Source organism: Pelobates fuscus, chromosome 7 (genome assembly GCF_036172605.1).
Source record: "Pelobates fuscus isolate aPelFus1 chromosome 7, aPelFus1.pri, whole genome shotgun sequence".
NCBI classification, from domain to species: domain Eukaryota; kingdom Metazoa; phylum Chordata; class Amphibia; order Anura; family Pelobatidae; genus Pelobates; species Pelobates fuscus.
Genome location: NC_086323.1, coordinates 184,041,940 through 184,186,118, shown reverse-complemented (window position 1 = coordinate 184,186,118; position 144,179 = coordinate 184,041,940). Strand labels below are relative to the sequence as shown.

The 144,179-nt window shown below is 43.3% G+C and overlaps 2 protein-coding genes across 2 annotated transcripts in view; both read right to left on the bottom strand.

The window, feature by feature from the left end:
• SMDT1 (single-pass membrane protein with aspartate rich tail 1) overlaps window positions 1-2,305 on the bottom strand; it is an 8,367-nt gene extending 6,062 nt beyond the window's left edge. The window contains exon 1 of the mRNA XM_063427594.1: window positions 2,018-2,305. Within this exon, the coding sequence (XP_063283664.1) occupies window positions 2,018-2,179 (162 nt within the window). The 5' untranslated portion in view covers window positions 2,180-2,305. The remainder of the gene's footprint in view (window positions 1-2,017) is intronic.
• A 55,818-nt stretch (window positions 2,306-58,123) lies between these two features.
• LOC134568892 (protein shisa-9-like) lies at window positions 58,124-139,925 on the bottom strand. The gene is made up of 4 exons (XM_063427593.1): window positions 138,807-139,925; window positions 118,277-118,398; window positions 82,357-82,503; window positions 58,124-58,989 (listed from the first exon to the last, which is right to left on the bottom strand). Exons 1-4 carry the CDS (start codon window positions 139,316-139,318, stop codon window positions 58,628-58,630), a joined length of 1,143 nt encoding a protein of 380 aa, XP_063283663.1. The 5' UTR covers window positions 139,319-139,925; the 3' UTR covers window positions 58,124-58,627.
• Window positions 139,926-144,179: the final 4,254 nt, after the last annotated feature.

The window sequence follows — 144,179 nt, the reverse complement described above, 5'->3', positions numbered from 1 at the left end:
GAAATTGCCAGATGTTGCCTTTGAGATCATATGGCAGCCCAGGAATGCAAATTTTCCCCTACGCGATGCTGTTCTCGTCGCGGCCTGCCCCACCACCATGGCGGCGTTCAATAATGTTTACGATCTCAGCCAATCCAATGCTTCCACCTCATGGGGAGCATTTAGCGCCTCCATGCAGAGCAACAGTGTGCAGCACTTACCCAGGAAGTGCCTCTAGAGGCAGTTACTAGGTGCATCATTCAAGATAGCTATATATTTTTTTATTTTTCAGCAGTTGGGGGACTGCCTAACAGCCCAGGCAGACCACCTGCAGGCAGATGTATGGCCAGCTATTGCGGCCATGTGATCACAGTGGCCTGATTTGCCGCAGGGTGACTGCCTGTTCTGGCAGCTTTGAAGGACCACTATAGTGCCAGGAAAACAAACTCGTTCTCCTGGCACTATAGTTTTAATAGGTTCCTCCCCACCCTTAGAGTCCCCCTCCCGTCGGGCTCTAGGGGGATGAAGGGGTTAAACACTTACCTTTCTCCAGCGCCGGGTAACTCTCCTCCTCCTTCCGACATCATCGGCTGAATGCACATGCGCAGCAAGAGCCGCACACGCATTGTCAGTCCATAGGAAAGCATGCTCAATGCTTTTCTATGGACGTTGGCGTCTTCTCACTGTGAAACAGCCACTAGAGGCTGGGTTAACCCATATGTAAACATAGCAGTTTCGTTTACAGCAGGCAGGGTTAACCCTAGATGGACCTGGCACTCAGACCACTTCATTAAGTGGAAGTGGTCTGGGTGCCTATAGTGGTCCTTTAAAGGTTTAAACGCACAACTTTATATATTTTCATTTGCGCCCCCCCCCATAATATGTAAACTCCAGCCCCCCCCAAATATGTAAACTCCAGCCCCCCCCAAATATGTAAACTCCAGCCCCCCCCAAATATGTAAACTCCAGCCCCCCCCAAATATGTAAACTCCAGCCCCCCCTAAATATGTAAACTCCAGCCCCCCCCCTCCCCTAAATATGTAAACTCCAGCCCCCCCCCTCCCCTAAATATGTAAACTCCAGCCCCCCCCTCCCCTAAATATGTAAACTCCAGCCCCCCCCTCCCCTAAATATGTAAACTCCAGCCCCCCCCTCCCCTAAATATGTAAACTCCAGCCCCCCCCTCCCCTAAATATGTAAACTCCAGCCCCCCCCTCCCCTAAATATGTAAACTCCAGCCCCCCCCTCCCCTAAATATGTAAACTCCAGCCCCCCCCTCCCCTAAATATGTAAACTCCAGCCCCCCCCTCCCCTAAATATGTAAACTCCAGCCCCCCCCTCCCCTAAATATGTAAACTCCAGCCCCCCCCTCCCCTAAATATGTAAACTCCAGCCCCCCCCTCCCCTAAATATGTAAACTCCAGCCCCCCCTCCCCTAAATATGTAAACTCCAGCCCCCCCTCCCCTAAATATGTAAACTCCAGCCCCCCTCCCCTAAATATGTAAACTCCAGCCCCCCCTCCCCTAAATATGTAAACTCCAGCCCCCCCCTCCCCTAAATATGTAAACTCCAGCCCCCCCCTCCCCTAAATATGTAAACTCCAGCCCCCCCTCCCCTAAATATGTAAACTCCAGCCCCCCCTCCCCTAAATATGTAAACTCCAGCCCCCCCCTCCCCTAAATATGTAAACTCCAGCCCCCCCCTCCCCTAAATATGTAAACTCCAGCCCCCCCCTCCCCTAAATATGTAAACTCCAGCCCCCCCATCTTTTCTGTAAAGGTAGGTGGTTGTTTTAGTGGGCAGCCTGTGGCAGTGATTCACAGTTATCATGACGTTCCCCCAGCTCTCTCCCCATGCAGACTCAGTTCGCTGCATTGCGGCTGGCCGGATACGTTTCGGGCGGTCAGTAGCGAGCTGCCGTTCTGTAATAGCCGGCTCCGTTATGGGGGAGTACCGGCAGCCCGGTGCTCGGTGTGACAGGCGGAGCAGTTCTGATTGGACCCCAGGCTGGTGACGGTCATATTAAAAGGGACTTACTTTGTCCGGCTTCGGTAGGAAGGCCCCGTTGCTGGTGGTAATGACCGTCCGCCGGGCCGTGTCAGTGATTGCCGGGGGTTTTCGGTTAACCAGCAGACCTTTCTTCACTCGAACTGCTGCTCTGAGATTCACTAACGACAAAACACCGATGTTCGCCGCCATGTTGGTGAAGGGAGGATACGCTATATATATATATTTTTTTTTTTTTAGTTCTACACACTAAAGCTTCAATGCCTCACTTCCTTACTTGTCATCTCCATAACCAGCTCACAGATGAGAAAAGGGCGATACAGTCGCTGTCTTTCCGGGTCAAGGGTTAACTCCGCCCATCTAGCCACCAAAGTGCCATATCAGCTGCTGCTCCGCCTAACTTATCTGCTGCAATTGGTGTTTGTGAAACTGGCTAACCATGCCCCCATGACGCTGTTACAGTTTCACACCTAAGTGCTTAAGCTCTGTGTGTGCAATGCACCTTAACAAGATTCTGCACATACATATGCATCGTGACTAGATCAATGATTTTTAGTGGTCATGGTGCCAAGGCAGTCTGTATGTGCAGAATTTTTGTTTACATGGTGTTGCACAGATAGAGTTTAAGCACTTGGGCGCCGAAGCTGTAACGCCGTCAGCGTCATGGGGGCACGGTTAGCCATCCGGAACAAGAGTTCCAGGATGTCAATTCTGTGCAAATGTTGTTGCACATTTTGTCAGTCATTGGCCGAGAGTGGTCAGCTGATGCTCTCAGCAAATGAATGGTGACTGGATCTGCTCCAGCAGCTCTGCAGAAACTAGTGGAGCCTGGAAGGGAACATAGTAAGAGGGCATACCATTGCTAAATGGTTTACAAAATTCCTGGGGAACAGCAGGCTTTAGTGATTAGGATGCTTGCAGTAACCCTTTAAGTTAAATGTAATAAACTTTGGATACATGAAAATTTGATGGCAGTCGTACTGTAAAGGAAGGAGGTATATTTTGTGACTGTCACAATGATTAAAGCGGATCTGTCAGTTTTGGAGGTGGGGGGGGGGGGGGGTTCTTTGCGTACATATCGCAGAAATCCCATGAAACTTACATATAAATATTCATTTTGAGCAAATCTCAAATGTCTTTTCACCGGGTGCAGACTATGAGTAACTGTCTCGCATGCTCAGGCATTTACAGTGTCAGAGTTTTCCTCTGGTAATTCGCAGCAAAGCATTGATTGGCCGCAGCGCAGTAGCTACTTATGATCTGCAGCCAACAAAAGTGCAGGACAGAGGTGCCAGACTGCCTCCCCTGCATTACAGAGTGGAAGACTAAGTCACAGTCTTACAGAGTGGAAGACTATGTCACATAATACTTTGACACACAGTTACAGGCAGACAGTCACACACAATTCAGTTAGAGGTAGACAGTCATACACACACACACACACACACACACACACACACACACACACACTCAGTTGCAGGCATACAGCCACACATAGTTACAAGCAGACAGTCACACACACTCAGTTACATGCATACAGTCACACACAGTTACAGTCACACACTGGCAAACCGTCACATACTCTGGCAGACAGTCACACACACAGGCAGACAGTCACATACACAGTTCCCATTATGGGCTGGAAGGGGGGATTGGAGGCAGTGCAGCTCCTGTAGTCTAGTTGTGCAGCAGTTGCCAGCGATCAGCTTCTAGGTGCTTTTAGCTCTGCCCCTGCTGTCATTTTAGCCGTGCCTCCGTCCAGGGGCGTATTAGCCGCGAGGCAAACAAGGCATTTGCCTTGGGCGGCATTTTCCAGGGGGCGGAAAATGTCTAGTGGATGTCTGTTAGTGTGTGTGTGTGTGTGTGTGTGTATGTCTGTTAGTGTGTGTCTGTTAGTGTGTGTGTGTGTATGTCTGTTAGTGTGTGTGTGTGTGTGTCTGTTAATGTGTGTATGTCTGTTAGTGTATGTCTGTTAGTGGATGTCTGTTAGTGTGTGTGTGTGTGTGTGTGTATGTCTGTTAGTGTGTGTCTGTTATTGTGTGTGTATGTCTGTTTGTGTGTGTATGTCTGTTTGTGTGTGTATGTCTGTTTGTGTGTGTATGTCTGTTAGTGTATGTCTGTTATTGTGTGTGTATGTCTGTTAGTGTGTCTGTGTGTCTGTTAGTGTGTGTGTGTGTGTGTGTCTGTGTGTCTGTTAGTGTGTGTGTGTGTGTCTGTATGTCTGTTAGTGTGTGTGTGTGTGTGTCTGTCTGTATGTCTTAGTGTGTGTGTGTGTCTGACTGTGTGTGTGTCTGTTAGTGTGTGTGTATCTGCTAGTGAGTGTCTGTTAGTGAGTGTGTCTGTTAGTGTGTGTGTGTTTCTGTTAGCTAGTGTATGCGTATCTGTCAGTGAATGTGTGTGTGTGTATTTAGAAGGCGGGGCGGGGGAAGGGTTGGGTGGGGGTGGCGCGGGCGGGAGGGGGGCGCCTGAGTTTTGTCCTGCCTAGGGCAGCACAAAACCAGGATACACCACTGCCTCCGTCACTCAATAAGTTCCGCACCACCACTCGGTAAGGTCCGCCCTGCTGCCTTGCTATTTTTTTTCATAGTCCCGGGCTAGAGAATAATGAGATCCTCAACCCAGTACCTGCTTTAGCTCCCTCTGCACACCTGTCACTCGGCCATGTGTGAGCTGTGTAGGTCGCATTGCGCTCCCTGTTGCCATGGTGCTCTGTGCAGCCACCAAGTTCGCATACCATACCATACTAAGGCCAGCCCTGCTTGAACATATGTATTCCTTTTGAAAATAGGAATTAAAAGAAAAATTACAAACCTACTTGTGTGGTGGATATTGTTGTGGTTTAGCCCACTAGAGGTAGTCGTTTCTCACTAATTTGCACCACCTTTTTATTTGCTCTTTACCTCCATTCATAAAACTGCAGCTGCAGGGTATCTAAAAGGACCCTGGAAGGGTGTCCCCGCCTGTCCCCAGATTTATACTGGTGCTGGGATTTGTCAGCTGCACAGCACCGATCTCGCTATAATTGGCTGAGCAACAGGACTCCATTCAAGTAATTATGAAAACAGCCAGTGGATGGTGGTAACATTTCCCATTTTTTATATTTTATTCACACGCAGTCTTGTGTTGGGAATACATATAGAATAGTAAATGAAAGCCCTTTCTGTCCCTTAGAAAATAATATATAATTGTGTGACAGAACACCCTGTCACTTGTTTTATTCCTCTTTAACCCAACAGACTTGGTCCCTTCTCCATTCGGTTGTTTGTACCCCATGTTAATTTCCCAAATGGATATTCGTGTTCTCCTTTTTAAACCCCTCTAATCCAGACCACCCCTGGCTCATTACCTTCAAAAGAAGTGGTAAACTTATATGCTCTCTCTGAAAGGCCGCCATTTGTATGAACGAACACGTGCATTATGGAATAGCGGCCATCTTGTCTGCCGAACACAGGCAGAGGTAATTACGGATACTACAACTCGCGAACCCCGATTAAATTGTACCGCAGCCTGCTCCTCTCACAGACAAGCCAGAAGAGCGCTCTTCGGGGAAAATAATCAATCTTCCGAGGGCAGCATTCGCTCTCTAAGAGCTAGGGAGAGCATTCAGTTTTATTCTCACAGGAGCTCCCGAAAGTTGACTGGCCACTGCCTCTTTCTCCCTGGAACTGTTGTGGGCTATAACCTAGTGGCTGGCCAGAACTTTACCCCTTACACCGAACGGATCTGAGCACTTTTTAGGCGACTTGGGGGTCTGATCCAGGCTATTCTAGGATTTCTAGCATCCTGTGTAATTTGAATGTGTTTTGGGTTTTTTTTGTTTGTAAATTCTGTATGTTTCCCTGTAACTGAGCGATAATTGAGTTACCAGGCTTTGACTCAATTATCTCCCAGACACAGGAACACCTGGAAGGAGCTTGTGCTCTTCTGTATGGAAACCCCATGCTGGGGGGGGGCGGGGGGGGGGGGGTTGTATGAATTATGTGAATAAACCAGATCTGCTCCCAACATTAAGTCTCGACTAATGTATGGGGGAAAAACTATACCAGCTATAACCACTACTGCAGACTGAACTTTGAATGGTATACAAACCCATTAGCTAAATGTGATTTCAAAGGTTTGAAATCTGACCAGTATTATACAGGTATATTTCTGCTTTTAGAAAAAAATTTTTAATTTAAATTGACACTATAGTCACCTGAACAACTTTAGCTTAATGAAGCAGTTTTGGTGTATAGAACATGCCCCTGCAGCCTCACTGCTCAATCCTCTGCCATTTAGGAGTTAAATCCCTTTGTTTATGAACCCTAGTCACACCTCCCTGCATGTGACTTGCACAGCCTTCCATAAACACTTCCTGTAAAGAGAGCCCTATTTAGGCTTTCTTTATTGCAAGTTCTGTTTAATTAAGATTTCCTTATCCCCTGCTATGCTAATAGCTTGCTAGACCCTGCAAGAGCTTCCTGTATGTGATTAAAGTTCAATTTAGAGATTGAGATACAATTATTTAAGGTAAATTACATCTGTTTGAAAGTGAAACCAGTTTTTTTTTCATGCAGGCTCTGTCAATCATAGCCAAGGGATGTGTGGCTAGGGCTGCATAAACAGAAACAAAGTGATTTAACTCCTAAATGACTTGAATTGAATTGAATTGAGCAGTGAAATTACAGGGGAATGATCTATACACTAAAACTGCTTTATTTAGCTAAAGTAATTTAGGTGACTATAGTGTTCCTTTAAATGAAATGAAATAAACCAGCATATTTACCAGCTTACTTGGTAGAAATGGTTTGGGCTTGGAGATATATTCCATAAATGGTGAATGTGAGTATGTTTTTCTGATGGAGAATTGTGGAAAGTTCTGGAAGATTTCCAAGTCAGAATTATTAGCAGAGAACTTCAGTTGGAAAGTAGCAGGGTGTCTGTCTTTGCATTCCTCGTACGTGTTCCCTTAATTATGCTTTGTATCGTCTAATGTTTCCCTGCATTCAAATGGAATTGTTTCCCTTCTGTTTGGTTACCGAACAGATTCTGTGGGGTCCTCTTGTTCGCAAATCATGTTTAGGCTTGGTTGGAAGATTCTGCTTGTCCCATTCTGAACGTGATAAAGGTGAGGCTTGAGTATTAATCTGTGGATAGGTAGTAATTAGAGATGTCCCGAACAGTTCGCCGGGAACTATTCGCCGGTGAACATAGCTTGTTCGCTGTCGCCGCGGCGGTCGAACATATGCAATGTTCGGTCCACCCCCTATTCGTCATCATTGAGTAAACTTTGACCCTGTACCTCACAGTCAGCAGACACATTCCAGCCAATCAGCAGCAGACCCTCCCTCCCAGACCCTCCCACCTCCATGACGAATAGGGGGCGGACCGAACATCGCATATGTTCGCCCGCCGTGGCGACCGCAAACAAGCTATGTTCGCCGGCGAACACTTCCCGGCGAACTGTTTGGGACATCTCTAGTAGTAATGTCTCTTTTTGATATGATATTGGAACACAAGGCTTGTTCATATCAAAGGACTCCTTATCTAAGAGGGAATCAAGAGATATGGCAAATGAGAGAATTAGTTTATACTGAAACCAGACTTATGTGTGACTTCTCACACTTTAAAGAGTAGCTCTGCTGGGGTCCCAACTTCAAAGAATTTAGGTTGTAAGCTCTGACCCATACAATCAAATTAACCCCTTTCAAAATTGACAATACCACCTCTACCAGGCATAACTTTTGTTTTATTGTACCGATCTGAGCGCTTTTTGGATATGTTGAGCCCTCAGATCGGGGTTATTCGGGAATATAATATTTTATGGGGTTATATAAAAATATTCATTTTTGTGGGGTTCCAATGCTGTTGTCATGTATTTTTGTGATGTGTAAAAATTGTATGTAAGTTTTCCTATTTGAGCTCAATTATCTCTCAAACACAATGGCTTGTGTGAAGGAAACCCCTGTGATTTTGTATTGGAAACCTGATGCTAGGGGCACTGCATAAAAAGCAGAGTGTGGCCTAGTAAAGTTCAGATTGCTGCTTTTACCCAATATGACTGGTTGCATCAATTATATTGGGGAAACTCTACACAAGGGGAATACTTTCACTATATTCAGCACATTTGGAATGAGGACTAGTGGAGGATTGAAGGAATAACAGCAATAGACTCACAAACTCGTGACAGTTAGGTTTTCAAAGACCCAGAAATTCAGTTGGAAAAGACAGAAGTTTAGATGTGTCCAGAGTGTTCCTTTAGCCAGGTCTCATTCCACTTTGCTCTTGCTTTTTGACCTCCTTCCTGGCTATCTTAACCCCTTAAGGACCAAAGTTCTGGAATAAAAGGGAATCATGACATGTCACACATGTCATGTGTCCTTAAGGGGTTAAAGAATACCTTATCTTAAGTTTCTTTGCGTCACTAGTTTAAAGTGACCAATGGGATTAGGTGGGTGTACCTTCTTCTTTTGATTGTCTTATAGACTTTGATCAATAGATGGCATTTTAGCATCACAAGAATTTCTCATTATGAAGTCCAACTACCACTTTGTATAAGGGGTTATTGAATTTTGTGATGTGTTTGACGTCACAGTTGTCTTCGATCAAACTAACTGTCAACTTTTTGTCTACTTTTTGGACCATAAAGTATGATTTTGACGAATCTGGACTTTGGTTCAACTTTCTCTTAATTTCTTGTAGTAAAATTCATTACTTAAGTATATCTCTGATATATATGTGGACTGGGCTCCTTGTTGCAGACACTAAAAACTTATCTCGGATCAGTGTTTACATTAGCCTGCATTCTCGAATTTCTTCATGCAATGAATAGAGTTACAGAAACAAAAAAATGTGTCTGTCTTTGCATTTTGTTAAAAAATGGAGTCACATCTCCTAAGTGGTGACTTTACAATTAGAGTTGAGCGGACACATGGATGTTCGGGATTGAGTTTGACCCTGAACTTGACCCCGAACCCGAACCCCATTGAAGTCAAAGGGGACCTGAACTTTTGTGCACAAAAATGCCTCTAAAAAGTCCTGGAAAAGGGCTAGAGGGCTGCAAAAGGAAGTAAAATGGGAGCAAGAGTAGGACAAGTGCCCTGCAAACAAATGTGGATAGGGAAATAACTTAAAATAACATAAAACACCTAAAAAATAAAAATACAGCTGAGTCATAAAATAGCACTAGATGGAATCTTTGATTTTAGCTTTGGAAGAATATAAATGTCTATTCTGCACAAGGTACAGACAAGTCTGGTGGGATCCATGCCTGGTTCGTTTTAATAAACGTGAGCTTGTCCACGTTGGCTGTGGACAGGCTGCGATAACGCCCCCTGCCGTGCTAGACACACGTTTAGACAATACACTGGCTGCAGGGCAGGCCAGCACCTCCAAGGCATAAAGGGCAAGCTCAGGCCATGTGCCTAATTTGGAGACCCAGAAGTTGAATGGTGCAGACCCATCTGTCAGTACATGTAGGCGTGTGCACACGTACTGTTCCACCATGTTGCTGAAATGCTGCCTCCTGTTAAGACGTTCCATATCAGCTGGTGGTGCTGGTTGTTGTGGCATGCTGACAAGGCTTTTCCGCATTTTGGCCATGCTAACCCTGCCTTCTGAGGTGCTGGCGGTGCCCCAGCTGTGTTGACGACCTCTTCCTCCTCCTCTGTCTTTGCCTTGTGCTTCCACTGAGCCCCTGGTGTCAGCTGGGAATTCCCTCAGCAGCGCGTCTACCAGTGTGCGCTTGTAGTCGCGCATCTTCCGATCACACTCCAGTGAGGGAATAAAGGACGCCACACTGTCCTTGTAATGGGGATCCAGCAGGGTGGCCACCCAGTAATCAGCACAAGTTAGAATGTGGGCAATTCGTCAGTCGTTGCGCAGGCACTGCAGCATGTAGTCGGTCATGTGTTCCAGGCTGCCCAGAGGCAAGGACAAGCTGTCCTCTGTGGGAGGTGTTTCGTCTGTGTCCTCCGTATCCCCCCGGCCACGCTCCAATGATGTCCATGAGCTGCATTGGGTGTCACCCTGCTATGAACACGGTTCCTCATCATCCTCATCATCCTCCTCCTCATCCTCCAGAACTGTGCCCTGGCTGGACAATTGTGCACCTGGCCTATGCTGGTGCAGGAACCCACCCTCCAAGCCACTTGTGAATGACTTGCCTGATAACCGTGGAAATGACCCCTCTTCCTCCTGTGCCATATCCTCTTCCACCTTCGCCCGAAGCGTTTTTTCAAGGAGACATAGAAGCGGGATAGTAAGGCTGAGAACGGCGTCATCGGTACTGGCCATGTTGGTGGAGTACTCGAAACAGTACAAAATGGCACACGGGTCTCGCATGGAGGCCCACTCATTGGTGGTGAAGTGTGCTGTTCTGCAGAGCGACTGACCCGTGCGTGCTGCATCTGAAACTCCACTATCGCCTGCTGCTGCTCGCACTGTCTCTCCAGCATGTGCAAGGTGGAGTTCCACCTTGTGGGCACGTCGCATATGAGGCGGTGAGCGGGAAGGCCGAAGTTACGCTGCAGCACAGACAGGCGAGCAGCAGCAGAGATCGCCGAAAGCGCGCACAGACGGTCCACACTTTCTGCAGCAGCTCTGCTATATCTGGGTAGTTTTTCAGGAATTTCTGCACCACCAAATTCAGCACATGGGCCAGGCGAGGGATGTGCGTCAAACCGGCTAGGCCCAGAGCTGCTACGAGATTTCACCCATTATCGCACACCACCAGCATTCAGGGCCAGGGATCGCGGGTGGTTAGGGGCGTACTTCCTCTTTCTCTCCAGTGTTTGGGAGATAGACAGCTGAACGCTTCCATGGGACAGTGTGGAGATACTTGGGACCACTCTGACTCCAGATGTGGAGGAAGAGGCCGAGACAGCAGCAGAAGAGGAAGCAGGAGGAGCCTGAGACCTTTCTTGTTTTTTGAGGTGCTTACTCCACTGCAGCTCGTGCTTTGCATGTAGATGCCTGGTCATGCAGGTTATGCTCAGGTTTAGCACGTTTATGCCTCGCTTCAGGCTCTGTTTACAAAGCGTGTAAACCACTTGTGTCTTGTTGTCAGCACATTGTCTGAAGAACTGCTGCACCAGGGAACTCCTTGGAGCTGGCTTTGGTGTGCTCGGTCCCTGGGTGCAGTGGGCAGTAGCAGGCACCCTGCTCCCTCTTATGCTGTGCTGGTGCCTCTGTGCGACCACCGCCTCTTCCTCCAAACTGCACACGTCACTCGCATGACCTTCATTCCATGTGGGGTCTAGGACCTCATCATCCTCCACATCATCTTCCACCCACTCCTCAACCCTGCCCTCCTTGCCGGTCTGCACACTGCAGAAAGCCACAGTAGTTGGCACCTGTGTCATCATCAGAGACGTGCTGCGGTGGTCCTTTCATGTCCACATCCTGACACATAAGTGGTTGTGCATCAGTGCACTCAATCTCCTTCCACTTCTGGGGCAGGGCTAGGTGGATGGCCCACAGAAACCCGGCCAGCAGAGTCATCAAAAATCATAAGAGACTGCTTGTTGCTCAGACTGCTTGGCTGATTTGCAAGGGCGTGAGGTAAAAGACAGAAGGCCATGGGCTGCAGGTGCCAACTCTAAGCTTTCAGCAGGGGACTGGGTGGGAGACAATGTGCAGGAACTGGAGGCACTGTTAGCCATCCAATCTACCATCGCCCGTACTTGTTCTGGCCTCACCATTCGTAGAGCGGAATTCGGGCCTACCAAATAACGCTGAAGGTTCTGTCGCCTTCTCGCACCTGAGGAAGGTGTTTCACTTGTGCGTGTAGCTGGCACAGATCGACCACGTCCTCTCCTTGCAACAGGAGCTCCACCAACACCAGCAGCACCACGAGCAGGGCCACGTCCCTTATTTGACACTCTCCTCATTCTTTGTGTTAACCCACGAAACTAACAGATGTTTTATGTCAGGTGACAATGTAACCGCCAATAGTCAACATTTTTTTATTTTTTTTAGTTTATTGGACTGCAAGAAATGCACTGCAAGCTGCAAATGTACTATTTAGCATCAAATTTTTTTTAATTTTTTAAAGTGCGATGTAATCACAGTATTAGACGGTTCGATTTGACTCTCAGATATGAAGTGCACACACCAAATGTACTATTTAACACCTAAAGCATTTGAATTTTTAAAACTGCAATGTCTGCACAATATTTGACGCTTCTATTTGACTCTCAGATATGAAGTGCAAGGCCCAAATTTACTATTTAGCAGTTTAGCACCCAGAAAATAAGAATGTTTACAATTGTGCTGTAACCGCAGTATTTGACGCTTCTATTTGACTCTCAGATATGAAGAGCACGTCCCAAATTTACTATTTAGCAGTTTAGCACTAAAACAATTAGAATTTTTACAACTGCGCTATAACCGCAGTATTTGACGCTTCTATTTACTCTCAGATATGAAGTGCACCCCACTAATGTACTATTTAGCAGTTTAGCATCCAGAAAATAAGAATGTTTACAATTGTGCTGTAACCGCAGTATTTGAGGCTTCTATTTTAATCTCAGATATGAAGTGCAGGGCCCAAATTTACTATTTAGCAGATGAGCACCCAGAAAATAAGAATATTTACCACTGCGCTGTAACTGCACTATTTGACGCTTCTATTTGACTCTCAGATATGAAGTGCACCCCACTAATGTCCTTTTTAGCACCCAAAAAAATTTACGTTTTAAAACTGCAATGTGACAGCAGTATTTGACGCTTGTATTTGACTCTCAGATATGAAGTGCACCCCACTAATGTACTAGTTTGCAGAATTCTTTCCTAATCTGTTCCTGAAAGCGGCAGCATCCTCTCCCTACACTAATAAGAGCTCATGTGACATGCAGCGCTACGTGACTCCAGCTTATATATAGAGGCTGGGTCACATGCTGCACTGGCCAATCACAGCCATGCCATTAGTAGGCATGGCTGTGATGGCTTCTAAGGGCACACAAGTCAAACGCTTGTTGATTGGCTGCCCTGCAGCCTTTGAAAACGCGCCATTAAATCGCCGAACACCGAACTAATATGTCCGTGTTCGGGTCCGGGGTCCAAAAAACTTAATGTTTGGTACGAACCCGAACTTTACAGTCCGGGTTCGCTCAACTCTATTTACAATATACATTTTTTATTTAAATCTTATCTGCCAATGAAAATATCTGACATCCCAGTCCCGGGGTACCGCTGTATCAATGCAGTGGGCCAGTGGTGTATTAGGATTCATTTAAATTTTCCCACCCCTTCCAGTCAAGGCCGCACTTTGACTGGCAGACGCACACACTCACTGATAGATGCATACACTCATTGACAGACATACACTGTCATTCCTTTTTTTGCTAATTCTGACACATTCTCTTGTTCTCTCTTTCGTACTAATTATTATTTGTTGCCTAACTACAATACAGTGGATGCCAAAATGTTTGTGTTTAAGTTTTTTAATTTGATATATATATATATATTTTATATTATGTTGATGTTTCTTATTACGATAATTATTATGAATTTAGTCCGGGGTTTCTTTATATATGTTATACATATACCCTGTGCTGCTCCTGGGGTATTTAAACCAGGATATACGGTAGCTATCCAGTCTTGAGAAAGTCCCGTGGGCGGGATGAAACGCGTTGACTTGCTACAGCTGACAGCGTGATTTTCTGATCTGTTGCTGTGGGGAGTGCTTTGTTATTTGTTAAGAGTGATAGTTTTTGACCTTTGGAGAGTGCTGACATCCAGCGATTTCTGTCGTGCGTTTGCTGTTTTGCACCGCGGTCTTTTTTGAAAATTCCGACCGCGGTGTAACAGATTATAACTTACCGACGGATCACCATCTGTTCCCGCTGGGAGTGTGCATCTATTACACCGCAGTGTTTTTAGAAGATCCCGACCGCGGTGCAGCAGTTAATCTCCCACTGACGGATCCCATTTTGGTTTTGCTGGGGGTCTGTTACTTGGAATAGTCCATCGTTCACCCTATTGATAACATCCTCTCAGGGTTTCTACTATCATCTTTCATATATATACCTCGGTGGGGGCCCACACCGAGGCAAGGTACTTTCTGTGTGCATATATTTTTGTTTTTTATTTTATTTACATTGTAGGCATTTGAACCACCGGATACTTTGTTTTATACATTGTGTCTATAGTGGTTTTTATTTGCCTATATAGGCATTTGAACCACTGGATACTCTGTTTTATACAATGTGTCTATAGTGGGTTTTATTTGCCTATTCTTGTATTTATATTTGTTAGGTTGTATTTGTTTTTTCTTTTTTGAATTACGTTCTGCCAATCAGCACTAGATCAGTGTGGTCATGTTTTCATTTGTGATTTAATTTATTTATATATACATATGAGTTTTATACTAATAAATATATTTCTATCCTTATAGTTTTATTTCATTATATTTAGGAGCGCACATACCTTTTTGACTTATGAGCTTACACTCATTCTTAGACGCTTGTGGATGTATGTAGCTGCCCATATTTTATTATTTGTTATTATTACACCTTTTCTCATTAGATTTATATTGTTTATACACTGTCATATACACTGACAAACAATGACAAACACACACACTCACTGATTTGACACACTGATAAACAGGCACACACTATTATACTCGGACACACACGGACAGATGCACACGATCACTGACAGACACACAAACTCACTGACCGACACATACATATTCACTGAACAACACACACACATTAACTCACAGACACACACACATACATTCACTCACAGACACACACTAACACACATTCACTCAGACACACACACTTACATACACACACATTCACTTAGACACACATATACATATTCACTCACAGACACACACTCACAGATACACACACTCATTAACTTACAGACACACACATACATACACACATTCACTCACAGAAACACACACTCATTCACTCACAGACACACACACAGACATTTCCCCCAACACTCACAAATGTATTTATTTTTCTTTATTTTAAATCCACCCTGTCCAGTAGGGCTGCTGGGTGGGCAGGCAGGGGCAGACAGGCAGAGTAGGCGGCGAGGGAGGTCTAATCTTCCTGCTCAGTTCCCTCGCACGCCGCTTAGTGATGCCGGGAGCCGGTCTGACGTCATATTCCGGCTCCCGGCTTCATTAAGCGGCGCGGAGGGAGCTGAGCAGGAAGAGCTCAGGTGAGTATGCTGCCAGCCGCCAGACTTGGTAGGGCTCAAAAGTGGCCAGCCGGCTGGCTCTTGAGCCCCCCAGGACGCGAGGCAAACAAGAGATCTGCCTGGGCGTTTGGGGGTGGCTGCTTACATACACACACATTCACTTAGACACACACACACATATTCACTCACAGACACACACTCACAGATACACACACTCATTCACTTACGGACACACACATACATACACACATTCACTCACAGAAACACACACTCATTCACTCACAGACACACACACATACATTTCTCCCAACACTCACAAATGTATTTATTTTTCTTTATTTTAAATCCACCCTGTCCAGTAGGGCTGCTGGGTGGGCAGGCAGGGGCAGACAGGCAGAGTAGGCGGCGAGGGAGGTCTAATCTTCCTGCTCAGTTCCCTCGCCCGCCGCTTAGTGATGCCGGGAGCCGGTCTGACGTCATATTCCGGCTCCCGGCTTCATTAAGCGGCTCGGAGGGAGCTGAGCAGGAAGAGCTCAGGTGAGTATGCTGCCAGCCGCCAGCCTTGGTAGGGTTCAAAAGTGGCCAGCCGGCTGGCTCTTAAGCCCCCCAGGACGCGAGGCAAACAAGAGATCTGCCTGGGCGTTTGGGGGTGGCTGCTTATGGTGCCCAAGGTTTCAGCTAATTCACGCTGGTCGGGGAGATTCCAAAGGGCAATTGTTGCGTACATGTCCTGCAGTAGCAGTAGGATCGGGGACTGGTCTTGGGTTGTGGAACATAGTGCTCTGCAGAAGCCCAGGGGGTTGGACGTGGAGCTGCTCCCAGAGGGGGATGAGGGTGCTCTATATGTGGTTGTTGGGTTTTAAGTGGGGGTCAGTCTAGCTTACGGGCATCTGTGTATTCATCAGCTAGCCAAGCCGCTTCAGGGAGGGAAAAAGGCCGCCGGTCAATTCCTTGATTTCAGGGTGAATTAAATTGTTCTAGGAGTATCAATTGTAGTAAATCCTCCAAAGAAGTGGCCTGACACCCGTTTAATCCAGTAATCCATGTGGCAGGCCCATTCTGTGTACGAATCTTTCTTGGTTTTGCGCAAATCATGGAATTTCCAATGGTAGGCTTCTGGGGTGACAGCATGCCAAGCGAGCAGGGCTTCTTTCACTTTCTCTGAACATGCGGGTTATGCAAAACTTCCCCACAGAGTTCTTACTGGGGAATGACCTAGGACCTCTCACTTCGGCTTTTGTTTCACCCAGCCCGGTGCCCATCCCCAGTGACAACCGGTGCCCATCCCACTACTGGGATGGTTTATCCCTGAACTGGGATAAACCATTTGATTTTGGAAAAGAGGTAGTGGAATACCCGACTTGCAAAAGTATAGAGACTGAGCTACAACGGATCAGGGTGGTCAAGAGAAAGAGCAGTTAGTGTGGGACCAAGGGAGACTGTACAGGATAACAGAGTCCAGAATGAGGGGAATAAGTTCCGTTCAGAAGAGTCAGCTGGTAGTACCTAGGAAATATCATCTGGAACTCCTGAAAGTGGGGCACGATGTACCTCTGGCTGAACACCTTGGTATACGCTGGCCGTCTCACTGTGTAACTCAGAATTTCTTCAGGTCTGGGATATCTGAAAGTACTGCTAAACGTGTGACATTTGTCAGAGAGTTGGAAAAAGCGGGGATCAATACATGGTAAGACTAATGTTAATGCATGTCCCCTAGCTCAGCCTCAGCCTAGCTCACTCCGGTAAGACATACATTCTCAATGTAATAGACTATGCTGCAAGATACGCAGAAGCGGTGGCTCTAACTAATATAAAGGTGGAGACAGTAGCTGATGCAATGTTATGAATATTCTCTCGAGATGGCATTCCTCTGGAAATTCTTTCAGACCATGGTACTCAGTTCAACGCAGAAGTTACCCATCAACTATGAAAGGCCTGTGGGATCAAGCCCCTAATGAGTCCCCCCTATCATCCCCAGACAAACGGTCTCTACGAGCTATTTAACGGGACATTGAAACAGATGCTTAGGACCTTTACAGCTGCTTGCAGAGACTGGGAACGTTTCCTGCCTCACCTCCTATTTCCTATCAGGAGGTATCTCAGGAATCTACAGGGTTCTCTCCATTTGAACTATGGTATGGGAGGCGGGTAAGAGGCCCCTTATATCTCATCCAAGAGCACTGGGAGGGGGATACAGAGATAGAAGGGACCCCGATCGTACCCTATGTGCTGGAATTGAGAGACCGCATGGAGCTATTAGCTCGAACAGTACGCGAACATCTCCAGGCGGCACAAAAATGCCAGCGGGTATGGTACAACTGGGAAGCCAGACACCGTAGTTTTCAGGTCAGGCAAAAACTTTTGGTCCTAAAACCAGTTCGATATTACAAACTACAGACTGCCTGAGAAAATACAGTGCTTACATTGATTGATAGGAATACCTCCAGTGGCCGTCACTCAGACGGCCACCAGAGGGACTTCCTATCATGTATGGCCCTAAAAAGGCCATGTACACGATAGACATATTAAAATAAGTCTGATGTGTGCAGGAGAGAGAAGGCACTGGGTGCCTTCTCTCTCCTGCCTGTCAGCAGAGGAGAGGGGCGGGCAGAGACCGTGAGCTGTCAGTCAGCTCAGCTCGCGGCCGCGCACACCCGCGCGGTAGTGCACTCAGGACTTAATAGAGCGGCAGGAATGCCGCCCTATGAAGTATGTGAGCATGTGTGGCGAAGCACAAGGGAGCAATCATTACCACCTCAGTCTGACATCCCGCTGCTAGTCTTACACAAAGATGTCTTAACAACAGCTAAATTCATGCAATACGTCCACACGTTACTGACCAGACTAGGTCTGAACGCTAGCAACTTTTCTGGCCATTCTTTTCGGATAGGGGCAACCTCCACAGCCTCTAGTCAAAATATTCCAGTACATGTAATCAAGTCTTTGGGCCGCTGGAAGTCCTCCGCGTTTGCTTTGTATATAACTCAACCTGTGTTAGAAATAAGGGTGGCTTTTGTTAAACTGTCATCTTGAGGTATTTTCTTTGCACTATGTTCATCTATGTAATAAATATTTTTCTTTGGCAAGACACTGCTTATTTCTGCCCTCTTTATCATAGGCCTACCGCATACGTCGGTTTCGGCACACTTCAACCGACTTGTTCATACCTATGATTTACACCACATTACAAGAATAGCACCGAACACAAATGTAAAGGCTTGCCTGGAGTTGTGGGAGGGGTGTGGTGATCCTATTTAAACTCACCCCCCTTTACCTGCATCACCGTGGATTCTGACGTTCGGCAGGCCCCACCCACCACTCCTTCAATTCAATTTCATTTAATTTTTTATTTTTCTATCTAGGGTGGGCCCTCTTTATTACAGGCCTACCGCATACGTCGGTTTCGGCACACTTCAACGGACTTGTTCATACCTATGATTTACACCATACTATACATACGTTCACTTTACAAGAATAGCACCGAACACAAATATATATATATATATATATATATATATATATATATATATATAAGATAAGGCCAGAGACTAATGAAAGTATTTAGAAAATTAGGCAGACCAGATGGGCCAAATGGTTCTTATCTGCTGTCACACTCTATGTTTCTATGTTTCTTTTTTATCCTTTCCTTCTAATAGGAAATATGTAGGAAGTACTATTAGACATCTACATACATGTAACAAATTTGCCTGCTCCATGCACTCGCGCTGCTCCCCTCGTCGAGACACACAAACACAATGCTCTCTGAGGTCTTGCAACCTGAAATGTTGAAATAGAGAATTGCACTCTATTTGGCGCCGGAAAATCGCTCCTCCTCCTTGTTCGGATGGTTCGAATTCAACTCACAGCCGCTGCTTCCCTGCATTATGTTGGATGCTGCCTCCTTGAATGGTGCCTACTTATGTAGTTTGAATTACGTGATGTCACACCACCCTTAAAGGGACCACATAATCTAGACAACCCCACTATCCTCCATTTTGGAGTCACAGAGATGACATGGACAAATTGGAACATGTGTAATCCTATATAATGCTTATTTGGGCCCTTAATCATTGCCCTATCGTATTTTCTTCTTTGATACAAGTTTAGTGCTTGTAGTAAGTCTCTCTTGATATTCTAAAATTGACCTTGGCTTGTGTTTAACTTTGTGTATTTCTGGTATGCTGACCTGGCTTGTTTCTGACTATGAGTATTTCTGGAATTCTGACTTGTTTATTCATATCTTCTATAATCGTGGCCTTACCCTTTATCTTTGTGTTTCTTACGTTAAGTCCAGTCACTCTAAAGCCCAGTAATTGGTCTATTTAGTACTTCTGTTTGTGGGATTCACCATTTCCTGGCACACCAAGCTCACTCGATACCTCCAAAAATGCTCCAGAACTGCTGAACGCTGTTGGAGAAAGTCTCACTGTGCATCCGACTTTCTCCACTATAAATTTATGCTGAGCTCATACAGCTTGGCTCTTTCCTCTGCAAAAGTGAATTACTTCAATACCCTCATAAGCACACTCTCCCGCGAACCCAAACGACTATTTCACACATTTAACTCTCTTCTTTGCCCTGCTGTTCCTCCTCCACCTACTAACTTGACCGCCTCAGACTTTGCAACTCACTTCACTGACAAGATCTCTCATCTTTCTTCTTCCCCTTACAATACTTCCCCTAACTTCACTCCCTCTGCTGTTCTATGTTCATTCGCACCCGCTACATTGGAAGAGGTTTCTGCTCTGCTCCAGTCCTCCCGTCCCACCACCTGCTGCCTAGATCCAATTCCCTCGCATCTCACCCATAGTGTATCTTCTTCTCTTTCTCCACCTCTCACTAATATTCTCAATCTCTCTCTCTCCTCTGGTATATTTCCATCGCCCTTCAAACATGCAACTGTAACCCCAATTCTTAAGAAGCCCAACCTTGACCCTAACTCCCCATCCAACTATCGTCCTATCTCACTACTGCCTTTTGCATCCAAGGTCCTTGAAAGAATTGTGTATTTGAGATTGACAGACTTCCTCGAGTCAAACTCGCTGCTAGACCTGCTTCATTCTGGTTTCCGCACTAAGCACTCTGTGGAAACGGCACTGACCCAAGTATCTAATGATCTACTTGCTGCAAAATCTCGTGGTCACTACTCTATCCTAATTCTCCTTGACCTTTCTGCGGCTTTTGACACGGTTGATCATCAACAGCTTCTTCTCATCCTCCGCAATATTGGTTTATAAGGTATTGCTCTCTCCTGGTGCTCCTCCTACCTCTCCCAACGCTCTTTCAGTGTTTCTTTCTCTGGCTCTGCATCTTCTCCCCAACTCCTCTCTGTTGGTGTCCCCCAAGGTTCAGTCCTTGGTCCCCTACTGTTCTCCATCTATACTGCCTCCCTAGGTAAACTCATTAGCTCCTTTGGCTTCCAATATAATTTCTATGCAGATGACACGCAAATCTACCTGTCCTCTCCTGATCTCTCCCCGTCCCTCTTGACTAGTGTCTCTGACTGCCTCTCTGCTGTTTCTAACTGGATGGCTGCCCACTTCCTTAAACTAAACTTGACCAAAACTGAAATTCTGGTCTTTCCTTCCTCAAGTGTTGTTACTCCTGTGTCTGTCTCCCTCCAAGTCAACGGTGCTACCATCAGCTCCACCACGCAGGCTCGCTGCCTTTGACTTCTCCTTCAAGACCTCTCCTTCAAGTCTCATGTTCAATCTATCGCCAAATCCTGTCATTTCCATCTCAAAAACATTCCGTGCATCCGCCCCTACTTAACGCCAGATGCGACTAAGGTGTTGGTCCATTCCACTGTCCTTTCTCGCATTGACTACTGTAATCCGCTTCTCAGTGGTCTTACGTGCTCCCAACTTGCGCCGTTACAGTCCATAATGAATGCGGCGGCGAGGCTCATCTTCCTGTCCGCCCACACCTCCCATGCCTCACCCTTCTGTCAGTCCCTACATTGGCTTCCTATAAAATATAGAGCTCAATTTAAAATTCTGGTTCTTGCTTTCAAATGTCTACATAATGCTGCTCCCACCTATCTATCCTCCCTTATACACAAGTATGTCCCGTCTAGGCCCTTACGATCTGCTGAAGATTTACGTCTATCTTCTGTCCGTACTCCCACCTCGGATGCTCGCCTTCAAGATTTCTCGAGGGCTGCACCGTTCCTGTGGAACTCGCTTCCCTCCTCCGTTAGATGCTCACCCAGTCTCCACTCCTTCAAAAAATCGTTAAAAACACACTTCTTCATAAAAGCGTATCAATTAAACTGTTAATAGCTCCCAACTGATTCCTCTTCTGCAACTGTCACTAGTCTAATACTATCCTTACCTTTTGTGTCATTTTACCCTACTCCCTCTAGCATGTAAGCTCATTGAGCTGGGCCCTCAACCCCTCTGTTCCTGTGTGTCCAACTTGTCTGGTTACAACTACATGTCTGTTCGTCCACCCGTTGTAAAGCGCTGCGGAATTTGACGGCGCTCTATAAATATCATAATAATAATAGTTTCCTGTAAGATGGAGTATGCAGGAATGGGATCTTGACAAACCTCTTGTAAGGCAAACTTTAAAGAATTAGATCACATGATGCATCAATCCGCTTAGACATTCAAGACTTTATTATTTTGTCACCTTTATGGTAGCTAAAATCTAAACTTTAATTTTAAGAACAATGACCATTTTATGAGATGTTCAAATGGATCATTGTTTCTCTTTTTAATCTATAAAGATATTTGCTTTTATTGCCATGGCAGGCATGCTTGCTAAGGTCTCAATGTGATCACAGTTGCTTCACACGATTTCCTACAACTGTTGTCAAAACAAAACACCAAGCCCTCAGTGAATACTATCCTAACAACCTTCTTTTCTACTCTACCCTTACCTTTTTTGTCACTATACCCCACTCCCTCTAGGATGAGCAGGGCCCTAAATCCCTCTGTTCCTGTGTGTCCAACTGTCTGGTTACAAATATGTGTCTGTTAGTCCACCCATTGTACAGCGCTGTGGAATTTGCATAATAATAATAATAATATTAAAACTCTTCGCTATTTGATTATTACGCTAACACCATTATAGTATTTGCGAGAATTATCCCCGATTCTCTCAGCTATACAGCTGATCCCTGCTTCTCTCTCCTGACTGAATCTGCAGGGAGCAGCACAGAGGGCAGCCAGCAACTCCCAGACTGTAGAGACAGCCTAGAGATCAGGTAAGTGAGGGATGGGGGACAGCCTACAGGTCAGGTAAGTTTGAAATGGGGGGGCAGCCTACAGATCAGGTAAGTTTGAGATGGGGCAACCTACAGATCAGGTAAGTGAGAGATGGGGGCAGCCTGCAGATCGTGTAAGTGAGAAATGCGGGGCAGCCTACAGATCAGGTAAGTGAGGCATGGGGGGCAGCCTATAGATCAGGTAAGTGAGGCATGGGGGGCAGCCTACAAATCAGGTAAGTGAGAGATGGGGGGCATCCTACAGATCAGGTAAGTGAGAGATGGGGGGTAGCCTACAGATCAGGTAAGTTTGAGATAGGGGTATCCACCTACAGATCAGGTAAGTGATGGATGGTGTGGGAGGCAGCTTATAGATCAGGTAAGTGAGGGATGGGGTGGCAGCCAACAGATCAGGTAAGTGAGAGATAGGGGATAAAGCCTATAGGAAGGGTCAGCAAGGAGCAGGTAGGTAAAGTGAGAGAAGGAGCAAAAAGGAGAAGGAACGAAAATGAGCAGGAAGGGACATCAAGGAGAAGAAAGGGGTAGCAAGGAGCTGGAAGGGGCAACAATGAGCACAAAGGTAAAGTAGGAGAAGGAGAACAAAGGAAAAGAAATTAGCAGGAAGGGGCAGCAAGGAGCAGGAAGGGGGATCAAGAAGCAGGAAGGGCAGCAAGGAGCAGGAAGAGGCAGAAAGGAGCAGAAAGGGGCAGCAAGGAGCATGAAGGGTCAGCAAGGAGAAGGAAGGGTCAGCAAGGAGAAGGAAGGGACAGCGAGAAGCAGGAAGGGGAAGCAAGGAGCTGGAAATGGCAGCAAGGAGCAGGAAGGGACTGAAGGAGCACAAAGGTAAAGTTGGAGAAGGAGCAGAAAGGCGAAGGAACAAAAATGAGCAGGAAGGGACATCAAGGAGCAGAAAGGAGAAGGAACAGAAATGAGCAGGAAGGGGCATCAAGGAGCAGAAAGGGTCAGCAATGATCTGGAAGGGGCAGCAAGGAGCAGGAAGGGTCTGCAAGGAGCACAAAGGTAAAGTAGGAGAAGGAGCAGAAAGGAATAGGAATGAGCAAGAAGGGTCAACAAGAAGCAGAAAGGGTCAACAAGGAGCAAAAAGGGGCAGCAGGAGCAGAAAGAATCAGAAGGGGCACGAAGGTAAAGTAGGAGAAGGAGCAGAAAGAAACCGGAAGGGACAGCAAGGAGCAGAAAGGGGCAGCAGGGAGCTGTAAGGGACTGAAGAAGCACAAAGGTAAAGTTGGAGAAGGAGCAGAAAGGAGAAGGAACAAAAATGAGCAGGAAGGGGCATCAAGGAGCAGAAAGGGTCGGCAATGAGCTGGAAGGGGCAGCAAGGAGCAGGAAGGGTCTGCAAGGAGCACAAAGGTAAAGTAGGAGAAGGAGCAGAAAGGAATAGGAATGAGCAGGAAGGGTCAGCAAGTAGCAAAAATGGTCTACAAGGAGCAAAAAGAGGCAGCAGGAGCAGAGCAGAAAGAATCAGAAGGAGCACAAAGGTAAAGTAGGAGAAGGAGCAGAAAGAAACCGGTAGGGACAGCAAGGTGCAGAATGGGGCAGCAAGGAGCAGGAAGGGACAGCAAGGAGCAGAAAGGGTCAGCAAGGAGCAAGAAGGGACAGAAGGAGCACAAAGGTAAAGTAGGAGAAGGAGCAGAAAGGCGAAGGAACAGAAATGAGCAGGAAGGGACAGCAAGGAGCAGAAAGAAAAATATCAGTGTTAATGTGTTCACTTTTATTTACTGAGTGTCAGGAAGCATAGAGTGCCGCTGGGTAGGGGGTGCTGCTGATTGGCTAGAGCGGTCAGCTGGCACTCTAAGCCAACCAGTAGCTTCCCATTCATAAAAAAGCTAAACATTTTTATGAACCAGGAACCAGCGATTGGCTTAGAATCAGACGACTCTAGCCAATCTGCGGCACCCATTCCTGGCATCAATCGGCACTTCCTGCCACTCCGTTTCAGAAGCCGAATACTACTGAGCGACCTGGAGGCTAGAAGTGGAGGAAGCCTTTGGGGTTAAACCATTTGAGAGCGGTTAAACCCCTTAAAGGAAAGAGAGCTCCCAGGGTCCTCCTGGCATCATAGCATTTTCATTTAGATGAAGTTGTTATGGTGACCAGAATGTTCCTTTAATTTGCTTAAAGGAACACTATAGTGTCAGGAATACAAACATGTATTCCTGACACCAGTTGTGAAAATGCTATTCACCCTTGACTTTATGTGATAATGACTATGCCCCTTCCATGCTTGGTCAAAAATGGACCAAGCATGGATGTCATTACAATTACGCCCCCCCTCCCCCGGTAACATTCCTGCGGACGCCATGTTTGTTACGTCAGTGTTCCCATACTGGTTATAATGGGTCATCCTGGGTTCCCTGGATTGTGGATTTTTGGTAGCATATATAAAGCTCCCATGTGAGGATCGGAAGGCACAAGATCTTCTGAATCACCCTCATATATGTATTTTGGAAAGGATCTGGTAAGTTTGATGGGTTGGGCTGTATGTTCCTTGGTGGGATCCTGGTCTAATTTTCTGTAGTAGTTTTCATCAGCCAATTGTCTGTTTCCTTCTCATCATATTATTCAAGGCCTTACTTTCCAGAGGTGAGAGTTTGTATGTGATTTTATTTTTTCTGCTGTGTGGTAACAAGGCTCTCGTTAGCAACATTTTTCAATATAGCTGCCCAATGTGATGTCACATCCTGCTGCAGATGTAAAGTCTTTGTCTTTTAAATATTATGTTAGTTTAATAAAAAAAAGGTATTGCAATACTAATTTTAGCAGCTTGTCTACTGGAATAATATAGCTAATCCTGTCTGTCTGTCTGTCTGTCTGTCTGTCTGTCTGTCTGTCTGTCTGTCTGTCTGCCTGCCTGCCTGCCTGCCTGCCTGCCTGCCTGCCTGCCTGCCTGCCTGCCTGCCTGCCTGCCTGCCTGCCTGCTATGTGTATCATTCATTACTCAAAATGGCTGCTAGAGCACCCCCTCCGATCGCCAAGACCCTTGTGTAGTAAGATGGCGTCTCCATCTGGAGCTACACCTAAGACGATGATGACATCACACCTTGGAGGAAGTACATCAAGATAAAACACTTAGCACCTAACCAATAAAACGTTTACTTTTACTAAACGCCTAACACTTGACCAATTAAAAGTTTGTTTAATATTTGCACACAATGCATTCTTTTGCCTTTTTAAGGGGCTACACCACCCCCAATCAACACTTGGAAGTTTTCATTTTAACTGAACTTTGGTGTCAGTGTGATTTCTTCAGCGTGCACGCATTATTTCATTTTAAATATTTGGACAGGGGCAGATACTCAAGCAAACACTTGGTTTGGTCTAAAACACTATCTCTAGCTAGCAAGCCATACAAAAATAACTTAAAATGGCAAAACAAGCTCGATATCTCCGATACTTGGGAATCACTGTTTCTTTTCATGATGCTCAGCCAGCCTGCCTTAGTATAATGGGAACAGTATTCCCCCAAATCTCCAGTGCTACAAATAGTCATTATAACAGTTTTTAATTTTTAAATATGAATTATGTACTCAATTTCACATGCCCTAGTAAGATGACATACCTGCATAAGACATCAGGTGTCCAAAGTTGGGCAGATAATCATAGTGCCACCTTTTTAAACCACAAGCAGCCTTTACTGCTCTAGAGGGTGTGTCAAATTCAGGACAGGACAGGATCTGTGGGCAAAATAGAGGTCTAGCTATTTTTCCTTCAAACAGGAAGGCAGAGATGTTCAAATGGAAAGCTTGCCGAAAGGGTGTTAAAAAAAGAAAAATATAAAAAATAAAATAAATTAATGAATGTTATGCCACTCCTCAAACTGTCACCATAGTTCTAGTCAGTCAAGTGAAACTAGATCACTGGGTTAATTTAAATTAACATGTTCACTGCATATAACATCTTAAAATATGTTCTCAAAAGTCATATTAAAAAAAAAAAAAAAAAAAAGGTTTTATTGCCATACCTGGAAACAAATCTGAGTAGTGATGTCGCGAACACAAAATTTTCGGTTCGCGAATGGCGAACGCGAACTTCCGCAAACGTTCGCGAACCGGGCGAACCGCCATAGACTTCAATGGGCATGCAAATTTTAAAACCCACAGGGACTCTTTCTGGCCACAATAGTGATGGAAAAGTTGTTTCAAGGAGACTAACACCTGGACTGTGGTATGCCGGAGGGAGATCCATGGCAAAACTCCCATGGAAAATTACACAGTTGATGCAGAGTCTGGTTTTAATCCACAAAGGACAGAAATCACCTAACATTCCTAAATCACAATGGATATGGATTGACACCTGACATATGACATATTGACACCTTGACATATGGATTGACACCTGTCCTCAGAGACCCTGATACACACTGACGCAGAGCAGAATAGGGACTGTTCCCCCTACAAAGGGTCACTTGGCAGATATGGATTGACACCTATCCTAAGGATCCCTGATACACACTGACACAGAGCAGAATAGGGACTGTTCCCCCTACATAGGGTCACTTGGCAGATATGGATTGACACCTATCCTAAGGATCCCTGATACACACTGACACAGAGCAGAATAGGGACTGTTCCCCCTACATAGGGTCACTTGGCAGATATGGATTGACACCTATCCTAATGATCCCTGATACACACTGACACAGAGCAGAATAGGGACTGTTCCCCCTACATAGGGTCACTTGGCAGATATGGATTGACACCTGTCCTCAGGGACCCTGATACACACTGACACAGAGCAGAATAGGGACTGTTCCCCCTACATAGGGTCACTTGGCAGATATGGATTGACACCTGTCCTCAGGGACCCTGATACACACTGACACAGAGCAGAATAGGGACTGTTCCCCCTACATAGGGTCACTTGGCAGATATGGATTGACACCTGTCCTCAGAGACCCTGATACACACTGACACAGAGCAGAATAGGGAATATTCACTAAATGCCAAACATTGTTATAACGGGGAATATTCAGTAAATAAGGATAAGGGGGGGGGGCCTACTGTCCTCCCCCCCAGCCCCCACCCCTGCGCGGTGGGTGGGGGCCATAAATCACAATGGGGAGGACCTACTGTCCTCCCGCCCGCCCCCACCAGTGAGTGGTGGGTGGGGGCCATAAAAATAATGAGGGGGGGACCTACTGTATGATGTTGTATCGATCAGGTAGTGTAAGGGTTACGCCCGCTTCACAGTGACAAACCAAACTCCCCGTTTAACGCACCGCAAACAACCGCAAACAGTCCATTTGCACAACCGCAAACTCCCCATTTGCACAAGGTTGGATACCAAGCTAGCCATGTCCGTTCCTTGTCCTCACTGATGTCATTGAAGGTCTCTTCCTCCACCCAGCCACATACAACACCAAGGGTCCCTGAAAGTATGCTAATAAACTGAAAAAAGAAAAAATCTCCCAAGAAGGAGATCTAAAACTGGCATAGGAAAAGGCTAGACAACTATAATAAATTGATACCTACAAATCCTAGTGAGCATAGGTGTATAATAGAGGGAAAAAGGGAAAGCAGAGTAAGGCTTCCTAATACCGTGGTTAGTACCCTTTGTTAAAGTAAATTGAATAATGGCCAAAAGTCTTTATTGTATCATTTATAAATAACAAAGGGATACTATACTCATTCCCCTAATTGTGTAATAATGGTAATACTATTACCTATTATATAATATTGGCAGGGCAAGGAAATTCCCTCTAAATAGATGGGTATAGGCAGAGAGTATGGAGACCGGAGTGATAAAGTGTCAATAAGGTGATATAAAGTTAAATGTATCACAGACACACAGCCACCCTTTCTCTTAGCTAGTTTCCAGAAATGCTGGATAGGTAGAAGGGCTATATAGACTCAGAGAGGTCTAAGAAGAATCCTCTAAACTAGCCCTAATCTCCTTAAACACCTTCAAGGGTGTTCTAAGCTAAAGCTCAATCTAAACGTTTAGATGACTGCCTGATTTCCCATCACAGATGCTGGCTAGGAATAACACTGTGCAAGACAAAGAGTGGGTCTAAGTGCCCATAGTGCAGTAAAGTGTCCCTAGTGAAGTGAAAAAGAGAATAACGAGCTGGCGCCCAAGAGAATAACGAGCTGGCGCCCTATCAGGGGACGTGTATATGGCATCGATTTTAGGAACCGGGAGATGGAAAAAGATGCTTGGTCGGTCCTCCTACTTCAAATTTGGGGCACTGCGCGTGCAATCTAATGTGCCACCAGATAGGAGTGGTGTGTTAAGTAGTACTATTCCTACCAGTTTAATCCCTGTTATGTGCCTTTTTTGGGGTTTGGTTTTTGAAGCCACAGTGCAACACCAGAGGCCCGAAAAATTAGGCATGTACACATGCCTGAAAAATTAGGTATTGCTGCAGCCGCTGCTGTAGCAGTGGGCAGAAAAATTGATGTTTGTTTCCCAGGCAGAAAGTGCCCTAAAACATTGCGGCTTGAACCCTAGTTGGTGGCAGATAAGTCACGCAAGTCAACCGGCATTCAGAGCTAAAATACAGCAGCGTGTGGACCATTTTTAGCCCAAGGCAGCTCATCTCATCAGGCCTTTTTTAGTCGAATGTATCGCCCACTGTCAGTCCCTTCGGGATCCATCCCTCATTCATCTTAATAAAGGTGAGGTAATCTAGACTTTTTTGACCTAGGCGACTTCTCTTCTCAGTGACAATACCTCCTGCTGCACTGAAGGTCTTTTCTGACAGGACACTTGAAGCAGGGCAGGCCAGAAGTTCTATCGCAAATTGGGATAGTTTAGGCCACAGGTCAAGCCTGCACACCCAGTAGTCAAGGGGTTCATCGCTCCTCAGAGTGTCGATATCTGCAGTTAAGGCGAGGTAGTCTGCTACCTGTCGGTCAAGTCGTTCTCTGAGGGTGGATCCCGAAGGGCTGTGGCGATGCGTAGGACTTAAAAAGCTCCGCATGTCCTCCATCAACAACACGTCTTTAAAGCATCCTGTCCTTGCCGGCGTGGTCGTGGGAGGAGGAGGATGACTTTCACCTCTTCCCCTGTTAGATTCCCGTTGTGCTGTGACATCACCCTTATATGCTGTGTAAAGCATACTTTTTAATTTATTTTGCAAATGCTGCATCCTTTCCGACTTGTTGTAATTTGGTAACATTTCAGCCACTTTCTGCTTATACCGGGGGCCTAGTAGCGTGGACACCCAGTACAGGTCGTTCTCCTTCAGCCTTTTTAAACGAGGGTCCCTCAACATGCACGACAGCATGAAACACCCCATTTGCACAAGGTTGGATGCCAAGCTACTCATTTCCCGTTCCTCCTCCTCAGTGATCTCAATGAAGGTACAACAGGCCACGTACAACACCACGGGTACAAGATAGGTGACAACGAGCACCCTGGGATGCCTGTTGTGGTTTGTCTTCCTCCTCCTCCTCAAAGCCACATTCCTCCTCTGACTCCTCTTCCTCACAATCCTCTTTCAGCGTTGCCGCAGGTCCAGCAAGCGATGCTGATAAGGCTGTTTCTGGTGGTGATGGTGACCACAACTCTTCCTCTTCCTCTTCACGCTCATCTACGGCCTGATCCAGCACTCTTCGCAGGGCACGCTCCAGGAAGAAAACAAATGGTATGATGTCACTGATGGTGCCTTCAGTGTGACTGACTAGGTTTGTCACCTCCTCAAAAGGACGCATGAGCCTACAGGCATTACGCATGAGCGTCCAGTAACGTGGCAAACAAATTCCCAGCTCCCCAGAGGCTGTCCTAGCACCCCGGTCATACAAATATTCATTAACGGCTTTTTCTTGTTGGAGCAGGTGGTCGAGCATTAGGAGTGTTGAATTCCAACGTGTCGGGCTGTCGCAAATCAAGCGCCTCACTGGCATGTTGTTTCGCCGCTGGATATGTGCAAAGTGCACCATGGCCGTGTAGGAACGCCTGAAATGGCCACACCTTCCTGGCCTGCTTCAGGATGTCCTGTAAGCCTGTGTACTTATGCACAAAGCATTGTACGATCAGATTACACACATGTGCCATGCACGGCACATGTGTCAACTTGCCCAACTTCAATGCCGCCAACAAATTTGTTCCGTTGTCACAAACCACTTTGCCGATATCCAGTTGCTGCGGAGTCAGCCACTTTTCCACCTGTGCGTTCAGGGCGGACAGGAGTGCTTGTCCGCTGTGAACCTCTGCTTTCAAGCAAGTCAAACCCAAGACGGCGTGACACTGCCGTATCTGGGATGTGGAATAGTACCTGGAGAGCTGGGGGGGTGCCGTTGATGTGGAGCAAGACGCAACAGCAGAAGAGGACTCAGCCGAGGAGGTTATGGAAGAGGATGGAGTAGGAGGAGTAGAGGAGGTGGCAGCAGGCCTGCCTGCAAGTCGTGGCGGTGTCACCAACTCCTCTGCAGAGCCACGCATTCCATGCTTGGCAGCCGTCAGCAGGTTTACCCAATGCGCAGTGTAGGTTATATACCTTCCCTGACCATGCTTTGCAGACCAGGTATCAGTGGTCAGATGGACCCTTGCCCCAACACTGTGTGCCAGACATGCCCTTACTTCCTTTTGCACAATCAAGTACAGGCTGGGGATTGCCTTTTGTGCAAAGAAATTTCGGCCGGGTACCTTCCACTGCGGTATCCCAATAGCCAAAAAAACGCCTCAGACTCCACCAGCTTGTATGGTAAAAGCTGGCGGGCTAATAGTTCAGACAAGCCAGCTGTCAGACGCTGGGCAAGGGGGTGACTTTCTGACATTGGCTTCTTACGCGCAAACATGTCCTTGACAGACACCTGACTGTGGGCAGATGAGCGGGAACTGCTCAAGGTGAGAGACGGAGTGGCGGATGGTTGAGAGCGGGCAAGGAGGACAGCAGTGGTTGATGTGGCTGAAGATGCTGGACCAGGTGGAGGATGGCGGCTTTGAGTTTGTGTGCTGCTTGTACTCATGTGTTGATCCCATAGGCGTTTGTGATGTGTGATCATGTGCCTACACAAAGCAGTTGTACCTAGGTGGGTGTTGGACTTCCCAAGACTCAGTTTCTTTTGGCACAGGTTGCAAAAGGCATCGCTGTTGTCAGAGGCAGACACACACAAAAAATGCCACACTGCTGAGCTCTGCAATGATGGTATTCTGGTGGTGGACACAGCATGCGTTGATTGGCGTGCTGTCGGGCTGACCCCGGGTGCCGATGCATGCTGTCTGACTGTGCCACTAGCTCCTTGCGATGACCTCCCCCTGTTTCCAACTCGTCTCCTCCTCCTCTCTGTCTCCCCATCTGAACTTTCGCCCTGTTCTTCTTCTTGCCGAGCGGGCACCCACGTGACATCCATGGACGCATCGTCATCATCAACCGCTTCACTTGTATCTGACAACTCAGCAAAGGAAGCAGCAGCAGGTACAACATCATCATCATCACACCGTACGTCCATGTGTGTAATGCTGCCTGACTGAGACATATCCCTGTTATCTACATCCTCTGGCAATAATGGTTGCGCATCACTCATTTCTTCAAACGGATGTGTAAATAACTCCTCTGATAGATAAAGTGAAGCAGCTGTAGTGCTAGTGTTGGTGGTGGCGGCAGGCGGGTGAGTGGTATCTTGAGAGGTGCCCAAAGCTAAGCTGGAGGAGGATGGTGCGTCAAGGTTCCGAGCGGAAGCTGAAGTAGATTGGGTGTCCTGTGTTAACCAGTCAACTACGTCCTCAGAACTTTTCAAGTTCAGGGTACGTGGCCTCTGAAAATTGGGCATTATTATAGGGCAAAAGGGAATCACAGCACCACGACCACGACGGCCCCTGCGGGGTGGCCTGCCTCTGCCTGTCATTTTTGTTTGGATTAGTGGTACTATGCGTGCAAGCTACTGTGTGTCAGGGTACCTGTAGTCTCTACCTCAGAGGAGGTGAGAGACTTAGACGTTTATCCTCCCAGAGGGGTTGTTTCTTCCGTTCCTCGCGGTTCTCTCGGCCATTTACAAGCCGACCGCGAGGGATCCACTTCCTTATATGACGCGACGCTCAGTAGTCGACGTCATGACGCCAACCCGGGTCGACCTGTCAGTCAAGTCCCGAGCACTAATCAGGACTCGTCGGGGGCGTGATTACCCTCTAGAATCAAGGTATAAAGTAAGGCTTTCGGCATCTGCTCATTGCCCTGTCGTGGTTCTAGCCTGTCTAGTCACTCAGTGCTCTTGTATTCTAGTTGTCTCTTTGGTTCTGACCCGGCTTGTTTGTACTACCCTGTTTATCTCTGTTACCCTTTGACTCGGCTTGTCTCTCGCTTACCTGTCCTCTCGTTCCCTCGACCTTGGCTTGTTCCTAGACCATTCTCTACTTACTCCTTACGTTAAGTCCGGCCATTCTAAGGTCCGGTATACGTACCTACCACCTGTTTGTACTCTGCGTGTTGGATCCCTGTCCTGATCCTGACATTACGACAGGGCCAATGGATCCTGCAGGTACAAACACTCAGGTTGGTCCTTCTGACTCTAGGTTCGACGCCATGGATCACAGAATGGACCAGATGGCTCTAGCACTACAGGCGTTACTATCTCGTTCTGGTAATCAACCAGAGGAGATGCGTAATACTTCTATCTCTCCTGTGAGTTCAGGTCTAGAGGTAGCCACTGTAGGTGCTTCTTCCCGTATCACTCCACCTGTACGTTATGGTGGTTCTCCAGAGAAGTGTCGTGGTTTCTTAAACCAAATAGGTATCCATTTCGAATTACATCCCCGCTCCTATCCTACAGATAGGGCGAAGGTTGGATTTATTATCACATTACTTGTTGAGAAAGCTTTGAGATGGGCCAATCCATTGTGGGAAAATGATAATCCGTTAGTATATAATTATAATGCCTTTGTAGCTGCTTTCAGAAGAACTTTTGACCCTCCAGGTAGAAAAGTCAATGCAGCTAGATTACTGTTGCGCCTTAGACAAGAAAACCGAACACTTGTGGATTATGCACTAGAGTTCAGGTCATTGGCGGCAGAGGTTAAGTGGAATGAACAGGCTTATATAGATGTATTTTTAAACGGGTTATCAGACATAATCCTTGACGAGGTTGCTACTAGAGAGCTTCCTGAAAATTTGGAGGATTTCATTTCTTTTATTTCTCGCATTGACGAACGTTTAAGAGAGAGGCAGAACACTCGAGAGAGAAACCGTAGACCTTCCTTTAAACTAGCTCCTTCATTTCAAAGTTCTGAATCCACAACCTCACTTTTTCCAGAACCTATGCAGATAGGCAATACTCGCCTCTCAGAAGAGGAAGAAGAGGAGAAGGGAGGGGTTGTGTATGTACTGTGGAGTCAGAGGTCATTTACGCCTAAATTGTCCTAATCGCTCGGGAAACGCTCGCACCTAAGTTTCTCTAGAGGACAGGCCTTGGGTGTTTCTATTTTGTCCTCTAATCTTAATTATAAAGATCACAGGCTTCTGCTACCCGTTTCTTTAACTTGGGAGATAGGAGTACTAGAAACTATGGCATTGATAGATTCCGGAGCTGCTGAGAGCTTTATCGACAAAGTTTTTGTTACCAAACACGCTATCCCATCCCAGTTAAGGGAGACACCCTTGGCTGTTGAAGCCATAGATGGTAGACCTTTAGTTGAGCCTGTTATTTTCCGTGAAACCATACCCGTTAAATTAACTGTTGGTATCTTACACGAGGAAGACATATCTTTATTGCTTATTTCTTCTCCTTCTGTTCCCATAGTCCTGGGGTACCCTTGGTTAAAAAAACATAACCCTATTATTGATTGGGAATTAGGGGAGATAATCTCATGCGGTCAGGGTTGTCAGGACAGGTGCTTACGGACAGTGTCACCGCTTTGCGCAGTTAACACACCGATTAATTCTACCTACTCTACAGAGGTACAAATACCGCCCCTGTACCTGGATTTAAAGGCAGTATTTGACAAAAAGAATGCTGATACTTTACCTCCACACAGGTCTTTTGATTGTAAGATTAATCTACTACCTGGTACTATGCCCCCCAGGGGTAATGTATATCCTTTGTCCACTAAAGAGAACTTAGTCTTAGAGGAGTATATTCGTGAGAACCTTGAAAAAGGATTCATTAGGAGATCCTCCTCTCCTGCCGGGGCTGGGTTTTTTTTTGTTAAAAAGAAGGATGGTACACTAAGACCTTGCATTGATTATCGAGGTTTGAACAAAATAACCATTAGAAATGCCTACCCAATTCCTTTGATTACCGAGCTCTTTGATCGTCTAAAAGGCTCCAAGATTTTCACCAAGTTAGATCTCAGAGGGGCGTATAACTTGGTGAGAATTCAGCAGGGACACGAGTGGATGACGGCGTTCAATACCCGTTATGGGCACTATGAATACACAGTAATGCCTTTTGGCCTCTGTAATGCACCGGCAGTATTTCAGGACCTGATCAATGAAGTTCTTAGGGAATTTCAACATGACTGCGTTATTGTATATCTGGATGATATACTTATACACTCTAGAGAGATTGAGACTCACCACAGACAAGTCAGAAGGGTATTGCGCAAGCTTCTTCAACATGGCCTGTACTGCAAATTGGAGAAATGCAGCTTTGACCAATCCCAGATAAACTTTCTTGGTTATGTGATTTCTGGGGAAGGGTTTAAGATGGACCCGGATAAGCTCCAGTCCATTTTGGATTGGCCTTTACCCAGGGGCCTCAAGGCCATTCAGAGGTTTATTGGATTCTCCAACTATTATAGGCGCTTCATTAAGGGTTACTCTTCAATTATAGCTCCTATTACCAATATGACCAGACAGGGGGCTGACACTAAGAACTGGTCTACTGAAGCCCTTCTTGCCTTCAAAACACTCAAGGAACTGTTTGCTTCGGCACCAATTTTAGTTCACCCTGATACGACTCTGCCTTTCCTACTCGAGGTAGACGCCTCAGAGACAGGTATAGGTGCTATCCTGTCCCAAAGGTTAGGTGTGGATAAGCCCTTACATCCATGTGGTTTTTTTTTCCAAGAAACTATCAGGCCCTGAGAGCAGATATGACATTGATGACAGGGAACTACTAGCAGTTATCATGGCTTTAAAGGAGTGGAGACATTTATTGGAGGGCACCTTACATCCTGTTACTATTTTGACAGACCACAAGAACCTGTCCTATATTGGGGAGGCCAAGCGCTTGTCCTCCAGGCAAGCTCGTTGGTCTTTATTCCTCACGCATTTCAATTACGTGCTCACTTATAGACCTGGTTCTAAGAATTCTAAAGCCGATGCTTTGTCTCGACAATATGAACCTTCTGCGATATCTGAGCCGGTTTTGTCTTCTATAGTACCCAGGTGCAATATTATCGCCAACACGAGTCTTAAGATTCACTCTCCGTTGCTTGGTCAGATCATGAAGTTGCAGCATCTGGCGCCTAGACAGACTCCTGGGGCAAGGCATTTCGTTCCTCCTGAACTCCAACTGGAACTCTTACAGTGTTTTCACAACAGTAAGGCGGCTGGGCATCCGGGTATTCGCAAGACATGTTCCTTGATCTCTAAAGATTTCTGGTGGCCTTCTTTACGGAAGGATATTAGGGATTTCATCGGAGCATGTGAGGTCTGTATGAAGACTAAGCAACCTCATACGCTTCCATGTGGGTTGTTACATCCCTTGAACATTCCAGAGAGACCATGGTCCTGTTTGGCTATGGACTTCATTGTAGATTTGCCTGTTTCTAAAAAACAGACTGTGATCCTCACGGTGGTTGATAGGTTTACTAAGATGGCTCATTTCGTGCCTTTAACTAAACTCCCGACTTCTCCTGAATTGGCGGAGATATTCGCGAGAGAGATTTTTCGCTTACATGGGATACCTTCCGAAATTGTTTCCGATAGAGGTTCCCAATTTGTTTCACGTTTTTGGAGATCCTTCTGTTCTCAACTAGGCATCAAATTGAATTTTTCTTCTGCCTATCACCCTCAGTCTAACGGAGCTGCTGAACGTACCAATCAAAAGATTGAACAATATTTGCGTTGTTTTGTTTCTGAACACCAGGACGATTGGGTCGGTTTGATTCCTTGGGCGGAGTTTGCACACAATAATCTCGTTTGTGATTCTACTCGTTCCAGTCCCTTCTTCATGAATTATGGCTTTCATCCTTCCATTCTTCCCTCGGTTTCTCCTTCCCAAGGGGTACCGTCGGTTGATGTACATGTTGCCAATTTGAGGAAGTTGTGGGATCAGACTCGACAAATTCTCCTACATAATTCCATGTTGTTCAAGAAACACGCTGATAAGCACAGAAGGGCGGCTCCGGTTTTTGTTCCAGGTGATAGGGTATGGTTGAGTACTAGAAACATTAGTTTGAAGGTTCCTTCTATGAAATTCGCTCCTCGTTACATTGGCCCTTACAGGGTTCTGACTCGAATTAACCCAGTTGCGTATCGCCTAGCTCTTCCAGCTGCCTTACGCATTCCTAACTCCTTTCATGTTTCTTTACTGAAACCGCTAGTCTGTAACAGATTTTCCTCCACTATATCCTCTCCTCGCTCTGTTCAGGTTGAGGGTCAGGAGGAGTATGAAATCAACTCCATCATTGATTCTCGAATCTTCCGGGGGAAGTTACAATATCTTATTGACTGGAAGGGATATGGTCCTGAGGAGAGGACCTGGGTACCTCAGGAGGATGTACATGCTCCTCGCCTCCGCAGGGCTTTTCACTCCCGTTTTCCATCTCGTCCCGGTTCCTTCCGCCCGGTGGGCGTTTCTGAGAGGGGGGGTACTGTCAGGGTACCTGTAGTCTCTACCTCAGAGGAGGTGAGAGACTTAGACGTTTATCCTCCCAGAGGGGTTGTTTCTTCCGTTCCTCGCGGTTCTCTCGGCCATTTACAAGCCGACCGCGAGGGATCCACTTCCTTATATGACGCGACGCTCAGTAGTCGACGTCATGACGCCAACCCGGGTCGACCTGTCAGTCAAGTCCCAAGCACTAACCAGGACTCGTCGGGGGCGTGATTACCCTCTAGAATCAAGGTATAAAGTAAGGCTTTCGGCATCTGCTCATTGCCCTGTCGTGGTTCTAGCCTGTCTAGTCACTCAGTGCTCTTGTATTCTAGTTGTCTCTTTGGTTCTGACCCGGCTTGTTTGTACTACCCTGTTTGTACACACCCGCTTGAAGACAACTAACTGCTATTCAATCTCTAACAATGAAAAATGTTTTTTGGTTTTAAATGCACGCTATTGTGACACCAGATATGAGTGGCAATGTGTACTTGCAGAGGTTGGCAGAGTAACGCTGAAGGCCTGACACACCCGCTTGAAGGACACTGACTGCTATTAGCTTACAGTGAAACACTTTTTTTCTTTTTAAAGGCACGCTATTGTGACACCAGATATGAGTGGCAAAGTACACTGGCAGAGGTTGGCAGAGTACACGCTGAAGGCCTGACACCCGCTTGAAGGACACTGACTGCTATTAGCTTACAGTGAAAAACTTTTTTTCTTTTTAAAGGCACGCTATTGTGACACCAGATATGAGTGGCAAAGTGGACTGGCAGAAGTTGGCAGAGTACACGCTGAAGGCCTGACACCCGCTTGAAGGACACTGACTGCTATTAGCTTACAGTGAAAAACTTTTTTTCTTTTTAAAGGCACACTATTGTGACACCAGATATAAGTGGCACAGTACACTGGCAGAGGTTGGCAGAGTACACGCTGAAGGCCTGACACACCCACTTGAAGGACACTGACTGCTATTAGCTTACAGTGAAAAAACTGTTTTTCTTTTTAAAGGCACGCTATTGTGACACCAGATATGAGTGGCAAAGTACACTGGCAGAGGTTGGCAGAGTAGACGCTGAATGCCTGACACACCCGCTTGAAGACAACTAACTGCTATTCAATCTATAACAGTGAAAAATGTTTTTGGGTTTTAAATGCACGCTATTATGACACCAGATATGAGTGACAATGTGTACTTGCAGAGGTTGGCAGAGTACACGCTGAAGGCCTGACACACCAGGTTGAAGGACACTGACTGCTATTAGCTTACAGTGAAAAACTTTTTTTCTTTTTAAAGGCACGCTATTGTGACACCAGATATGAGTGGCAAAGTACACTGGCAGAGGTTGGCAGAGTACACGCTGAAGGCCTGACACACCCACTTGAAGGACACTGACTGCTATTAGCTTACAGTGAAAAACTTTTTTCTTTTTTAAGGCACGCTATTGTGACACCAGATATGAGTGGCAAAGTGGACTGGCAGAGGTTGGCAGAGTACACGCTGAAGGCCTGACACACCCACTTGAAGGACACTGACTGCTATTAGCTTACAGTGAAAAACTGTTTTTCTTTTTAAAGGCACGCTATTGTGACACCAGATATGAGTGTCAAAGTACACTGGCAGAGGTTGGCAGAGTACACGCTGAAGGCCTGACACACCCGCTTGAAGGACACTGACTGTTATTAGCTTACAGTGAAAAACTGTTTTTCTTTTTAAAGGCACGCTATTGTGACACCAGATATGAGTGGCAAAGTACACTGGCAGAGGTTGGCAGAGTAGACGCTGATAGCCTGACACACCCGCTTGAAGACAACTAACTGCTATTCAATCTCTAACAATGAAAAATGTTTTTTGGTTTTAAATGCACGCTATTATGACACCAGATATGAGTGACAATGTGTACTTGCAGAGGTTGGCAGAGTACACGCTGAAGGCCTGACACACCCGCTTGAAGGACACTGACTGCTATTAGCTTACAGTGAAACACTTTTTTTCTTTTTAAAGGCACGCTATTGTGACACCAGATATGAGTGGCAAAGTACACTGGCAGAGGTTGGCAGAGTACACGCTGAAGGCCTGACACCCGCTTGAAGGACACTGACTGCTATTAGCTTACAGTGAAAAACTTTTTTTCTTTTTAAAGGCACGCTATTGTGACACCAGATATGAGTGGCAAAGTGGACTGGCAGAAGTTGGCAGAGTACACGCTGAAGGCCTGACACCCGCTTGAAGGACACTGACTGCTATTAGCTTACAGTGAAAAACTTTTTTTCTTTTTAAAGGCACACTATTGTGACACCAGATATAAGTGGCACAGTACACTGGCAGAGGTTGGCAGAGTACACGCTGAAGGCCTGACACACCCACTTGAAGGACACTGACTGCTATTAGCTTACAGTGAAAAAACTGTTTTTCTTTTTAAAGGCACGCTATTGTGACACCAGATATGAGTGGCAAAGTACACTGGCAGAGGTTGGCAGAGTAGACGCTGAATGCCTGACACACCCGCTTGAAGACAACTAACTGCTATTCAATCTATAACAGTGAAAAATGTTTTTGGGTTTTAAATGCACGCTATTATGACACCAGATATGAGTGACAATGTGTACTTGCAGAGGTTGGCAGAGTACACGCTGAAGGCCTGACACACCAGGTTGAAGGACACTGACTGCTATTAGCTTACAGTGAAAAACTTTTTTTCTTTTTAAAGGCACGCTATTGTGACACCAGATATGAGTGGCAAAGTACACTGGCAGAGGTTGGCAGAGTACACGCTGAAGGCCTGACACACCCACTTGAAGGACACTGACTGCTATTAGCTTACAGTGAAAAACTTTTTTCTTTTTTAAGGCACGCTATTGTGACACCAGATATGAGTGGCAAAGTGGACTGGCAGAGGTTGGCAGAGTACACGCTGAAGGCCTGACACACCCACTTGAAGGACACTGACTGCTATTAGCTTACAGTGAAAAACTGTTTTTCTTTTTAAAGGCACGCTATTGTGACACCAGATATGAGTGTCAAAGTACACTGGCAGAGGTTGGCAGAGTACACGCTGAAGGCCTGACACACCCGCTTGAAGGACACTGACTGTTATTAGCTTACAGTGAAAAACTGTTTTTCTTTTTAAAGGCACGCTATTGTGACACCAGATATGAGTGGCAAAGTACACTGGCAGAGGTTGGCAGAGTAGACGCTGATAGCCTGACACACCCGCTTGAAGACAACTAACTGCTATTCAATCTCTAACAATGAAAAATGTTTTTTGGTTTTAAATGCACGCTATTATGACACCAGATATGAGTGACAATGTGTACTTGCAGAGGTTGGCAGAGTACACGCTGAAGGCCTGACACACCCGCTTGAAGGACACTGACTGCTATTAGCGTACAGTGAAAAACGTTTTTTCTTTTTAAAGGCACGCTATTGTGACACCAGATATGAGTGGCAAAGTGGACTGGCAGAGGTTGGCAGAGTACATGCTGAAGGCCTGACACCCGCTTCAAGGACACTGACTGCTATTAGCTTACAGTGAAAAACTTTTTTTCTTTTTAAAGGCACACTATTGTGACACCAGTTATGAGTGGCAAAGTGGACTGGCAAAGGTTGACAGAGTACACGCTGAAGGCCTGACACCCGCTTGAAGGACACTGACTGTTATTAGCTTACAGTGAAAACCGTTTTTTCTTTTTAAAGGCACGCTATTGTGACACCAGATATGATTGGCAAAGTGGACTGGCAGAAGTTGGCAGAGTACACGCTGAAGGCCTGACACCTGCTTGAAGGACACTGACTGCTATTAACGTACAGTGAAAAACTTTTTTTCTTTTTAAAGGCACGCTATTGTGACACCAGATATGAGTGGCAAAGTACACTGGCAGAGGTTGGCAGAGTACATGCTGAAGGCCTGACACCCAGACGCTTGCAGACAACTAACTGCTATTCAATCTATTACAGTGAAAAAAAAAATTGTTTTTAAATGCAAGCTATTGTGACACCAGATATGAGTGGTGGCACTGGGCAAGTGGGCACAGTATCCACTGTGAGCCTGACACAGAAGCTGGCAGGCAGGCAACTGCAATTACATTACACAGAAAAAAAAAAAAAGCAGACTGATGTTCTAGCCCTAAAAAGGGCTTTTTGGGGTGCTGTCCTTACAGCAGAGATCAGATGAGTCCTTCAGGACTGTAGTGGACACTGAATACCCTAGCCTAGCTATCCATTTCCCTATCAAATGAGCAGCAGCTACACTTTCCCTCCTCTATCTAAGAATGCAGCTTCAGAATGAATCTAAAATGGATGCTGTACAGGAGGTGGGAGGGTCTGGAAGGGAGGGTCTGCTGCTAATTTGCTGGAATGTGTCTGCTGACTGTGAGGCACAGGGTCAAAGTTTACGCAATGATGACGAATAGGGGGCGGATCAAACCGCGCATGTGTTTACCCGCCGTGGCGAACGCGAACACGTATGTTCGCTGGGAACTATTCGCCAGAGAACAGTTCGGTACATCACTAAATCTGAGCCTCTTGTGTTATAACACAAGAGGTGTTAAGGCAGAGTAGGCACCTGCTCTCCCTACATTGCAGGTTACTACTCTGCTAAAATGTACCCGTCCGGGGGAAGAGGATGCTGGCGACAGCGAGGGGCAGTCTGTTCTTCCTGCCCCTCACTGCTCTCTTGCGTGTGGCCTCTGTAGTGATGCCGGGTGCCGTAATATGGCGTCATTCTGGCCCGGCATCATTAAACTGCATGCGTGAGAAAGCAGTGAGGAGCAGTAAGTGAGATCTCCAGAGAGATGATCCCCACTGGACCCCAGGGAGAGGACCCACACCAGCTCCCAAAGATAGGGAATAATAAATAAAATGATTTGTGAGTGCGTGTGCAAGAATGTGTAAATGTGTGTGTCTGTCAGTGAGTGTGTGTGTGTCTGTCAGTGTGTGTGTGTCTGTCAGTGAGTGTGTGTGTCTGTCAGTGAGTGTGTGTCTGTCAATGTGTGTGTGTCTGTCAGTGATATTGTGTGGTTTGTCAGTGAGTGTGTGTGTCTCTGTCAGTGAGTGTGTGTCTGTGTGTGTGTGTCTGTCAGTGAGTGTGTGTGGTTCAGTGTTGCTATGGCCGCGGCTGGTCAGTGGAGGACCTGGAGGAGCATGGAGGCATGCAATACCACATCACATTCCAAAGTTACAGCAACGTGCTCCACCTTCACAGGGTTTCTAGGAGTAGCACGATGCTCCACTTGGCACAGGGTGTGGACGGCGCCATTGGGGGTATACCAGAGGCCAGACTCCGGAGTCTCATACTGGCAGCGGCAATGTGAGTGGAGTCTGCTTGTTGGCCAATATTGTCATTTTATTAAACAGGGGCAGGGGTTTCGTAGAGAGGGTGCTTGGATTTAGTAAAGGGGGTGCTGGGATTTAGTAGAGGGGGGTACTGGGGTTTAGTATATGGGGGGAATGGGGTTTAGTAGAGGGGGGGGCTGGGGTGTAGTAGAGAGTGATGCTAGGATCTTTTTTTATACTGCACTTTTCCAAATAATCCTACATTTCTATGAAAAAAAAAATTAGATTTTTTATTTGTGGCCCACGTAAACTTAAACCTTGTTTATTATGCCAGTGTTAGCCTTTCAGTTTGACATATTTGCCTTACACTATTCATAAACAGGGCTATACATTGGACACGAGGTCACACATTTAGGCTGGAAGAATGGATATTTCATCTAGGGCAAAGAAAAGGTTTTTTTTTACAGTAAGAGCAATAAGTATATTGTCAAGGTTAAGCACCCCCAACACGCTAACTATGGAACTAAAAGACAACTTGAGCTAGACGTATTACCGATCCTTAAAGTGGCCGGACTTAACGTGAACAATAAAAAGGAATAAAACCAGAAGTGTCAGACGAGCCAAGGTCAGGGTAGGAGAAGGAAGAATAAACAATAAACAAAGCCAAGGGTCAGGGAAGCCAGAAACATGGAAAAACAGAGACAAGACAAAGTCAAATTCCAAGAAAATACAAGTTAACAGAAAGCACTCTTGGGCTACAATAAACCATGACAGGGCAAGGAAGTGATGTAGGAGGGAGGTATACATAGGGCTAAGATAGATCTGATGGGCTACGGAAGAGAATAGGATAGTATATAAAAAGGTTACCAGTTCACATGTAATGATATTACTATCGCTTTAAGAGTTTAGAGCAAGCCGCGCTTGTATGCGCGCGTCCGCGAACGTGCTCCCAGTCGCGCGCTTGCACCCAGTCGCGTGCGCGCGTTGTCGACGGGTGCCAGCAGAGCCTGGAGGAGCAGGACGGACGGTGGGACCGGAGCAGCATGGGCCACAAGGAGGTATGACAGAACCTTTCCTATAGTGGTTTTTTGTTTATAACACAAGAGGAACGCCCACTGGAGTGACACCAGAAGGGCGAGTGGGAACCTGGCATGGAACGCATGAAGAAGTCTGGGCGCATGGACCTCAGAAGCAGGAACCCATGAGCGTTCTTCAGGACCTTAGCCCTTCCAATGGACCAAATGCTGAAGTGACCCACGCAAAAAACGAGAATTAAGAATGTTCAGAATTAAGAATGTTCACCTGCCGGGGGGATGACGTAGGACGCGTGTGCGCGAGCGCTACGTAAGGGGGGTGGAGGGAGTGAAGCCCGCCGAGAGTGCCGTGGGAGTCGGATGGCGGACGGAGGAGATTTGAATGAAACGCGAGATCTATGATCCAGGATTCATGATTAGCCCGGTCGTGCCTTCGACCCGAGTGGATACATGTACTGCGGGAGAAATAGAGGCGCCCTATTATTGCTGAGGTCGGGGCAGAGACCTGTGAGCATTGGACTTCTTACTCATAACTACACGCTTAAGCTGCTGGCTGTAACTTAAGGCTGATTGGCGGATGCAGTTTAAGGAAGACGGGTGAGAATTATACCAATTACAACAATTATACATATTGGTACTCAGCACTCAGCACCCGACAAAGCAATATAATATCTTGGAATTTTTTTCTTGTTTTCCCCGCTGCAGTAATTCCCCCCAGGTCTAGTTAAACGTGGGGTGGTAAAAATAATTCAACGGAAAGTGAAAGCGGAAGAAAAGTAAGACAGAGAAAGTGATATTTTAGCTTACTTTTCTTTTTTTTTACATTTACATGCCTTCATAAATATAGAAGGAATTGGGAAACGGTGTATTGGAAGCGAAGGAGGGGGAAAACCCATGATTTCCCATAATTTATCCTAAAACTGAACAGTGTTAAACACCATAGCTTGGAAAAAGTAAAGAGTGCATATAAAGAACCTCCACCTATGAATGCATACTCTTAAAGGAAAAAGGGAAAAAATAAAAAAAGGAGTTATGAAGATGAAGTAGAGAGAAGGAAAACTAATTTTAATCAACCAATTATCTAAGGGTGTAACGTGATACATAAATTAAAACGTCAAAACGTCACTAAAGTTGAAGAAATACGTTTACATTGACTAAACGGACTCACGCTGATATATTTTTGGTGATTTTTCTTTTTTGTTGTTTTGTTTTGTTCTTTTTTGTGCTGCACGATATCACTAAAATTACGTCAACTAGAAGAATTCAAGAATAAAAATGCCATGAAGATGAAGTAGAGAGAAGAAAAACTAATTCTAATCAATCAAACAATTATCTAAGGGCGTAACGTGATACATAAACCAAAACGTTATTAAAGCTGCAGAAACACGTTTTCGTTGACTAACTATCTCACACAAGGAATTAAGCTGATATACTTTTGGTGATTTTTTTTTTTTTTTTTCTCTGTGCTGCATGATATCTCTGGGATTATGTCAACCAGAAGAAATCAAGAAAATAAAGTGTCCCTTGGCAAAGATAAAGATAAAGAATATAAAGAGAAGGTTGAAAGAAAAGAGAACAAGACGGAGAAAAGACTCTCTAATTTCTTTTCCCCCCAAACAGATAGATCATTCCCAGAGAGTTCTGTGAAAGAAATTAATTTGACAGCGGGAGAGAAAAAAATATCCCAATTAGAAACATCTCAAATGGAAAACTCGATGGTTACGCCAGAATTTTTAAAAATCTGCCTAGACCAGCAACTATTAGCAATAAAACAAGAAATTCTCAGCAATAATGAGGATTTAAAAAAGGAAATTAAAGAGATAGGCCTCAGAATTAACCAAGTCGAAAGAAAAATGGATCTTATTGACTCACTAATTAAAGACCAACAGCAGCAACAGGGAGAAATAAACCAGAAAATCCAACAGCTACAATCAAAGATAAATGATCTTGAAGACAGATCAAGACAAAACAACTTAAGATTAAGGAACATCCCGGAGAGTATCACACAAGAAAAAATAAAAGCATTCTTGGATTCATACTTCCTGGAACTGGGCATTCAGAAGGATGATAATTATAAATTTCTAGAGAGATATCATAGAATTCCAAAACCTAAAAATCTCCCAATGGAAGCTCCCAGAGATATTATGGTTTGCTGCAACTCATACTTATTTAGAGAAGAAATAAGAAAAACCTCAAGGCAAGGTAGTAAAAAAGAAGAATATGCGAACATAAAAGTTCTCCCAGACTTATCATATGAAACGAGGAAGAAAAGGCGATCATTCGCTTCGGTTCTGGAGACACTAAGGAAAAATGATGTTAGACACTTCTGGGCTTTCCCAGCAAAATTAATTATCACTCATGAAGCAAAAACTCTGGTATTTGCCAACTCAGATTTAGCCAGGAAATGGCTACAGGAGGTCCACATGCAAAATTAATCAATAAGTTTGGACATGCCAGCGGATCGACTAAGGGATGAATTTTTTTTTCTTTTTCTTTTTTTTTTTTTTTTTTTTTTCTCTCTCCTCTGATGTAAATATAATAACCAGATATACTATACTGTAAATGGCTGACAAGGTATTGATCTGATCGGGTTACTTACAGCTTATAAAGGCGTATAATCTAGCAGTTGGTACATGGGAAATTGCAATATCTATACTGAAAATTGTTTACATAATTTATATAATTTTTACATAACAGGGGAATAGGTTATGGTATATATAAATGACACTCACGTGAAAGTATATCCTCTCAGAGGAGAACGAGATTACCCACAGATAATGATAGATATGGACACTTTTGGGTGTAATTTGATTAGTTAAATTGATAGGAATCCTCTGTATGATAGAACACTGCTTCAAAATAATCTCTAAAGCACAAATATTGAAATCACTAATATAAACTTACTAGGTAGTAGTGAAGAGTAGGAGAATGTACACATATCTTTTTTTTTTTTTTTTTTTTTTTTTTGTGTTTACTGTATTTTTGGGGGTAAATTTAAGGGTTAAATTGGCTATCTGGTCCACAAGATATTGTATGGATAACACTTTAGATTGTAAAGACAGATTTTAGTAATATAAAACTGTTATAAAGAAATTGAAATAATCACACTTAAAGGCACTTTTGGCCAAAGGGAAATGGGATAATATATATATAAGTACATTTATTGGAGTAAATTGAATAGTAAGATGAATACACGAGATGTTATTGGTCTAGAGTAATTTTTAGACCATAAGGAAAGTACGATGTATTATAGGAAATTGAAATTATATTGAAAGTAGTTTTCACAACGTGGTTTATGATTGATATGTACATAAAAGGTTTTTCTTTTCTGTTTTTTTTTTTTTTTTTTTTTTTTTTTTTTTTTTTATTTTTGTGTGTTTACTGTATTTTTGGGGGTAAATTTAAGGGTTAAATTGGCTATCTGGTCCACAAGATATTGTATGGATAACACTTTAGACTGTAAAGACAGATTTTAGTAATATAAAACTGTTATAAAGAAATTGAAATAATCACACTTAAAGGCACTTTTGGCCAAAGGGAAATGGGATAATATATATATAAGTACATTTATTGGAGTAAATTGAATAGTAAGATGAATACACGAGATGTTATTGGTCTAGAGTAATTTTTAGACCATAAGGAAAGTACGATGTATTATAGGAAATTGAAATTATATTGAAAGTAGTTTTCACAACGTGGTTTATGATTGATATGTACATAAAAGGTTTTTTTTTTTTTTTTTTCTCTTCCCTTCTCCTTCCCGCTGGGTATATATGGACACCAGCGGCACTCTCGGGGAGGGTTTTCTCATGCTCCCCCAAGTAACTCCATATTTCGTTGTGGAGTTGTGGATGTATTCCCAGAGTTCTGGGATGCATTTTCTGTCTTCCACTAAGTGGGAGTGGAGACGGAATTTTTTACAAAAAATGTGGGTATGTGTGGCCTTATGTTCGACTTACATGAGGTCATATGAATGTAATTGTTATGTGCTTTCCTCCCCCCCCTCTTTTTCTTTTCTTTTTCTCTCCCTCCCGCCGGGGGGTACGGTCTCGAGTTTCAAAGGCTTAGACTATGGTTAAGTTTATGACGCTGAATGTACAGGGCCTGAATAACCCAACTAAAAGAGCCATGGTGTATCAATATATTAAAAAGGAAGGTGCAAAAGTTGTATTACTACAAGAAACTCATTGGCTAAGGAAAGATATAAAACGTTTCATCCCCAAAAATTTTAAAATCCAAATCTGCTCATCATTAGAGGATAAAAAGAAATGTGGAGTAGCTTTACTAGCGACAGATGATTTAGATATTCAAGTCACATACCAGGATATAGATAAAAATGGCAGGTTCATCTTAGCCATATGTAAAGTACAGGATGAAGAATTCACTATTGTAAACATCTATGCTCCTAATACTAATTCAGTTCAGTTTATACAAATGGTGCTGAGTAAATTAGAAAAAATTAAAAAGGGTAAAATCATTATAGGAGGAGATTTTAATTGTATTCTGGATGGCACGTTGGATAGGAACTCATTGGCAGGGGTAACGCAAGATAAAAGGGGAAAGAAATCCTCAATGCAATTTTCAATGTTGATAAATAACTATGAATTATTAGATCTTTGGAGGATAAACCATCCATCAGAAAAAGACTATACCTGCTTTTCGAAAGCACACTGTACCTATTCTAGACTAGATCTGTTTTTGGGTTCGTTAGAGGTCTCATACAAGACTAAAAAGGTTCTGATTCATGACGTAACCTGGTCAGATCATAACCCAGTAATACTTGATCTCACTATCTCACCAGATATTAAAATTAGAAATAGTTGGAGACTAAATGAATTCCTTCTTAGGGAGGCTCAAGATATAAATACCATAAAAGAATTAACAAACAATTTTTTTGAGGAGAATAAGAACAAAGGAACTTCAGATGCCATAGTTTGGTGTACATATAAGGCCGTGCTGAGGGGACAGTTTATTAAATTAGGTACAATCAAGAAAAAACAAAAAGAAGCTTCCCTGACAGAATTATATGTGTCTCTCTATAAACTAACAAAACTTAACAAAAATAATCCAAATATAGAGATAAGTGAGAAAATAGGATTAATAAAAGATAAAATCAATAAAATTCTACTTTTACAAACCTCAAAAAAACTCGAATATCTAAAAATAAAATGGTACTATAAAGGAAATCGAGCAAATAAAATGCTCACAAATCGAGTTAAAGGTGCGAAATTAAACAAATTAATACAAAAAATTATTACAGATGATGGCATCCAATTAACGCCTGAAAATATAGGTAAAGCATTTAACTCATTTTACCAAAAATTGTATAATCTACCTGAACCCCCTTATAAACCAGAAACATACTTTCAAAATAAAACCCTAAAAAAATTATCAAGGGAACAACTGAATTCTATTAATGAACCCTTTTCAAAACTAGAAATAATAAATGCAATAGAGTCTTTAAAAAAAAACAAAACCCCGGGGCCGGACGGCTTTCCAAATATATTTTACCAACAGTTTCAGGACGTGTTGGTAACACACCTTGAAGATCTTTTCAATAGCATAGCTAGAGAAAAAGATTTGCCCAACGAATTACTATATGCTAATATAATTCCCATACAAAAGCCAGATAAATCGACGGAATCAGTGGGGAATTATCGTCCTATATCCTTACTAAATTCCGATATAAAAATATATGCAAGTATTTTGGCAAAGAGATTACAAAGAGTACTCCCGTCCATAATCCATGGAGACCAGGTTGGATTTATGAAGGACAGACAATCAAATAATAGTATAAGGACAGTGATTGACATTTTGGAACACGTTCAAGAATCGGGCACTCCATTGCTGGCCCTGTCATTGGACGCGGAGAAGGCCTTTGACAGGGTCAGATGGGACTTCCTTTGGGAGGCATTAAAGGCCTTTGGTTTCGAAGGCTGGATTCTGAGCGCTATCATGGCCCTGTATAGCTCCCCAATGGCAAGAACAATCGGTAGGGGAATAACCTTTGAGTGGTTTAACATAAGAAATGGGACAAGACAGGGGTGTCCTCTGTCCCCGCTGCTATATTTGATATATATAGAACCCTTGATTTGTGACATCAGGTCTAATGAGAAAATAAAGGGAATAACAATAGGTCAAGAGGAACTTAAAACTTTACTTTATGCAGATGATGTCCTAATCACTATATCAGACCCTATATTATCAATAGACGAATTGTTAAAGGCGATTTATGAATTTGGGTACTATTCCAACTTTAAGTTAAATGTAGATAAGACAACTATTCTTGCCAAAAATATAAAGAAGGAAGAGAAAATATATATTAAAGCGAAATATAGTTTCGAATGGGCAAAAAAATGTATTACCTATCTAGGCATTAAGATTTCCAGTAATCCTTTTAGGATTATGGAATATAATGTTCTACCTCTAATGATGCAAATTAATAAACAACTAAAGGACTTGAGAACAGCAGAGATATCATGGACAGGTAGAATTAACATTGTAAAGTCTTATTTGGTTCCTAGATGGAGTTATATATTCCGTATGTTACCATTGAAAATGCCTAAACCATGGCTCATGATGATTCAAGCTGCTTTAGACAAATATATATGGCTGGGGAAAAAACCCAGAGTTAATAAAAAAATTCTGAATTTAAAGCCTAAATTGGGAGGGATGGGAATACCTGATATTATGGACATATATGAAGCTTGTTCATTTGCGCATGTTATTTCCTCTATGAAAGAGAGTTCTTGTGGTGAAACATGGGAAAAAATTGAGGCTAGGAAAGCGGCAGTTCCGGACTTAACGACTTTATTCTGGAGTATAGATAAGTTTGAGAAAGATGATATGGGTATAATCCTAGCTAACCTATTGGGTCAATGGAGAATCTGGAAAAAAAGACTCAAGATTGAAGATAAAATTATCATTGATCTACCACTGCACGTATTGGCCAGTAATATGGAGGATTTAAATCTAGAGCCATGGTTAAGCAAAGGTATTAATAGAATAGATCAGCTATTCCAACAGCAACAAATTAGACCTTTTGAGGAGATTAAACAAATTTTTTTGCTTTCTTATAGAGAAAGTTTTGCGTATTTAAGGATAAAACATTTTCTAATGAGACACAGAATAACTGAGATTTCCGAGGGATTACAACTTTTTGTAGACTTGATAAACATCAGACATAATAAAAATTTAGTTTCTAAAAGCTTAAAACTTTTTAGTAAGTATAAGGCAATCCCTGAATTTCCAGCCCTAAAAGCATGGGAAAGAGACTTACAAATTATAATTACGAGAAAGGAATGGCTTAAGGCCAATAAAGCGGTACTGAAAGCTTCACATTGCCTAAACCTAACGGAAAGTCATTATAAAGTCATCAATAGATGGCATTATGTCCCAACTAAATTAACAAAAATATATCCAGGATCTCAATATCTCTGCTGGCGTTGCGCTTCATTGAGAGCAGACTACGTCCATATATGGTGGTCATGCCCGATTATATCTTCATTGTGGCAAAAGGTAGCGAAATTCTGCAGGGAAGTAATAGAGGTAGATCTTGATTACACCTGTAGTTCTATGATATTGCACTTGGGCTGGCCTATAATTCCAAAGGATAAAAAAGAGTTAATAATCCACATTCTCATTGAAACTAAAGCTACTCTTGCAAGATTCTGGAAAAACCCAGACTCCCCGACTTGGGAGCTGATAAAACAGCAGGTCTTGAATAACTGTAAAATGGAAATAGGGATATTAAGACAAGAACACTACTTTAATCCGAGAATTGAACAATGGCAGAAATGGATTATAAAATTAGGTAGAAGAAATGATTCTTAATTTACACTAAGATGTATATGCTATGGATCTGTGGCTGGGGGTGAACCCTGTGCATTCACCTTTAAGATACTTGTGGTTATGAGAAACCTGATTAGTAGTTAGAAGGATGTGTGTTGCCCTTCGGGTTCTTAAGACTGACTCGGGACTGACCCTCGGCGGGAGTGTGATTTTCTTTTTTTTTTTCTTTTTCTTTTTTTTCCCCCTAGGTTTTGTTAATAGAGGGCCAGGGCAATAGGGAAATCTAGGGCAAGGTAGAAACATCTAAGAAAGGGACTTATAACCAAGAGGAAGGAGGAAAGGGGAATTAGAAAAGGAAAGGGCCTTAACAAATTATTACACATACTTAATACCATCTTCTTCAGAATGAAAATTGCCAAATTATGACTGAAACGTAATACGTTTCATAGAGTCTTCCCCAGTCTTTCTCTCCATGACTCTTGCAACAACACATGATGTGGGTCTTAAGGTTATGGGAAAATAAGAACGATAGACCGATAGGTATACAAATATAAGGCTCTGTAGTATAAAAGGACGGTTGGAGACAAGCATCTCTTGAACCCTGGTTATTGTGCTTCATAGCGCTTGAAAAAGTTTGTTCCCCCTAACCCTCTCCCCCTCGAATCTTGGTATAGCGAAAGGTGTGTGTGTGTGTATTGTTGTTTTATTGGGAAAAAATTGACATAGAGAGCTTGGTGCTTCTTAGTACAGGCAGATGGAGTCTGACCACCTCATTAAGATAGGCTGTGCAAGTTTACAGAAAAGAATTTTTATTCTTATAAACTGGACATTTGGGGATGGGGAATGATGGTAGAAAACGGAACCGAATACCCAAAAATCCATATGTAATGTCAACATCGGAGAATAAATGTTTTGATTTTTTGTATTTGTCTGTTGCATGATATGGAATTATTGTTAGAAAAGAAGGGGAAAACACAAAAAGACTGGTTCTGAATAATAGAATTTGTACTGCAATTGAAAGAACTTTAATATGCAATTTTTGTACCATATCTCTTTGTAAAATGACAATGTCTTTGTATGAATGTTTATATATATCTATGTTAAAAACTTAATAAAATATTATAAATAAAAAAAAAAAGAATGTTCAGCATTATTTCAAGCAAAATCAGCCCAAGGAAGTAGTTCCACCCAGTTGTCCTGGAGTTGAGACGTAAAACAATGGAAATATTGCTCAAGGCTTTGATTAGTCCGTTCTGCAGCACCATTCGTTTGAGGATGATAGGCAGAGGAAAAATTTAATTCAATACCCATATCTTTACAAAAGCCCCTCCAAAATTTTGAGATAAACTGTGAACCCCTACCGTGCAATCATAATATTTCCTTAATGAATATATTAGCTAATTCAGCTGAAGACGGTAACTTTTTTTGTGGGATGAAGTGTGCCATCTTAGAAAAGCGATCTACTACAACCAAAATAACAGTGAAACCCTTGGAAGACGGCAAGTCGACTATAAAATCCATAGACAGTTGTGACCATGGAACAGATGGCACAGGAAGAGGATGCAGAAGACCACCCAGAACTTAATGAGAGGGTTTAGACTGAGGACATATATTACAAGATAATAAGTAGGCTTTAACATCCTTTCTGAGGGATGGCCACCAGAACTGTCTGGAAATTAATTCAATAGTCTTGGACACCCCCATGTTTCCAGCCATTTTACTATCATGATAGTCACGAAACACTTCACCTCTTAGTTTAGGTGGTACGAAATATCTCCCTGCAGGTTTATCACTAGGCGCTCCTTCTTGAGCATTTTGGACTTTTTGCAAAAGAGGAGATGATACTCGAGTTCTAGTCACAGCAATAATCCACTCAGGAGGTATAACGGGTTTGGTTATGTCTTCCTCCTTATCAAGAGTGGCAAACTGTCTGGACAGTGAGTCGGCCTTAGTATTGCGATTTCCTAGTCGATATGAAATCAGATAATTGAAGCGGGAAAGAAAGAGAGCCCAGCGTGCCTGTCTGAAAGAAAGCCTTCTAGCGTCACTTAGATATGATAAGTTCTGATGATCAGCGAGAATCATGAGAGGTACAGAAGAACCTTCGAGTAAGTGATGCCATTCTTTGAGGGCTAGCACTATAGCCAATAATTCTCTATTACCTATATCGTTCTTTTCTGTAGGTGTCAATTTGTGAGAAAATAACCCACAAGCATGCAACAGAGCAGTTGGAGATGCCCTCTGGGAAAGGACGGCTCCTACACCGGATTCAGAGGCATCTACTTCGAGGATGAAGGGTCTAGAGGGATTAGGATGCACCAGAACAGGGGCAGATGCAAAAGCTTTCTTTAAGAGAGAGTGAAGGAAGCCTTAGCATCATTAGACCAGTTGACATGGTTAGCTCCTTTTTTTAGTCATAGCAGTTATTGGAGCTATGATGTGAGAAAAGTTTTTTAATAAACCGTCTATAATAATTTGCAAACCCAATAAACCTCTGTATAGACTTCAAACCAAGGGGTAAAGGCCAGTCAATGATAGAGGAAAGTTTTTTTATGATCCATTTGAAAACCATCAGCAGAAATCACATAACCTAAGAACTGATCAAATAAACATTTTTCTAGTTTACAATACAAGCTGTTATTAAGAAGCATCTCTAGTATGTTTCTAACTTGTCTGTGATGAGTATAAATATCAGGGGAGTGAATGAGTATATCATCTAAGTATACTATAGCACAGGTGTGTAAATAGTCTCTTAAGACATCATTAATGAGATCCTGGAGGACGGCAGGAGCGTTACACAATCCGAAAGGCATTACAGTATATTCATAATGGCCACTTCGTGTGTTGAATGTCGTCATCAATTCATCTCCCTCTGATGCACACTCGGAGATCTAGCTTAGTAAAGATTTTAGATCCACGAAGCCGGTCAAAGAATACAGTTCTCATTCCATGCCTCCTAGCCTATATACATGTAGCGCAATTTACCTACACATTATATATTAAGCAGCTACTGTCACACTACAAACATGATTCACATATATATGCCTAATCTACTAGACATAGCGACAACCCATAACATATAAAGTACGTTCAGGTACGTTCAGTTATCTTAGGACGGGGAGTGATTCTTCCCAGGACCCTTCTTTGTCTCTCTAGATTGAGACGTTTCTGTCTAACTCATATCAATATCAGACATGTATTGTATTAACTCCTCAAGGGTCTCAGGTAAATCTCTAGCTGCCACCTCATCTTGCAGGGATTCGTTAAGTCCCTCAAAGAAGACAGCGGTCACTGAACTATCGTTCCAGGTCACTTCAGACGCCAAGGTACGAAATTCAATGGCATAGTCGCCCACTGATCTAGACCCCTGTTTAATTTTCTTTTTTTTTTCTTTTTTTTTCTTTATATTTTATTGGTTTTGTACACATGGTATACATTTCTCATTATATGTGTTAAAGTAAGAACAAGTATCAATGCATTGTGGTTACAAGCACAGTCATATACGGTAGTACAGTCATGAGCCTTACACATCCTCTGTTATGGTAACGGTGTCATATGGACGCATACAATGGGCGACATCAGGCTGTGTTCTGCTATTTGTGTGCTGAGATTGTCTCTTAGTGTGGCTGCTTGGCTTTGGCGTTCTCGCAGCCCTGATCTATGTGTGTAAGGGCGGTTAGGTGAGTAGGGCGCTGGATGTAGTGCAGCTTGCCCTGTGTTTGTGAATTTCTGACAGCAGTGTAATCTCTAAAACAATGAGACTATATAAAGCATTTAAAACAATTAAAACATTTAAAACATCTGTGGGTGAAAGCCGTCTAGCAGTGATGGCTCGGGAGGTCGAGAGAGTGGGCAATATCCAGCCTCTGTGGATTACGGTCAGTGAGTTCCCTTAAGTGTTGCGTTTCGCACTACTCTTGCCGTGCTTGGAGACAGTCGTGCCAAGGCTTTTGAGGAGAGTCTCTGGATCATCATTGGGGGTCATAGTGATTGCCTCGGTGCCCTGATGTACCACCAGTGAACCCGCTGTGTTCCATCTATAGCGGACAGAGTGTTCTCTTAATTTCTTAGCAACCGGTGCTAGTTGTCTCCGTGCGGCAAGGACCGAGAAGGGGAGGTCACTGTATAAGGCCACCTCGCAGCCCTCTAGTTTCACTGTCCCCAGGGTTCTAGAGCTGGCCATAATGGCGGCTCTCGCTGTAATGTCTCTGGTTGTGGTTATGGTGTCTCTGGGGGCCCCTGCTGGTGCCGCTGGCGATTTGCGCACCCGGAAGGCGGTTAAGATTATTGGGGTATCTGTGTTACACCTGAGGCCCATTGAAGAAACAAGCCTCCGGGTGAAGGGTAGCAGGTCTTCTTCGCTCACCGTTTCAGGAATGCCCCTCATACGTATATTGCGGCGGCAGTGTCTGGACTCCAGAGAGACCACCGTGTTGTGTAGGCCTTGGACCTGGTCGGTGAGCTTGTCCAGCCGTTCTGTGTTATCTTGGAGGTGGTCGTCCCTGCGTTTCTCTCTGGTCTCCACCTCTTGTACCCTCTGCTGTAGGATCCCAATTTCAGCCTGGGTCTCCTTTAGGTCAGCTTTCCAGACTTGTCTGAGGTCTGTTAGCAACCTCTTGATGTCCCCCTTTGTGGACGGGGAGTCATCATCATCCGAGTCGGACATGTGAGGTTGGAGTGAGACATGTCGGGTTGGAGTGAGGTTTGCGAGTCTCTCTCGTCCTGGGACTCCTTGGAGGTCTCCAGCACCATGTGCGGTTCCGGCGCCATCTTAGCAGGCCGCGCTTGAGTAGGCCTCTGGAAGGCCGGGTGCCGCGGGTCGCTCCACATGGATTTGTTTTTTATGTTTGCGCCCCATATTGTCGGCTGTCGGGTGGCGGGTAAGCTGGGATATTTTATAGCTGATTTTTCTGTTTTTAGCCTATTTGTCCGTGGGGCCGAGATGGAGCTCCACAGATATGCGACCGTTCAGCTCCGTTGTCGACCACGCCCCTCGACCCCTGTTTAATTTTCAATAGGGCTTTGGCGGCTAGTCTCTTCCTGCCTGGAGGATTGAATACATTCCTGAAAGTTCGAAGGAATAAATCAAGATTGTATACGATAGCATCATCTCTCTCCCATAAGGGATTCATCTATGTTAAGGCTTTACCATCTAGTAGATTCATAATGAATGCTTATCTTGGATCTATCGGTGGGAAAAGAATTGGAAACCATCTCGAAATGTACTCCCACTTGAATCAAAAAGCCTCTGCTTAAAGACGGATCCCCGGAGTAACAGGGAGGTGGAGTTAAATGAATGGATGTGTTAGCATGAGATGTTGATGCCACTAGCGTCCCCCTCCTGCTGGAGATGTGCTGTTCTGGTTAGGATAGTTTACAATGCTTGAGCAAACTGATCTATTCTATGATCCAAACCCTCCATTCTGTTTTCACAAGCTGCCATTTGTTGTTCCAAGTTTGCAGGTCTCATGGCCCTGCCGTAATGTCAATGTTAAACTCCCCCAACACGCTAACTATGGGACTAAAAGACAACTTGAGCTAGACGTATTACCGATCCTTAAAGTGGCCGGACTTAACGTGAAGAATAATAAGGAATAAAACCAGAATGGTCAGACGAGCCAAGGTCAGGGTAGGAGAAGGAAGAATAAACGATAAACAAAGCCAAGGGTCAGGGAAGCCAGAAATAAGGAAAACCAGAGACCAGAGAGTCCATACAGATGTTTAAACTGCAATTGGATACATACTTGCAAAAACATAACATACGGGGATATAATTTCAAATTAGTGGGGTAATAGCTGCTTGATCCAAGGAGACATCTGACTGCTATTTTCGGGTCAAGAAATAATTTTTTCCTAGTTTGTTGCAAAATTGGAAGTGCTTCAGCCTAGGTTTTTTGCCTTCTTTTGGATCAACAGCAAGAACATATGTAGGGAAGGCTGAACTTGATGGGCGCAAGTCTCTTTCCAGCTATGTGTAACACTATAGAATCCCTTTAAGTTGTTTTGATGCCTTTAGTTTTAAGTCTTTTCAACTGGTATGTTCAGTTTTTTGTTTTGTTTTTTCAACTGGGATGTTCAGTAAACGTCTATGCTGACAATTTTAACAAGTTTATTAAATTGGTGCAAGAATATTGTAACTCATTAGACAAAGCAGTTTCCTGCATTATGCTTCAATGTGGCTTTAGACATTTAAATACCAGAGGTATGTCCTATGCATTGTTTGCCACATTTCTGACACGCAAAGAGTTAAAACAAATTATTATTGTTGTTTGTTGTTTTTTGTTTTTGTTTTTTTTGCCAGCCATATTGACAGTTCACATGAGTCTAATAGGTCTGGAGGTGCAGAGGTGAAGTATAACAACTCACTATCTCAAAGTGTTTTTATCTTTATATTAAAATGTATTGAAAATGTTTTTGACATGTGATTTTCAAAACAAAAAATTCTGGCAAAGTAGTTCAAATGGGCGACTGCTGTACACTTGGATCTTCATAGTAATATGTACTATGAGAAGAAAATTCACTACTAAAATGCAATGTATATGTAAATAACAGAGAAAAAAAAGAAATGATAGTTTTTGGCAGAAATTGGTGATGAAATAGCCTTATTAAAAAAAACTCAAAATTACATTATAAAATAACTAGAGTTGTCTACTGCTGCAAATTATAAACTGATATACACATAATTTGCATTTGTAGGCTGCGAGATGAGCCCAATAAATGAATCAGTTAAAACTTAAAATGAGCAGGTCCTTCAAATTAGCCATTCAAATTAGCCATGCAACTTTTAACCCCCCCCCCCCCCCTCCCCAAATAACAAAGAAAGGATAATGCTGTTCTCATGTATGTGGCTGAATCCACTTTTTTTCTTCAAGAGTCCACATTAGGAATACAAAATTCACATGACGTAATTATGCTATGTATTCCTGTAGGGTTCTAAAAGGAAGTTCTATCTATCCTTTATAAAAAATTATATACAAACACATAGCAAAAACACCAACAAACATTGCTCCAGTCATTAATATTGTAGAACTGCACATATAGACCTCAGTCATGACAGTGACAGTACAATGCAAGAATTCCATATTAACAAAATGTTTCATTACACTCATCATACTCAAATAGATTTCCCATGTAATGAAAAGGTATCAATGTTATTTTAAGCCCAAATCCAACATAGAGGAGGTTAAGTCGATTACATTTGGTAAGAAAGATAATAGTTAAATTTTAGTATATAAAACCACACAATCACAGTTTTTTTTTCTTTTTAAATAATCACTGCATTGTGTTCATTATAGATCAATGTTTCTAATGATATACTAGAATGTATTTCCTCAGAATCTAAGTTGATTGCACATGCCTGATACACCTCTTCCATTTTGAGTTTCATTTTTTTCTTGACTGTACCCATGCACCTGAAAATGAGACAGCTAGAATATTACAATAATATGTAGACTTAGATAGATGAGTTCTTTCAGACAGTGACCTCAGTCTTGCTGTTACTGGAAAAATGACACGGGGGATTATTAGCATAATGACCTTGTTGACTAAACAATTCAGGGAGCTTCTCAATGCTGAACTGTCTTTTGTTGGCATATATATGTCTTCGAATATCATGGTAATTTGGGTCCCATCCTTGAAATCCAGCTCCAGATAGAGGGTGAGTATTGGTTTTTGCTACTTTAATTTTGTGGTTTAACTTGGATGGGATATGAGTGGAACTGTCAGATGCAATGGAACTAGGCAAGACATGATGTCCTCCGGGCTGGCAACTGTTCGAAACACCACTGGCATCACCGACTTTGAATATCTTGTAAAAATCTTCTGTTGTGCTTTCTGCAAATAAAATTGAGAAGTATTAACATCAACGGGTGATTAAATGCCTACAGTAGTAAAATACATTTCTCCAAATAATTATATTTACTATTACAGTATGAGTTGTAGTTCAGCAATCTGAATTCTTTTGAAAGGTGTACAGCAAGCAAATTAATTAATTAAAAAAAATGTGTGCCACATCACAGAAGCTTATTGAAAATTAATTTATTTTGTGTTTTATGGGTGATGTTAATTAGGGCCAAGTCTGCATCACGTGACAAATGTATAGGTCAAATTCTTATGGTCAGCTCCCTCTACCAGATGTTACATAGTTACATAGTTACATAGCTGAAAAGAGACTTGCGTCCATCAAGTTCAGCCTTCAAAATGCGGTAATACGTCTAGCATCTATACTCTTTTAATGCTAGGATTATTGCCAACAACTCCCTGTTCCCTATATCATAATTATCCTCTGCAGGGGATAACTATTTGAAGAAGAAACCACAAGGATGGAGTGGAGTGTTTTGAGACTCCCATTGAGAGAGGTCAGCTATTACTCCTGTTTCAGAAGCATCAACCTCTAGCACAAAAGGCTTGGAAGGATCAGGATGTATGAGAAAAGGGGCAGTAGAAAAGAGGGTTTTAAATTGTTCAAAGGCAGACAGGTCTGCAGGAGGCCAGACATGAGTCTCAGCACCTTTACGTGTGATATTAGTAATGGGAGAAATGACTGAGGAAAATCCTTTAATAAACCTGCGGTAGTAATTACCTTTGAATGGCTTTAGGACCCTTATGAATGGTTTTAGGACCTAAATGGCTTTAGGACCTAAATGGCTTTAGGACCCTTATATCTGGGCCATTGCAAGGCTGCCGCAAGTTTATTGGGATCCATTTCAAAACCCTTGGCTGAGATAATGTAGCCTAAGAATTGCACCTCTGATGAAATAAACATTCCTCCAATTTACAATATAAGCCATTGCGTAACAGCGTAGTGAGTACCTGAGAGACATGAACATAGTAAGTGGTAATGTCGGGGGAATAAACGAGTATGTCATCCAAATAGACTAGAACACTTAAGACATCGTTTATAAGGTCTTGGAAAACCGCAGGAGCATTAAAAATACCAAAAGGCATTACAAGATATTCCTAATGCCCACTCCTTGTGTTAAAAGCGGTTTTCCATCCATGATTTTCCTTTATCCTGACCAGATTGTACGCACTCCTAAGGTTCTAATTTGGTAAACACAGTGGCTCCTTTGATTCTATCAAACAATTCCGTGATGAGGGGAATAGAATAGATGTTTTATAGTAATCTTGTTAAGACCTCTATAATCAATGCATGGTCGTAGATCTCCCTCTTTCTTTGAAACAAAGAAAAACCCCGCCTGCAGGAGAGGAAGATCTACATATGAAACCCTTGGCAAGAGCGTCCTGGATATACTCTTCCATGGTTTCACTCTTTTGGGGGGACAAAAGATACACCCGGCCTTTGGGTGGCATAGTACCTGGCAGGAGGCCTATGGCATAGTCATGAGGTTGGTGTGGGGGTAACGTTTCAGCATTGATTTTATTAAAGACTTCCTTAACCTTGATATATTGTGGGGGAACTACTGTGGATAATGGATCTCCTTCAGAGGGATAAGAAGGTCACTAACAAACTTTTTGTCTCTGAAATTCTCAGGGGCTCCAGAATCGACAAGAGCCTTACAATTCATGCTTTTCATGAATTCCCTTAAGATAGGATAACCGAGAGGAGGAACCTGTTGTGAGGCATGGTAGAAGACGATTTCATTACAACGTCCTGTAACGGTGCTTAGGTGCAGAGATTTTCTGGATGTGTAGGGCAGTTTAGGCGTAAATGTCCCTTTTTACCACAATTCAGGCATAAACCCTCAGGTTTAACTGTTTCTCAGCTTCTGAGAGCTTCATCACTCCCAGTTGCATGGGTTCGTACTTGCGAGGAGCTGGAGAAACAGAGGAACGTGTTCGTGTTTTGGTCTCTGCCCTCTCCCTAAGGCGATTATCCATATCCATTATATAGATAATATAATCATCCAATAAATCTGGTAGGTCTTTTGCGGCTGTTTCATCTAGTAAAGCCTCTAGTAGAGCCCTTCTGAAAACACTGTTACCAAGCCACTATTTGTCCAATCTACCTCAGCCGCTAGTGTGCGGAATTCTATGGTGTAATCTTCAATAGATCTATTGCCCTGTTTAATCCGCGGGTAACACCTTGGCTGCCTTCTTAACTTTCCCAAGAAGTTCTAATGATCTTTTGAATTCAGTAATGAAGTCCATGTAGTTGTAAGCTACAGTCCTACCACTCTCCCATAAGAGATTGCTAGGGCTTTCCGGATAGTTGGTTCATCAAATACCCGATCTTTGACCCCATCAGAAGGGAAAGAACCAGGAGATGCTTCAAAGTGGTACCCGATTTGATTAATACAACCCCTACACTCCTTGGAATCACCACTGAATATAGGTGGAGGGGATAGGCTTATGGTTGGAGACCTTTGACCACTGGACACTGCCACAGCGGCATGCTGTGGAGCCTGGGAAGTAGGAGGTGTCTCAGATTGGAGGTGAGCAGTGGGAGCCAGCAATGTCTAAATAGCCTGAGCTAACTGATCCATGCAGTGATGTTCCTCTAGCTTCGCTTCGCAAAACATCACTTGCCTACCTATGTTTGCAGAGTCCATGGCCCTGTCGTAATGTCAGGATATACTAATATGCCAAACACGCAGAACTTAAGTATTAAATAAAGAAAACACTAAGACGTATTACCAGGCATTAGGATGGCCGGATTTAACGTATAAAAGGAAAAACACAAGACAGGCTGAGGACAAGAATACAGAATACAGAAAACCGTTAAACAAGCCAAAAGTCAGGAAAACAGAAGTCAGAATAGTCCGGAGCTGAGCCAAAGGTCAAGGAATACAGAGATTGATAGTCAGTAGGATAGCCAAGGTCAAAATACACAAAAACAGTACCAGAAACGCGCTCTCGGATAACCAGAACGGAAACCGTAACAGGGCACAGATAAATAGACAAAAAAAGATTTAAATAGCCTATGGTGCTCCCTGATTGGCTGCATGGAAGCATGTGACAGTGAACGTGTGTGTATGCCATTACACCAGATGCATACCGAAGGTGGTTTAGAGACTTAAAAAAGACAGATAAGGACTCTGAATGGGCCTGCCGGTTACATCGAGCCTCGCTTGGGTGGGTACAGGCACATAAAGTCTGCACAATGGAAGACTTGCTATAATTAAATTAATGGAGCAATTCTTCAATGGGCTGGCAAGGGACAGCAACCCCACTTCCATCACCGAAGCAGCAAGGCGGGCAGATGAGTATATGGATGCCCATAGAGAGCAGAGACCAGTCCAGGCCCTTCGTTAGGCCTGCAGCAACACCTCCTGGGCAACTAGTACTCCCAGGCAAGTCAATAACCCAACAACCTCACTTCCAGTCGCAGAACCACATCCAGTGCCACATCTGTAGAAAGATGGGGCACATGCGCAGAGATTGCCCCCAGAACTGGGTCCACCATGGATCCACCAGCCCATGGATCCACCAACCCCCACTAGAGCAGCAGTACACTACTACCAGGCAGAGTATGCCCAGCCCAGTATGCCGCTCCTGCACCAGCCGTAGAGCACAAGGAAGTCCTGCATGAAGCGGACCCACTACAGGCGGACACAGACAATCGCCAACAACACCGGCAGACCATCTTGGCAGGGAATAAGATACAAGGGCTCCATGATACCAGAGCCACCCTTACATTAGTAAAAAAGCCACTTGGTGCCGAGTGCTGCGAAGACCCAGAATACAGTGGCTGTAAGGGTAGCTGGGTGAAAAGTGTAAACTGCCTACTGCACCTGAATTTGGGAGTGGGGTATGGAGTGGTGGAGGTGGGGTTGATGCCAGAGCTACCAGTGGAAGTGCTGTTGGGGAACGTCAGTTTGAGCCCCAGGCATCACCGGAGGAATTGTACCCGTTAGTCACCAGGGACCACAGCTCACATCCGGAAGCTCAAGTAAGAGATTGTTCCCCGTCCCTACAGTGTGTACCCTGAGCTGCACCCACGGAGTTTGAGAAAGAGGTGAACACAGACCCCACGTTTCAAGTCACCCCTGGCCAGGCAGGGTTAAGGGGGAAAGATATGTGTGGGATAAGAAGCTGTTGTACAGGGAGTCTGAGAGGATAGTGGCACGGTCAGAACCGATCCCCACTAGGCAGTAAGTGGTACCTCAGAGGTACCGACAGGAGCTGCTACGGATAGCGCATGACATCCCGCTATCCGGGCATTTAGGGGTGAGCCAAACTAGATACCAGTTTAACCAAAACTTCTTTTGGCCTGGGATTTCTCAAGATATTCTGCGGTATTGCCAAACTTGTGATACTTGCCAGAGAGTTGGTAAGAGGGGAGACCGCCACAAGGCTAAACTTCACCCTCTCACCATAATTGAGGAACCATTTATCCAGATAGCAGTTGACCTGGTGGGACCCTTAGCTAAGCCTAGCCCCTCAGGCAAAAAATATATCTTGACGGTAGTGAACTACGTTATCAGGTACACAGAGGCAGTGGAGCTGACCAACATACAGGCGGATACCATAGCTGAGGCCCTGATGTGAATCTTCTCCCGCATGGGATTTCCCTGGGAGATAGTGTCGGATCAAGGTACTCAGTTCACCGCAGAGATCACCCAACACCTCTGGAGGATCTGCGGCATTAAACCGATTGTAAGCTCCCCTTATCACCCCAAACCAGCGGTCTCTGTGAACGGTTCAACGGAACATTAAAACAAATGCTCCAGGCGTACGCAGAGACTCAGAGATTGGGAGAGATTCATGCCGCACCTCCTGTTTGCTTACCGGGAGGAGCCACAGGAATCCAATTACTCTTTGGGAGGTGGGTGAGGGGGCCCTTAGACCTTATCCGAGAACACTGGGAGGGGGATCTTAGCCAGGATGGTAACCCCATCATTTCATATGTGCTGGAGTTCCGGGACCATCTGGAGGAGTTGACTAGGTCTGTTCGAGAGAATCTCCAGGCGGCACAGAACCACCAGTGCACTTGGTACGATCGAGGTGCCAGGGACCGTAGCTTTTAGGTAGGGCAGAAAGTTTTAATTTTAAAACCTGTCCGGAATGACAAGCTACAGGCTGCCTGGCAGGGCCCATACCAAGTGGTGGAACAAAAGTGTGACACCACTTATGTGATCGGCACTTGCTCGGGAAGTGGTGGGCGACGCATGCTCCACGTGAATTACAGTTGGATGGATTACAGTTGAGCACGCAGAATAGTATCACACCTAGGATTATGGATAACGTCTAACTGGACCTTAGAATGGCCGGACTTAACGTACCAGAGAATAGTCAAAATACTAGCCGAGGTCAGGGACACAGAACGATAACCATCTAAGGGAAACCATGACAGGGCAATGAGCTTATTGAATAAGTGAGTTTAAATAACCCTCTTGCAGATCCGATTGGCCGTACCTAGCCTTTGACCTCAAAACGTGCATGTGTGTCTTTTGCGTGACATCACCCGCACATTAACGTTTGGAGGTAATAAAGGTTGATTTTTTTTAGAGAAAGAAGAAGTTCTGTTCTTTTTACTGATATGATTGTCATTTACTGAGTGATTCCTGGATCTAGGAATACCAGGTTTATTATATTCATCCCTATAATTAGGGGTTGTAGGAAATATCTTGTTGGAATTGTACTCGGGGCCTTGTGCATTTTGATCTTTTTTTATTATAGCTCCTAACTTTGTCTTCCTCAACATCTATTCGATCTCTACAACTTTTCCTTTTTATAGATATAGTGTCCTCAAAAACCTTTTCTAATTTATTTTCTATTTTTTCCATAAGTTGTATACAATCAGATTTTTCCAAATGCGGGGTAAGTACCTCTTTAAGATTATTAATTTCTTCATCTAATTTTACTAAAACTCTTTTGCGTTTGCAAATAATATGATTGATTAATTCAAAGGAACAGTTATCTAAGATAGGATTCCATACTACGTTGAATTCCAGATCATCTTTATCGGCTGCAGATTGTAATGTTCATCTTAACCCATTGGGATGATCCTACTTTCCCCAGTATTTCTCTAGGGATTCAATTTCCAATTTCATTTTAATTTCCTTAATATATTTCTCCAGTTTAAAAACTGATTTTTCCATTGGTAATCTGCCCCCAAAACAGGAGGGGCATCTCCCTTTAGAGCAAAATCACCTTTGCATTGATCTCTAAAAGTAAACAGTGACATATTAAAATGTCTAAAAATGCTGCTTTTAAGTATAGGAATAATCAAGATACAAATACCAAAGTAAAAATGAAAAAGCACAAAAGAAATATCAATAAACAGTTAATATAGATAAAAAGTAGTAAAAAGCTGACAGACACAAGAAAGGTTATTCCTCAAAGCAACCAAAAAATTGTTCAATGGAGAAAAGGGTCAGCGCTGTACTGTGGTCCCCAATGACTAGATGCAGAGGGGGAGTACTTCGTAATATAGTTATTATTATTAGAATTCACTTTCCACCTCCACAGTGGTGGAAAAAGGGAGATCTGGGGTGGTTTTCTGTGTTATGTCCCAATAGGGATTATACTTCGGTACATGATCGTTACTTTTAACACTGGATACACTCTGCCTTGCAGCATTAGTCCATGAACATATCGTGTGTCCGGACTAATGCTGCACCAATGGAGTGGTACATGATCGTTATTTTTGGCACTGGATACAAAGTATAATCCCTATTGTGATATAACAGAAAGCCACCCCAGATTTTCCTTTTTTTCCACCGCTGTGGAGGTGGAAAGTGAACTCTGATAATAAGAACAAACTATATTACAAAGTACACACATACATTTCTACATTGAACAATTTTTTGGTTGGTTTGAGGAATAACCTTTCATGTGTCTGGCAGCTTTTTACTACTTTTTCTCTATATTAACTGTTTGATATGTATGTCAGTGTGTCTGTATATGTGTGTATGTCTGTTTCAGTATGTGTGTGTCAGTATGTATGTGTGTGTCCTTTTGTATAAGTGCGTATACGGATCAACGGGCACCCCGACTGGGTACTTCCGTTAATGGATGTTCCTAGCGCTTCCTGAGGACTCCAAGCACTGCAGTAGACACCACAACCACCGAACCGGAGACGCATACGAATGCCCTCTAGCATATGAATGCTGTAAACAGCTGAACAGGAAAAGCATACAATCAGCTTACACTCCTGGCAATCAGCAATTCCCCCAATAATGAGACAACACTTCATTTTGAGGTCAAGCAGAACTGACTGTACTGGCACATACAGCCTCTTTTCTTCACAATCCACAAACATAGTACGGACCTCAGGGTTTTGAAATACAACCAATTAATCCGTACAATACACACACAGACACTCCCAGACAAAATCCTCCCCTCTGCCTGTGATATGATTACTGAACACCAGGGCCGCCATCAGGGGGTGACAACCATAACGGTTGTCACGGGCCCGGCGGCCCTGGGGGGCCCGGCCGCCCGGGCCCCGCGTGTAGCACATGCTGATGGGGCCCATCGGGTGGCCCACTCACTTAGGGCCACCCGATGGGCCCTGTATCTTCAGGGGCCCGGTCAGCGCTGCGGCCTTGCAATAGCGCGACCGGGCCCCTTTAAAAAAAATCCCAATCGCAAAGTACTGCTGGGAGGAAGTGGCCGTCACTTCCTCCCAGCTCCCTCCCCTCAGTGCAGCGCGGGAGGGATGAAAGACAGCCCGCAGGAGCCACGCCGACTCCCATCAGCCACAGCCTTCCACCTGCAAAAAAAGGTAAGAAGAATTAGCTGTATTTGTGTATGTATGTCTGTATGTATGTCAGTATGTATGTTAGAATGTCTGTGTGTATGTCAGTATGTATGTTAGAATGTCTGTGTGTATGTTAGTATGTCTGTGTGTATGTCAGTGTGTCTGTATGCATGTTAGTATGTCTGTATGTATGTCAGTGTGTCTGTGTGTATGTCAGTATGTCTGTATGTATGTTAGTATGTCTGTGTGTATGTCAGTATGTCTGTGTGTATGTCAGTATGTCTGTGTGTATGTCAGTATGTCTGTGTGTATGTCAGTATGTCTGTGTGTATGTCAGTATGTCTGTATGTATGTCAGTATGTATGTTAGAATGTCTGTGTGTATGTTAGAATGTCTGTATGTCTGTATGTATGTCAGTATGTATGTTAGAATGTCTGTGTGTATGTAAGAATGCCTGTGTGTATGTCAGTATGCCTGTGTGTATGTCAGTATGTATGTTAGAATCTCTGTGTGTATGTCAATATGTCTGTATGTATGTCAGTATGTATGTTAGAATGTCAGTATGTATGTTAGTATGTCTGTATGTATGTCAGTATGTCTGTGTGTATGTCAGTATGTCTGTATGTATGTCAGTATGTATGTTAGAATGTCTGTGTGTATGTTAGAATGTCTGTATGTCTGTATGTATGTCAGTATGTATGTTAGAATGTCTGTGTGTATGTAAGAATGCCTGTGTGTATGTCAGTATGTATGTTAGAATGTCTGTGTGTATGTTAGTATGTCTGTGTGTATGTCAGTATGTCTTTATGTATGTCAGTATGTCTGTATGTATGTCAGTATGTCTGTGTGTATGTCAGTATGTCTGTGTGTATGTCAGTATGTCTGTATGTATGTTAGAATGTCTGTGTGTATGTCAGAATATCTGTGTGTATGTTAGAATGTATGTATGTATGTTAGAATGTCTGTATGTATGTTAGAATGTCTGTGTGTATGTTAGAATATCTGTATGTCTGTATGTATGTCAGTATGTATGTTAGAATGTCAGTATGTATGTTAGTATGTCTGTATGTATGTCAGTGTGTCTGTGTGTATGTCAGTATGTCTGTGTGTATGTCAGTATGTATGTTAGAATGTCTGTGTGTATGTAAGAATGCCTGTGTGTATGTCAGTATGTATGTTAGAATGTATGTGTGTATGTTAGTATGTCTGTGTGTATGTCAGTATGTCTTTATGCATGTCAGTATGTCTGTGTATATGTCAGTATGTCTGTATGTATGTTATAATGTCTGTGTGTATGTTAGAATATCTGTGTGTGTGTTAGAATGTATGTATGTATGTTAGAATGTCTGTATGTATGTTAGAATGTCTGTGTGTATGTTAGAATGTCTGTGTGTATGTTAGAATATATGTATGTCTGTATGTATGTCAGTATGTATGTTAGAATGTCAGTATGTATGTTAGAATGTCAGTATGTATGTTAGAATGTCTGTGTGTATGTCAGTATGTCTGTGTGTATGTCAGTATGTCTGTATGTATGTCAGTATGTCTGTGTGTATGTCAGTATGTATGTGTGTATGTTAGAATGTCTGTGTGTATGTTAGAATGTCTGTGTGTATGTTAGAATGTCTGTGTGTATGTCAGTATGTATGTGTGTATGTTAGAATGTCTGTGTGTATGTTAGAATGTCTGTGTGTATGTTAGAATGTCTGTGTGTATGTCAGAATGTCGGTGTGTGTATGTCAGAATGTTTGTGTGTATGTCAGAATGTATGTATGTATGTCAGTATGTATGTTAGAATGTCTGTGTGTATGTCAGTATGTATGTGTGTATGTCAGAATGTCTGTGTGTATGTTAGAATGTCTGTGTGTATGTTAGAATGTCTGTCTGTATGTTAGAATGGCTGTGTGTATGTCCGACTGTCTGTATGTATGTTAGAATGTCTGTCTGTTTGTTAGAAATGCTGTGTGTATGTCCGAATGTCTGTATGTATGTCAGAATGTCTGTATGTATGTCAGAATGTCTGTATCATGTATGTCCGTATGTATGTATGTATGTCAGAATGTCTGTGTGTATGTCAGAATGTCTGTATGTATGTCAGAATGTCTGTATGCATGTCAGTATGTCTGTGTGTATGTTAGTATGTCTGTGTGTATGTTAGTATGTCAATATGTCTGTGTGTATGTTAGAATGTCTGTGTGTATGTTAGAATGTCTGTGTGTATGTCAGAATGTCTGTGTGTATGTCAGAATGTCTGTGACTGTCTGTGTGTGTATGTCAGTATGTCTGTATGAATGTATATATGTATGTATGCCAGTATGAATTAATGTATGTCTGTGTGTATGTATGTAATGTCGGTATATGTATGTGTAAGTCCTCATGCATGTGTGTCTGTATGTATCTATCTGTCACTATGTATGCCTGTGTGTCTGTATATTTGTGTATGTCTCAGTATGTGTGTGCCAGTACGTATGCCTATATGCGTGTATTTCTGTTTCAGTATGTGTGTCTGTTAGTATGTATTTTTGTGTGTGTGTGTGTGTGTGTGTATGTGTCCTTTTGTATCAGTGTGTGTTTTTGTGTCTGTGTGTATTCCTGTGGGCGGGATTTGGAGGCGGACCCTGTGGGCGGGATTTGAGGTGGGCCCCAGGGGGCCCAGACCCTGAGCTGAGTTAGGGGCCCCAAAATTTCTGGTGGCGGCCCTGCTGAACACAATGGGAAATATAATTATCACACAGGCAGAGAAATACAGTTTTATAAAACATATCACAGGGACCCCAAAACATGCAATAACCCCATAAAAATTCACCCAGATCCGTTCAGTAGTTTAGAAGATAAAGTTTAATGCAGATTCCGCAGAACATATACAGGCTATATGAAAAATAATTACTGTATAATGTGTCCCCTGTTGTATAGTTTAAAACTAATGCACGATGTCTTTGTGCACCAAATACCGGCGAGATGGCACCGTGCAGAAAAGTCCAAACAGTGTCTGTGAGTTAAAATGGCTGCCAGCCATTGTTCTCACCATGTGCCTCTGATATATGAAATGGTGGCCACCCAGTAACTGCACAGTATGTCCCCAGACGGTTCTTAAAGGGCCAGCAGCAGCATAATAAAATACAATATGCCCAAATACTGTATTTAAAGGGCCAAATCTCCCAGGGGCCATAGTCAGCAGGTGGGCAAACAGGCATATACACACACACACACACACATATATATATATATATATATATATACAACACACACACACACAGGGCTTTGAGGCGGGCCACTAGGGGCCCAGACCTTGAGCTGTGTTAGGGGCCCCAAAATTTCTGATAGTGACCCTGATAATAGTTGAGGATAAGCATTCCAGATGATCGCAATCTTTTAGAAAAAAACAAAAAAAACACAACTTTTAAAATAATTTGTCTACAAAAATTCACATATACTTTAATGATCCGAGGGTGCAACCGGTCCTGAGGTTGGCCAATCCTCACAAATGTGTTTTGCAAAAAAGTAATGATGTTCCATGCACTCAAGTTCAATAGAGTAGGCAGATTTATTGGAGCAAAATCTTAACATTTCGTCCCACAACAGGGCATTTGTCAAAGGTCCTGTTATGGGTCTAAACGTTGTTTCGATTTTGTTCCAATAAATCTGCCTACTCCATCTTTGTGTGGGTAGATGAAGGCCCTGTGTCCAGTGTCTAGTTGCCTAAAACTACAGAGAGTTAGACTTTGTTAACAAATATAGTATCAGAACCGATAGTAACAAATTATGTAACCATCATCTGTTGGTAACAACGTAGCTAATAGTGGAAGTAACGGTATATCCAGGGGTGTATTTACCCAGAGGCAAACAAGGTTTTTGCCTTGGGCGGCACTTTCTGGGGGTGGCAAAAAAAATCCTCTCTCTGTTAGTGAGTGTGTTAGTATGTGTGTGTTAGTGAGTGTGTATGCGTGTCTGTTAGTGACTGTATGTGTCTGTTAGCTAGTGTATGTGTGTCTGTCAGTGAAAGTGTGTGTTTGACACTGAGTGTATATGTGTCTGTCAGTGAGTGTGTATGTGTATTTAGAAGGCTAGTTGGGGGGGCAGCACAAAAACCAGGATACACCACTGGGTATATCCATGCGCTAATGTTAAGGTGAACCGATAGTCTATGATACAACTGTAAAAACCAAAGAAAAAGTTACCTGCGCTCTTTCCACATCCCTATGTATTTTTTTTAAACAAATGAAGGTTTTTAGTTACCTCCAAAAGGCCATGAGAGGCTATGCCCACTAGGCATTAGCATGGGGAAAATTTTCAGTTTGGTTCGGCATTCCGAAATTCGGGACTTCGTCAATTCGGCACTTCAACACTTCTCTTGCAGCGACTTAGTAGATAACTCCCTAATTACCATGGTATTAGGGAGTTCTCTATGAAAAGGCTGAAAGACCAATTTAAAAATTACTTAGTATTAGTACATTTTGCCCCTACTCGCTATACCGCGAGTAGGGGCATGTCTAGTTAAAAAATAAATAAATAGGGTCCCCTACATAGTGAGTAGGGGCATAATTTACTAATACTAAGTAATTTTTACTTAGTATTAGTAAATTTGGCTGAAAGACCAATTTAGGTCTTTCAGCCTTTTAGTAGATAGCTCCCTAATACCGTGGGAATTAGGGAGTTATCTACTTATTCATTCCTGTCATTACATTGACTGGCCAAGTAACTTACATTTTATATGAATGTATGTTACTTGATTGTTGTAAGTGTTGTAAATGCTTACAGCTGAATCCTGGCTAGGTTTGTATACTTTTTATTTAAAATTGTATACAGAGTAACATTCTTCATTCTTTCACTGGGTAAGTATATTAGTTCTTAGGCAATACTGTGCTTTAAATACTGCTGTCACATTGCAGTTTTAAAACGTAAAATTTTTTGGGTGCTAAAAAGTACATTTGCAGTCTGCACTTCATATCTGACAGTCAAATAGAACCGTCAAATACCAATATAACAATATTGTAATTCGGGGGCAATACCCTCACAAGTCAAACTGAGAGGTCAGTTCATAGGGAAAACTTGTGCCTGGATTCAATTCTAAAACAATTCCCATATGTAATTTGCAGAGTTTACATGCTGGAAAAACACAGGTGCTGCAGTGTGCAGACCGGCAAGGAGGGCAGGATTGAGGAGTGGGTGGAGGATGATGAGGTCCTAGACCCCACATGGAATCAAGGTCATGCGAGTGACGTGTGCCGTTTGGAGGAAGAGGCGCTGGTCGCACAGAGGCACCAGCAAATACTGCGGATACAGCGCAGTTGTAAAAATTCTAATTGTTTTGGTGCTAAACTGCTAAATAATAAATTTGGGGCGTGCGCTTCATATCTGAGAGTCAAATAGAAGCGTCGAATAGTACGGTTACACCGGAATTGTAAAAATTCTAGTTGTTTTGGTGCTAAATAGTACATTTGTGGCTTGCGGTGCATTTCTTGCAGTCCAATAAACAAACAAAAAAAAAAAAGTGTGCCACTGACTCCAGAGGTGGAGGAAGAGGCAGAGACAGCAGCAGAAGAGGAAGCAGAAGGAGCCTGAGACCTTTCTTGGTTTCTGAGGTGCTTACTCCACTGCAGCTTGTGCTTTGCATGTATATGCCTGGTCATGCAGGTTGTGCTCAGGTTTAGCATGTTTATGCCTCGCTTCAGGCTCTGATTGCACAGTGTGCAAACCACTCGTGTCTTGTCATCAGAACATTGTCTGAAGAACTGCCATGCCAGGGAACTCCTTGGAGCTGGCTTTGGTGTGCTCAGTCCCTGGGTGCGGTGGGCAGTAGCAGGCGTACCGTCTAGGGGACGGCTGCTCCGCTTTTGCACCCTGCTTCCTCTTATGCTGTGCTGGTGCCTCTGTGCGACCACCGCCTCTTTCTCCAAACTGCACACGTCACTCGCATGACCTTCATTCCATGTGGGATGTAGGACCTCATCATCCTCCACATCATCTTCCACCCACTCCTCAAACCTGCACACTGCAGAAAGCCACAGTAGTTGGCACCTGTGTTTCATCAGAGACGTGCTGCGGTGGTCCTCGCATGTGCACATCCTCACACATAAGTGGTTGTGCATCAGTGCACTCAATCTCTTCCACGTCTGGGCCAGGGCTAGGTGGATGGCCCATAGAAACCCCGCCAGCAAAGTCATCAAAAAGCATAAGAGACTGCTCCATGACTTGTGTCTCAGACTGCTTGGCTAATTTGCAAGGGGGTGAGGTGAAAGACAGATAGCCATGGGCTGCAGGTGACCGAGTGGGAGGCAATGAGCAGGAACTGGAGGCACTGTCAGCCATCCAATCTACTATCGTCTGTACTTGTTTAGCTTCACCATTCGTAGAGCGGCATTCGGGCCTACCAAATAACGCTGAAGGTTCTGTTGCGTACTTGCACCTGAGGAAGGTGTTTCACTTGTGCGTGTAGCTGGCACAGATCAACCACGTCCTGTCCTTGCAACAGGAGCTCCACCAACACCAGCAGCACCACGACCAGGGGCACGTCCCTTATTTGACGCTCTCCTCATTCTTTGTGTTCACCCACCAAACTAACAGATGGTTTATGTCAGGCGACAATGTTACCGCCAATAGTCGACAATTTTGTTTTTGTTTATTGGACTACAAGAAATGCACCGCAGGCCGCAAATGTACTATTTAGCACCAAAAAAAAATTAGAATTGTTCAAATGGCGCTGTAATCACAGTATTTGACGGTTCTATTTGACTCTCAGATATGAAGTGCAGGCACCAAATTGACTTTTTAGCACCTAAAGAATTTGAAGGTTCTATTTGACTCAGATATGAAGTGCACCGCAGGCCGCAAATGTACTATTTAGCACCAAAAAGTTAGATTTTTTAAACCAACAATGTAACAGTAGTATTTAAGGGTTTTATTGGACTGCAAGAAATGCAGTACGCAAATGTACTATTTAGCACCAAAAAAATTGCTGTATTTAAAAATGCCTAGATGTTGCCCACTGAGCTACCAGAACAGGATTAAAGTAATGTGCCTGGCACACATGCAGTTGCAAGTGCACTGCACTCTGTGGCACTGGGCTCAGGGCAGTGTACAAAAATGTAGTAATATAGCACCCACAAGAATAATCGCTGTAGTTTGCAGATTCAACACCAGAATTCTTTCCTAATCTGTCCCTCACAGCTGCAGCATCCTCTCCCTACACTAATAAGAGCTCATGTGCGTGTGGCGCTACGCGACTCCAGCTTATATATAGAGGCTGGGTCACATGCTGCACTGGCCAATCACAGCCATGCCATTAGTAGGCATGGCTGTGATGGCTTCTAAGGGCACACAAGTCAAACGCTTGTTAATTGGCTGCCCTGCAGCCTTTCAAAACGCGCCATTAAATCGCCGAACACTGAACTCCAACCCGCACATACACGGATATGTCAGTGTTCTGGTCCGAGGTCCAAAAAATGTAGTGTTCAGTACGAACCTGAACTTTACAGTCCGGGTTCGCTCAACTCTAGTCAGCACACCTGATAAGACTTGCAAGGGGTTATTCAATTAACTGGAGTTCCACTTTGAGATGTATCCCTGATCCTTTCCCACAGATAGATTTAAAGTGCAGTTCCTCATGCATCAGCTCATTGATAAGGTGCTTGAGTGGGCTAATCCCTTATGATCCATTGGTTCATGATTTCCAGTTTTTTTCCCAGAATTCGTGGAGGGTTTATCTAATACTATACTGGTTGCAGTAGCTGCCAGAGAACTCCCTGTAGCATTGACTGCCTCATCAATATAGAGAATATAATCTGAGATAGACAATATACTAGGAATAGAAACAGAAGCCTCACTGTATCAGTTATGCCTAAGGTTGACAGTCCCGAGACCTCCACCATACCAGAGCCAGAATGTAATTACTAAGCTTACTGAAGCAGAAAAGCTATTTAGGAGGAAGGAGGGACTGTCTTCAAAAAAAAAAAAAAAAAGCACATGCGAAACAAGTGTCTTGCTTGGGGGACCTGCTTTGGATGTGACATCAGAATCCCCTCACTTGTCTCTAAAGAGATTGCTTCTCACTATTTCCCTGCACTATGAAAATTCTGCTGATATAGGGAATGTTCTAGCCTTGGTCGACTCGGCAGCTGAGAACTTAATTGATTCTTTGTTAAGAAACACAAGATACCCTTAAGGGAGAAAGAAACTCTCCAGTGAATTCTAATGAAACGGTACCCATATTCATGTCTACAGGGTTATTACATACTGAAAAGATTCAGTTCAACATCATTTCTTCTACTTCTTCACAGATTGTACTGGGATACCCATGGTTGCTTATCTTGTATCACCAAAGTTACTCCTTTAAATTCTATTAATGTGCCAACAGCTCTTTCACTATCTACTGTTATACCAACTCAGTAAATTACTACCCCATAGACCGTACGATTGTATGATAGATTTATTACCTGGTACTATACCTCCTAAGGGGAGAATGTATTGTTTTGTCTCCTCAAGAAAATCTTGTCATGGAGGAGTACATCAAGGAATCACTACAGAAAGGGTTTATCAGGAGATCCTCTTCCCCTGCAAGGGCAAGCTTCTATTTTGTGCGTAAGAAAAAGGGTGATTTAAGACCATGCAACGACTACAGTGCTCTTCAACAAAATTACTATAAAAAAAAAATGCCTATTCATAACGGAATTATTCAATAGACTAAAATAGGCTACAGTGTTTACTAAGTTGGAACTCAAGGGTACCTACAATCTAGTGCATATTAAAGAGGGTCATGAATGGAAGACAGCCTTTAACATTAGGAGTGGATTTAGGGATTACCCAGTTGGGTTAAGGTGTTTTTTTTTCTTCTTTCTAAAAACACCTTAGACAGAACTGGGCAATCCCTAAATCTTGGGCTGATAGGTGTGTCTTGAGGACTGGTTTGGAAACTACTGCATTAGACAATTGAATGGTAAGTCAATCAAGAAAGGTTAACATTCCAATGTGACAGCACAATATGAAATGGCCTTATTGATTGATACAGGTGCACATTCTTCCTCCATTTTACAAGTTATACAATCCAAACAAAACAAGGCTCCAATTCAGAAACCCCCTAAAAAGTTATATGTCGCTCTTACTGAAAAGCAAGACATAATGTCACTATCATGACATTAAGACAGCTGGGCTACCTGGTATCTCTAAAAATTTTACTACAGTTTCATGGAACTTCTGGTAGCCCCTATGCATAAAGACATTAAAGGGTGTGTGCAAGGTTGTGTCACTTGTGCCAGCATGAAATCATCCCATAGGGTTCCGTTATTACAGCCATTACCCATACCCGATAGACCTTGGTCCAATCTGTCCATGTATTTAGTTCTTTATTTATTTTTTTTAATAATCATCTTTAAATAGAGGAAGGGGTGCCCTGAGTGCTTATAGGCCAGGTAAACCCTCCTACAACTACAGGCACTGCCTTCGGCTTAGCTTTTTGTAGTCAGGGACAATAAACTGAGGTATGTTAGTAGTGGTGTGCCGAAGCCAATGCTCGGGTAGGCCTGTTAAAGGGGGCAAAAAGTTTAAAAGGTACGCATGATACGTGTTGATATTACTTATAATATCTGCCTCAATTATCTCTCTGGTTGAAGCAACTGGTGTATGCAGATACTTTGTCTCAGTCATTGATGATGTATATTGGGATGTTTGCTAGGGGCTTTTGAAGCCACGCATATTGTAAAGGAGTGAACTTGAAATTGTTGAGTTGTATGCATGAAGATTTAATATTGCAAGCCCATTAAAGTTGAGGTGGCAAAAGGAGGTAACGCTACGGCGGTGTCTATTGTGTACAGATCAACAATTGGTATGCTGAAGGGAACTTATAAATAACTGGCAGAACTCTAGTACTTAACAGATGCTGTAAGTAGAAATGCTGTGCGTGCCAGCAATCTATGGAATTTAGAGGTTTGATGGGACGTTTGTCAGTCGTGGCTCAGCATGGAAGAATATGTACAATTGAGAATGAGAGAAGGCATTGGCTGCTATGTAGGGATAGGTCGGTATGTGTGTACGAACTAGTTAAAAATATAACATTGCCATTGCAGCCAGTCTAGTCCATTCCTAATTAACTATGATTGTCAGGAAGAAGGACCAAGCTAATACATAGAAACATAGAAACATAGAAACATAGAATGTGACGGCAGATAAGAACCATTCGGCCCATCTAGTCTGCCCAGTTTTCTAAATACTTTCATTAGTCCCTGGCATTATCTTATAGTTAGGATAGCCTTATGCCTATCCCACGCATGCTTAAATTCCTTTACTGTGTTAACCTCTACACCTTCAGCTGGAAGGCTATTCCATGCATCCACTACCCTCTCAGTAAAGTAATACTTCCTGATACTATTTTTAAACCTTTGTCCCTCTAATTTAAGACTATGTCCTCTTGTTGTGGTAGTTTTTCTTCTTTTAAATATAGTCTCCTCCTTTACTGTGTTGATTCCCTTTATGTATTTAAATGTTTCTATCATATCCCCCCTGTCTCGTCTTTCCACCAAGCTATACATGTTAAGATCCTTTAACCTTTCCTGGTAAGTTTTATCCTGCAATCCATGAACCAGTTTAGTAGCCCTTCTTTGAACTCTCTCTAAGGTATCAATATCCTTCTGAAGATATGGTCTCCAGTACTGTGTACAGTACTCCAAGTGTGGTCTCACCAGTGTTCTGTACAATGGCATGAGCACTTCCCTCTTTCTACTGCTAATACCTCTCCCTATACAACCAAGCATTCTGCTAGCATTTCCTGCTGCTCTATTACATTGTCTGCCTACCTTTAAGTCCTCAGAAATAATCACTCCTAAATCCCTTTCCTCAGATGTTGAGGTTAGGACTCTATCAAATATTCTGTACTCTGCCCTTGGGTTTTTACGTCCAAGATGTATTATCTTGCACTTATCCACATTAAATGTCAGTTGCCACAACTCTGACCATTTTTCTAGTTTACCTAAATCATTTGCCATTTGGCTTATCCCTCCTGGAACATCAACCCTGTTACATATCTTAGTATCATCCGCAAAAAGACACACCTTACCATCAAGACCTTCTGCAATATCACTAATAAAAATATTAGAGAATGGGTCCAAGTACAGATCCCTGAGGTACCCCACTGGTGACAAGCCCAAGCTTCGAATATACTCCATTGACTACAACCCTCTGTTGCCTGTCACTCAGCCACTGCCTTACCCATTCAACAATATTGGAATCCAAACTCAAAGATTGCAGTTTATTGATAAGCCTTCTATGTGCAACAGTGTCAAAAGCCTTACTGAAATCTAGGTAAGCAATGTCTACTGCACCACCCTGATCTATAATTTTAGTTACCCAATCAAAAAAAATCAATAAGATTAGTTTGGCATGATCTCCCTGAAGTAAACCTATGTTGTCTCTGATCTTGAAATCCATGTGTTTTTAGATGTTCAACAATCCTATCCTTTAACATGGTTTCCATCACTTTCCCCACTACTGAAGTAAGGCTTACTGGCTTATAGTTGCCCGACTCCTCCCTATTACCTTTCTTGTGAATGGGCACAACATTCGCTAACTTCCAATCTTCTGGGACTACTCCTGTTAACAATGATTGGTTACATAAATCTGTTAATGGTTTTGCTAGTACACCACTAAGCTCTTTTAATAGCTTTGGGTGTATTCCATCAGGTCCCATTCACTTATTTGTCTTTACTTTTGACAGTTGAAATAGAACCTCTTCCTCTGTAAACTCACGTGTAATAAATGACTCATTTATCCTTTTTTTTTAACTAAGGTCACTCTCCTTAATTTTCATCTGTAAATACCGAACAAAAATATTCATCGAGGCAGTCAGCTAGACCTTTATCCTCATCTACATACCTTCCTTCTTTTGTTTTTAATCTAACTAATCCTTGTTTTACTTTTCTTTTCTCATTTATGTATCTAAAAAAAGTTTTGTCCCCCTTTTTTACTGACTGTGCTATTTTCTCTTCTGTGTGTGATTTGGAAGCTCTTATAACTTGCTTAGCCTCTTTCTGCCTAATCTTATAGGTCATTCTGTCTTCCTCACTCTGGTTTTTTTTATAATTACTAAATGCTAACTTTTTGTTTTTTTACTATTTTGGCCACATCTGCGGAGTTCCACAGTGGTTTCTTGAATTTTTTGCTTTTACTGACAAGCCTAATGCAATTTTCTGTTGCCTTCAGTAGTGCAGCTTTTAAATAATCCCATTTCTTTTGGACTCAATTTAAGTTGCTCCAGTCTGATAATGACTCCTTTACACATATTCTAATTTTAAAAAAGTGTGTTTTTCTAAAGTCTAAAACTTTTGTTTTTGTGTGGTGTGACTCAGTCACTGTTCTTATATTAAACCACACTGACTGATGATCACTGGATCCTAAACTTTCACCTATAGTAATATCTGATACCAAATCTCCATTTGTTAACAATACCCTGCTGCTGTGTAGCCGAGTGGCTGAGATAACACCCTTCATGGTGACCCTCAATGCGCTTGGTGACCATGACAGGGTATACATTGAAGTGGCTTGAGTTATGACTAAACTACTTACATAAGTCATGGAATCGGTTGTCCTTGAAATGATTGCAAATTCAGTGTGGCAGCAGACAACACGAGCATTGCAAGATTGTGGGGGAATTAATTGTGGATTCCTGTTCGAATGTAAGTTTAGCCACATAAATGGGTCCGCTTGAGCCTGTGAGTTGGGTGTCACAGTACAATTGTCTGGAGGGAAACTTAAGAGGTTAAGTAGTAGTATATGAAGAAGCTACTTGTGTATATGTGTATAGTGTGGACGGCGAGTCAGAGAACCAGGGAGAGACTGGAGCTCCCCATGGGAATAGGCATCCTTGCAACCAAAGTTCCATGTATCTCCAATATGCTGGACCCTGTGCGTGAGTGCTGGATTGCATCCGATATCGAGTCTAGTACACTAGAAAAGGGAGACTGAAGGGGCCTACAGTTTAAATTACAGACAGCAGAATGGAAATAGGTGAGTATAGGTAATACTTAGCTTTTATTTATTCATCTAAAATCAGTTGAAGTTTCAGTCCCTCCTAGGGGACTTTCAGGACAAATTAACAGATTTATTCCCCGATTATAACAGAATATCGAGGGTTATGAAAGATCTTAAAAGTGGGGTCTATCTCCAAGAGGTCGCCAATTGGATTATCGCTACAATATATCCAGTTCCTACAACACGACCTCCCTGCCTCTAACTTTCTCAATCCTCTGCAATATAGTTGCTTATTGTTAAGTGTTCTTGCATAGCAAGACCATTTAATATTATCTCACATATATATTATTCTTATTATAGCCAAATTTACCACCCTAACTCCTCCCACAGTTTTTTACAATACATAGACAGTAATATACCGAAACGTGCGGGTTGTTCCCGATTGGTGTGCTATTACTTTGTGGAACGTTTCACAGAATTGTTCACAAAATATCGTCGTTTTGGTCCCATAGGAATGAATGGCGAAATGTTAAAAACTAGAGTGGGAGCTACAAAATCAGGACATGATTTCTAAATTGCCACCACTCCCTCATTTTCAAGCCCACCTACACAGCCTAAGCCATAGTCCTGATAGTTTTCACAATATGACCATTTGTTTGCAGCTAACGCCGTCCATTGACATTCATTGAAACTCCACTCTAGCCACCTCAAATTTTAAGGGCAATATCTAAACTGCAATGGTGCCTTCATTTTTAATATTTGAGAGAAATATTACGCATCATGTAGGTCTGGTCTTGTGTTTCTCACAATATAAAGCTCTTCGCTGTAGGATTTATAGTTTTTAAAATACGACCGTTTGAAGATGGCAACCACCAGTGAAGTGAGCAATTTGGAGCAGTTTGTTTTTAACCGCTCTTCTCTGCCCTATTTGAAATCTATTAGTTTCTGTTGGCAGTTGGTGGAATGTTCAAGGGATTTGAAAGATTTGAAAGCTTTTCTCTGCCCTTGCTGTAGAGTGAGTGAACCACACTCCAACCTTTCCACAGTTACTCCAGCCACTCCACCCAGTTACTCCGCCCACTCCAGTTGTAGACTACTGGTGGAGGCAAAAACACTTCACACAATTTCCCCAGAAATTGTAGCTTTTCTAGTTATGTTATTTGCTTGACACTCAATGTGTTTGTGCTTTGATGAAATATAAGCAGCAATTTCTGTCTGCAGAGCCTTGCAATCACCATCTACTGCTTAATGTACACTAGGAATTGAATGTGTGTGTGTATAAAGGCATACAATTTCCTGTCCTTTTTTGTTTTTACTGTGAATAACCATTTAATTTGCCTTAGACTAAATCTCCTTTATTCCAGTCTAAATGCATGACCTTGTTTTCCCATGTATAGCCCTGTTGATAATTAGATATCTAGACCAGTGTTTCCCAACCCAGTCCTCAAGGCACACCTACCAGTCCAGGATTTAAGGATTACCCAGTTTTGTCTAAGGTGTTTTTTTCTTTTTTTTCTAAAAACACCTTAGACAAAACTGGGTAATCCTTAAATCCTGGACTGGTAGGTGTGCCTTGAGGACTGGGTTGGGAAACACTGATCTAGACAATGGTTTTGTATTAAAAATAGTAAATAAAGAAACCACAAGTAATATTATGGCGCTGGATCAATTAATAATAATAATAAATATGTAATAAGCAGCACGATATACAGTGAAAAAGCTCAATCACATGTGACTATACAAAACCAGAAGAGTAAAGTGCACTGTGCCTTTAAGACCGAAAGGAGTTTTTTTTAAACAAGTGGGAATAATATGTGCAATATTATATAGCAAAAAAAGTGACCAAGTGCATTTGTGCAAAAACCACACTTGTAAATGTATACAAAGCTAGTGCAATTTACAATAAAATTAAAAAAATATATATATATTGTAAATTGCACTCTTTGTATACATTTACAAGTGTGGTTTTTGCACAAATGCACTTGGTCACTTTTTTTGCTATATAATATTGCACACATTATTCCCACTTGTTTAAAAAAATCCTTTCGGTCTTAATGGTTTTGTATTGGTCCTGAATATATTTGTATAATGCTACAATATCCCCTCTGAGGCGCTGTTTTTCTAAACTAAACTGATCTTGAGAATTAATGTTCTTCAATATACAACATACCTTACTGGCCACAGGAACTGCTGATTGACATTGCACATTTTGCCTACAACAGTTCCTAAATAATTCTCGTGTGCCGTTATCCCTAATTGACTATTGTTAAGCGTGTAAGTTACTTGTGCATTCTTCACCCCAACGTCCTAACTCTGATATGTCAGTCCAGTGCTTCTCTGCTTTTTATAGGGAAGCAATACAATACCTGAATCTAATTGTGTTGCAAGACTGTAGTGATAATCTGTTTGACAACCACTAGTAGGTGTGGAAATTGTAAAAGGTATACATCTGTTTTCCAGAAACGGAATTGTATTGTTTTCATTTGCATGGCCTCATAGGCAGCATCTATGCCCCAAAATCACTTTATTAGAATTGGTGCTTAGACTTTTCCAATAAATGTTTGTTTATTTTTTAGGATAAGTCACATGGACATTTATTTTTTCGTGTGCATATTGTATAACTTACAATTATGACTTACCAGCTACTTTTTTGGTTGAAAACGTATAGTCATCATCTTGCATGGAAGCACCAGGAACAAGCTGTGCACGGTTGTTGTGAGTATGTGAGAGACCAATCTGGGGAAGCAGTGGGGATGTCAAATCCATGTTATTAAAATTTGTATGATCTGTTGGGAAGGAAGAGATCGACATAAATGTCTAAAAATATAATGAAACAGCAACAATGGGTGTAACAAACTTGTTCTAATTGAGAGGTAAAAAAGGAAAATAAAAGGATACATTTGCATAACTTTTAAAGTGTTACTCCAACCAAAAAACTGTTTTAATAACACTCTACTGTTTTAAGAGTTGAAGCTCACCAATTAGAGCCTTGCTCTACTAGCTCAGCGGAGGATCTTTCAACTTCACAGAAGGAAACAACGGCCTCTTGTGGACTTCAGGTAAGTTGTGAAACATTCTTAAATGGTTTGACTACTAACCTTGAGAGGGCACCACAGTGGCAAAATATCCACAACAGGAGCTGTAGTTGTTATGGAGCATGGAGTGTCCCTTTAATGAGTATCAGGAAAAGGCAGACATGTTAAATACATTGTATTCTTCATGTAACACACCACCTCTTTTCCAGGTAGGATTTTGTCACAGATCTTGTAACCACAGCCTTCTAGGGTAATGAAAGTCCAGGACACATCCAGCTCAGTTTTTTTTAGATTTATTCGGTGAAATATATACAGGTGTTTCAAAATGAAAAATAAACAAAACACAATTCCTTGCTCTTGCTTGAGCACTTACTATACACAGCAAATCCCTATCTGGAATTGGGTGGCTTTCCCACTTGCCAATTTACAAAAAGTATACCTGCAAGAAACCATTCCTCTGGCTTTTCCTCCTCACCCTGCAGCATGCTGATCCCTTCTTTTTAAAAGCCTGCTAGCTAATTGATCAGATACAGGTGAGGTGCATAAGTGAAACTAAAAGTTCTGGTCCGACTGTTACTTAGCAGCTGGTGCTATTGGAGCACTGGCCCACCCTGCTCTCCAAGTGCTCCGCCCCAGGGACCCATACCGTGGTTTGCAGAGTACCAGTAATGCATCTTGCAAACCTAACATCTCTCCCTGGGACATTTAACGCTCAAACCTCAGGCTGCTGTTCAGTAAATCAGGCCTAATGTATATGCCATCAACTACCAATCCACATTTCCTCTCACACATCAATATACAACAAGAAAGAAAGAAAAGTTGCATATAAGCCAACCACTGTTACTAAACTATTGGAGCAAACATGTAATTCGCTGACACAGGATAAAGAATTTAAAAAGTAAGTAAAAGAAATGTAAATAAAACCAGATGGTATTCACCGAGTACTATTGGCTGATGTAGTGATTATGATGGTGAGGCACCGAGTCTCCTCTCCTGCTAGCTTATGACATCTGGCTTCTGCAGAGCTGCAGAAGCTGGTTGTTGATACACAGAATTAACAATTGCCAATGATGCCCCAATGATGCTGACAGAGGTGAAGTTACACCTCCAGCAGTAAAGGGCTTAAACTTTAGACTTCAAATCCCTAAAGTGGTCATGGTGCTTGGAGTAACACTTTAAAGAGCTTTGTGTGGTACTAGCCAAATAATTATATTTATTTTTTCTTTTCAGAAATTGTACAAAACAATTACTTGAAAGCAGACTCTATTAAGTAGACTCTTTCAAGTAGGAGTTAGAAAACCAGAAGTTGAAACTAACAAGGGGTTTAAGCTAATAAGGTAATTGTTTAATTTTTTATTGTTCTGTATCTGGAGAAATGAGTGTTAGCAAGATTGCTGGTTTAACTCAATGCACATCTTGTTGCATGTATGGATGCCTGGATGTACCCGTCCAGGGTCCATACCTCTGTGATGGTTGTGTGCGAGTGGCTTCTCTGGAAGCTCAGATTGGAGATCTCGAGAAGCAAATCACAACTTTCAGGGAGATTGACAATCTTGAGAGGAGTCTGCGTGGGGACAGGTAGTGGAGAGGGAAGAGATAAGACAGATGGGGAACAGGCATGTAGCCAGGTGACAGTGGGGCGAGGAAGCAGGGGGGGAGGGAAGAGGAAAGGGCTAGCTAGTCCTGATTTGGTGCCCATTTGAGGGAAGATGTTGGGAGCATCAGCTCAGGAGTAGCTGTATTAGAGGAAGCTGTTACTTCTAACAGCCGAGCTAACAGCCCCCCTAGTACGGGTGGGGATCAAAATGTAAGGAAGGCAAGACAGGTTGTGGTGGTAGGGGACTCTATCATTAGGAGAGTAGATAGGGCAATCTGCCGCTCTGATCGGCTCAACCGGACAGTTTGCTGTCTCCCGGGTGCTCGGGTCCGGCATGTTGCTGACAGAGTGGATGGATTATTGGGAGAGGCTGGGGATGACCCAGTGGTCATGGTCCATGTTGGTACCAATGACAAAGTAAGAGGAAGATGGAAGGTCCTAAAGAATGATTTCAGGGAATTAGGTAGCAAACTTAAGAAAAGGACCTCCAAGGTGGTATTCTGAGATTTTACCTATGCCACGCGCTACAGTGGAAAGGCAGCGGGAGATTAGAGAGGTTAATGCGTGACTGAAGTCTTGGTGCAGGAAGGAGGGTTTTGGGTTTTTAGAGCCCTGGGACGACTTTGCGATTGGGTACAACCTTTATAGCAATGATGGATTGCACCTAAACGGGAGAGGCTCTGCAGTGCTGGGGGATAGGATGGCTAGAAGGTTGGAGGACATTTTAAGGGTCATAGCAATCTACAAAATGGAGATAGGACAGAAAGGAGATGGGATTTAGCACAGTATAAGGGGGGTGGAGACGGGGGGAGGGGCAAGCTCAGAACAGAGAAGCTATGTAATGTTGATAATTCACAAAATATACAAGTGACGCATGATATTAAATGTATGCTTACTAATGCAAGGAGCCTAAATAACAAAATGAGGGAACTAGAGGCATTAGCATACACTAAACAATATGATATAATAGGCATAACTGAAACATGGTGGGATGAGACACATGACTGGGCAGTTAACTTAAATGGGTACATGTTATTTAGGAAGGACAGGAAAAACAAGAAGGGTGGTGGGGTATGTTTGTATGTCAACCATGATTTAAAGCCAAATCTTAAGCAAATGGAATGCGATGAGGAAAATGTGGAAGCTTTATGGGAAAATATCTTCTTGGGGGAAAAGGGAAACCAACTATTGGTTGGGATATGTTATAAACCACCTAATGTTAATATTGACGAGGAACAACAGCTGTTTGAGCAAATTGAGAAAGCTGCAAATCTTGGTAACACTTTAATTATTGGAGATTTTAATTACCCGGACATAAATTGGGACATAGGGACTAGTAGCTCAGCAAAGGGAATTAGGTTTTTAAACTTGTTAACTGACACCTTCATGTCACAACTTGTACAGGCACCAACTAGAATGGACGCTTGTCTGGACCTGGTTTTAACAAACAACGTTGATCTTTTGACCAACATTCAAGTAGGTGAGCACTTGGGAAATAGTGATCACAATATAGTGTCCTTTGAAATAAACTCAAAAAAACAAAAGCATATGGGGTATACTAAAACATATAATTTTAAAAAGGCCAATTTCAATAAGTTAAGGGAAGCTTTACAATATATTGCTTGGCATAAACTCTTTAGTGAAAAGAACACTGAGGATAAATGGATCATCTTCCAACAAATATTAGAAAGGTACATTTCTCAGTATGTACCACTGGGAAATAAGTATAAAAAACTAATTAAAACCAATGTGGCTTAGTAGAGAAGTAAAACAAGATTAAAAATAAGAAAAGGGCATTTAAAGCATTTAAATGGGACAAATCAGATGCATCTTATAAAAGATATAAGGATGCAAATAATGCGTGCAAAAAGGCAATTAGACAATGAAAAAATGATAGCTAAAGAAAGCAAAACCAACCCCAAAGCATTTTTTAAGTACATAAATTCTAAAAACAAAACAAAAACGAAAGTGTAGGTACACTAAAAACTGAAACGGGGGTGTTAGTCAATGAAGACCAGGAAAAGGCAGGAATTTTAAATAACTATTTCTCCTCCGTATATATTAAGGAAGAACCCATGGCGATAGATGTGCAAATGATTGCTACTAAAAACTTGCAGAATAATTGTAATTGGTTAACTCAAGACAAGGTGCTGCAGCAACTAAAGAAAGTTAATATAAACAAAGCTCCAGGGCTTGACGGTATCCATCCACGTTTACTTAAGGAACTAAGTGTAGAAATAAGTGAATCTTTCAAGATTATTTTATTTCAGGAAGTGTTCCGGAGGATTGGAGTAAGGCAGATGGGGTTCCTATATTCAAAAAGAGTTCAAATTCCTTGCCTGGAAATTATAGACCTGTGAGCTTAACTTCTGTGGCTGGTAAAATATTTGAAAGGTTATTAAGGGATAATATTCAAGAATTCCTTGAGAAGAACATGGTTATCAGCAAAAATCAGCATGGTTTTATGAAGCACAGGTCATGTCAAACTAACTTGATTGCGTTCTACAAAGAAGTAAGTAGAAGTATAGATCAGGGTGTTGCAGTGGATATGATCTATTTGGATTTTGCCAAGGCATTTGGTACAGTTCCACACAATAGATTAGTGTTCAAACTCAAGGAAATCGGTCTAGATGAAAATGCTTGTTATTGGGTAGAACATTGGCTTAAAAACAGAGTACAAAGAGTTGTCGTTAATGGTAAATTTTCAAGCTGGACAGAGGTGGCAAGTGGTGTCCCTCAGGGGTCTGTTCTGGGACCCCTTCTATTTAATGTTTATAAATGATCTTAAAGACCGCATTAAAAGTCATGTTTCAGGGTTTGCAGATGACACAAAACTTTGTAAAATAATACAATGTGAGCAAGATATTTCTTTGCTGCAGAGGGATTTACATAGACTGGGGGACTGGGTACTCAAATGGCAGATGAAATTTACACAAGCAACGTATACCCTTAATGGAAGCGAATTAGGGACAACAACACACGAAAAGGACTTGGGAATTGTTATAGACAACAAACTATGCAACAATGTGCAATGTCAATCAGCAGTGGTCAAGGCCAGTAAGGTATTGTCATGCATGAAAAAGGGCATTCATTCTCGGGACGAGAATATAATTTTGCCTCTTTATAACTCATTGGTAAGACCACATATTGAATATGCTGTGCAATTTTGGGCACCTGTTCTAAAAAAGGATATTATGGCACTAGAAAAAGTGCAGAGGCGGGCTACAAAATTAATAAAAGGAATGGTACATATCAGCTATGAAGAAAGATTAACACATTTTAAACCTATTTAGTTTAGAAAAACGTCGCATTGTGTGGAAATCTATTCACAAACCGAACTTTACATAGGACACAAGGCCATGCGTTTAGACTGGAAGAAAGAAGATTTCGTCTAAGGCAAAGGAAAGGTTTTTTTACTGTAAGAATAATCAGGATGTGGAATTCTCTGCCTGAAGAAGTGGTTTTATCAGAGTCCATACAGATGTTCAAACAGCTACTAGATGCATACTTACAAAAACAGAATATTCAAGGATAGAATCTTTCAATGTAGGGTAATAACTGCTTGATCTAAGGATAAATCTGACTGCCATTCTGGGGTCAAGAAGGAATTGTTTTCCTAGCTTGTTGCAAAATTGTGCTTCAAACTGTTTTTTTTTTGCCTTCTTTTGGATCAACAGCAAAAAAAAAACAAATGTGAGGAAAGCTGAACTTGATGGACGCAAGTCTCTTTTCAGCTATGTATGTAACTATGTAACAAACTGTCATAAAGCATATGTGATGCCCATTCAAAAAGCCATCTGGACAGCAAATTGAACAAGCCAAACGGGCGACATACTTACCCTCTTCACCGAACCCACGGCAGGACCAGTTTGGGAAAGCAGGGAGTCTCCGGCGCACTACCCAAGGCAGGTCCGACTTGCGGCCTAGCAGTTAATGCGGGGCGGAGGACGCGGACGGTCATCCAACCCCGAAGTCCTGCAGATACAGACCTCTCTCCCCCCTGGACCGCTGGGGGTTACCATGGTCCACCACGGCACCCACACAAGCCTGTCATCACACAAGCTGGCCCTGGTGGGGTGACTGGGGCGGGAGAATGCCACAACGCTCCACACAGCCACGATGGCAGCAACCCGCAACACATTACCTCCTACCAACAAGCTGCCCCACACAACAGAACAACAGGCGGCTGACAAGCTCTGTGCAGCGACGGAACAGCGGAAGCAGAAGAGTTCAGTGGCAACCAACTAATGGTAAAAAACAGTGGAGAGTCCCCACGACAAGCGGCAGAGAGAAGCCTTACCCACTCCCTCCGTCATTAAGCACCGGCACACAGAACATAGCGGCAGCTAAAGGACAGTGAAGCACTAGCCTCAACCCATGACCACAAGATTCCGCCACAAGAGAGGGAGAGGGCTTGAGTGGCATGGACTGATCCAGGGTCTACAATCACCATAAGACCATTGAAAGCTCCTTACCCAGGCGCAACCATTCAGCCACACTCCACTTCCCCTCTGCTCTCACCACCGGGGGTTACCTGCTGTGAAGATCATCCTGACTGTCATAACTTACTCATAACAATCTGTCACTCCAGACTCAAACATCCTTTATCAAGCTGGTGTGCCATCTTGGGTTTGAACCTTAGCTGTCTAGGTTTGAGCATGTTTAAGCTTATGTACTACTTAACTGCTTTATTTCCAATTCTAAGCTTGCATATACAGCACTAGTATGGTTATAACTTAAAAGCAGCAAAGGCCTAGTACACTATCACATCTAAGCCTGACACTCAAAGCATGTATGTCTATAATCCCGCACACAGATTAGCATAGAATCCTATTATATGCCTGTTCAAATCTTGAAACATTTACCTACTTAACCTGTAACTTTCCTTCTTCGTTATAAAATGTAAAATGGTACATGTACTATCAGAAACTCCTATTGTAAACTCCTATTGTAAAGTTTGATATTACGCATGAGGAATGCCGGCGGGGTACCTCATGCTCGCCTGTTGTATTTATTTGCACTGTGTTGAGCGAACCCGAACATACCGAACATTAAGTTTTTTGGACCCCGGTGATACAGTGATATGTCCATGTTCGGGTATGGAGTTCGGTGTTCAGCGATTTAATGTCGCGTTTTCAAAGGCTGCAGGGCAGCCAATCAACAAGTGTTTGACTCGTGTGCCCTTAGAAGCCATCACAGCCATGCCTACTAATGGCATGGCTGTGATTGGCCAGTGCAGCATGTGACCCAGCCTCTATATATAAGCTGAAGTCGCGTAGCGCCGCACGCACGAGGTCTTATTAGTGTAGGGAGAGGATGCTGCCGCTGATAGGGACAGCTTAGGAAAGAATTCTGCAAACTAGTACATTAGTGGGGTGGGGTGCACTTCATATCTGAGAGTCAAATAGAAGCGTCTAATAGTGTGCTTACAGCGCAGTTGTAAACATTCTAATTGTTTTGCTGCTAATCTACTAAATACTACATTTGTGGCCTGCGGTGCACTTCATATCTGAGAGTCAAATAGAAGCGTCAGATACTGCTGTCACATTGCAGTTTTAAAACGTAAAAAAAAGTGGGTCCTAAACTGCTAAATAGTATTTTAGTGGGGTGCACTTCATATCTGAGAGTCAAATATAAGTGTCTAATACAAGTGCTTACTGCGCACTTGTAAACATTCTAATTGTTTTGCTGCTATTCTGCTAAATAGTACATTTTGGGGCCTGCTCTTCATATCTACAAGTCATGCTACAACAAAATTAAACAAGTTTTAAAATCTGTATGGGCCAACCAGTGGCTGTAAACAACAAAGTTTTACTGGTTACATTCATGACTACACACTCTAGTGAACAGGACCTTCATGTAGTGTGTTCTTTTAAAAAAAAAAAAATCATACAGCATCCTTTCATGTGCTTTTCAGATGTCATATTGTGAATTACCAATTTTTGTGTAGCCTGATTTTTTAAAAAAAATTGAAAAATAAGTGTTATTGTGATCGCTTTATATACAGAAGCATTAATATACATTTCTTTATTGTGTAAAGACACAACTACAAAGTTAAAAACCAAACACCAAAACAATGTGCCAGACAATCTAACTGGGCATGGCGAGAATTATTTTTGCAAATGGAACTTTGATTCGAATTTTCTACATCGCATCGTCACTTGTAATATTGTTTCACACCTACAACACTTGTTACACAGATCTAAGTGATAGAAAACAGATTGATATTTTCTACAATAGAAACTACCAGATAACAAGCTGCTATATTCAAACCAGTGATCAATAGCTAAGAGGTACTTCAACAATATTATAATTCTGGGGCAATACCCTCACAAGTCAAACTGAGAGGTCAGTTTATAGGGAAAACTGTTGCCTGGAGGAAATTCTAAAACAATTTCCATATGTCCTTTGCAGACTTTACATGCTGGAAAAACACAGGTACCAACTGCTGTGGCTTTCTGCAGTGTGCATACCTGCAAGGAGGGCATGGTTGAGGAGTGGGTGGAAGATGATGTGGAGGATGATGAGGTCCTAGACCCCACATGGAATCAAGGTCATGCGAGTGACGTGTGCAGTTTGGAGGAAGAGGCGCTGGTCACACAGAGGCACCAGCACAGCATAAGAGGGAGCAGGGTGCAAAAGCGGAGCGGCCGTCCCCTAGCGCTCATTGGCATGTATTAGCTCAAGAATTACAAGTTATCCAAGTAATACAGGTAGTGATCAAAGGATCCATAATAGACTCGAGCGAACCCAAACTGCAAAGTTCGGGTTCGTACAAGATTTAACAATCCATTCGTAGTTTCACAGTGAGGTGAGCAGTCCGGTGACCAGGACCCAGACACTGTCAGGATGTGACATTCACTGTTGCGGCTGCGCGCGCTTTTGGCATTGCCACTCTGCTGCTGTTCACCTGTTTCAATGCAGCGTAACTTCGGCCTTCACGCTCACCGCCTCATGAGACTTTGTGAGCAGCAGCAGGCGATAGTGGAGTTTCAGCTGCAGCACGCACGGGTCAGTGGCTCTGCACCAGACTTCCCTCCAATTGATCAGAGTTAAAGAATTTCAAGTGGACTCATTACAATTACAGGGCCTCTAAAGAGTCCTGTATTATTTGTCGTCACTACCTTCCCGCGTTGGGAGTGGGTCATTTGTGCGCCTGCTGCATCCTTGCTTGTGGAAGCCGTTTCTCAGGGTCCCTGTATGGAATGGAACCCTGATTCCCCGTAACCCGTGGTCACCATGGTAGGCGCAGAAACTGGCATCGAAAGTTGATATGGATGACATCCGCATGCAAAGTCGCCGCCACGGGGATGTGCGATTTGCCCGAGGTTCTCTAGAGTCAACAAAGTTCCTGCGCAACTATAATGTCAACAGCTACTCTGCGGAACAGAGTTGTCTTTTTTTATATGTCCCAATATTTTGGGGGCTACCCAAATTAAAAAAAAATATATATATATATATATATATATATAAACACAGTGTGGCTACCTCATCCTCCTCCTCCACCGCCATGGTCACTGCCTCCTCAACCTATGGGTCACTTAGTATAAACTAGGTACACATTAGCAGAGACTTGTGAAGGCCTTTTCTCCATGCATCAGGAGTTGAGCATTTCTCCATGCATCAGGACTGCAAATAATGCACCGCAGGCCTCAAATGTTTCTTTATTTGTATGTCCCAATATTTTGTGGGCTACCACAATAAAAATAAAAAGAAAAACATAAAATACAGTGTTGACTACCTCATCCTCCTCCTCCATCGCCACGGTCACCAACTCCTCAACTTATGGGTCACTTAGTATAAACTATGTGCACAATAGCAGAGGCTATTTGAAAGAGAATACCCTGCACTCCAACCCTCTCTCAAATGGATAATTCTGTTGATCCTCCTGACAGCCATGCATTAGATTTAGATTTATGTTCTTCCAAAGCTAAATTCAAAGATTCCATCTAGTGCTATTTTTGGCTCAGCTGTATTTTACATTTTTATGTTTTTTTAAGTGATTTCCCTATTCACATTTGTTTGCAGGGCACTTGTCCTACTCTTACCCCCATTTTACTTCCTTTTGCAGCTCTCTAGCACTTTCCAGGAGTTTTTTGTGGCAAAAAGTTCGGGTCCCCATTGACTTCAACAGGGTTCGGGTTCAGGGTCAAGTTCAGGGTGAAGTTCGAGGCCGAACCAGAACTTTTTTTCAAAGTTCGGCCGAACCCGCCGGACCCGAACATCCAGGTGTCCGCTCAACTCTATTACAGGCCTATCAGCTTAAAGGGACACTCCAGGCACCCAGACCACTTCTGCCCATTGTAGTGGTCTGGGTGCCAACTCCCACTTCTCTTAACCTTGCAAGTGTAATTATTGCAGTTTTTTATAAACTGCAATAATTACCTTTCAGGGTTAACTCCACCTCTAGTGGCTGTATACTTGACAGCCACTAGAGGGCACTTCCTGCTTAATAGCACAGAAAGTGCTAGAGCATCGCTGGACGTCCTCACGCTGTGTAAGGACCTACAGCGTCGCTCAATTCCCCATAGGAAAACATTTTCAATGCTTTCCTATGGGGAGCTCTAATGGCCATGCGCGGCTTTGCCGCGTATGCGCATTAGTTCTCCCCGGCCGGTGGGCGGGATCAGTCTCGCCCACTGGCCGACGTAATGCAGAAGAGGAGCGGCGGAGGAAGAAGCAGCGACGTGGGACATGTCGCTGCCTCTGGTAAGTGACTGAAGGGGTTTTCACCCCTTCAGCAACCGGGGATTGGGAGGTGGGAGGGAGAGGGACCTGCAGTGCCAGGAAAACAGATTGTTTTCCTGGCACTGGAGAGTCCCTTTAATGTCTGTGGTTAGGAAATTAGTTAAAGTAATAGTGAAAAATAGTTTTCAGTTGAGAAGAGCTCTTTTTTTTGGCACATTAAATATGGCAATCCCACATAAGGACAGTGGTGTATCCTGGTTTTGTGCTGCCCTAGGAATGACAAAACTCACCCCCCCCTCCACCATGCCCCCTTCCCCGCCTTCTAAATACACACACAAATTCACTGACAGACACACATACACTAGCTAACAGACACGCATACGCACTCATTTACAGACACACACACACTAACAGACACACTCACGCACACTCACTAACAGACAGACACACTCTAACAGACACACTCACACACACTCATTCTAACAGACACACACTAACACTCTCACATTTTTTTTTTTAAATTCAATCCCCCCAGCCCCCTTACTTTTCCCTGGGGTCCAGTGGGACTGCTGGGCGGCCGGCCGGTGACTGCCGGCGACAAGGGAGCACTGATCCTCCTGTTCAGCTACCTCGCACGCCGCAGAGTAATGCAGGGAGCCGGAATATGACGTCACTAATCAGTGCTCCCTCGCCAGCGCCGCCCGCCCGTATTGCCAACTAGCCGCCAGGCCAACAAGACATCTGCCTGGGCATTTGGTGGCGGCTTTTTTTGCTGCCCCCTGGAAAGTGCCGTCCAAGGCAAATGCCTTGTTTGCCTCGCGGCTAATACGTCCCTTCATAATATGATGCCAAATAAGGCAGCTATCTACTAAATAGCTGAAATTTAAGGAAAATTTGCCATTTTCTTAATTATGCGGTTTCAGATTTATTTATTTTTATTTATTTTTTTGGTGTGCAAAGATTAGTACAGACATGCCTGAGGTACCCCAATGGCATTCATCTGGCTTTGTATTGTAGGTTACAATAGGGTAAGAGGTAAAACATTCACATTTTATATATATTACTATGTTGACAACGTTAACTATACGAGGCTAGCAAACATAAAGCAAGTCGGTAAGTATACATTAGAGGCTATGCATCAAGATTGCGTTAGGTTAAGTGGATTAGGTCGGTAGTTAGACATTTAGTTAAATGTGTTGCCCTGTTTTATACAGTCTAACCTGATAGTATGCTATACACCCTTTATATACTGGAAGTCACTCAAACGCCAAACAAAATGTATATGCTGCCATATCAGGTGCTGATATAAAGACATGAACAAGCCCACAGGAAGCAAAATTGCCCTGCCTGGAGAGTGGAGGAGGTTTGGGATGTTAAGGCTTGGGCAAGGTATGGCAAGGTAAAAGGCAAGGGTAACGTCTTAAACAGTATGGCGTATGTGATCCAGGAGCTAGCCTATGGGGAAGGCTCAGATGAATGTATTAAAATATGTATACTTAGAAATTCTTCACAGTGTGTGTAAGCGTGGAGGTTTCAACTCTAGGATAAAATGAATAAATAAATAAGAAATATGAATGGAGAATATATGAAATATGACAGATAATTACTGTGTCTTTAAAAGTTGCTGATAGTTTAAAAGTAGCCTTTAAAAAAAAAAAGTATAAAAATATGCTGGGTGAACTAGATAAAATGAGGAATAAAAATGGAGAATATACAAAATATAACAGATGGTTACTGTGTATTTAAAGTTGCTGATGTTAAAAGGAGCATTCAAAAATGTAAAGGGGGCGTGGCCTGGACACGGAGCGAGCTGGACGCATCTGCCTAGAGCTCCGCTCCGTACACACCGCAGATAGCTCACAAAAGCTGAAATTTTACGACTAAATCACCCCGCACCCTAATCAACATACAGCGCAGAAGATGGAGAAAAGACAAACCAAAAAACACCCTAAAAAAGGCTCGGAACCAGGAGCCTCAGTGGCAGAGTTCTTCACCATGCCACGAGGCGGACTTGCAGGATCACAAGATGGCGGCGGAGCAGGCATGGAGGCCGCGGGCTCACCCAGACCCCCTGCGACACCAACTACAGAGGCCGAGGGAGCACTGAGCACGAGTGAAGCGGCAAAAATCCTGGCCACCCTGGCAGAGGTAAAAACTTACCTAGCAGGGGAAATTGAACGCTGCACACACGGCCTGAGGTCGGAAATCCAAGCCATTGGCGAGCGCACCACGAGGCTGGAAAACCGCTCGGAGACCATTACTGCAGCACACAACGCAGCAGTCAACCAAGTCAACGTCCTAACCACCAGAATGGTGACAGCAGAACTAGCCATAGAAGATATGGCGAATAGATCACGCCGTAACAATCTTCGCCTCAGAGGCCTCCCAGAAAACTCCGGGGAAGGCTCAGTGATAGACGTAGTGACGGCTATCCTTAAACCCCTGCTCCCTGGGCTGCCTGACCACCTTTGGCACATAGAAAGAGCCCACAGGGCACTTCGCACTCGCAGATTAGACGCTAACAACCCAAGAGACATCATCATTGCATTTGCATTTCTTGCATTTTCAAACTAAAGAGGCACTGATCAGAAAAAGCAGAGATGGCCCTATCCGCCATCAAGGTTCAGAACTCACATTATTCCAAGATTTGGCGCCAGCTACGCTACAACGGAGGCGGGAATGGAGGCCCATCACAGAAGCCTCCATGCAACCGTGAAGTATGCCTGGGGGTACCCGTTCAAACTTCTGGCATTTCATCAGGGCAAAACCTCCGTACTACAGCCGGGCGATGATGTTACGACGTTCTTTACAGGCCTTGGGATACAAGCACCACCACAACTCCCACCCACGCTGACAGGCACTGGAGACCTTCCGACGCTCCCTGGTGAATGGCAGATCATCGGAGTGTAAGGTACTGGGGACACCAAGATCTCAACATACCCTTTTGGACTGAGTAGGCCCACTCATTCACGTGAGAAGCCGGTCCGCTCCCGGGGATGGAGGGACATGGGCTTCGGGGTCTTTGGCAGGGGGACGGGGTTTTTTTTTCACATTTTTCACATTTCACACAGATGAGTGGCCGGGACAAGCACCCTGCATCCACGCACCCACCTAGGAGAGGATTACTCACGGAAGGTCCAAGGGCTCTTGGAGATATTGGGGCGGGATACGGGAAAAGGGGTCTACATATCACATCCCCTACACATATACTCTCATCTAGCCCCGGGGACAAGGCCGCCAAGAACTCCCGTCCCTAACCATAGGCTTGGGAGTACAGACGCTTTGGACACATGGGCCAACGAGACGCTTTGCCTACAGCAGGGCCCATGTCCTTAGAACGGTTAGACCAGCTAAATGATGTTTCCAGTTAATTTTGCTTTATTATTTTTTTTTTCTCTCTTCCTGACACAGTTTTTCAGGTGTCATGCATAAGTGTACCCGGGATGAATGTTTATGGTCGGATGAGGGGTCTGACCCGGGACTCAGTGTCGGACACAGACACCTGCTAGATAAGCTTTAGGCCATAAATTTACAAAGAAATATGGGTCATGCACGGCTACAGCAAGCCGAATATTAACGATCTACAACATAGAGATGTCAAACTAATGTTATCCGCTAGGCCTGGGGAGGCGGGGACATGGCAGGGATCCAACAGCTAGACCTTGCTAACTGCACAAACTGCTTAAACGCTACGACTATGTTAAAGGCTTACTGGTACATAAGGGAATATATTTACCTCAGAACGATACACAGGCCTCCCCCCCCCCCCCCCCCCCCCGAGCCGATGTAAAAAGCTCACTGATTCAAAAGGGAATTTCTATACCTTAGAACAACACACAGGTACCTAGAAACGATCGAGTTCCCCCCCTCCCCTCTTCCCCCGCCCCCACCCCATAGCATATAGCTACTGCACTGAAAGCCTTTCAAGGCAGGTTCGGTATGATGTTTAGCAAACAGGGGAAATGCTCCTATACCAAATTACTTGAGATTGAGTTTATCTGAAACCTTAAATATATGCAAACTATATTTGTTAAACTGAATGCCCAAAAAGTGCAAATTGAACCCTGTAACTTTAAAACAGAAAAGTAAAAAGCTTGTGTATATATTGTAGTTTATTTTAAGTCGTGAAGCATACACAAAACAGTGTTACAGATCAGATACGGCAACAGAGGCCAAGGTATAACTAGGTACAACGGGGGAGGGTCAGGGTGATGCTACTCGCTATATATGGGGGTGATGGGAGCGGAAATGGGATCAACATGTGTAAATTGCATTATGTACTTAATCTCTAAACTTTCTAACTGTGTTAAAGGTTCACTGCTTTTGGGTAGGGCTTGGTTATCTGGAATGTTGCAGGGGGAGCACGACTGTACCTGCTCACTGAGGTTTACTAAATGATAGGACCCTAAGATTATCGACACCTAAGCAGAATACCGAGGCCCTATGGCAGAACGACAGGAACACAATATTTAGGTCATCAAACACCCACAAGGTTCCATCAGACGATCACCTGACCACCCCCCAATGTATGGAATGTATAGAATTCACCACTCAGAGACGAGACAGAGGTCTAAGGACAGATTCAGGCTTGGTGGTACACGAACCTGGCATAGGCAACATCGTACCAGGAACATAGGGGACCAGGGGTGACGACGTAGGCGCTGGCCGAATCCACAATACACCCTCTTCCCCTTCCCCTCCCCCCCCCTTCTTGAATTCACCCCAGACATCAGAGCCCTAGGACGACGAGGACAGGCCCTCAAAAGCTACCAGGCAAGCAATATCACCTAATCCATCTACTGAACACTAAAAGAGATAACACGCACAGCTTAGTCACGTAACTCCACAGCGGTGTGGCAGTCACATGGTACAGGGACCCCTATCTCATACTCCCCACGCAGGTGAGGACATGGATCAGGGAACTGCACCCCACACCGGTCTGGCGATTTGTAAGACCAGACCTCATTACTCTCTAGCTCTACTTTTCCTTCCCCCCCTCTACACTACTCCTTTCTTCACTCCCTTCTCTCTCTTCCCCCTCCCTGCGCCAGACCCGAAGGGCGATTGGGCGGTTGCCCCAGTGACCCACCACAGAGTCCCCACACGAGGACCACATACAATGGGCAAAGCACACGCAAAAAACAGCCTTCCTTCCAAATCAAGGAATGACATCAAACTAACATCACTTAACGTAAAAGGGCTAAACGCCCCAAAAAGAGACGACTGATGTTTAGGGAGATCAAACGGAAGGGATCGGATATCACATTTCTACAGGAAACACACATACCCAAGCGCACGACATTCCAGCTCAGAGATCGCACATACCCCATCTCGTATGAAGCTAGATCCCATCGTAAAAGCAACGGGGTAGCAATCTTAATACACAGCAAATGCCCACTTCAGGTATCATCATTCGACCCAGACCCAGAAGGGAGATATGTCATACTATCAGGAACTCTACACTCACACGCCGTTCACTTGGTGAACGTCTATGCCCCAAACACACCAGATATAGCCTTTTGGGACACCATATCCACCAAACTCCAGAAACTCCCACATGGTATGCTCATTCTGGGTGGGGACCTAAATGCTGTGCCGTGTCCGGCAGCGGACAGGAGCTCCAAACCGGGCCAATTGAGGTCACAGTGCAGAGGGAGTCAGGATAAACTACTACACAAGTTTACGCAAGATAATGGATTAATTGACTCGTGGCGAGCGCAACACCCTAGCACACGAGATTACACATTTTATTCGGCCCCATCATGGGACCTATTCCAGGATTGACCTCTTCCTCGTCAACAACATCTGCATGGCAAGAGTGGTGGACACTGAAATAGGATCCATAACGTGGTCAGACCACGCAGATATTGCTATAACACTGGGTGCTCTATGCACAACAACATCGTGGAATTGGAGACTTAGCCCACATCTGCTGAGAGACCTAGAATCGCAGGAGGCAATCCGAAAAGACATACAAGAATACTTCGAAAAAACCGACACTGAAGACGTGTCCCCAAGCACTGTCTGGGCAGCTCATAAGGCAGTGATCAGGGGCACATGCATAAAACTAGCCACAAGAAAGAAGAAACAGAAAACGCAGAGACTGACACAATTGCTCGCTTTGTTGAGAAAACAAGAACAACAACACAAGACTACCCCAACCCAACAGATCCTAGAGCGCCTGGAAGGCACCAGAAGATCAGTAACAGAACTGCTTCTGGACGACGCAGCCAAAGCCATCACCTGGTCCAGAAGGACGTTCTACGAAAAATCTAAAAAGATGGACACCCTGTTAGCAAGGACCCTACGCCCACGACAGGGTAGAACTCATATTACCACAATCAAACACAGGGATGGAACCATAAAGAACACCCCGACGGACATAGCGCAGGTATTTACAGACTACTACAAGAGACTCTATAATCATACCACGAGAGACCCCACGGCGCAAGCAGCGGCGAGGGAGAACATGCACACGTTCCTGCAAGGCCTAGACATCCCAAAACTACCGACGGCAGCAGCAGAGACAATGAACGGAACAATTACTGGGGATGAAATAGATAAAGCAATAACACAACTGAAAGGCAACAAAGCTCCAGGGCCAGACGGATTCGACGGGGCATATTACAAAACGTATAGAGAAGAACTTACACCTCGCCTAGAAAGACTCTTCAATAATTTTATGGAAGGAGGCAATCCAGAGAGTGGTATGTCATTGGCCAACATCATACTCCTTCCGAAACCAGGCAGGGACCCCCTATTACCGGAGAACTACAGGCCCATCTCGCTGATTAACCATGACATAAAAATATTAGCGAAGGTCCTGGCAGATCGCCTTAACCCGCACTTGAAAGCAATGATACACCCGGACCAGGTGGGCTTTATACCAGAGCAACAACTGTTTGAAAATACCAGACGGAACATAGACCTCATATGGCACCAGCAAACAGTTGGCACTCCCACGGCAATCATAGCAATAGACGCCGAAAAGGCTTTCGACAGGGTCGAATGGCCCTATCTATTCTACCTCCTTGAACACCAGGGATTCCCAGAGAAATATGTGACCACGATTAAAGCGATGTATAATCAAGTAAATGCACAAGTTAAAATTACGGGAGCGAGGTCTACACCTTTTAAACTGAGCAACGGGACCCGACAGGGATGCCCCCTATCGCCACTATTGTTTGTAGTGACCCTGGAACCGCTCTTGCAAGCCCTACGCCAGCACCAACGGATACATGGCGTAACAATAGGAGGACAGGAGTTCTTAGTGTCTGCCTATGCAGATGACGTCCTGTTAACGATTACAGAACCGAAAGATTCCATGGAGGCTCTGCAAGAAGTATTAACACGATTCGGTGAATTCTCCGGTTACAGGGCTAACCTAGAAAAATCAAGTGCCCTAACAATGGGCATGTCCGCGGCGGACACGGCAGAGCTGGGGGACACATATAACATCCCATTAGCTACAGATCACATAAAATACTTGGGGATTCAACTTCCAAAAGACCCGGCCAAACTATACCACCTAAACTACACCCCGATGCTACGAACCCTAATACACGATATGGATAAGTGGCTAGATAAACCTATCTCTTGGATAGGGCGTATTCACGCAGTAAAGATGAATGTGCTACCCCGTATCCTATTCCTCTTTCAGGCGCTCCCAGTCAAACTACTAAAATCAAATCTAGCACCGTTGCAAAAGGCAAAGGGGACTTTATATGGCAGAATAGGAGGCACAGGATATCCCGAAACATATTATATAGACACAAACAGAGAGGAGGGTTAGGACTCCCTCACTTTTACTTTTATTATTTAGCAGCGCAATTAGCGCAGGTGGCCATGTGGCACACACCACCGACGGTGAGGAGATGGGTAGACCTGGAGTCCCTTCTCACCGGCCCTGATTTACCACAATATCATATGTGGGTATCCAGAGGAGACAGGCCAATACTGAGAACCTCCTGTCCAGCCATACTTAACTCCTTGAGATTATGGGACGCGTCTGCGTCCAAATATAAACTAGGGACATCCCCTTCCCCACTTACTCCACTTCTACGAAACAGAGCTTTTCCCCCGGGAATGGCAACCAGAGAATTCGCGAACCTGGAAAAGGTGGGATTGCAGAGAATATGCCACATGTTTGATTGCAAAAACATAGTTACGTTCGAACAAATAAAGCAAGAGACACATCTCACCCCCAGGGACTTTTTTCGATACCTGTAAATCAAAGATTTTGTGCGTAGCCCTCACATACAGAGAGCAGGGACAACCACACTAACATTCTATGAGAAAATGTGCTTAAAAGAATCCACACCATCAGGCCTCATCACGACACTGTACGCACACGTTTGTGCAGAAACAGAGGAATGGAGTACATTAACATACACAGAGACATGGGAAAGGGAACTGGGAGAGGTCCTGGAGGGTGTAGAGTGGAGGGAAATATGGGAAGCAAACACCGCAGTGTCCATTTGTGTATCCCTCCAGGAGCAATCCTATAAAACTATGTTTCGGTGGTATACCACCCCGGTGAAACTTTTTCATATGCACCAAACACCGACCGACGAATGCTGGAAAGGATGCGGCCTCAGAGGCACGTATCTCCACATGTGGTGGGAATGCCCAAGGGTACAAACATACTGGTCGAAAATATTTGACCTACTTCAACAGATACTACACAGGGCACCCGAGCTTAACCCCTGGACATATTTATTGAATATAGCATTGGATGACTGGACCATTAGGGAACAAAAATTAATACACAAGGTAACACTAGCAGCACGTAGAACCATGGCACAGGCTTGGCTAAAGGTGGACTTGCCTCCCATTCGGAAGGTAATCTCCAACCTGAAAGACGTATACTTAATGGACAAATTGACGGCCACAGTGAGAGGCTCCATGTCCAGGTTTGAAAAAATCTGGGAACCTTGGACTAGTAGCGAACTCTCCCGAGACATAGATTAGCGGAGGACGACACTGGGAATCTGGACACCACCACGCAACTCGGGAATGGTGCACTCCCCCCCTCCACCCCCAACCCCCCCCCCTCTCTACCCAGATCTCCACTCTTATTACTCATCTTAGTTATCACCTCTTTTCTCTTCTTTCTTTTCTTCTTCTTCACACACTTTTTCACATCGGGGGGGCATTTCCTAGTATACCACAGACAAGATGACTTCTGGCTGGACCAGGACAGCTACAATGGGATTGGAGACCCAACCTCCTACTGAACTTTGAAATTAAGCACTTAACAACAGCCTCGTTGGCACAGATAGTTTCTTTAGAGATATATTCTGCTGGTTCGTTACTTCAGTTGTATAAAAATGTAAAACGTGTAATGTCTTTGTTACAATGCGGGCATGATAACTGCGGCCCACAGGCATACCTGTAATGCACCAGGAACGATTTCAATATTTATATCAGCTATACCATGTATAATGTATAATGTCCGCGAATGTTGTAATGAGACTTTCACACAAAATAAAGTTTAAAAAAAAAAAAAAAATGTACAAATCTGCTGAGTGGAATAGAAAATGCAACAGTTATATGTGGTGTAGGTACCCTGATCTCTGTAATAGTACAGGATTATTGATACAGTCACCAAATAATATACTTTGGAATAAAGATGTGAGAAAAAATAGTAGTAGATAGTCAGGGCCGGTGCAAGGATTTTTGCCGCACTAGGCAAAACATTTTTTGCCGCCCCCCCATATGTCCAGCCCACCATGTGACATCATTATGCTGTAGTGCTTCTGGTGACTATAGTATCCATTTAATGTGAGGTAAATTAGAGTATAGTGCCACTAATATATTGGATTGCCTACTTACCACCAGATGAGGACAAGAGGCTGATGATGGGCTCAGTCTGGCTCCACAGGTCTGGTGTAGAAGAGGCTCTCTGGAGACTGTTTTTAACAGTGCTAACAACAATTAACGAACAGGAAGCAGCTCCATTTTTTAGGGCCCCTTACACAGCTCAAGGTCTGGGCCCCCAGGGGGCATACGCCTACAATGCCCACCCATAAATCCACCTACATGGCCCATCCATGAGTTGGGGATGTTTTATGTGTGCAATTTGTGTAAGGGATGTAGTGTGTTTATAGGGGATGTAGTGTGTGTTTGCGTGTAAGGAATGCATTGTATGTTTTTGTTTGTGTGTGTAAGGGGTGCAAGGTTTGTTTCTGTGTATGTAATTGAATGCAGTGTGTGTCTGTAAGGGGTGCATTAATTATGTAAGAGAACGTAAGGGATGAATTGTGTGTTTCGGGTGTGTCTGTGTGCGAGTAGGAATGCATTGTATGTTTCTGTAAGTGTGTGGGGGGGGTGCATTGTGTATGTGTGTAGTGTAAAAGAGAGGGTTTGTGGGGTAGGATAGGGACTGAGATGGGAACAGCTTTCTTTTTTTAAAAAAATTCATAGTGCTCTCCCCTCAATTATTGATTTCCCCTTCCCTTTTGTCCCTCCGTGTTCTCCCCTTCTGTCACTTAGTGCTCTCCCTTGGCCCCCTGTCCCTCTGCAGTCCCCCTTGGTGGTCTTCTCACTCCCCCCTTAGTGGTCCTCCCTCTCCCAAACCCCTTAGTGGTCCTCCCTCTCCCAAACCCCTTAGTGGTCCTCCCTCTCCCAAACCCCTTAGTAGACCTTCCCCTACTCCCCCCACCCCCTTAGTGGTAATCACCCTCCTCCCCTCTCCTTAGTAGTCCTCCCTCCTTACCCCCCCTTTGGTGGTCCTTACCCCCCTTAGTGGTCCTTATCCCCCCTCCCCTAGTGGTCCTTGTACCCCCCTCCCTTAGTGGTCCTTATACCCCCCCTCCCTTAGTGGTCCTTATACTCCCCCCCTCCCTTAGTGGTCCTTATACCCCCCCCTCTCCCCCCCCTTAGTGGTCCTTAATCCCCCCCTCCCTCCCTCAGTGGTCCTTAACCCCCCCCCCCCCTCCTGCCCATGTAGCGTGGCCGGGCGGCGCAGAACGCGGGACAGGAACCTTTGTTTCCTGTACCCGGCCGCCGGCGGAATGACAGGAAATGCTCACTGAGTGAGCATTTCCTGTCATTCCGCCGGCGGCCGGGTACAGGAAACAAAGGTTCCTGTCCCGCGTTCCGCGCCGCCCGGCCACGCTACATGGAGAGATCGGCAGGAGGGAGCGCTCTGCGCTTCCCTCCTGCTGGTCATAAACCCGGCCGCCCTCCATGCAGCAGTGCTGCGCCGCCTGGGGCTTGCTAAAGCGCTCAGGCGGCGCAGCATGAGGAGGCGCAGCGGGGACAGGGATCCGGCGCCCCCTGGTAAGTTGCGCCCTAGGCGGCTGCCTAGGTCGCCTTACAGGTGGCGCCGGCCCTGTAGATAGTAGTAAAACAGTATATGGAACTGTCTACTAAAATGCAGTACATTTACCGCTTAAAATTACTTAGAACCACTTGAACAGAATAGGTGGTATAACTGGATGAAAACAGTTCACAAGAATGTGATCAGCAAAGTGGAGATAAAAAGTAACAGCAAACCTGCGAATCTGGCTAGGATGGATTTGGATTCTGTTGTAGATGTAAGCCCTCTGGGAACCTGCTGCCTGTGAGAATGGCTGCGTCTCAGTGCGTTCCAGCTGGAGACCTCACTCTGAGCGGCGAACACAGCTATGGTCCAGGGGTGTCAGAGGTCACTGAATACGTGAATCTCCTGCTGATCTCTCATCCGTGTCTGTATCCTGTTAGATGGGTGGTCTTGGTCTTACGCATTTCGTGGGAGTCAGCCCCATTTCTTCAGAGACTTGATGACATACAGTGTTCAAGTGGTTCTTTTTATACATATTTTACTCAATGCCAATATAGGTACTGATAGCAATCAATTGTCAGTTTATACTGTAATGATAAAACCTTTGATGCAGTTAAGCAATAGTAAATAAAAACATGTATAATTTCTATGATACAAAAGGAAAAGGAAACAAGTGTATAACATTCGTTATACATTAGGATACTGTTGCAATCATGATTGGTGATACAAGGAAATTATCTCTTATACATGACAATTAAAAAACAATTGAAAACTGGTGTGAAGTATATTATCATATACTGGTATGAATGCTGGAGGAAGATATATGTGAATTGGTTGGTTACATTTGTGCATTAACATGTACTTATAAAATAAAATAAAATAAAATAAGTTGTCATGAGAATGCATATACATATTAGAGAGGTGAAATAAGTAAAAATTGGAATTCATGTTTATATATACAGATATTGTCGGAACACGAAAACGAAACGGAAAATAGATCTAAGTGGATGTAACATCAGCACATGGAATAATTTTAAATCAGACATTACATATCGTCTATACTTGTAAACTTTCTATAATTGTGAATGGGCTGGGTCTGATTGATTTACATGCAACGTTTATGGAGGTCCTGATGTATGGATTCTTGAATAAAGATTCTGAAATATAGGTAGAAGTAAAAAATAATACAGATAGAAATAATGCAAATAATAAAATCTATGTAATAGGTGATACAACACGCTGGAAAATGGTGAAATTTGGTGAAAATGGTGAAATTTGGTGAAAATGGTGAAATTTGGTGAAAATGGTGAAATTTGATAGAATGAATTACAAAGTGGAAGGTTGTCTCAGTCGTATGTGAATAAGGTGTAGGATGCATTGTGTTAGTAACTGAGATATAAGAATGAAAGAAGTGGCTAACGATAGCTTATGGGAAAAAGTATAACTGTGGACAAAGAATGAGTAGTATTAGGGGTGAATGGTGCTGGATCTGCCTTGTAGAAGACAGTAAAACACATAGAGGAAAGGGAAAGTTAATGGAAATGGGAAATGCATAGACTAGAAAGAGTAAATTGGACTAAAACAATTACAAATGAGAGGAGATGTGATGAAACATAGATGTAAAGACTTAGATGTAGAAAACTCAATAGGTTAGTTTTAGACAAATAAATTGGACAATCGGAGAATGAGTTAAAATGGATAAAACTTTAAAATTAATTAAAAAATTAATTAAAATAGAAATAGAGATTGTGGTTAAAAATTGTAAAGTTAGAAAAAAATTGTAAAATTGGAAAAAAAAAATTGAAAAAAATTAATAAATGTAAAAATTTAAAAAATTAGAAAAATTTTAATTTAAAAATGTAAAATAAAAATAGAATGAAAAATAGAAGATGAATAAATAATTTTAAAAAATGGTAGTTAGAAAGGAGTTAAAAAATTGGGCTGGTCTATAAAAATGCATGAAGTTCAAAGTCGACATTAAGTCCCTTGGGGACCAGAGTTTCTAAATTAAATATCCATCTTGCTTCAGTCTGGTCTAAATTCTTCTCTATACTGCCTCCTCTCCAATGAACGTTAACCTTTTCTATGGCTAGAAAAGTAAGTCCCGTCGGGTCACCACCATGAAATTCCTGGAAATGCTTTGACAGATTGTGTGTTGGATATTGCGGATGTGTTCGCAGTTCTTGTTTTAAGCGGTCTTTTCGTGCATCCTACATACTGCTTTGGACAGGGGCAAGTATTGAGGTAAATAACGCCGGAGGTGTTGCAATCCATATCTGTCTTTAGATCGAATACTTCCATAATGTGTATAGATGTAAAACTTGTGGTTATTGTTTCTAAGGATGGGTTAGTTTTACAGGCTATGCATTTCTTACAGCAACTGCGGAACACATCTGCAATATTAAAAAGGGACTTCCAACACACAATCTGTCTAAGCCTTTCCAGGAATTTCATGGTGGTGACCCGACGGGACTTATTTTTCTAGCCATAGAAAAGGTTAACATTCATTGGAGAGGAGGCAGTATAGAGAAGAATTTAGACCAGACTGAAGCAAGATGGATATTTAATTTAGAACTCTGGTCCCCAAGGGACTTAATGTGGACTTTGAACTTCGTGCATTTTTATAGACCAGTCCAATTTTTGAACTCCTTTCTAACTACCATTTTTTTATTTAGTCATCTTCTATTTTTCAGTTTTTATTCATTCTATTTTTCGATTTTACATTTAAAATGAATTTTATAACAAGACACGGAGGCTCATATTGCATATCCCTTTCTTTACTGTTGACAAATAGCAGCAAAGGAAACAAACAGAATGAAAAAAGAATGAACATGTGATAACATAGGCCCCTCCCCCTCAGGTCCCAGTATAACAGGCAGCACTTCCCTTCCATTTCCCTCTTTCTTTGCTGCTCTGACACAAAGATAAGTACATGCCGTATTTTCTCCTCATATTTCTCTTATATACTGTTTTGTTCATTGATAATTTTCTCTTATTTAACTTGTATTGATTTAGTCTTTTATTTCAAAGGTTAGTATTTGTCTCTTTATACACTAGCCTCAGGGCCCAGACCTCCCCTGCCTATGTAATCTTGTCTGTTTCTTCTGCTCGAGCGCCTTTCTGCGCACTTCTTCTTGTTTCATAGTTTTACCGCGTATCTCTCGAATCCCGCGAGATTCCCGGCGGCCATTTTCTGACATCCTGTCCCCTACCTCTTAGTGTGTCGCTGGTCTGGACCCTGGTGAGAGCGTTTTTTCCTTGCTTAGTTTGTTTGGGTGACTAACCCATACGTCCTTTATTTCCTATCACCATCATGCCTAAACCCAGACTATCTACTGGGTCCGCTCACTCTGGGGAGTCGGATTCCCCAGTAATCAGAACTGAGGCCCCCGTCACCTCAGATATTTCGCCTTCTATGGCGGATGGGAATACCCAACCCGGTGGACCACAGTTTCTAGCGCTACAGCGCTCAGTAACAGACGCCATTATGGCTGCTATGGGGTCTATGTCCTCCACCCTCTCCCACACCATTTCACAAGCCCTCTTGCCCCGTCCTTCAGACGAGCAACTCTCGGGCACCTTGACACCCCAGGGAGAGGTGTCTAAAGGGGACTTCAAAAAGGCTGCCCGTAAGTCCAAACACTCCTCTGCCTCCAGAAACACCATGACTGGCGTACCTTCGGTCGCCCCAGAAAGCGTGTCCCATCCACGCAAAAGAGCCTTTCCGCGCCAGGCAGAATGGGCGCGGCTATGGAAATGTGCTAGAGCACAGATTGAGAGCGACACCGACTCAGAAATCGGGTCAAATGAGGAGGCTATGAACGAGTCAGATACCGACTCTGATGTGGATTCCGCCGATGGCGCTCTTGACCTCCTTTCCTCTGCTCAGGCAGAGATGCCCGGAGGCGAGACAGGGACCAGGAACCCCGCGGCTGCGGGGCCATCCCTCGTGGATCCTTCGGGGGTCCCACTCTTCGACCCGGATGACCTTCATCATCTGAGGTCGGCGGAGTGGCTCCCGACCACGTTGCCACATACCTGGAAAATTGGGTCAGAAAACCCTTAAGCAAGGCGGCCCGCAACAAATTGAGGGCGGAGTGTCCTAGGCCTCTGGTGCCCAACAAGGTGTGTGACACCCCAGAGGTTGATCCTAAAATGACTCAGTTCCTCACTAAACTGGGCTGGAATCCCCGTAAAGGACTAGAGTCCGCTTTGAAGTCCTGCCAGGACAAGCACCTGGATATATTCGGGCCTTTGGCCAAACTATTTGACTTGGCGGAAGACGCCAGAGCGGAGAACCGCATGGTCGACCCTGAAGACCTTAGAGGTTGGGTCCAGAGAGCAATTTGTATTGCTGGGAGCGTAAATACCTCCCTATCTATTGAAAGGCGTAAAGCCATATTATTCAAAATTGAGCCCAAACTGGCCAACCTCGCCCTTACGGAGGCGGGCAAAGACGCCCAAGGACTCCTCTTCGGAGATTCCTTCATTAAAGATTTAGGGCGTTTTGTGGGAGCATTCACGGCTCTAGACAAGGCCCAGGCCTCCATGAGGCGAGTATTCCAGGGGCGGGTCTCTACCAGGGCCGGCAGAATCAGGAGCCGTCTGTCCGGCCGCAACTATCCCCAATCCCGTGGCACGGGAAGAGGCTCCTTTCAGCACTATAACCAGTACCAGGAGACCTCCCGCCCCATGTTTTTTCCATCCCGCGGACGTCAATGGCGATCCAGAGGCCTTCGGGGTAACCCAAACTCAAGACGACCATACGGTGAGTTGCCTTATACCACACATTTCTTCTCCGGGTTACATAGGGGGCAGACTCCAACATTTTTTCCCAGCCTGGTCACAAATCACTTCAGATCCCTGGGTACTGGCCACTATTCGGGGCTTCAATATAGAACTCACCTGCCGCCCTACACACATTCCCCCTCCTCGACCGATCCGCTTTTCCCTCCAGGATCGCGGTCGGATCGACGAAGAACTTTCAACCCTCCGGTCCAAAGGGGCTATCGAACTAGCACCCCCCAACCCTGCGGGCGTAATAAGCAATATATTCCTAGTGGAAAAGAAAGGCGGCCAATTGAGGCCAGTCATAAATTTGCGCCCCCTCAATGCCGTAGTCAGGTACCGCCATTTCAAGATGGAGGGTATTCACCTGCTGAGGGATCTCCTCCTTCACGGAGACTGGCTAGCAAAACTAGACCTAAAAGACGCGTACCTGACAGTGCCAATAGCGGAGGCCTCTCGGGACCTCCTACGCTTTTACTGGCGACACGAAACATGGCGGTTCACCTGTCTGCCCTTTGGCCTATCCTCAGCCCCGTGGTGCTTCACAAAGCTTCTACGGCCCGTTATGGCCTGGCTACGCAGTCGAGGAGTTCGACTAATCGTCTACCTGGACGACATTCTCCTCATGGCTCAGGAGCGTTCCACCCTCCTCACACATCTCAGACTAGCCATAAACCTCCTGTCACGCTTAGGTTTCATAATCAACTGGGAAAAGTCATGCCTGACCCCCGCCACCCGCTTGGAATTCCTAGGATTCCAAGTGGATTCGGGGGCTGCAACACTGAGTCTCCCGATATCCAAGATTCGATCCATCCGCAAAGAATTGCGCAGGGCCCTTATCCGACCCCAACTCACCTTACGCCAATTGGCACGCCTCATAGGCCTGCTGGCTTCTTCAATCCAGGCCGTGTTCCCAGGCCCACTCCACTACCGAGCGCTACAGCGCCTAAAGATCGCTCACCTAAGAGCCGGGGCATCCTACGCAGACCTGGTCTCTCTGGACAACGAGACGAAAGACGAGTTGCGATGGTGGATTCTCAACCTGTCTGCATGGAATGGCAAAGCCATCTTCGGCTCAATGCCGGAATTCACGATCGACTCGGATGCGAGTCTACACGGTTGGGGAGCCCACTGCGAGGGAATCTCAACTGGGGGCCGGTGGTCGGAGTCCGAAGCCCGACTACATATCAATGCCCTGGAGCTTCTGGCAGGCTCCTTCGCCATCCGCAGCTTCGCCAAGGACCGTGCCCTATCATGTATACGGCTCCGCATGGACAATGTTTCGGCGGTGAGATATGTCAACCACCTGGGTGGTACACAGTCGGCGGTCTTGGCCAGGTTGGCGAAAGATTTTTGGGAATTCTGCCTGGAACGGAACCTGATGGTCTACGCGGAGTACTTACCTGGTCTGCACAACGTCCAGGCGGACTGGGGTTCACGTTATCTTTCAGACACCAGCGACTGGAGATTAGCCAGGACGGTGTTCTCCAATATTTCATCTCTCTGGGGACCATTTACCATAGACCTTTTCGCCTCCCGGCTCAATGCCCAACTCCCACGCTTCTTCAGCTGGAGGCCGGATCCAATGGCGGAGGCAGTGGATGCCTTCCTGCAAGATTGGCAGGGAGGCCTCCTCTATGCCTTTCCCCCATTTTCCATGATCCCTCGCTCACTCCTGCAAGCCCGCAAACACCGGGCGGAGCTAGTCATGGTCACCCCATTCTGGGAAACGCAGTCTTGGTTTCCCCAAATACTCGAGATGACGTTGGACTACCCTCGACTCCTGCCGGGGCACCACGACCTGCTGCAAGACCCGACGGGGCGCTATCATCCCCTCCGGCTAGAGGGCTCTCTCCCACTTCTAGCTTGGCGAATCTCCGGGGACCCTGGGAAATCCCAGGAGTTTCGGACGCAACTAGACACTTATTGGCAGCAGCATGGGCTCCCGGCACTAGACGGGCATATGGGTCAGCTTGGCGAGCTTGGGCTAGCTGGTGCATGGCTCGGAACGAGGATCCCGTTTCGGCCCCTGTAACAACGATCCTGCAGTTCCTTACGTCCCTCTTCGAAGCCGGTAAGGCTTACAGGACTATTAACCTTTACCGTTCCGCTATCTCGGCTATTCACCAAGGTTTCGAGGGCCGCCCCGCGGGACAACACCCTCTTGTGTGCCGACTCGTCAAGGGTTCTAGATTTTCAAGGCCGCCCAGGCCCCGCTACTCCACGACCTGGGATGTTTCCGTTGTATTGGCTTTCCTCTCATCCTGGCCCGCTAACGCTGGACTCTCCCTCAAACAGCTGTCCGCCAAATTGGTGTGCCTGCTCTGTCTCATCTCATGCAAGAGAGTCTCGGATGTTAGTGCACTGGACGTCGATGCCAAGTCATACACCCCGGACGGGGTAACTTTTAACATCAGCAGGCGCACTAAGACTTCCATCAAAGCGGTATCCTACCCTAGTTTCCCTGCCTCTCCTTCGCTATGCCCGGTGACCTGCCTTCGTGAATATGAATCTCGCACCGAACCACACCGCTCTACTGCCTCTCATCAGTTGTTCTTATCTTTCCGTCCTCCTTTTCACCCAGTTTCCAGCACTACCTTGTCACGCTGGGTGAAATGGCTGCTAACCCAAGCGGGCATTGACACTACAGTGTTTGGCGCCCATTCAGTACGAGGGGCATCAGCCTCTTCTATGATGTCAGCGGGCGCCCGCCTAGAAGACATTATGAGAACAGCTGATTGGTCTAGGGAATCTACCTTCCGTGAATTCTACTTTCGACCGGCCCCACACACATTCACTGTAATAATGGATCAGCTTTAAACTTGCAATATGAGCCTCCGTGTCTTGTTATAAAATTGCATGATTTTGCTATTACATGACGAAAAGTCATGATTTTATTAAAGACACGGAGGCGAGTATTGCCCCACCCTTTTTTGTTATTTTTACACGCTGGTAAGTATGTATCTCCCCACCCAAATTACTCATACCACGATACACCACATAGTATGGTTTGGGACGGTGAGTGGGGCCGTCCTTAGACTTGTTGTTTTCAATATTGCTGGATATGTTAACATTGATTGTTTTGTGGGACTGTACATACAAGGGTCCTTGTTCTCACTGGTGTAACCTTGTAACTAGTTGCAAGTATCGACTTTAACCTGTTGGCTCCTGTCCTTTATATCTCCACAGCTTAATCTGGCAAGACGTCTAACAAGGGTCCGGTTTATTGGTCTCCTCCCGCTGTCCTCCATCGGTCCTATGGATTCTACGGTCACACTTCCCAGTTTTTGATGTTATACCTCTTCGGTTTTTTCTGTTATTACATTGGGACTTTATTCTCGCACTACTCTAGTTATGGACATTGTTCTTTGGTCGCATCTGCAGAAAGAGGGAAATGGAAGGGAAGTGCTGCCTGTTATACTGGGACCTGAGGGGGAGGGGCCTATGTTATCACATGTTCATTCTTTTTTCATTCTGTTTGTTTCCTTTGCTGCTATTTGTCAACAGTAAAGAAAGGGATATGCAATACTCGCCTCCGTGTCTTTAATAAAATCATGACTTTTCGTCATGTAATAGCAAAATCATGCAATTTTAAAATGTTCTAATTTATTTTTTTTCATTTTTTTCTAATTTTACAATTTTTTTCTAACTTTACAATTTTTAACCACAATCTCTATTTCTATTTTAATTAATTTTTTAATTAATTTTAAAGTTTTATCCATTTTAACTCATTCTCCGATTGTCCAATTTATTTGTCTAAAACTAACCTATTGAGTTTTCTACATCTAAGTCTTTACATCTATGTTTCATCACATCTCCTCTCATTTGTAATTGTTTTAGTCCAATTTACTCTTTCTAGTCTATGCATTTCCCATTTCCCTTAACTTTTCCTTTCCTCTATTCGTTTTACTGTCTTCTACAAGGCAGATCCAGAACCATTCACCCCTAATACTACTCATTCTTTGTCCACAGTTACTTTTTCCCATAAGCTATTGTTAGCCACTTCTTTCTATTAGCCCTCAGTCCACTAGGTCTTAATTCACACGCATCTCACTCCCTTTTATACACCGATTGTATTTAACACAAATACACAGATATATCCACCCCCCCTCCTTTATTCGCATTATCGCCAACCACTCTCACTATTCTAACCCGAGTTTACCTTCGTGACCACGTAGTGCTTTCTCCCTCTCACTTTACTGCACTACTATCCTAGTCATCTTTTAAGACCACTATCACTAGTACTACACATATATCTTCCCATATGTTCCTGTCATTCATTCCCCTACTTATGTGCTTCATTCTTATATCTCAGTTACTAACACTATGCATCCTATCCTACATCTTCTTCACCTAGAAATTATACATGTGTTTTTATTTACTATTGCTTAACTGCATCAAAGGTTTTATCATTACAGTATAAACTGACAATTGATTGCTATCAGTACCTATATTGGCATTGAGTAAAATATGTATAAAAAGAACCACTTGAACACTGTATGTCATCAAGTCTCTGAAGAAGTGGGGCTGACTCCCACGAAACGCATAAGACCAAGACCACCCATCTAACAGGATACAGACACGGATGAGAGATCAGCAGGAGATTCATGTATTCAGTGACCTCTGACACCCCTGGACCGTAGCAGTGTTCGCCGCTCAGAGTGAGGTCTCCAGCTGAAACGCACTGAGACGCAAGCCATCCTCACAGGCAAAGAGAAATAAAATATGGGGTGGAATAGTGCTATAGTACTGATCACAGAAGTGAAAGGAGCTGCACACCTTAGGGGAAGGGCAACCCTCGAACCCTTCAATAAATCTGGAAACAGGAAACAACAAAAATACAGGGTGCGCTAGGTGGAATGGGAGGTAACAAAAAAGACAAGTCTCTGAAAATACACAAGTGTATTTTCAGAGACTTGTCTTTTTTGTTACCTCCCATTCCACCTAGCGCACCCTGTATTTTTGTTGTTTCCTGCATCCTCACAGGCAGCAGGATCCCAGTGGGCTTACATCTACAACAGAATCCAAATCCATCCTAGCCAGATTCGCAGGTTTGCTGTTACTTTTTATCCCCACTTTGCTGATCACATTCTTGTGAACTGTTTTCATCCAGTTATACCACCTATTCTGTTCAAGTGGTTCTAAGTAATTTTAAGCGGTATATGTACTGCATTTTAGTAGACAGTTCCATATACTGTTTTACTACTATCTACTACTATTTTTTCTCACATCTTTATTCCAAAGTATATTATTTTGTGACTGTATCAATAATCCTGTACTATTACAGAGATCAGGGTACCTACACCACATATAACTGTTGCATTTTCTATTCCACTCAGCAGATTTGTACACATTTTTTAATGCTCCTTTTAACTTATCAGCAACTTTAAATACACAGTAACCATCTGTTATATTTTGTATATTCTCCATTTTTATTCCTCATTTTATCTAGTTCACCCAGCATATATTTATACTTTTTTTTTTTTAAAGGCTACTTTTAAGCTATCAGCAACTTTTAAAGACACAGTAATTATCTGTCATATTCCATATATTCTCCATTCATATTTCTCATTTTATTTATTCATTTTATCCTAGAGTTGAAACCTCTCCACGCTCACACACACTGTAAAGTATACATATTTAATACATCCATCTGAGCCTTCCCCATAGGCTAGCTCCTGGACCACATAAGCCTTAGTGTTTAAGACGTTACCCTTGCCATTTCTCTAGATAGGTTTTGGTGAATCCCTATCTTTATCCAGTACGAGCAGCACACTAATAGTTGTACTCCCTCTATTCTGTGTTTTGCACTAAGCATACCAGTACCCTATTTCATGGCAAGGTAAAAGGTTGCATAATGACTGGCCTGCTGTGCTCGCTAACTAGGCAATGTATATGTCCGTTTAGTATCTATCTAGTGTTAATGTCCGCAGATAGGTTGCAAGGGGATGTCGTCTTGTCCAGTGCCCTCTAAGGATCCGAGAGTCTTAAGTAGGGTTGTTGCCTGTGGGCTGTGGGGATTCAAGCTCGCCTCTCTTGTTACTGCTCCGGTCTTTCAGCCGATGCCCCTGCGGTGTTCGCTGTTTGCTCTTGGACACAGTCCATTGCAAGGCGCAGCGTTGCGTGGTGGGTGTTGGGTGCTTCCACCACTTTGGGGTTGCTGGGTAGCCGATTTTCCGCTACCTTGCGCCCGAGGTCCTGTGGAGTCTTGGGTCTTCCTAGGGGGGCTGGTGCAGTGGGTTGCGCCGTTTGCCCTCTGTGGCCCTCTGTTTATGTGGCTGAGGTGTTTGGTGTGTGGCTGCATAGGGTCCCACTCCGGTGTTTCAGCTGGTGCTTCGTTCTCTTTCGCTGGTGTGGGTGGCGTGTATAGTTCCCACCCCGTGTGGCTCTGGGCCCAGTTTGGGGCCCTCTCAGATGCACCCTGGTCTGTTGCTCTTTAGGGCAAGAAGCTCTGTTTGGTTGTCGTGTTGTGGGTGAGTTAGCTGTGGTGCCGCCCGTTGGTGATTTTAGAGGCTGGTGTTTGACCTCCAGGCTAGCCCAGAATCACCTGCATATGGCCTCAAATCTCGTTTGAAAGTCAATTGCCCATTCGCTGGGGGTAAGTCGTTTTGTGCAGGTGTCTGTGGTTTGGCCTCTTGTCTCTTGTTTGTCAGCAGTCTGTATCTGAGTACCTGTTTGCATCTGTCCCCCAGGCTGTGCTTGTGTTGATGAGGTTCATTGGGGTGCGGCTGCCATCTTGAGAGGCCCACCATCCCCATAACATTGTCGCGGTAAGCCAGCTGGGGCCCGCTTTGATGTCTGCTGGGGGGCGTAAGGGACCGGGATGACCCCGACCGGTCTATAGGGGGGAACGGGGTCCCATGCCGAGAGGAGCTGCGCACTGTGGCTGAGGGAGGGCGGCCGTCTCTCCTGCAATATCCTTGTGCGCCTCGTTTCAGGTTAGGCCGCAGGGCCTATCCGCGGTTCCGTCGGGGTCAGCTGCATACTCATGAATAAAATGGATCCAAAATACTTAGTTTGATTCACTGTGAATTAGTTATTTTTCGTTATTTTTAGTTCCAAATTGTGTTCCTATTACTGTAGATATGGCTTACCATTTATTTATTTATTTTTAGTATTTAATGCTTAATCATTTGTGTATATATTGGTTTAGAAATATAGAAACATAGAATGTGACGGCAGATAAGAACCATTCGGCCCATCTAGTCTGCCCAATTTTCTAAATACTTTCATTAGTCCCTGGCCTTATCTTATATATACGATAGCGTTATGCCTATCCCGCGCATGCTTAAACTCCCTCACAGTGTTAACCTCTACCACTTCAGCTGGAAGACTATTCCATGCATCCACTACCCTCTTAGTAAAGTAATACTTCCTGATATTATTTTTAAACCTTTGTCCCTCTAATTTAAGACTATGTCCTCTTGTTGTGGTAGTTTTTCTTCTTTTAAATATAGTCTCCTCCTTTACTGTGTTGATTCCCTTTATGTATTTAAATGTTTCATCATATCCCCCCGTCTTGTCTTTCCTCCAAGCTATACATAGTTTAGTCACTAAAGAGTGAAGTGGTGAATGCAAGCCAAACTGAAAACGTAGCTGACTTGGAGAATTTATACAATTCTGCTATTTTGAACTAACAGGTGGTTCTCATTTTACTAACCTACCTGTATTTACAACCAGCTCTTTAGCGTGTGGGTAAGTGCGAGCCACTGTGGGGATTAGAGGGATTCCCTGCTCTGCTGCGTTTCTCTATGTGCAGGGAAATTTCCCTGCACATAAACAAACACAGCAGAGCAGGGAATCCCTCAAATCTATGTTCGGGGATATTCCCTGCTCTGGTGCGCTTGTCTATGTGCGGGGAGCAGGGAATCCCTGTAATCTATGTTCGGAGAAATTGCCCAGTCGGTAATTTGAGGGATCCCCTGCTCTGGTGCGTTTGTCTATGTTTGGTGTCTATATCCCTGAACCTACACAATGCACCAGAGCAGGGTATCCCTCAACTCCTCACTTACCAACCAATTTGTTTTATGACCGGGTCGTGAGAACAGAACCCTGTCGGTTAAAGGGACACTCCAGGCACCCAGACCACTTCTGCTCATTGGAGTGGTCTGGGTGCCAACTCCCACTACCCTTAACCCTGCAACTGTAATTATTGCAGTTTTTCATAAACTGCAATATTTACATTGCAGGGTTAACTCCACCTCTAGTGGCTGTCTATTAGACAGCCACTAGAGGTCACTTCCTGGGTTCTAGCACAGGTTTCCTGTGCTAGAGCGTCGCTGGACGTCCTCACGCTGTGTGAGGACCTCCAGCGTCGCTCAAAACCCCATAGGAAAGCATTGAAATGATTTTTCAATGCTTTCCTATGGGGAGACGTAATGCGCATGCGCGGCATTTCCGCGCATGCGCATTAGGTCTCCTCGGCCGGTGAGCGAGATTAGTCTCGCCCACCGGCCGACGTAATCACTAGGAGGAGCGTCGCGGAGGCGGAGACAGCGGCGAGGGACATCGCCGCTGTGCCAGGTAAGTGACTGAAGGGGTTTTCACCCCTTCAGTAACCGGGGATTGGTGGGTGGGAGGGAGAGGGACCCTCCAGTGCCAGAAAAACTGATCGTTTTTCTGGCACTGGAGTTTCCCTTTAATGAGGAGTATCTGTACTTGAGTTCACTGTGAATTTTACATTTCAGACTGTAGTTAATTAAAAGGGATAACATAATCATCAGAACTGCTACATCTTAATGTAGTTGTTCTGATCTCGATAGCATGTCCCTGCAGTGTTATCACTGTAAACACTGCATTTTCAGAGAAAAAGCAGTGTCTTACATTGCTAGCTATAACAACTGTATAACTACTGTCACTCAGAAGGCCGCTAGAGGTGTTTCCTAGTTCAGTGCTGCACAGCACTGGATCAGTTGAAATCATCAAGATTGATGAACAGCAGAGGTGGGGAAATCTGTGTCGAGACCGGCGTGGCGTAGGAGAAAAGGTGAGTTAAATCACCTTTTTACTTCACAGAGAGGTGGGCCAGTAACCTAAATAGTCACTTCAGCACTAGCTTCATGAATACATGTTTGTAAACCTGATACTATAGTGTTCTTTAACCTGGTCAGCACATAGGCTGAGCTGAAACATTAACCAGTGGAAGAAGGATTCATTTTAAACATTTGTTAAATGTTATGTCTTACCAATACTGTTCCGTGGTGATAATCTTGGTATAACCTCTGTTATTTGTACCTGGACACTACCTCGATGTCCATCACTTAGAAGTTCCACTTGGGTGGGTTGCTTCAGTAGGTCAGTCAGAGTTCTGAAAAAAAGATGATTATGTCTACTATATTTAATATAGACAAGAGTTCAAGAAATGAAAACGGGTATCTGTATTTCAATGAGGACAATCCTGAAACTGTAAAATTACATTTTCATACCTTATTTGGTGAAAAATATTTCTGAGAGTGCAACTTACTAACATTATTCTAACATGTCTGACATACCTTACAAGAAACGTGGTGGCTGGTCCATAGGTCCACTTACGACAATCCTCCACAAGATTATTAGTGCAAAAATATTTAAAAGCATAAATACAAAAAACAACAATAACACTTTTGCATATTGCCAGTGGACACATCATTTCTTATGAGATGTGTGTTTAATTTTTTTTTTAAATATACATTTTCCAAATTATATATTTAATGAAATATTATCATATAATTAGGCTAGGGAGGCACAGATGCAGGGTAAATGACAAGTGCAGGAAGTCACTGAAATTGGTGAGTGAGAAGTAGGGTCTGGGGTGATACCATGGGTTGAAATAGGGCCCCTGGCAACCCTGGCATCAGAGCATTATGGGAGATGTTGTCCACAACATATGGAGTGCCAAAAGTTGCCCACCTCTGAGGTAGGGTTACATATGTCCTGTATGCTAGAGAGGTGATCAAAAAGATCTTTTTAGAGCAACAACAACAAAAATAATAATAATGGCATACACCATGTTAACACTCACCTCTAAATATAATACCAGAATGATCAGACACTCAGAAGTTAAAGGGAAACTGTAGTTCCAGGAATACAAAACTGCTCTTCTGCCTCCCTCCTCCCTCACACCCCCCTCCCACCCCACCCACCTCGGTAATTAAAGGGTTAAAAACCCATTATTTATTTACCTGATCCAAGCGGCAAGTGCCGCACACGAATTAGGCCTTAACTTTGAAATAAAAATGGTGAAAAAATTGGCACCTCTTAAAGTTTATAAACTATCACGTAATATTATGCAAATGGTATTCATTCATGGAGTAATTTAAATACGTAAGCTACTTCAACTTGCATTATTTCTTTTTAAACTGCAATGGGAAGGTTAGAAGTTCAGTTCTGTATTTTCACAAAATCTTGACCACAGGGGGTCATTCTGTATTTAGGCCATAAAGTTGAGTGTAATTTAGGGACCTTTATTACAGTAGCACATCAGGTTTACCAAATATCCCTCTAAATTGCAATGTGCATGCAGAAAACACAAAAATAAAATACCATAAACTTTGAAAGAAATTGGTGCTAAAATTACTGTATAGAAGGTTCAAAATATACTACATGACATCCCTCGTGGTGTCTACTTTCGCAAATATTATTCATTTATAGGGTAATTTAAACTGTCAAACTGCTATAATGCCCCACAATTAGGAATAGGCCCATCAAATTAGCCTATCAAAATTCTAACTGTAAAAACTGAAATATTCAGGTGTCTTACATGGCGCTGTAACTTTACAAAATAGTGCCAAAGGCATACATTGGGGTATTGTTCTGTTTAGAAAAGTTTGAGCATAATGGGGGTTTAATCACAGTGTCACATATCGGATTTAAAGAAATAGCCAGTTAAATGTAATGTGCATTGTGAAAACAGCAAAATAAAGGAGGAGATGCTGATTGACCAGGGTGGTAGGAATACATGCTTCCTTCAATATAAACTCATGGAAAATGACTAATGATAGCCCTTTAGTAAGTCCAGTCTCAAGTCTCAAATACATTTTGGCTTGCTAGTAACATTACAGAAGGAACCTCAAAGAGTAGTTGCATAAAAAAAAAACTACTTAAGGAAAATATGGCAAAATAAAAATTCTACCACATAGAAACCAAACGAATTTAATAAACCACAAAATATAGAAATGTCAATAAAAATTGGTAGGAGCTGAGGTTCTGTTAATAAATAAATAAATAAACTGTAAATATTACAGTAAGGTGGCTTTGAAAAGCCAATTGCTAACTCAGAGGACACTAAACACAAAGCAGACAGGATGTAGAACAGCGTGTGCCTCAGGCAAAAACAATCAATGTAGATCTCAGGAAAAAAAATAATCAATCACATTGCTTTGGCTTGAACTGGACCTCTTCTAGATCATGTGAGTAGGCACTGGACTGGATCTTATATACGGTGGTTGATCTTTCAAAATGCAAAAATTGATGACATATCAGAACAGCATTTAATACATATACATACTTAACAGTAGGAATGACTGCATAAAATTAATAATAGAACAATTTAATACAATGTTGACATAGATGCAGAGGTGATGAAGTAACAATATGTACCTTAAAGCATATAACAAAAAGGTTGTCACAAACAGGCAAAAATGAACACACACATAGCAGTTATAAAACACCTTACAACCAAACAATAATTAAGGTTATAAAGGGCAAAAAGCTTATAATAATGTCAAGTACTAGCCAAGTCAGAAAAAGTTAAATCATAATAAGGGTTTGCACAAAGATGATAAAAATGATCTGTCATGGTACAAACTAGCTAATATATACTTACTTATATATATATGTAATTGATCCTTTAATGAAGTTACAGATAAAAAAAATACATTGGATTTATTTGTTTCTAAATATGCAACACACCTATTTGGACACACACTGTTACATGCAGGGCTGCCATGTTGGGGCCTCTTACACAGCTCAGGGATTGGACTCCAGAGGCTCTCCCTCAAGTCTGCCAATTGGGCCAATTCCTGGACCTGCCCATAAGGATAAGTAAAGTAGATGCACTGTGTGTTTATAGTGGATGTAAGGTATGTGTGTGAAGGTGCATAGTGGATTTAGAGTGTGTTTATGTGTATAGTGGATGCAGTGTGTGTATTAGATGCAGTGTTTGTGTAGTGGATGTAGTTTCTGTTTGTGTAGCAGAAACCGTGTCTAGTGAATATAGTGTGTGTTTGTGTAGTGAATGCAGTGTGTGTTTGTTCAGTGATTGCAGTGTGTGTAGTGGATGCAGCTTCTGTGTTTGTGTAGTTGATGCAGTGTGTGTAGTGAATGCACTGTCTGTGTTTTGTACTGAATGCATTGTGATAGTTTATTCTGTTGGATAATGCAGACCTCCCAACATGTAAAAATGAATTTCAGGGAGGAGGCTTCATCAGCTACTTAGCCACCCTCCCGCGCCCCACCCTCAAACACACACACGCACAGCCATCAAACATGTATGAACACCTTGACACATAGATACACACACTGGCACATACAGACATACACACTGGTGCATACACTCACACCCTCAGATACACACTGTCACACAGATACACACATTGAAACACACACTTCGATACATACACTGGCACACACTGCTAAAAAACTCACTGACACACAGATACACACACTTAGATACTGGCACATACAGTTAGATACATATACTGACATACAGGTTCACAGTGGTGCATACACAGAGATACATTCACTGGAACACAAATGCACACTCAGATACACACTGATACACAGATAAACACACCGACACAGATACACACACTGGTGCATATACTCAGATACACACACAGACATACAGATACACACTGGCACATACACACACTCAGATACACATATTGGTACATACACACACACTCAGATACACACTGACACACAGATACACTGACACGACACGCTCAGATGCACACTGACACACAGATACACACACTGATGCACACACACTGGCACATACACTGTCATACAGATACACACTGGCACAATCTGACACACATAAACACATACATGTCATACTTTATATATTTGCAGCCACCCTCCTGTTAGCTTACCTTATGTGTCCAGGAATGGGGTACTGGTGGTGGCTGAGGCTGATGGGAGTGAGCATGCAGCAGCAACTCACTCCAACAGCTCACTCCAGCCTCTCCTCTTCCTCCATGTTCCCTGTACAGCCACTGCTTTTAGCCTTCTCCCTTCATTTCTCCTGGCTGCGCTCTGTAAAGCAGAGCTGATATCACAGAGCTCAGAGCTTACACAGCTCAAGGTCTGGGCCCCAGGGCCTGACGGTGAGTATGCCCATAAGGCCCACCCATAAATCCACCTACATGTTCCACCCATGAGTTCGCTCACAGGGAGTGGAGTGTGTACGGGATGTGTTATATGTTATTGTAGAGGATCTAATGTGTGTGCTTATGGAATGTAGTGTATAGGGATACCAGTTTGTGTAGGTGATGCAGTGTGTTTGTATGTAGTGGAAGCAGTGTGTTTTTGTGTAAGGGATAGAAAGCAGTGTGCGTTTGTGTATAAGGGATGTATTGTGTGTTTCTGGTTGTGTGACTGTGTTTGTATGCATAAGGGATGTAAGGTGAGTTTCTGAGTATGTAAGGGATGCAGTGTGTGTTTGCATGTGTGTGTAAGGGATGCATTGTGTGTTTCTGTGTATGTGTGCAAAGGATGCATTGTCTTTATGTGTAAGGGTTGCAGTTTGTGTATGTAATGGGTGCATTGTGTGTTTCTCTGTGTGTAAGGGAAGCGTGTTGTGTTTCTGTGTGTGTAGGGATGCATTGTGTGTTTCTGTGTATATATAGGGATGCATTGTGTGTGTGTGTGTGCGCGTAGTGTGAAAGAGCTCCTTGTCCTGCCCCCTGTCCTATAGAGCTCTCCCTATCGTCCCTTAGAGGTCATCCCTGCCCTTTAGTGGTCTCTCCTCTCCCCCCACACTCCCCTAGCGGTCTCTTCTCACCCCCCTCCCCTAGTGGTCTCTTCTCACCTGTGTTCTCCTCACCCCCCTCCCTGTGTTCTCCTCATCCTTGTGTTCTTCTCACCTCCTCCCTCCCCGTGTTCTCATCTCCCCTTCTCCCCACGCCCCCCTCATGGTGTTCTTCTTACTCCACCCCACCACCCTCCCTGTGTTCCTCTCACTCGCCCTACCACCACCTCTGTGTTCTTCTCACTCCCCCCTACCACCCTCCCTGTGTTCTTCTCACTCCACCCTACCACCCTCCCTGTGTTCTTCTCACTCCCCCCACCACCCTCCCTGTGTTCGTCTCACTCCCCCACCCTCTCTGTGTTCTTTTCACCCCCCCGTGTTCTTCTCACCTTCCCTTCTCTGTGTAGCGTGGGTGACTGAGCTCCTCTCCGGTCTGCGGTACAGGAGCTTCTGTTTCCTGTACCTGGCCGGACTAACAGGACAGGAAACGGATGTTCCTGTACTGTGGACCCGAGAAGGACGCTACGCACAGGGAAGGGGAGGTGAGGAGAGAGGCAGTGCTGCAGCCACCTGAGGCTTTCTTTAGAGCGCTCAGGCGGCTGCAGCATTAAAAGGGCGGGCGATGAGGAGGCTGCCTAGTTTGCCTTACAGGGAAGCGCTGGCCCTGTTGTTACCCTCCAGTAAGTCCACACTCATTACCAACTTTCAACTCTATCTGGACAGTTTTCTTTGTCCGTACTGATCTCAGTATATTTTTGTATCTGTGTGTGACAGTGTGCATGGCAGTGTATGTGTATATGCCCATATATACCAGCATTCAAACACCAATACAATAAACAAATACACCCCTGCATTCAAATGCACACCTACATTAAACACTACACACAAATGCACAAATGCATGCAAATGCTTACTTACACACACACACCACTCTATTCAAATGGCAACAGTATATACAAATACACTACCATATTCAAAAACACACATACTCCAAGCAAAAACATGCTTACATTTAAACACACATACACTGCACATAAATGCAATCCTGCAAGAATGGGGAAATGTTAGATCTCCAGTTGCAGGAAAGTTAAGGAACTAACTTTTAGCCTTCCTTGCGCTAGAGGGGGCACAAAAATATTTATTGCACCAGAGCCCTCTCTACATTAGTTCCGCCACTATATATATGTATACACATTGCGAGTAGAGGGTCCAGGCCCAGCACAGTGATATACAGAAGATTATCAGGAGACATTGGAAAATGTTATTGGACTGTCATCCAAAACTTCCCTCCTATTCGATATAAATGTCATTCCCTTAAGGATAAATTGGTCAGAGCAGAATTATGTTCTAATAAGAACATACCAGCAAGAAATGAAATTATCCCTAATTACAACGGGTTTCATTTCTTTGTAATACTATGATACTTCATCATATAGGTACTAGGCAGGTTATCATTTTGGTCTCCCTTCATTCTTCACATGTGAATAGTTAATATGGCCAAGTAAATTCCGCCTAGGATGGCCTTATGGTTGGCAAGATATTGTGTTAGAATTTTTTTAAATGCAATACCACTTTTGTGCCCCTGCAACCTTATATACTGTATGTTGGACAAGCAACTCAAAAAATGAAGGAGAGAATTTCCAAGCATAAATCCACAATCCGAACAGAATTGTTGGATTTACCAATTCCAGCTCATTTTAGCAACTTAAGTTTCAAATAATAGAACATATACAACATGTGGAAGTGGAACAGATGCACTGGAGGAGAAGAGGGAGTGGGAACATTTGACTCCTATCAGCTTGAACCGCCACCAGGATGTCACCCTTCTGCACCTAAATGTAGTAAAAACAGGAGGGTGACTGAACCATTTTGCATGTCTCTGTATGTATGAGTGTCATCACAAATAGTTTTTTATATATCTGCCTTGGTAATATGTTTTAAATAAGGTATATCATTTCATTTCTTTTATCTTTATCTAGTATTTATTATATATTGGACTTCTTTTAAAAAAACCTTTTTTAAACTCCTTTTATACTAAGAATGCAATATACTAACAAGGAACGCATATATATATATATATATATATATATATATATATATATATATATATATAATCTCTTCCCCCTCCATAATAAACATGGACACTTTCAAATCAGCACATATACGTCACCCTCGTGCCAGAATTGCGCCCACGTGACATTTGGAACGCACGATGCGTTCCAAGGGAGAGACACGCTGAAAATTATTAACTGAAAACGGCGAATGGAAAGTAAAGGGAAGGCGGCGGATTTAAAACGAAGGGAACTCAGATGAGCATCACAACCAACTGAGGAATCCCTATTAAAAGGGTGAAACGCGTTTTGGACTATTTGGGACATTTTAGGACTATATTGTCCATATACTACTTGAGGTTTTTTACCCATTTTATTTGCTCATTCAATTTTATATCACTAATAAAGCACTTTTTGGAAGAAAATCTCCAGCATCCTGTGCTTAGATTGCCAGATGTATACACAGAGGCCCAGGAAGACAATAGAAGTTGGACCTCCTTCAAGTGTCCTTCTACACTTTTCATCAGAGCCATATGATGCTAATGGCTCTCCACTTGTGAGTGATACTCCTAATTTTATCAACTTCATAATCAATTGTGCAGACAATATCTTCTGCTGTATTTTATTTCCACAGATTTGTATTGTATCAGCTCCACCTTATGTATGTATATCATATGTGTTTGTGTGTCTGTGTATCAGCATGTGTGTCCATGTATGCATCTGTATTTGTTATTTGGTGTGTATCTGCATGTATGTCAGTGTGTGTTTGTTTATATGCGTGTCAGTGTATGCACCTGTGTGTCTGTGTAACGGTCACCCGACCACACACACTGTCATCCCCCCCTTCACCCTGTCACACTCACAATAACTCCGCCAATCCTGTCACTCAACCATGCCATACTCATCTCCCATCGCTCTGCCTTATTTACTCTATCACAATCACCTTCTCTCGCACTGTCACACTCACCCGACCAATACTGTCAAACTCATTCTCAATCACTCTGTCACACTCGCTGCCTTTCACCCTGCCACACACACACCTTGTCACATTAACCCCTTCATTCTGTCATACCTATCCCACACAACCATGCCACGCTTACCCTGTGGGGCGTGAATTAGACACATGGAGGGTCTGGGGGGGGGGGGGGTGCGTAAATGTGACACATGGGGGGGCCCCAGGGCAATTTTCGCACCGGGACCTTGTGGTTTCTAGTTACGCCTCTGGCTGTGTGTGTGTTTGTATACCGGATACAGTATGTGTGGTGTATGTAGTGCGTGTATATACTATATGGATAATGGATGCAGTGTGTGTGGTGGATGCAGTGTGTGTGAGGTAGTTGTAGTGTGTCTATACAGTGGATGCAGTGTGTGGTGTATGCAGTGTGTGTATATACAGTGTGCAGTGTGTGTGTGTGTGTGTGTGTGTGTGTGTGTGTGTGTGTATTTATTTGTGGTGTGAGATAGGGTATGTGTTATGGAGGCAGGGTGGCTGAGAGAAGCAGTTTATTCATAATGGTATTTTTTGTTGTTGTATATTATTAAAATAACTATAATATACCCTCTTACATCTTTATAGGGAGGGATGACACAGCATTCCTGGTAGTCCAGTGACTCCATTTGACACTCTGCCAGGTGCTCATGCTGTTCTCTCAGAGATTGAGAAAGCTTGTCTTTTAAGTATTATATTAGTCCAATAGAAAAGGTATCATTGCATAATGCAATACTCTGGTATTTTGGCATCTTGTCTGATGGCCTAATACGGCTTATCCAATCTACACTACATATACTTTTATATATATATATATATATATATATATATATATATATATATATATATATATATATATATTTGCCAGGCCCTTTATGGGTGAATTGCCTGCAACCTGCTGATGGCATTCCCGATTAGGATTTTATTGATTTTAAGTGTTTTTCTTTATAGTATATTCTATCTTTGTAAAATGTATCACTTTCATATTTTGAATGTTATCCTTTTAGCACTATGGCACTTTTTATTATTGTTTTTTATCACAATTATTTAATTTAGCTCCATCACTCATATGTCACTTTAATTCAGGATGATTTTATCCTTATAATTCTATAATTCTCATTAGATAAAGGTGTACTTCATTAATGAGCAATAATATCTACAATATGTTTTGTAACTCTACGGAGAGCCTACACCAGAGCAATGAGTACCGAACATGAATGTCTCCTTACCGATGACACAACACAGAAACAAGATGAGAAATTAATTCGGTGTATCGCCACTTTTGATGCAGGTTGGGACTGCATGATGGGAACCCTTAAACGCTACTGGCCGATCCTGACATCGGACCCAGATGTTAAACAAGTAGTCACTACATTCCCTTCCGTGACAGCACGGAGAGGAAAGAACCTACGGGACACTTTGGTACACAGTCATCTAGCCCCCCTAAAAAGAGGAGGCAAAGATTATTTACCAAAGGGAACATATAAGTGTGGACACTGTAGCGCATGCGAGTTCATAGACCAAAAAACGAAGGAATTCACTGACAGTGAGAAAAGGGAATCTTTCCCGATACGCTCCTTCTTTAATTATAGGACAGAGGGCGTAATATACCTACTCACCTGTTCATGTGGCCAAAAATATGTTGGCAAAACCTTCAGACCTTTTAAACTAAGAATAAGAGAACACGTCAACTCGGTCAGAAGACCTTTAGAGACTCCAATCTCGCGCCATCTCAAAATTCATCATCAAAATTCCGCTGATAAACTGAAATTCATAGGGATAGAATATATCCCACAAACCATACGGAGGGGAGATTGGGATAGAAAATTGAGACAACGTGAATCATATTGGATTTACAAACTCAAAACCTTATCTCCTGCAGGCCTAAATGAGGGCTTCTCCTTTTCAGCCTTTCTTTAAAAAGTGCTTAACTTTTCTGCACTCTCTCACTCAGGATGTCAATAAATTATAGGGACGTCCTCACTAGTCCTGTAATTTGAATACATTACACTGTAAATACACTACTTTTTGCATTTATATTTATATGTATATATTTATCTTATGTTTTGTAATGTCCTCTCGCAAGTCTACACCTTTAAATTAGGTATCATGCGACTAACATGACACTATCATAGTTCCATATAGGGGCTGCATGATCTTGTATCCTTCAGACTAACTGGCACCATGAGTATACCTATCAATACTGATGACCATGTCCCTTAATGACACTGGGGCATTATACATTAACTATAGGTTTCTTCCTGCCATCATTGTGGACCAAGTCCTGTTTTTCTTTTTACATATGGGCTGCATGAACTGGTACCACAAGTACACCTATTAATATTGATGAACATGTCCCCTAACTGGGGCAGTATACATTAATTATAGCTTTCCTTCTGCCATCACTAAGGACCAAGTCCTGTTTCCTTTGTCATATATGGGATGCCTGATCGTGCATCCTTTAGACCAACCGGCACAATAAGCACACCTATTAATACTGATGACTATGTCCCTTAATGACACCGGGGCAGTATACAGTAATCATGGGTTTCTTTTCTGCCATCATTATGGACCAAGTCCTGTTTCCTTGTCATATATGGGATGCATGATCATGCCTCCATCATACTAATTGGTACCATAAGCAGACCTATTAATACTGATGACTATGTCCCCTTATGATACTGGGGCATTATACATTAATCATAGGTCTTTTTCTGTTATCACCATAGACCGTGTTCGTTTTCTTTCTCATGGGGGCGGATACTATTCCGCAACTGTGTGTGGACACGCCTCTCCGCCCACGTCAGATACCGCGTATTAGTGACGCGACTGACAAGGGGCGCGGCTAGAGACACTCTACACACACACTCCCCACCCCTGGCACTACCTCCCGGTCCACGTCATATGACGCGACCAGCGGGGAGGCGGAACCCAGTGAGTGACGGATGACTCACGTGACTACACACGTGACCGCACAAAGCCGGCATTAATTATCGTGATATGTAAAGGTATTTAAACGGCTACAAGGACCATTACAAGCTCATTGCTCCTGACGACGGCGTGCTGAAACGCCGAAACGCGCGTCGAGCTAGCCTCTTTATTTATTTATTTATTTTGCACTTTATAGGTAGCACTTATGAATTAATTTATTTTTGATTAACTTAAGTTATTTAGACAGGCAGGGACTTGGACTCTGGTAGGCACTAGTGGATCATCCACTGTGCTGAGGTACTTAGGGACAGTCTACCCACTACAGGAGTCTCTGTTTTGGGCTTAGCAATTTGGGGTTTAGTAGGGTCTCTCTTAAAAGACTGCTTTTTTCAAGCCCTACCCTTTCAGGTCCTCTCTACTACTATGTACCACCTTACTGGGAGACTTTTTATCTGTGTGGGGGGATTACTTTAAATTAGGACAGCGATCAGCTTGCTTTCTTTTTTTAGTGAGCAGCTGCTTTTGCGCAATTCCCCTAGGATTGGTCTATTACTACCCTCCTGCCTATCTATTTTATTTACTTGTGTTTTCCCTTAGGATTATTAAAAGGTAGGGACCCCCTTTCCCTTATTACTCTCCACATGGGCTTCCTCTAGCCCTTTCTCTCTCCTTTTCTCTTACAATTATCTGAGGGTTATTCCCTATTTTGGGAGAGTAATATTGAGGGCTTTCTGGCACTGATTCATTGGCCACTTTTTCTGACCTCTGAATCAGAGCCATCACTATCTCATTTTTGCTGTTTTGTAACACAGTATTTCCCTTTTGTAAAACTGTTTCTTTTAGAGCTATTTTAATAAGCTATTTTAATAAGCCATAATATGTACTATGTATTTTTGGTATATCTTCTATGTAATCATGTTACTATTGTTTTTTTTTTTGTTTTTTTTATGCAAGCACATGTGCTTCTCTTGACATTATAGTTACATAACTGCTTATACTTTTTATTTTATATTGGGGGACCTTTTTTCCATGTGTGACATTTATTAACAAGTAGTATTATGTGGCTTTGTTGCCACAGAAACACATCTGGACATTTGGAAGAGAAAAGAAATGTTATGAACATCAGACATTTTCTTGGGTTCAAGAGTGACAGTTTCATCTAAAAGGAAACTTTTTTATAATCTCATGTACAGTGGCGTACATACCAGGGTCGCAGGGGTCGCGGCTGCGACCGGGCCCGGCCCACCAGGGGGCCCGGCTGCCCTGCGACCCAGGTATGTACCCACAGGGCCAGCCTCTTCTGCTGGGGGGCCCAGGAGCCGGCCACCTCCGGGCCCCCCGAGGCTGGCCCTGCTGTCACCCGTCTGGCTGGTGGGCGCGCGAGGGAGCACTGTCCCCTGGGTGCTCCCTCTTCAGCTCCCTCGCGCACCGCACTGAAACCGGAACCGGAAGATGACGTCATCTTCCGGCTCCGGCATCAGTACGCGGCGCGCGAGGGAGCTGAAGAGGGAGCACCCAGGGGACAGTGCTCCCTCGCGCGCCCACCAGCCAGCCGGGTGACAGCAGGGCCAGCAACACCACTGGACCCCAGGGAATCCCCCCAGCTCTCCCACAGGTAAGGAGGCTGGGGGGATTTAAAAAAAAAAACAACGTTTGAGTGTGTTAGTGTTAGTGAGTGTGTGTGTTAGTGAGTGTGTGTGTGTTAGTGTTAGAGTGTGTGTGTTAGTGTTAGAGTGTGTGTGTTAGTGAGTGTGTGTGTTAGTGAGTGTGTGTGTTAGTGTTAGTGAGTGTGTGTGTTAGTGAGTGTGTTAGTGTTAGTGAGTGTGTGTGTTAGTGTTAGAGTGTGTGTGTTAGTGTTAGTGAGTGTGTGTGTTAGTGTTAGTGAGTGTGTGTGTGTTAGTGAGTGTGTTAGTGTTATTGTTAGAGTGTGTGTTAGTGTGTGTGTTAGTGTTAGAGTGTGTGTGTTAGTGTGTGTGTCTGTTACTGAGTATGTTTGTGCGTCTGTCTGTCAGTAAATGTGTGCGTCTTTTCATGAGAGTGTGTGTGTGTGTGCCTTAAGCACTTACCTTTCTCCAGCGCCGGACTCCCTTAACACTGGGGATCTCTCCGTCCCCATCCGCCTCTCAGCTCCGAATGCACATGCGTGGCAAGAGCCACGCACGCATTCTAACCGCCCATAGGAAAGCATTACTCAATGCTTTCCTATGGACGTTCAGCGTCTTCTCACTGTGATTTTCACAGTGAGAATCGCAGAAAATCCTCTAGCGGCTGTCAATGAGACAGCCACTAGAGGCTGGATTAACCCTCAGTGAAACATAGCAGTTTCTCTGAAAACTGCTATGTTTTCAGCTGCAGGGTTAAAACTAGAGAGACCTGGCACCCAGACCACTTCATTGAGCTGATGTGATCTGGGTGTCTGTAGTGGTCCTTTAAGTGTATGTGTTTATGCATGCACTGGCATACATACCGCGGTCGCACGGGTCGCAGCCCTGCGACCAGGTGCCCGCCGCCATGTGTTGCGGCCCCAGCCTGCACAGAGTAAGCGCTCGCGCGGGGGGAGAGGGGGGGCCCCCCGGATCAGTTTTCGCACCGGGGCCCCATGGTTTGTGTGTACGCCACTGCTCATGTCATTTTTATGTTCTACACTCCAGACCCCTAAAGCACTTTGGCTTGCTGAAAAGCTTTATGTTTAAAGAGTGTGTCCTTTTTTTCATTTTGGGAATAGTGCAGATTTCAAAATAAATTTACACTTTTATAAATTTTACTGATTACACCTGCTTGGCTTGCATTGGGAAGTCTGTGATTGGACAGCGACATAAAGTCTGGGTGGGATTAGAAGAGGAGGGCTTGCAAAGGCAGCAGACAAGAGATCTGCCATTTTTGCAAACTGTTTTTAGTTATAACTCCAATGAAAAAATACATAATTAAATGCATGCAAGTTTTCATTTGGGGTATATCTACTAAACAGTGATTTTTATGTATTTTGTATTTGAGCAGTGGAGTGTCCCTTTAACTGTTTGTTTGGAGTACTATAAATATATGCATTGTAAAATGGATGTTAGGCTTGACAAAATGTCTATAGCAGAGCCGAAATATTCTCATCACGGTAAGCATTAAAGTATGGTCAAATACATTTTTTGTGTGCCCAAGCCACTTCTTTGTTTGGATTACTGAAAGTGTTGCAGCTCTGTTTCGAATGTGCACCTTAGGTCTGTTGTTTTAGTGGACGTGTGCAGTCCTGTTCTGTTTGCTGAGAGAGTTTGTGTGACCATCAGTGTATATCTGTATGTATGTGTAACCATGAGTGTGTCTGTTAAGTATATCAGTGTGTGATTGTGAACTAGTATTGCTGTGTTTCTAAGCATGTGTATCTCTGTGTATGGGTGTGTGTGTGTGTGTGTCGGGAAGCGTACATATGTATTTGTGTGTGTCTGGAAGCTTACATATGGCTTATTTATGCATTGTGTCAGACTGTGTGTTGTTTGTGACATTGTGGGGGATAACTGTGTGTATGAGAGTGACTGTCTTTGAGGGAGATGATTGTGGAAGTTGATTATGACAAGGTGACTATAATAAAGTAAATCTGACAGAGTGACTATGACAGAGTGACTATGACATAGAGTGACGCTGGAGGTTGACAGTAACAGATTGTGAAAGCGTGACTGTGAAGGGGTAACTCTGGAGGGTGACTGTGGGAGGGTGTAAATGTAGAAGGTGAATGTGGGAGGGTTACATTGGTTGGTGACTGTTCGTGGGGAAAGCCTTGTTGCTGTGTCCAGCCTCCCCACCTAATGTAAAATGTATGCAACTACATTTGTTTTTATTGTTGCTTTTTGTATGGGGCAATATTCCATGGTGGTCCAGTGGGGCTGTAAAGTTGCTCATTGTTAGTCCAGTAAGATGTGCTGTTGGACTGCCACTCTGAGTGATTACAAACCACTGTGAATGCTCAATACTGGCCTGTGACCACAGAGGAGCATTGACAGTGACCTGCACTCAGTGGGTGTGCAAACCTGCACCTCTATAAGAGTTTGCAATTGAGAGGGCCAATGATGAGATCTCCCCACTAGCCCATGCAACAGCATGACAACCCCTGGTTACTTGATCTCCCATTCAAAATGAAAGCCATCTAGAATTTTACTAGATAATGTAAAAATAAAACATTTTGTTTAGATTTTACTCCTATAACCAATTTTCAATTTGCACCTAATGTTATTTGTGGCTGGGAACTGAACATGTTTGCATTCGAGTCATATATGGCAACATGTTGTCCTCGTGTTGCCTTCTGAAACTACAGAATTCAAGTATTCCCTCACCAAATTTTGTCCAAATTCTGAATCAAAACAAAACTTTGATTTTGCATTATTTGCTCCACAGTAATTTAAAAACAAATGTTTCCAATTTTTGCTTATACTTTTACACACCCAGTGCAACTAAATAAAAAGAACTCAAAATAGATTTACATAACAGTCCTGATTGTTGAAAATGCTTAATATTCCTAGGATCTAAATAACGTTTTGGTAGTTAATACAAACCCAAAACCAACCCCCCTTGCCAACCATACCTCTTACTCTATGCTTACACTAACACTAACCATATAACTACCCTAACCTTACCTTTAACCCTAACCCTACACTATCCCTAACCCAAAGACAGAATTAACCTAAACCAAGCGATACTCTTACCTTACCCTAACACTAACCCTACTGTAACACGAACCCTACACCTAATCCCAAGGAACCCCCTGGTATAATCAGTACTGATATCAGCAGATGGGATTCCTAGTTAAAACAGCAGATAGTGGTATGTTGCCGCCATCTATTGGCTGTTTTCATTATTACAGGATCATTTTCCTGCATTACTGAATCAAGAATGCTTTCCAAGGCGATCACAGTGTAATCAGTGCTGGGCAGCTGGCAAAGCCCAACACCAATCACAACTGACCTAATATGTACCAATTCTAATATTCTTTTCATTTTGATACACCAAGTTCTGGATTAGATCCAGAGTGGGCCTCTTGAATCAAATTATAAATGTATTGATATTTGTTTTAAAAGATTGATATACATTACAGAGTTAATTTTGTCGACTAACAATTTTAGTCAAATTTTAGTTGACTAAAATGTTTGAAATTTAGTTGACTAAAACTAAAACAATTCAGATGACTAAAAACGACTAAAACTAAAATGGCATTTTAGTCAAAAGACTATGACTAAAACTAAATTGAAATTTGACGTCAAAATTAACACTGCACAGAGGGGCTGTGGAGGGGGCAAAAGAGACAGACCAGGACTGGGGAGAGAGACACTTAGAAGGCTAGGGAGGACATAAAGAGACACAGAGGGCCTGGGGAAGAGGCAAAAAGTCAGATAGAGGCTTTAACTAAACCTCAAGTTTTAGTCGACTAAAACTGGAGATTTTGTCAACTAAAAGAATTCACATGACTAAAATACAACTCAAACTAAAATGGCTTGACTAAATTACTAAAATTAAATAGCAATTTGCTAATTTATATATATATATATATATATATATATATCTAAATACTTAACCCCATAATGACCGCGGACATACAGGGTACATCAAACAAAAAACGGTTGTTAACGACCATTAACGTACCCTGTATGTCTGCGGCGAATTAGTGCACTGGGGAGCATCCTGCAATACCCCCCTTCTTTTCACTGCTGGGCCGCCGGGTGATCGCTCCCCGTGTCGAGAAAAACGGTATATAATATGTGTGGGTACACTAAATGAATAAGAAGAAAATTACAGCTAAACACAAACACAGCAGAAATTTAAAAACAGCCCTGGTCCCAAACGGTAAGAAAATTGAAAAGCGGTCCGGTCACTAAGGGGTAAAAGTTAAATTTAAATTATTTTGTGCATCCTATTTTCTGAAACAATCTTCTTGGATACTTAAAACCCAATTCAAAACTGAGATCAGGGAAAACATATTAGTTAACATCCTGTTTATATCATATAAAATGTCAAATGACCAAGGATGAGAGGATGTAAAAATCAGGCCAAAGGCCTTTGCTGCCATAGATACTAAAAATGGTCACTTGGGGTAAGTACATCCAAAACACTAATGCTGTTGTTTCCTAATAATAACCTTAAATAGTGACAGAACTATTGTAAAAAAAAAAATGGACCCCCATGTAGGGCACGGGCATAGGCGTGCGCACGGGGTGTGCCGGGTGTGCCTGGGCACACCCTAATCCCCGCGGCACGCCTGTGAGTCCTGCAGGAACACTGTTCCTGCAGGTACTCTGCCGCCCCCAAATGCCCCCCTCCTCCTCCCCCTGTCATGGGGGGGGAGTAAGAGGTGATGGACACCCCCCCCCCCCCCATCGGGCGGCTCTCTCCATACAACAAGCGGCGAGGGAGCTGTGTGCTCTCTGCTCCCTTTCGCCGCGCGCCGCTTGCTGATAACGGGAGCTGGAATATGACGTCATATTCCGGCTCCCAGCTACAGCAGACAGCCCGCGCGGTGAGAGGGAGCAGAGAGCACACAGCTCCCTCGCCGCTTGTTGTATCGAGAGAGCTGCCCGACCCACTGGACCCCAGGGACAAGTCCACGCCAGCTCTCCAGGTAGGGAGGCTGGGTGGACAATTTTTAATTAAAAAAAAAAAAAAATTGTCAATGTGTGTGAGTGTCTGTGAATGTATGTATGTGTGATTGTCTGTAAGTGTGTGTGTGTCTGTGTGTCTGAGTGTATGTCTGTAAGTGTGTGTGTGTCTGTGTGTCTGAGTGTATGTGTCTGTAAGTGTGTGTGTGTGTGTGTCTGTGTGCCTGTAAGTGTGTGTCTGTGAATGTGTATGTGTCTGTAAGTGTGTGTGTCTGTGTGCCTGTAAGTGTGTGTGTGTGTATGTGTGTCTGTGAATGTGTATGTGTCTGTAAGTGTGTGTATATGTGTGCATCTGTAAGTGTGTGTTTGTGTCTGTGAATGTATGTGTATGTGTGTCTGTGAATGTATGTGTGTGTCTGAGTTTATGTGTCTGTAAGTGTGTGTGTATGTGTGTCTGTGAATGTATGTGTATGTGTGTGTGCATGTGTGTGTACGCGTGTATATATATATATATGTATATATTTATATATATACACACACACACACGAGTGTATATTTTTTTTGGGGGGGGTGGGAATCCTGGGAGAGATCCCACACTTTAGTCCCCAGGACTTGACCCCTGCCGGCAGGGGAGATCTCCGGATCTCCCCTGTCGGCTCATGCAGAGTTGACGCTATCTGAGTGCCGGCTCTGCTCTTAGCCTCCATGGGCCGGTGGGGAGATCAAAGATCTACCTCACCAGCCCACAGCAGCATGGAGGGAGGCAGGAGAGGACACGGGGAGCTCTAGACAGAAGCTCCGCCAGGTTCTTCTCGCGAGATCTGAGCGTTGCCGCGACAATGCTCAGATATCGCGAGAGTGAACTCTAGCCCCGCAGGCTAGAGTTCACTCTCCCTTGGACAGCAAGGATCCCCCCTGCCTACATAAGGTAAGAAGGGAGGGGGGTTATTTACTAATCTGCCCTTACCTTCACAATCCCTCCAAACATACAGCGCACACACACACACACACACACACACAGCACCTACACACATACAGCACCCTAACTCAAACAGCCTGCACACACGGCACCCTCACATACACAGCACCCACACACACAGCACACAAACAGCACCCTCACAAACACACACAGCACCCTCACACAAACAGCACACTCACACACAGCACAATAACAGCACCCTCACAAATACATGACACAAACAGCACCCTCACACACACATATCACACAAACAGCACCCTCACACACACAGCACACTAACAGGACCCTAACACACATACACAAATACCCTCACACACAGCACACTACCAGCACCCTCACACACAAACCGCACCCTCACCCACATAGCACACTACGAACACCCTGACACACACATCACACTAACAGCACCCTCACACACACACAGCGCACCAGCAGCACACACACATACACATGCAGCGTGTGTTTGTGCTTTAGGGGGCACACCCTAATGCAATAAGGCTGCGCACGCCTATGGGCACGGGTGGACAAAATGGTAGATAAACAACTGCTGTACAACTCGCACAATACTTTTACAAGTTCTACAATCCTTGCAGGGTTATAGTCATGAACAGTTAATGCGTGTGAATATAGGTGTGCTTTGGTATAGAGTATGTGCATGAATGTTTGTGTATTTGTGCATAATGCTGATGTTTGCGGATAGTGTTTAACTGTGTTTTAACAGTTTTAGGGCTTGCAAGCAAGGTGTGTGTGCGTACTCTGTTATCGTTTGAATGCAGAGGTGTGTAGTGTTGGTGTTTGAATGCTGGGCTATTGTTGTGTACATTGTTGGTGTTTGAATGCAGTGGTGGTGTTTGTGTGTAGTGTCAATGTTTGAATGATGAGGTGGGTTTAATTTATGTGTTGTGTTTGCATTTGAATGCAATGGTGTGTATAGCATTAGTGTTTAAAAAATAGGGGTGTATTAGTGTGTGGAGTTGGCATACAAACCAGTGGTGTATTTGTGTGCAGGGGTGTTCCTCAAACACTGACACATTTACAGCTAAACACTGACACACATACACGACACACAGACTGGCACGTCCTTAAACACTTTCACACATGTACAGATATATATGCTTACACTCATCGTCTCTGAGTCCAGCTCACACTTGTCTCCCCCCGGGCATTGGTGAGGCTGTCTCACTCCCAACAAGTGTCCTTACAGGTTGCAGCCCTATCTCAATATATTTCACAGCAGTAAGTGCTGGCAGTGCTAGCTCTGCCAGCAAGGGCCCCGTGGCAACTGCTAGCCTTCCTTGCATCAGAAGGCCCCCTCTAGAGCCAGGTGCACTTGTGTGCCTGGCATTATCTACCCATAAATCAAATTGCACCATATCTTTTTTATTTTTTTTTAATAGCACTGAAAACTTTAGCTAATCATTGTCATTGCACTTAAAATTAAAATGGATATTATTTCAATTCAGGTTTGTCAACATGTATTACATTTATGTAAATAAATACAATGCATTATTTTAAAAAAAAATAATTGTAGATTTCGAAGAGTTTGAGTTAAACTAGAAAACATAACATAACAAACAGTATAACAGTGCAAAAAGTTGAGAAAGAAACACCAATAGGAATGGAATCTGTAAGAGTAAATATGTTTTACCCGGATATTCCTACCCATTTAAATGTAACTCTAAATATAGCACACTGCATGCTTTACCAGGAAATATCCTGCCTTTATATATGTTAAGACTAAAATGTGACAAACGGCATACATTTATACATTCATTAGTATATTTAGAACTTTGCCTTACTATAACTGTATTAGGAACGTGCAATAAGGCTCTTTGTTCACATACTTTGTTATCTGGTTTTCCATATGTTACAAACTATCAATTCTGGGTCCATTCTAATTCATTATGTGTGCTTTTAAAGGTACAACTGTTTGTCTGGCTAATTTGTTTGAATATTTTCAATCTCCATGACCGTTCTCAGTAGAATTCCCCTGTGCTTTCAGAAAACTCTTTACTTTAACCCCTTAAGGACACATGACATGTGTGACATGTCATGATTCCCTTTTATTCCAGAAGTTTGGTCCTTAATGGGTTAAATCCTATTCTCCCAATTCTCCAATAACTCACCATCGTATTCCCTACATCTTTCTTCCCTCAGAAGTGTATTTCACAGTAGTTCTTGCTGACATTTCTTTAGACAAATTCTCGCGGAACCAAATCTAGAGCTTTACATATTGCATATCTCACCTTGACATATTTAGCTCATTTGGAGAACTCTGGGTTTTTTCCACAGCGAGTTTAGTGAAGATTCCTACTAGAACCATGAAGGCCACTACTCCACAGATGATGTACACGATCATGTTAGTCTTGTCCTTGCTTGGATCATCGACTGAGTCTTCTCCCCGAGAAGGGTTTTTTCCCGTGTTGGCCCAATTTGGAGTATCATAGTTAGAACATGTATTCTGGTCTAATCTTCCATGCTTGAACTGACAACAAAAACGATATCCACATGTGCCACAACAGTATAAGTAGCTACTGGCATTGCAATTAAATGGGGGGTCCCATTGACCCATTACATCGTAGTACCCTCTGCAACGATCTGCTAGAGCTTTCTGTGTTTCTGTTGTTAGGAGACTTTTGGTGGTCCCACGAAGCCCTTCTTCGTCCAGACCAGACTTTGTGCTAGGAGCTCTGGCTCTCACAGACAACAGGTCAAACAAAACAAGGCAGCAAATTGCAAGACAAACATAACACTCCATCCCAAGTGTCTTCCTAGAATACTTCCACACACCTTTGTGAATAACACAATCCTTCTTATTGCAACCTTGTCATGCTAAAAAAAACAACAACACAAACCGTGACACTTTTCCCTCATTCCTGTTACAATTCATTGGCGAAATAAAAAAAAAATGGTGGGGGTGGTGGGGTCCGCCTTGCCCTTCAGTATGCAAAAATGCAAAAGTGAAGCCCTGTGTTAGATTTATTTTTAGTAAATCTATATCATCCTTTCTTTCTGTTCTTCCATCTTTACAAGGGTTGATCTGGTGTATCACTGATCACAATTTGTGACAATTATGTATCAGGTTTTCCTTAGTCCAGCAATGTCATGGTTTACGTCTTTCTCCTGTGTTCTAAAAATGTGTCTGTCTTCTTTAAGGCTGTAATAACTATTTTCGATTCTTCCAGCACACTGTTCATTTCATCCTTTTTAATGACATCTCTGCAGAGGTCAGAATGCTACTAATGAGCAAAGTGTATTGGGGGATACAAAGGAGATATAAAGTTAAAAATGAGCTCCTGGATTGCTCTTGGTGGCTCTCTAAACGGTCTCTTCACTATGGCTTGGTCTGGTGGACTGTGGACAACAGCCAGAAATCAGAGCTGGGAAATTAAGCCGTGGACGAATTAGATCAAGGACACAGCACAGAACCAGCAGTAGTGCAGACTTTATCGATGATACATTCTCATATATACACAGATTCAGTACTTTATAAACTCATGCTTATGTAAATGCAAAGAGCTAAGAATTAGGTGAAAATGCAGCACATTTTTACATTTCAACTAATAATTACTGAATAATAATAATAATAATATATTATATATATATATGTAATATTTTTTTAAAATACATTTTATTTTTAATTAAGTTTTATTTCAAAATTGGCTAAAGCAGCCTATTTGTGAAAAAATCTTATTACAAATCAGCTATTTAAGCCCCAGTTATGTCATTCCAATTCCTATTCTCTACAAGTCGAAGTTTAGTAAATAAACCCATGAGTGCGTCTCTAGACTTGCAAAATATAATATAAATAACAACTTTATGTATAATAGCATTGGTATGTAGTGACAAAGTATTTCATAACAAGAAATTATGATTTAAAAAAAAAAGAGAAAAATATACAAATGAAACAATTGATGATGTTTAAAAAAAATTGCTTCCCCCCCCCTCCCCCCCCCCCAACTTTAACCTTGTACACTATTTGTAATTCATACACATTTCTAGCAATTTAATGAAATCTGTTAATTAATACAATGCCATGTCTGTTTGGAAAAAGCTGTGCATGATTTCGCTTTACATCCCTGCTTCACTACTGACTCCTAGCCCTAGGGTTTATTTGTCCTTGACATAATCACTGCATGTTGTTTTTCTTTTTTTACATGGCTATTTCTCTCCTGACAGTGCAAAAGTCCCTTTGCTATATGTTGCTTTCTTTTGTTTTGTGTTTCATTACCTCATCGGACTTGGGCATATGTCCTGATGAAAGTTTGCTGATGTAAACTGAAACGTTGACAAGTTCTATGGATTAAAACCCTTTTCGTTTTTTACAAGTCCTTGAGTACTGGCTTCATTTGGCAGATTATATTTTTGTGCAGCTGAGCACCGGGCATTTAACCAAGAGGAAAGCAGGAGTACAAAACACCAACAAATTGTATGTGAAATAGAGTTATATGGACATATTTTGTTGGATAAGCTTTTCAAATTATTTAAAAACGTATATTAGATAAACTTTTAAAATATATATTTTTCAAAATAATATAGAATATATAAAGGAAAATGTATTTCTTCTTACCGTAATTTTCTTTTCCTGGTCATAGGTCATGGCTCCTCTCTATCCCTAATTAGATGGAAACCTAATTAAACAGAAGGTATAAGTAACCCCTCCTACAGCTCCCACCTTGTCTTGTTTCCAGCAATATCCCAGGGCGGGATCTCTGTGCTGCCATAGCCTATGACCAGGAAAATAAAATTATGGTAAATAGGAATACATTTTCTTTTTTCTTGGCCATATCAATGGCAGCACAACAATGGGTAATACCCAAGCAATAACCAAGAAATACACAAGACTTCCAAAATATGAATGCAAATTGACAACACACACACCTCATAAGGACATTGGGAAAAAAAACATTGCCCACTATTGACACATTAACAAAATGACAAACTCAAATGTATTGGTTGAGGACCAAGCAGCCATTTACCTATACGTTCCAAGGAAATTTGGCTACTGACACTAAAGAGGGAGAAATGGCTCTAGTGGAGAGCAAACAGACCTTCAGGTACTGTAACCCCTAGGGCTTTGTATACTGAAAATAACCAAGACTATCCATCTGCTGATGGCTAATATTGTGGCTTGAAGACCTTTACTGGTCCATTAGTAAAGATAAACAGACTATCAGAATTTCTTAGAAATAGATTTTAAGACATCTATCTCGGACAGGAAGAGAAAGTTTCATTACTCTACTCTACTTTATAATCAATAGGCTTTAGATATATTGTGGAAGGCAGTAAAGGGTTCTATGCAAAATAGTGCTTGAAGATCTGATATCCTTCAGCCCGATGCTAACAGTTCCTTAAAATGGTTCACTTCTATTGGAAGTTCATGGATCCACCTATTTAAACTTTCAACTTCAATGTCTCAGTGCACAATTAATGCGTCTCTACCACTGTTGAAACCCATTTACTCTGCTATAGGTACCTTTCTACCAAGCCCCAGCGACTCTTCCAATTCCCCTCACAGTTAATTCCCATATAAAATTATTTGCTTATTAATTGTTGCCGAACCGGATTGGATTTGACCCTTCTTTTGGATATTCATATGGACTGATTTACTGTCGCCAAACTGGATTGATCTTTAACAAATCTTCTGGATTTCCCCTATTACTATTCAAAGTAACCTGGATTATCACCTAAACATCGCTCTCAATCCTGGTGATTATCCTTTATTCTCCCAGACCGGCCTCTCATACTGGTGAGTAGTCTGTATTTTTTATTTGTTTGACAAATATATTGTTTACATTTACTACAGATTAATTGTGCCCCCCCCCCCAAAATAATTGTCAAACCATTTTAAATGGAGACTACTGCCTCTACACAGGCTTTTCAAGCCCTACAAACCAGAGTTGAATTACTCACGCAATCTATCCAAGAAGTCTATTTAAAAGTGACTGATATTCAATTACAAGTTGATACTTTAAGATTTCAAGCTACTGCACATACTCCTGAGCCAAGGGTTTAGAAAATTTAACGGAGATAGAACCTCATTTTATTCATGAATGTAAACTTATGTTTTTTTCTCCAACCAAGAACCAACTTTAATGATGATGTAAAAGTTAAAACAATAATTTCCTTATTGCAAGGGGACCCTGCCAAATGGGCTTATCAATTAATTGAATCTAATGATCCTTGTTTATTAACTTTAGATCAATTCCTCATTGAAATGAATAAATTATATGAAGATGAAAATAAAGACAGAGCAGAAACTCAATTACATTCCTTAAAACAAAGGAGAGAGGTAATATTGAGGAATATGTTTCTTAATTTAGAAGACTTTCAGCTGACACATCATGGAATGAATCTGCCCTTAAATACCAATATCGGATTGGTTTATCAGAACCTCTTAGAGATGAATTAGCTCAAAGTGGTATTCTCTCCTTCCTCAAATAATTAATTGATTTATCAATCCAATTAGGTTGTAGATTTATAGAGAAACATAAGGAAAAATGCCAAACTTCACTATGTACCAGACTGCCTTATTCTTCAAACAATTCTTCATCTTCTCCAGTTAACCCTAAACCTGCATCTATGGAGATTGGTTCTTACAGGAGACCAGTAATAGCCGAAGAAAAATTAAGAAGGAAGATACTTCATTTATGTATACCGTATATTGTGCCTCCTCCTCTCATCAACTCCCTGATTGTCCCCTCATTAAACTGAACAAGATTGATAAGTCCACCATGCTTGTTTCCTCCAATTATTATATTTTAAAGAACCATTTTTCAATAACTTTTTCAATTCTTGTTAATGGAAGAATAAACAACCTTTCAGTTGTAATTGACTCAGGAGCTAATGGTTGCTTTATTAACAAAAAAATAGTAGATAAAGTAAGTATTCCTTTTCCTTTCAAATCATTATTTTCGATTGTTCCGTTTCTTCATATGGTGCAACTGTATATCAAACTACCACACCTTCATTAACCATCAATGATATTTATTCTGCATAAATCTCCTTTGATATGATTTCTTCTTAAATTTTTGACATAGTTCTGGGCTTTCCTTGGCTTATTAAAAATCCCTCCATCGATTGGTCTAATAATTCTATTTCCTTTCATTCAAAATTTAGTAATTCTAATTGTGAAAAACAATGTATTGTAGGATCTACCACCCTTAACATTCCAGATCATTGTGGTGAAAGCCACTTCGCCACTGGGGTTTGGAGGGGACTACTTGCCAGCCTTTTACCCTGTGACTATGGCCCCTTTAATTTATTGTGGTTGAGAGACCATAATTGTGGCTATTGGGACTTTAAACAATGGTTATTCGACCTCCCGAACAGTCGAAGTGTCCGCTATTCGATATTCGAACACGTGGTGGGGGCCATCCTGTTCGCATGGACCAAAACCACGAATAGACTTCAGGGGGACTTAGCCGCAAATGCCCTGGAATTATTTTTGGCATGAAAACCTTGTGGTTCCCGGTCGGTCCTCCAGCGGCACTTACTCCCAACTCCTCTAAGTCCATGGTATTCCATAAGTATGGATTTTATTGTTGTCCTGCCTTTGTCGGAGGGCAATACTTGTATTCTACTATTGTAGACCGTCTCACAAAAATGGTTAATGTCAT

What these genes read in the sequence shown, in the direction of transcription:
- LOC134568892 (XM_063427593.1), bottom strand. Translation starts at nt 139,318, where the DNA reads ATGGAGTGTTATGTTTGTCTTGCAATTTGCTGCCTTGTTTTGTTTGAC. An exon ending in ATCACCACGGAACAGTATTG is followed by an intron (nt 82,504 to 118,276) that starts GTAAGACATAAC and finishes CCTTCCCAACAG; the next exon opens with ATCATACAAATTTTAATAAC. An exon ending in TTCAACCAAAAAAGTAGCTG is followed by an intron (nt 58,990 to 82,356) that starts GTAAGTCATAAT and finishes TTTTATTTGCAG; the next exon opens with AAAGCACAACAGAAGATTTT.